At 35.7% G+C, this 127369-nt stretch overlaps 12 protein-coding genes and 1 pseudogene across 13 annotated transcripts; 8 read left to right on the forward strand and 5 right to left on the reverse strand.

Moving 5' to 3' along the window:
• The first annotated feature begins 30099 nt into the window (after positions 1 to 30099).
• On the forward strand, positions 30100 to 31964 carry LOC116108378 (anthocyanidin 3-O-glucosyltransferase 5-like). The gene has a single exon (XM_031394630.1). It carries the CDS (start codon positions 30100 to 30102, stop codon positions 31525 to 31527), a length of 1428 nt encoding a protein of 475 aa, XP_031250490.1. The 3' UTR covers positions 31528 to 31964.
• Positions 31965 to 34830: 2866 nt separating this feature from the next.
• LOC116108347 (anthocyanidin 3-O-glucosyltransferase 5-like) lies at positions 34831 to 36444 on the forward strand. Its single transcript, XM_031394599.1, has one exon. It carries the CDS (start codon positions 34931 to 34933, stop codon positions 36380 to 36382), a length of 1452 nt encoding a protein of 483 aa, XP_031250459.1. The 5' UTR covers positions 34831 to 34930; the 3' UTR covers positions 36383 to 36444.
• Positions 36445 to 42541: 6097 nt separating this feature from the next.
• On the forward strand, positions 42542 to 44404 carry LOC116108182 (UDP-glycosyltransferase 72E1-like). Its single transcript, XM_031394454.1, has one exon. The coding sequence runs from the start codon at positions 42619 to 42621 to the stop codon at positions 44071 to 44073; it is 1455 nt and encodes a 484-aa protein (XP_031250314.1). The 5' UTR covers positions 42542 to 42618; the 3' UTR covers positions 44074 to 44404.
• Positions 44405 to 51596: 7192 nt separating this feature from the next.
• Positions 51597 to 53570, forward strand: LOC116108338 (UDP-glycosyltransferase 72E1-like). The gene has a single exon (XM_031394588.1). The coding sequence runs from the start codon at positions 51884 to 51886 to the stop codon at positions 53381 to 53383; it is 1500 nt and encodes a 499-aa protein (XP_031250448.1). The 5' UTR covers positions 51597 to 51883; the 3' UTR covers positions 53384 to 53570.
• A 1613-nt stretch (positions 53571 to 55183) lies between these two features.
• On the reverse strand, positions 55184 to 62088 carry LOC116108369 (aminopeptidase P1). The gene is made up of 16 exons (XM_031394618.1): positions 61900 to 62088; positions 61753 to 61816; positions 61529 to 61668; positions 60875 to 61159; positions 60617 to 60739; positions 60059 to 60316; positions 59339 to 59425; positions 59116 to 59183; positions 58776 to 58842; positions 57814 to 57948; positions 57610 to 57690; positions 56838 to 56892; positions 56561 to 56665; positions 56394 to 56465; positions 55858 to 55982; positions 55184 to 55522 (listed from the first exon to the last, which is right to left on the reverse strand). The coding sequence occupies exons 1-16, from the start codon at positions 62053 to 62055 to the stop codon at positions 55367 to 55369; spliced, it is 1977 nt and encodes a 658-aa protein (XP_031250478.1). The 5' UTR covers positions 62056 to 62088; the 3' UTR covers positions 55184 to 55366.
• A 1191-nt stretch (positions 62089 to 63279) lies between these two features.
• On the reverse strand, positions 63280 to 66021 carry LOC116108387 (probable NAD(P)H dehydrogenase (quinone) FQR1-like 2). Its single transcript, XM_031394643.1, has 2 exons — positions 65292 to 66021; positions 63280 to 63775 (listed from the first exon to the last, which is right to left on the reverse strand). The coding sequence occupies exons 1-2, from the start codon at positions 65852 to 65854 to the stop codon at positions 63547 to 63549; spliced, it is 792 nt and encodes a 263-aa protein (XP_031250503.1). The 5' UTR covers positions 65855 to 66021; the 3' UTR covers positions 63280 to 63546.
• A 538-nt stretch (positions 66022 to 66559) lies between these two features.
• On the reverse strand, positions 66560 to 69285 carry LOC116108398 (probable NAD(P)H dehydrogenase (quinone) FQR1-like 2). The gene is made up of 2 exons (XM_031394654.1): positions 68572 to 69285; positions 66560 to 67055 (listed from the first exon to the last, which is right to left on the reverse strand). The coding sequence occupies exons 1-2, from the start codon at positions 69132 to 69134 to the stop codon at positions 66827 to 66829; spliced, it is 792 nt and encodes a 263-aa protein (XP_031250514.1). The 5' UTR covers positions 69135 to 69285; the 3' UTR covers positions 66560 to 66826.
• A 14123-nt stretch (positions 69286 to 83408) lies between these two features.
• On the forward strand, positions 83409 to 83975 carry LOC116108190 (homeobox-leucine zipper protein ATHB-40-like). The gene is made up of 2 exons (XM_031394462.1): positions 83409 to 83524; positions 83620 to 83975. The coding sequence occupies exons 1-2, from the start codon at positions 83425 to 83427 to the stop codon at positions 83955 to 83957; spliced, it is 438 nt and encodes a 145-aa protein (XP_031250322.1). The 5' UTR covers positions 83409 to 83424; the 3' UTR covers positions 83958 to 83975.
• A 1014-nt stretch (positions 83976 to 84989) lies between these two features.
• Positions 84990 to 86508, forward strand: LOC116108319 (homeobox-leucine zipper protein ATHB-40-like). The gene is made up of 3 exons (XM_031394571.1): positions 84990 to 85105; positions 85201 to 85508; positions 86266 to 86508. The coding sequence occupies exons 1-3, from the start codon at positions 85006 to 85008 to the stop codon at positions 86506 to 86508; spliced, it is 651 nt and encodes a 216-aa protein (XP_031250431.1). The 5' UTR covers positions 84990 to 85005.
• A 7166-nt stretch (positions 86509 to 93674) lies between these two features.
• On the forward strand, positions 93675 to 97583 carry LOC116108201 (annotated as a pseudogene).
• Positions 97584 to 102443: 4860 nt separating this feature from the next.
• Positions 102444 to 107651, forward strand: LOC116108211 (G-box-binding factor 1). 2 transcript variants are annotated; one of them, XM_031394479.1, is made up of 12 exons: positions 102444 to 102523; positions 104725 to 104864; positions 104932 to 104979; positions 105090 to 105179; positions 105297 to 105386; positions 105540 to 105697; positions 105807 to 105864; positions 106213 to 106261; positions 106341 to 106564; positions 106895 to 106972; positions 107058 to 107183; positions 107356 to 107651. In XM_031394479.1, exons 2-12 carry the CDS (start codon positions 104805 to 104807, stop codon positions 107437 to 107439), a joined length of 1065 nt encoding a protein of 354 aa, XP_031250339.1. In that variant the 5' UTR covers positions 102444 to 102523; positions 104725 to 104804; the 3' UTR covers positions 107440 to 107651. The 2 variants fall into 2 exon arrangements, with proteins under 2 accessions (XP_031250339.1, XP_031250347.1); XM_031394487.1 differs by lacking the exon at positions 102444 to 102523 and adding an exon at positions 103641 to 104614.
• Positions 107652 to 107835: 184 nt separating this feature from the next.
• On the reverse strand, positions 107836 to 112006 carry LOC116108330 (HVA22-like protein k). The gene is made up of 8 exons (XM_031394579.1): positions 111917 to 112006; positions 111777 to 111835; positions 111524 to 111621; positions 110423 to 110474; positions 110221 to 110284; positions 109897 to 109992; positions 108286 to 108358; positions 107836 to 108177 (listed from the first exon to the last, which is right to left on the reverse strand). The coding sequence occupies exons 1-8, from the start codon at positions 112004 to 112006 to the stop codon at positions 108080 to 108082; spliced, it is 630 nt and encodes a 209-aa protein (XP_031250439.1). The 3' UTR covers positions 107836 to 108079.
• A 7369-nt stretch (positions 112007 to 119375) lies between these two features.
• On the reverse strand, positions 119376 to 121487 carry LOC116108358 (scarecrow-like protein 15). Its single transcript, XM_031394609.1, has one exon. The coding sequence runs from the start codon at positions 121301 to 121303 to the stop codon at positions 119678 to 119680; it is 1626 nt and encodes a 541-aa protein (XP_031250469.1). The 5' UTR covers positions 121304 to 121487; the 3' UTR covers positions 119376 to 119677.
• Between the last annotated feature and the right edge of the window lie 5882 nt (positions 121488 to 127369).

Below are 127369 nucleotides of genomic sequence, written 5' to 3' on the forward strand. Positions count from 1 at the left end.
TGTGCGCTGATATGACAATTTTCGACCAGATCCATCATGGATCTAACCAGAAATGGCCAGATCTCACCTTCGCGGCCAAAGTTCTGGCCATCTGATCGTTAGCTATGACCAGAGATCTAGGCATTTCTCGCCAAATCTAAGACTATCTTGTTGTTTTTTATCATCAATATGGCCAAAAATGGCCATATCGATGCACGATGGTCATTTTCGGCGACTGCTGACGACTTCAGGTGGTGGCCGGCGGTGGTTGGCCAGCTACCGACGATGGTAGTCCTGGGTGGCCGACAATTTGTTTTAAATATAAGGACATTATTGTCCAAAAACTTAATTAAATAGGGGTAAATTTGTAATGACAGATTAATATAAATTAATTTTAAAATAAGGGAATTGTTGTCCAAAAATTTTATAAATAAGGGATAAAATTGTAACAAAAATAAGATTACCAAGTAATATTAAAATACCTAAAAAAATTGAGGTAATCAGATTACTTCCTATATTACCAACTGTAATTATTAATGATTTTAGAAGATTATCAGAATCTTATATTACCTAACAACCAAATGTGGTAATCAAGTAATAAAAGATTACATTACTTTAGTAATTAGGGATTACCCCTAACCAAACATGCCCTTAGTGTTTTCTACTTTTTCTTGAGTAATAAATAATATTAACCTACAATAAAATAAATGAAATGATAAAAATGTTTATCAATATTCTAAAATTTCTATGAATTTTATTATAAATTCTTTTTAAAATTTGTTAAATTACAAGTCCATAATATAAGATTTATATCTAAAATCTTCCAAATTGTAGTTATTCTTTTTATTATCTTAAGTGATTTATTTAAACATAATTATACACAAAATATTAATTATATTATTCAAATTTCACATTTTATATTACTTAATGTTATTATATAATTTTATAAAATATTTGGTGAGATAGTTGATATACACAAGTCACATTCGATGATGTGTCATATATATATATTTAGGGTTTTTCTTTTCAAACTTCAATAATACGATCTAAGTAATAACCTTCCACATTGATATGACAGCTGACATGGCAGATGCCATCTCACCCACTTGCCATGTCAGTTCCTTGCTTCCCTCCCAAATTATTCCCTAATTCCTTCCAAAATTATATATCAAAAAATTTTGGGAGACGAACACTAAATCAGAAATTGATTTCCCTCCCACTGAAATTGGAAAATATCTCCCACCGCTGACCAACCACAACCTTCTTCGCTGCTGTGAGACAAAAAATACGACCAACATTGCCAGATATCATGGGCCACCACCACTACTGAGATGTCTGGCCAAACAGACCCACTCTGTCTCACTGAAGTTCATAGTCGTCTCTCTCAATCTCTCTGGTGAGTTTGAACTCCAGTCAAACTTGCACTCCAACTAGCTCTCTTGTCTTCGTATTACATTTTTGGGTCATCTTTGGCCAAACTTGCAGAAAAGCCAGTTTGACTTTGAGGTGTTGAAGTTGCACCATATTATTTATTCTTTATCATTTAGAATTTTGTGAAACAAGAGGTAACTGATTTGAGTATTGTCGTGGTGTCATTTGCTATAAGGAAGGAGCCAGAAACAAAGGCTATTTCAATTTCGCTTTCTCTACTTTCTTCTCCAATTTCTCTTTTTCGCCGTCGATTTCCATTGGTGTGAGTCCATCATTGCGAGACAAAGGTTGTGTGTCGGCAAAAGGGTTTCCGGAACTATTTTTTCTTTTCAGCCCATACATTGAGGCTCTTAGCTAGAATGTTAATGTTAATCAGTTGATATTTGTCTAAATTTTGTTCGCATGTAGAAGACTTCACTGATCATGTCTTTACATTTCCCAGGATTACAGTACAGTGTCAGCCGCTTACAGGCCATCTCCTGCAGATGCAAATTTTTTATTGAAGTAATATGTCAAATCCGTGCAGGTAATGTTGTCATACTGAAATTTTGAAATTTTTTTTAGTGACTAATTCATATGATATCAATGAATAATTCTGAGGATGGTGGTAAATCTGCAACAGGTGATGCTGGTTTTGGCTGGTGGGTGATGGGTTTGCCGCCTAGGTGTGTTTACTGGCTACTGGGGTTGTAGCTGTTAAGTGTGTGTGTTGCTTATTATGCTACCCTGCACTTTGATTTTGGTGACTGGGTTCCTCTAGTAGCTGTTTCACTAGGACTTTTTCTATGAAGCAAAGCCTCTTTTTGTTGTTGGTTTTGCTGATTTTTTTTTTTTTTTGTATAGGCCTAGAGCTGTATGCGTTGGGAAGTTATCTGCAGTTTTGCTGGCTGCTGCTGCTATTTCTTCTCCTTGTTTTGGTTGCGTTCATGTGCAAGTTTTTTGTAGTTGTAGTGCTAGGTTTTTGGGCTCTTTTTGGTGGCTGGTTTTAGTGTACAGCTTGTGTAGTTGGTTTTTGTTTATTAAAAGACCTGCATTGTTTTTGTGCTGCTGGTCATTTTTTGTGTAGTCCTCTTTGAGGCTAGTTAGATGATTCTTATGGATTGTAAATTCGTGCCCAATGTTTTAAAAACCGACCCGAGACAAAACTTGACAAGAGGGCCGGGTCTCGGGTCGACCGGTTTAACCGGTTGAACCAACTAGTTCAACCGGTGAACAGTAACTTGATGATGTCAGCATGATGATGTCATCAAAATACTGTTCACAGAATACATTTCTTTCTCAAATTTTACTCTAAAGTAGTGATGGCAATGGGCCGGGCCGGGACTGGGTACCTCTTGGCCCAAGCCCAAGCCCGACCTCATGACATAGGCCCAAGCCCAGCCCGAGCCCGTTACGGGTATGATAGGCAAAGCCCAAGCCCGGCCCAACGGGTTTTTTATAACCGCAGGCCCGGCCCAAGCCCGCCTTTTTTAATAATGTTTATTTTTAAATATTAATAAATTTCAAATTTTTTTTTATATTTTTAATTTTAGAAATAGTTTTTAAATATTAATTGAAGCTATTTCCGCAAATAATTTAAGCAATAAGTAAGCAATTAAAACTCCATAATATTTGATTAAACTAACTTTTTCAGCTATGCATAATATGTTATGGTGAAATTCACTTTTATAAGTTGAACCAAACCCATCTAACTCATTTAAAGGCAATTTTAACATATTAAACCTTCAATATGGGATGAAAATTAAGGTTAGGGTTTGGGAAAAATGGATATATATATGTAGGATAATATTGTAATTAAATTATATAGTATAAGGGTAAATTAATAAAATTAATACTAAAATTTTTGGGGACGGGCCGAGCCTAAAGATATACCCATGCTCGACTCGTACCCGAGGCCGGGCCTTAAAATCAAGCCCAGGCCCAGGCCCAAGCCCAAGCCCACCAATCTCGGGTAAAGCCCGCCCCTTTTGGGCCGGGTACCAGAAAATGTTGGGCCCATTGCCATCTCTACTCCAAAGTCCAAATCATAAACTCCAAAATAAAAAATCCATAGCAAAACATCATTATATCAATAATACAAATCAAAATAACAAAAGGAATGAAGAAAAATAACATAATAGTTGTTTCAAGTTTCCAACTTTCAAGTCAACAACTCAACATTTCAACATTCTAACAAAAATTGATCTTCAATCAATCAATCCATCATTCAATCTTCAATTAAAATTGACAATTCACACACCACCTGATGGATGATCGTCATCATTATTAACATCGGCGACATCATCTACAAAAAATTCTAGATAGATAAATTAGGATGTCCAAACTCACCCTTTTTAATAAGGAATTACATCATTTCATCTTTATACTGCATCTTCATTGCCATATAATATAGTTTTTTCAGAAATTTGTTACATGAATGGTATTAGTTTTTGCATTCGGAACATAGTCTTTATGAATATTTATCATTACTGTGAAGGGAGAAAGATGGTTTAGTGTTCAGATTTTCACTCTGAATATTTGATGTTTCTCTAAATTCTGGTCCATGGTTTAGGTTTGGAGGTGGTAATCTCTGTCCGGCCGGGAAATGGTCCTCTTCTAGAGAATCACAGGTTCAAGACAATCACTTCATTCGTAGAAATATGAAAGCACACCTGCTTCAAATATGATAATTACTGTTGATATATGAACACCAAGAATAAACAAGTCAAGAGTTTAGAAACAAGATGTCGTCACTTTATAATGTTATGCGCATTCTCTAGTAATCTGCATTGCTTTTAACACTTTAGTATGTTCTTGTCTTTGAAGATAAATGATTGCTTGTTTGCAAAGTATGCATGATTTTTGCTGCATTTCTTCATTCACCTGTTCTGTTATATTTTCTCAATACAGGGATAAATAACAGAATTTATGATTTATAATATTTACTATTAAATAAGAAATCGTAAAGATCTTAGAATTCAAATATCAAATATATGTTTAAAATTCTTAAACTAATTTGATACTCAAATTTAAACCAACAAAGTCTTTAGTGATATTATGTATAATATGAGACATATTTCATAAGTATAACAGGAGATGAAAAACCATAATCTCAATGATTTAAATGTACACCCCTAGGGATTAATCTGTGGTCAAAAGAAGCTTGTTCCCTTTTTTTAGTTTTTGGGGTCATTTTTTACAATATAAAGTTATAAAGTATAAAATATAAACATTGTAGTAAAAAACTAAAAATGAAAAACAATAATAAGTTAATAATAGTGTTACAGTAACAAGAATGATAAACATAGTTGGAAACTTGGAACAGAGACCAAATCAATACTTGGTGTTGGTGAAGACTGAAGACGAGCTGCCGTTGACCGTTGGAGATGTGGAGCTCGACTGTGACGGACGAACACTTGAACACTGAATAGAGCAGAACTGCAGAAGAGAAGAAGAGATCGCAACTGCCCACAGTTCGTCAGTTCCTGAGCAAGAAGAAGATGACAACAATGGTGCAGCTTCCAGATCGATGGTTGTCGGAAGAACAGAGCAGATCAGCGGTGAAGAGAGGAGTGAGAATAGATCGTGAAATGGTGAAGGGGAGACGACGAGATTCCACGGTGAACTGGTGACGGTGAAGGCTAATGCGACGAGATTCACGGTGAAGTTAGTGAACTGGTGAAGGGGAGCTCGTGGATGATGAAAAATTGAAAATGCAAAATGGTTCAGAGGAGTTCAGAGTTCAGATGAAAGAGGAAAGTAGCGTGAAAATGTAGAATGGGGGGAAATGTTGATACTGTTTAAGTGTTTAGTTAATATAATTTATTAAATTTAATATTTTTATTTTTAAAATTTTGTAATATTAATGTATTTGGCATGACCCGGTTTGCAGTAAAGTTACCGGTTGGACCGGCGGGTGCTATAGTATCCCGGTCCAACTGTGGGTCAAACTGGGCAGAGTAATTCTGCCGTTTATATGGCTCACCCGGCCCGGCTGACTGGCCGTGTCCTGGTTTAACCGGTTCAACCGGCCGGGCCGAGCTGGGTTTTAAAACATTGTTTGTGCCTTTGTTGTTTTTGTTTTGCTTGGTTTCTTGGGCTTGTCCAAGGAACTTGACTTTGTAGAGGTCCTCTTATTGGGATCTCATTTTTTTATACTTTATATTATTAATGAAGTAGTACACACATTTGTTATGACAAGCTTATGATGTAATCTCATTTGACAGGAGTTGTTAGAAGGTATGAATTTTCAAAGTTTATGACAAGCTTTTCATGTAATCTCATTTTGACTTTCATTTGTATATTAAAAATTTTCAAGTGATTATTGAGTTGAAATGTAAATATTTACGCTTTATGGTTTGTGGATGAGAAAAGGCAAGTGATAAACACAATACTTAGATTATTCATGATAGTGATATAATCACTACAAAAAGGAGAAAATGATGGTGGCTTTATTAGCACTTGTGTCAAGCATTAATTAAGCACTCCCAAAAAATGCCAACTAATCTAATGTGAAGTGCTTCAGTACATTGCTTAAAACTCTATTAAGAATCATTCGTGTTAACGTAAACTTATAACTCAAATATAGTACCGGGTTTCTTATTTAAAAAGCAAAAGTTTACATTTATGTAAGTCTAACATACATTGAGACCTGTAAGCAGTGAAGCTCGAAAAACAATACATACGGGTGCGAACTGATCACAATCCAAAACTTGTAATCCAAATTTTTTCTTGATGTGTATCTCAAAAGCAACAAATACATCACAAAAAACAAAAGGTCTTAAGCTTTAAGGTAAATCTAGAAGCTGATTTTATAAACATCCTCAGAAAATATTGTCAAGTAAATCATTTTCTGCATATAGACTTGAAGAAAAATTTCACTTTGGGACGGAGCCCTACAGAGAGGATAGGTCTTGAGCTTTCAATTTCTTCTGTCGGCTTCTAAGTTTCTTCTTTTCTATAGAAATGAAATATTTTTATAGCAAACTACTAGTAGTCAAATAGAAACACGAACTACCATGTTAAAAAAATTAAACAGCATAACGCCAATGCAATTCACTATCAAAATGTTTATGAAAAGGTGCTGCCCTCAAAGCTTAACAAATTCATCCCCTTGAATTGTCCTCAAAGCTTAACAAATTCAACAATGAATAATTCAAAATGTTTATGAAAAGTGTTTAATTTATTTTTAAATAATATGTCTTGACTCCATTTTCAATGTTTTCTTTTTTAACAAAAAGTCACAGTTAAATAGCAAAATATGTTTTTGAGATCTTATAATGATGTTAAAAGCTGTTACCAAATAGTTGAAAACAGTTTTACAGCTCAAATCCACTAATTAATTAATTAAAATCCGGCCTCCAAATTCAGTAGCATCCAACCCACAAACTCAAACCACAAGCCATTCTCTATAAGATGCAATTGGAAGAATGTTTAGAGAAGAATACCACAGACCTACCACCACAGTTAGTGTTCATCCTGTACAAGTTCCTCTTCTTTCTTTATGATGTATAAAACTTCAAGAACGGGAAAAATTGGATCTTAGGTTCTTACCCACAAGTAAATAAACAATTCTTTAGCACTTTCAATTAAAATAGAAAGTCACAAGATTTACTATGAGCAAAGAAAGATTTTATTAATACAATTGCTGGTATTAGCCATTTTTTGTACAATATTTTTACTAAAACAAAACATGATCCCGTAGCATAACATTGGAATCAGCATCAAAACCTTGAAGCATTTGAAAACTTAAATGAGGAGCAATAAATTACATCAATGAAACAGAGCTCAAACCTGCCAGACACTAGCTTTCTCAGCACAAAACTTAGAAGCAGAAGCCAAAAACTTAGAGGTGAATCCGAAATTACAATTCTGACCATCATCCCTACTCTAAAAGTCCCTACTCCCACACCCGCCAAATTGGTCCCTTCTTTTTCAAACTCACACCATACTCTTCTAGACATAAACCTAATTATCTCCTCAAGTTCCTCAACTCTTCTCTTCGGTTCCACCTTCTCCCCCTCCATTTCCTCAAACTTGGATCTCAAACTCGCCATCTCCTCATTCGCAGCGTCGATCTGTTGTAGTAGCTGCCTCTCCTCCACGTGCCTCGTGTTCTTGTGAGTAGCAAAGATCTCCACCACCCTCGCATTCACCTTCGAGTCCTCCTTCCTTCGTGACTTCATTTGCCTCAACTGCTCCTCTGCTGTTCACAGTCGCATTAAAAGCTCCCTCGCTTGAGATTTCGAAGTGGGTATCAACAAGAGAGACTTCTGTGGAAATAAAACTAAGAGTAAAGAGAAACTTAAACCGAGATATGAAGAGAGAAGTTTCTTCGTTTCATGGGTTTCTTATTCTATCTTGGCAGTGGAGATGATAGATATGCGGAGAAAATTTAGCTGACCGGCCATCCCAAGTTTCGATTTAAGAAAATGGCCTTGAAACTGTTTTTCATTTTTTTTTAATTTAGAGAAGCTGACGTGGCACAGTTAGGATCTATTAAACATGTAAAATGGGTTAAAATGAAAAGATTAAAACATATAAGGACAAAATCATAATTAATGAAAGTTTTTAAAATTTGAAATTTGAAAAAGAGCCCCACCCATTCAAATCGCTTAATCGAAACCAATTAAGGCAAAAATCGATGAGCCCCACCCATTCAAATCGCTTAATCGAAACCAATTAAGGCAAAAATCGATATCTTCGATCCCTAAACGCATTCTGTGCAATTTCTGGGGATAACAGTCCACATTTCGACAAATTTTCACACCCAAATTCAGTCCTAAAGCTTCTTCCTTTCTTAAAATCATGGTTGACATTCACAATGAGGAGGAAAACCCAACGCCTCTTCGAATCGTAGAGTCCGGCAGCGCAAGCCGTTCAATGGCTGCTTCGGTGGATACTCCGATCAGTGAAGGTGTTCCAGCAGCAGAGACGACGGCGGCACAACAAGAGAGAGAATAGGAGCAAAATGGTTATGAAGAGGAAGAGGAGGCCGAGCAGAATTCAGGCCAAGAAAAGGAGTCCAGCGAGAGTTCAGATGAGGAGGAGGAGGCCGCCAAAGAAAAGGTATTTGTACATGTCGAGACCTAAGATCGCTTAAGCGATCCTTTGTATCGCTTAAGTGATTGATGGCTTTTACTCTTAGTCGCTTAAGCTATTTAGGATTGCTTAAGAGTAAAAGCGATGAATCGCTTAAGCAATATAAACGATCGCTTAAGCGATCTTAGATCTGGCAGATGTTGATTCTGCCTCGTACAAGATCTCTTAAGCGATCTGTAATCGCTTAAGCGACCAAGAGTAAAAGAGATGAATCGCTTTTACTCTTGGTCGCTTAAGCGATTTAAGATCGCTTAAGCGATCTCTTCCGAGGCAGAACCAAATCTGCCAAGATCTATAATCCTTAAGCGATCCTTTGTATCGCTTAAGAGTAAAAGTGTCGAATCGCTTAAGCGATATAGAAGATCGCTTAAGCGATCTTAGATCTGGGCAGATGTTGATTCTGCCTCGGAATAGATCGCTTAAGCGACCAAGAGTAAAAGTCATGAATCGCTTAAGCGATTCGTCGCTTTTACTCTTAAGCGATTTTAGATCGCTTAAGAGATCTTGTATGAGGCATAATCATCTGTCCATCGCTTAAGCGATTCTTCCGGAGCGTATTTTGTTTATATTTGATTTGGTTTAATTTTTTTGCTAATATTTTGTTTATATCGATTGTGCAGATTTTCCGAAGCGTAAACTATAGAAAGCACGGATTGGAGGTTGTAAGCGATACAGTATCGTACTTCCCTGTGAGGGTGACAGTGAGGTCAAGTTGGGATGTTTTAACGTGAATAACGGGGATTTTAGGGACAGTGAGGAATGGTGAAAGGAGATTCAAAGAGACTTGCTTCAGTCATTTTTGGGATATGGACACAAAATGGAAAAAGACATTCTAGGGGTCGGAAGTGCATTATATGTTGCTGCACTCAATAAAAAGCAACAAAAAACACGAAATGTGGTTCATGGTTGATGGAAAGCCAGTACGTTTCGGGATGATGGAATATGCGTTGGTGACTGGCTTAAGATGTGGGGAATTGCCAAGTGAGGTTGAGGAAAAAAGAATAACGGACAGTACGGGAGCCAAAAGGTTGGCTAACAAGGTTTTGGCGGGGAACAAGTCTATTAAGGCACAGGAATTAGAGGACAGGTTAAAAGATGGTGAGTTTAACGATTCAGAGATGTTCAAACTGTGCTTGGTATTGTTCTTACATTCGATCCTAATGGCTAGTGACTCAACAAAAGCCGTTGATATTGATTGGGTGAAGTTTGAAGCAACTTGAACTTCTTTAATGCTTATCCGTGGGGACGGGTATCATTTAAGCGAACCATGGAGTCCTTGCAAGCAAAAGACCTGGCGTTAAAGCACTCCCAATGGGTCGAGAAGAATAGACTGGCAACGTACAATTTGTTTGGCTTCCCATGGGCAATACAGGTAAATATTAATAGCTTTTTGTTATATTTTTTTTAATATATGTGTTTGAATTATAATATGGACTGTTTTTTTACAATGTAGGCTTGGATGTATGAGGTCATCCCTGTCCTGGCTAAGGCAGGGGGGAGGATTAGGGCTTCGATTGTGCAATAGACATTTCCTAGGATGTTGCGGTGGCACGACCAGAAGTGTACCCATTCGGATTGTGAGCAAATAGATATTGAAATTCAATCAGCTCGGGTAAGATTAAAGGATTAAGCTTTTGAACATGCACTTGCTTTAAAATGTCGCTTAAATCTTATTGATTTTGTTTCTTATTGTAGGGGGTTGTCCGTCCCTTCCTCACCGCTACTGGGGGTGAAGCACAACAGCACTATGTCACATCTTTTCAAGCACTGGAGGATCAAAGGGATGAAGGGATAGACCGCCTGACGCGGGACCTACAAGAGGTCACACATGTGAGGGCAGTTGTAGGGCCACTGCTTGAGAATGTGGTTGACGCCGAGGAGGATGAAGCCGCAATCGGTGGGAGGGAGGAGGAGGGGAGGGAGGAAGAGGTTCTTATGCCTTATCAATTCTGTACATCAAGTACTGCTTTTCTTAGGCTTCGGGGTCGGGAGAGTGAGGTGGTTGACCTCATAAAGAGTTTGTTTGATAAGATGGAAGAGCAGTTGAAAAGGGTGGAGGAGAAAGTGGATAAGGTGGTAGAGAAAGTTGTTAGGGTGGAGGAGGAAGTTGGTAGGGTGCAAGAGGAAGTTGGTGGAGTATTGAAGGCGGTTAAAGTGCAACTTGAGCAAAGTTCCATGTAAATTCTTGAACCAAAATCCGGCTTCCGTTGGTGTTTCAGTGCTGCTAGTGCATGAGGACAAGGTAAACGTTGAATGTCAAACACTTTACAGCTGCAAGTTTTTCTAACAAGGTTAACTAGAGCATCCAGACCATAGCCGCGCACAGTGAACTCTTGAGCATTAAGAGGATAGGCAAATAATGCATTTGACAGTTCCATACGTTCTCGTAATAATTTTTCAGCTGACGGAACAAGGGTTGTAGTAAAATTATCTGACTCCGTACGACGCTCATGGAACCACTGCGACAGTGTCCTTTGGATTGCATCAAAAAGTGCAACTATTGGAAACTCTCTTTCTATTAACAACTTCGAATTTATGGACTCAGCTATGTTCGTGGTCATGACATCAAACCTTCTTCCAGGAAAGTAAGCTCTACTCCATCTCTCGAAACCAACATCATGCTCAAGATACTTAGCAACTCTAACATCCTTGATTCGGATTTGCTGGAAGTGCTCCTCGAACTCATCAACCCGATAAGCTTTTGCTGCCATGTAGTATGTCTGAAGGAGGCCAGCACACTTAAACTTTTGTTTTATGTTCTCACCAAGGTGCCTCATACAGAATCCGTGATGTGCTTGACGGTAAATAGTGGCAATCCCCTTCTTTATAGAGTTGTGCCTATCGGATATTATGCACAACTCGTCACTGTCAGGCACTATCGTACGTAACTGCTGAAAAAACCAAGTCCACGACTCGTCATTCTCAGAGTCAACCACACACCATGCAACAGGATATGTGTGATTCTCGCTGTCCTGTGCAGTGGCCACCAACAATGTACCTCCATACTTTCCCGTTAGAAAGCAACCATCAACAGCCAACACCTTTCTCATGTTTACAAAACCCCTTATAGCAGAACCATAAGCAACAAAAAAATATTTAAACATCATATTCCTGTCCCACTTCAAAGCCGTCTTGCTACCTTGGTTTGTCAACTCAAGCATATAACGGTACGCTTCTAATACTGCGTACCCGTGCTCCGGCGTGCCCCTCACAAAATCTTGTGCATGTTGTCTCCCTTTCCAGCATTTCCAGTAACTAACAGCACATCCCAACTCTGTGCGCACAAGTCTCTGAATGTCTTTAGGAGATGGACCTTTCCCTTCGACGAACCGACTTTTGACAAATTGTCCAATAACATCAGCGGACGCTTGTCGATGCTCACCTGAAATATGTCCCAAACCACATGTGTGCTCACGGGTATATGTGCTAAGAATAAACTTTTCCGACTCCGCCAACCTTCTACAATAAACCCGCCACTTGCAGTTTCGGTCACGACATGCAACCGTCACAGCCAATGAATTTGACTTTTTGGTGATGAACTCAAAATTACCTTTCACAGCAACAAGTTTTAGCTTCCTCACCACTTCCTCTTTGTTGTCAAATAAATACCCTATGCGCAAGTCCGATCCATCCGTAAAGACATGAGCTGATCCACTACTACCTCCAATTGCCCCCTTTGAACCTGCATAAACGACCATAGTGTTCTCTTCCTCACAATCTACGCCTTCTGCATAATCTGTATTTAAAGGAATCTCTACATCTGTGGGAACATCTACGGGGTCCTCCTCCTCAACATTTTCATTCTGCCCCCCATCACCAACCTCTTCTATAGTGTCCTCCTCACCACCCAATTCACCGTCTACTCTTGATTTTTCAGCTAACAAATCAATGGCCTCGTAGTTCAAATTACAACCAGGCAAATCTCCGCCTACATCCTCGTTATCCCCTTCCTTGGAACCAACTTCCAACGGTTTTTCTACATAAGAAACCCTTAAAATCGGCCTCGAACCACTATCGGCCATATCAATCATAAATAAGTTCACACTTTCATCCGACTTTAATACAGCAGGAGGTACCTTATAATTTTCAGGAGCTCTGCTTAAAACATACTTCACAACTATATCACTACGCGAGCAACTCAAATTACCTCTTCTAATTATTTCATCAATCAACTCATCAAAACTAACCTCTGTGCTCACAGCAATTGGTATAACTTCTTTGCTCTTCCCAATCCACTTCCACCTACTTTCTTCCTCCACCCACTCACCAAAATATTCAACACCCAAAACAACTTGTCCCATGTATAATAATAGCCAACTACCTGTAATGCAAGAAAAACAATATTCTTAAATGCTGTACTAAGGGTTCAAATATTTTAAAAAGAATCTGCACATTCGCATATTTGGTCTGATGTATCGCTTGAACGATCATGGTTATTTATACTGGATCGCTTAAGCGATACACCTGATCGCTTAAGCGATTAAGTATAAATAACCTTGATCGCTTAAGCGATCTTATGCCATTTACTGATCGCGTAAGCGATCTGCTCCCATACAACAGACTTTAACCAGATCGCTTAAGCGATCTTATGCCACATACCTGATCGCTTAAGCGATCTATCTGCTGCATTACCAGACCTACCGGATCGCTTAAGCGATACACCAGATCGCTTAAGCGATCCATCGTGCCCAGAACACATTTTCAGTCATCTCCACCTACAATCGATCCATCATACCCAGAAAAAATACCCAGAACAAATTTTCAACAAATTTCACTCCTTTCAACTTGCATTACATCAAACACAACCCAACAACCTAAACAACTAAATCAAAATCATAACCCAAACCCCATCCATTATTAAATCTTTGTAAATCTAAATATAAAATGTAAAAAGGAGATACACATACTTAGACGAAATGTCAGGAGGAGGAGGAGGGGGATCTTTGGCGGAGAAGATGTTAATGGTGGAGGAAGAAGAAAGTGTTAATGGCGCAGGAACAAAAAGATATAGAGGAATGAGGAAGAAGAAGATGTAAAGGAAGGAGGAAGAAGAAGAAGATGCAGAGGAAGAAGAAGATGTAGACGAAGCTAAGAAGAAGAGAAGAAGATGCAAAGGTAGAGATGCGTTAATGGCGGGAAGGTGCTTGGGTTTGTTTGCAACAATTTCGGGTTTGTGGGAATATAGTATAATTTTGAAAAGATTACATAATACTTGATTAATCCTAATTAAGCACTAATTACCCTTAATCAATAATATGACTATTTAGTTAACACTTTAAAACTTGATAGTCTTTTAATTAAATGCAAACTTGAGATGGCATTTTAATAAACTGCCCCTGGATATGGGTCGGTGGTGGGAGAGACTTTTCAATATTAGGGGAAGGGTTCTCAGAAATTGATTTACGGTTTCTAACTGCGGACAAATTTGGGGAGGCAAAAATTTTTAATTTTTTTTTTTTGGTTTTTGGGAAATTAACATGGCAAGTGGAATCTGTCACGTCATTTTGTAGGGCCGTTAGTAAGATTAATTTGTAAAGAAAGCATTATTAGTGCGTTTGGTTTATTATTTTCGATAAGATTTTGAGAATAATACTGGATAGTTAGTTAGATAGGGGAGTATTACGAGGTAAAATTTAAAATTTTTTAAAAAACCCCCTAGGTTTGCTAATTTAATTAAACACCCAAATATATAAAAATTTTGTAAAATGATAAAAACACCCCCACCACCTGTAGTGCTAGATTCCGGCCATCACCGTCGGAATATGGCCGAAAAATTGCGTTACGACGCAGACCGGTCGGATCTGTGTCGTAACGCGTTGATATGGCATTTTCTAGCCAGATCTATGTCTAGATGTGACCGTCGACGACCGCAAAAGTCTATCGTTGGCCGTCAGATCTGACATTTTCCAGCTAGATCCACTATGGATCTGGCTGAAAAATGCTAGATCGGTGAATTACCAGCCAGTTTCGATCGTGGTGTAAGCCGTTGTGATAGATTTCGGCTACCACCAATGGTGGTTGCCAGAATCTGATAAATATGGGTGAGTAGGGGTGTTTTTGCTAATTTTTAAATTTTTTTCTAGAGGTATTTAATAAATTAATAAACTTAAGAAGTCTAAAATAATTAATAAAATACAGTAATATTTCTTAAATAATATGCCAAACAATATTTAGGGAATAGGACTGAGAATATGGATAATAAGTAACGCACCCAATGTTTTCTTTTACGTAATTTACATATGCAAATAATGCAAAAATATTTCAAAATTTACACGTGTATTATTTTTTAATATTCATTAAATTAAATAATTGAGATTATTATGATTACGATTACGATGATATATTATCACAAGTACTCAAGAACATTCCATAAAATAAAAATAAAATAAGACATAAATACGCCTGTCACCACTTGAGAATGCCACGTGTCTTCCTAAGATTTCTCTCTGCAACAAAACGACGGCTGTCTCCTTCTCCTTTACTTCATCTCTACTCCATTCTCTTCACTTTNGGCACGCCAACTCGAGCCAATGCGATGACCGACAAATAGCGGGGTAAATCCGCATGGAATGAGTGGGGGGACAGTGGGGAGAAAAATGGTGGTGATGGGGAGGGTCGTCGACGATGGATTTCGGCCAATCCCTGGCTAGGGTAGTGAGCAGCGATTGTGCAAAGCAAAAAACTGTGGTGGCCGACGATTTGCGGGATCTGTGGGGTGGGGGATAGAGGGGTTTTAATGTGGTGAGGTTGGAGGATCAGATGGTGGTGGCAAAGGGTCAAGATGTTGCCAAAATCTTTTGAGATGGGGGGGGGGGGGGGGGGGCAGTCGGGGGGGGGGGGGGGTTGTTGTTTATTTTGAGATGAGGTTTTGAGATGTGGAGGGAAAAACAAGAAGATGTGAGGAGGAGATGGAGATGAAGAAGAAATGGGAAGGGAAGAGAAAATGACTGTTTTAGCCTTTACCTATTAAAATAAAGGAACAATGTTACTTTTAGGGTGAGAATTGGGAATTAATGAAATCAAAGGTCTCAACTTGATATTTCACTAAGCCTAGGGTGGGAACATGTCATTTGCTCTTTTTTGTTATTTAACTCAAATGAACCTGGTGATGGGTTCTCAAGCCAGATCCACAATGTAGCAAAAGGAAAATCCACAAGCCATTAGGCCCAATTCCTAGTTTCTTACCCAGTATATTAATTTTAAGGGTAATATTACACCAACAACCGTCTTTCACAAAATTTTTCTCACAATCTTGATATAACAACTCATAATTGATCAGATTGTAATTAATTAAAATGACCTATGTGGGATCCGTTGTAAATTGACTAATTGTGAGTTGTCACGTCATTATTGTGAGAGAAAGTTTGTAAGAGAGGGTTGTTAGTGTAGTATTACTCTAATTTTAATTTTCTGTAAACACTGTGCCAAGAAGTTAATTCAATAAGTAGTAGGTAGTATATTAACTAACAGTGAAGAAAATTTATTTATGAATACTTTACAAAGCTAATATAAAAAGATTTTCTCTAATTAAATTAAGCTATGATATAAATCGTATATATTAGTTCTGTCTAAGTGAAAGATACAGAATTTCACCAGAAACTTGTTAAAGTTGATCAAATGTTGTGCCTTTCCAAAACCAATGGGGAAATTCTTTCTTTCAGAATAGATTGAGGATCAAAATGTCATTCATCCTTAAAAAAAAAGATTTCAAATATGATAAATTATCAGAGACGTAGACATGATTTTTAGTGAGTGGATTCAAAATATCTAAGTTGATAAATTTATAATAAAATATATACTAAAATAATAAGCACAAAAAATGTACTTGTAAAAGTTATACATACCAAATTATTAATTCTACAATTGTTTTTTATGGTTTTTTATATTTTGAAAACGTTACATAATTGTTTCATTGACAATTTTATCAAATATCTCTCTCTTAATATATGTAATAAGACAATCATTTAACAATTGATTTCCCATACAATTTCATAATCGATTTTTCACAATCTTCATCACAGAAAATGTTATTTCAACACTTTCCAATTATAACTTAATTTATCAAAATTCAACTCATAACTTAGGTATTTCTAACAATTTCTACTAACCCAATAAAATTCAACTCATAAACCCATGAAAACTCATCAACTTCAACTCTAAACATCAAGCAATTAACCAATATATCAAAATTAAATCAAACCCTCAAATTTCTATAATTTAGGGTTTCATCAATTCTTTAAACCATTCAAAATCAACTCAATAACAAACCGAAATTTATCAAACCCAACTTAAAACAACAACTAATTAACTCATACCTCAACATAAATAAGATTCAATCAAAACCCACATCAAAATTTAGAAATTTAATCTTCCAATTTCAAATTCATTTATTAAACTCAACAAAAACCTTATAGCTCATGATCTTTCATCAATTAAAAAAATTAAAAGAAAAGAATTTTAAGTTAAAAAAAAAAAAAATGAGCATCATATTACATTATAATCCAAAGAAGTAGTATTTTTTAAGTATCCGAAAAAGAGAAAAAGATAATATGAGAAAAAATGAGAGGAAATGAAGAAGATAGAAAACCTAAAAATGTATTAATTAATAATTTATTTTTGTGAGGGTTAACATGAATTTAAGCAGGGTTAAAATTATAAATTCTATAAAACATAAAGTATTTAAAAAAAAAAAGAATTTTTGAGGGTTCAATTGAACCCACATGTTTTTATATGGCTGCAGCCTGCATGCCTGCTCATGATATGCATGCATGCATGCAAGCCGCATGATCTAATGGAAACAAGGTTTGACCCACACAATTAAAAATCATATTAACGTATATGCCGCCACTGTGGAAAACTTTTAACAGCTTCAATCAAATTCTTTGCGGTGCTTTATTTATATATATATAAACATGGGTGAGTTTATTCTTCTGCATATCGGCATGAATCTTGTGGTTTTTGATCACTTCCTGCTGCATGGATGGACAGTATCGGACATATATATACTACAGTTATTGTCAAATTAATAATTCATTCTGGGACAAAAATTTTTGAGTTTTAAGCCCTAAACTTTAGAAGGTAACTTTTATTTTATTTAAGTCTTGTCAATCTTAGAAAAACTCATTTAAAGTATTATTATTCTCAAGCATATCAATTTAAAGCCAGATTCAACACAAAATTACTTTTAAATCTTAAGTCGCTCGGTATAAAAAACTTCATCAAACCTTTTCTTCTCAGTAAAAATGTCTAATTTTAGGTATTATACTGTTGTGCTAAAAATATACACTAATGTCAGCACGATTAATCAGAGTTCAATAAGCACTTAAATATAAGGTAGTTTTAACTGTCAAAAACCCAAAGCGCTTTTAAGAGATATTTTATATCAATCTGATCATATTTTAAGATAAAGATTAAGGAGTAGTACCCATGTGTCAAAACAACTTGCAAAAACACTCATTACATTGATCTCAAAGGTATAAATTGATACTTTTCTTCGTGAAAAAGGGACTGGTTAGGCATATGAGAGCTAGATAAACATTTGAGTTTTATTATTTTTTCTCTGTAAACAAAACATTTCTCCATTTTTATACACCTTACAGGTAATATAAAAAAAAATAGTCAGAGAATAATAAAATAATAATAGATTTAGGATTCGCTTTAAGCATCCGAATTACTATGAAAATCTTTCTTATCAATCTATTATTTATGTTTTTGTAAACATATATAATCTCTGCACCATAATCAACTCTCATAATCATTCACGTGTAATTTCTAAGATTTTTTTAGTATTTTATACATGTGAGTTGTTGGTATCAAAATCACACATCAACACATACATAGGCACACTTATTCTTTCACATCAATTTTTTTTAAACCTCTGCTCTGTTAAAATTAAGCAAACTGGCCAACTGATATAACTACAATTTGTATTTGAAGGGGTCAAAGAACATTGAATAGGTTCTAAGAGATGGGTGCGTTTGGTTTAGTATTTTAGATAGGATTTTGGGGATAGTATTGGGTTATTGGATAGGGGAGTATTACGAGGTAAATTTTAAAAATTTGTGAAAAAGCCCTTAGGTTTACTAATTTAATTAAAGACCCTAACATATAAAATGACAAAAACACCCCCACCACCTGCAGTGCCAGATTCCGGCCACCACCGTCGGAATCTGGCTAGAAAATTTCGTTACGGCACAGACCGGTCGGATCTGTGCCGTAACACGTTGTTATGGCCTTTTCCTGCCAGCCAGAAAATGCCAAACGATGGCCATCTTTGGCCGTCAGCAACGGCCAAAGATGTGGCCGTCGTTTTCGGTCAACGACGGTCATTTCTTTGGCCGTCGCTGACGGTCAGATCTGGCCGGAAAAGGCCACATCGGTGAACTTCCGGCCATTTCTGGTCTGAAGTTAGACCGTTATATAGATTCCGGCTACCACCGACAGTGGTTGCCGGAATCTGACAAGTTGGGTTGATGGAGGTGTTTTTGTTAATTTTTAAACATTTTTTTAGGGGGTATTTAGTGAAATTAATAACCTTATGGGGTTTAAAAGTAATTAAAAAATAGAGTAATATTTCTGGAATAATGTGCCAAATATTATTTGGAGAATAGAATCCAAAATATGGATAAAAATATTAAGCCAAACACAGATAGTTATTCATAAATTCAAAAATTAATTTTTGTAGGAGATGAGCATCCGGCCTATGAATATTTGACCACTGCCCCAAAACTTCAACTTCAGTACACGTTTGGGATTTTAATGTCGTCAAAACAATCCAATGAAATTGGTCCACTAATGAACACATGGTTCAGACACCGAGGGACAGAGTTTCTGTTAGCTATTGGGCTAGACAGAATTGGCTCGTTGTAGACCCTCAATATATAATCAACCAATTATGTGCTAAGCAGCTCGCCAATTTCAGCCTCAGACATGACTTAAGCTGTTAAGATTTATACAATCAATATTCTATTTTTATCCCATTCCTGGTTATATTTTTAATACATGACTACTTCTTTTATTAATATTAATTAAATCGTCTCAGAGCTATCCAACCCTCTAGGTATAAATTAATTGTTAATTTGAAATTAAAATCGTTTGCTAGAAGTTATAAGAAAGTTCAAATCATTTTCTTGTGCATGGATATTCTTATGCCATAAAATTCCTAATACGTGGATTCACGCCATATGTCTTTGCCATTATAGATAAATTTGAACATATATTATTATTACATTACAAACACTTTTATAATTACCTCATGTATAGATTTGTAGTAATTTGTACGTGCTTATTTTATTAGTGTCAAAATCACACACATCGACCGAACTAAATAAACTAGGATGTGAAACATAATTAGTGGTGGGTGGGAACCAATTCAAGCGGGAGCCATTTAGTTCAGGTCTGCCCAGAGCCCCTGACACTGTCACGGGCTTATCAGTTAGAATAAGCAGACCTCATGCAGCATGACAACAAACACAAATACAGTATAATGTCACAATTCATGTAATTCAATAACAAATAAAGAAACAAGTTTTCAATAGTACTATTTAAGTCTTGTTCTTTCTTTTTATTATTCTTATCAAACAAATGAGTTTACAGACTTGTTTTGATGGTGTTATTAGTGTCAATTATTAAAATTAACATAAGAAATACTAGGAAAAACAAAATTGTTTTACGTTCTCAAATCTCAATAATGGTATCAAAATTTCGCTCTGGTTGTTAAAGTTATAACATACAGTACCGTTGCAAGGGCAGGTCCAAAGTATGCAATTTGGGACAGTTGTGAAAACCAGAAAAACAAGGGTAAAAGTAATTACTAACAAAATTAAAAAAAAAAAAAATCTCAGGAGTCGGTGGCAGAATGTGTACCTTGGCAGGTAAAAAAATAACTCGTCCAACCCGGCCCATGGTAGGTTAAGCAAAATGGGGGGCCGAGCCTAACCCAACCTACCAGGCCCGCCTCTTGGCCAAAAGGGTTGGCCCAACCCGACCCCTCAACCCTAACTCGAGAAGTTTTGGTGCGGGTTGGCCCGGAATTTTTTTATATTTTTTCTTTTGTGTAATTTTTTTGAGTTAACTTTTTGAATATCAATAATTCAATTAAATTGATTTTTTTTGTTAACATTTCAAATATTAATTCAATTTCAATACAATAAAATTGTAATATAAGAAAAATTAGATCTATTCATTTATCAAAAAATAAAATAAGAAATAAGAAATTACAACAATTATTGCCTCGTTAAAAACTTTAGCAAGAAAAACTCAATTGGGATAAAAACTTGGTAAAGAAAAAAGAGTGCAATAATTGGCATTTAATTTACAAATTACAAAGTTACAATTTACAAAACAACTAATTTGGGGGTTGACTAGGACCTCTCTCATTTGTATCATCTATATTACAAAATTGCAATGATTCTATTAAAGTATTGTCAACAACCTTGTATTGATCTTGATGATGCAACTGTTCCCAATCACGAAGACATGTGAGGACTTCAATCATTTTTTGTGAAAGTTTAGTCCTCCTTTCATTTAAAATTCTTCCACTTACACTAAATGTTTGTTCGGAAGAGACGGTTGAGATAGGAATTGAGAAATCATCCAGGGCAACTCTTGATAATGCCGAAAAAATACATTTTCTGGTTTTCCAATATTCTAAGATATCAAAGTTGGCTCTTTGTTGTGAATCTGTTGGTAGCACGTTGGGGGTTCCCAAATATTGGTGAAGCTCATTACTCCGTAGCTGCATGAAGGACAGTACATTTGTTGTTGATGCTTCTGAAGAGGAGGTTGTGATTCGCGTTCGGGTCCTCTTCGGCCTATTAAGTGCACTCTAGGAGTCGAAGTCTTCATTTGTTTCTTCTGATGCTACTTCCTTGGGTATTTCGCCTCTTCGCTGGTTCCCATATCTATTTTCATATTGCAAATATACCTCTGCAAGACACTCTCTTATCTCTCATAGTTGATTGGCATATGCTTCGTCCTGTAAATTTTAACTTAACGTGTCTAAACCATTTTCTAAATGCGCTAATTTAATTCTAGGATCTAATATGATAGCTAAACAATAAAGAAAAGGAAGAGGTTTCTAATATTTTTTAAATTTTAATTCCATTGCCTTTATTGGTTCCTCGAAAATTTCATTGTTTCTGTTATATATATATCTGAATTTTTAAAACTATATGTATTACCAATAGATTAGTAGGATAATACACACAAAAAAGTTTTAAGGTGGATTGATAAAAAATTTTAAGAAAAGAATGAAAATTTTGAGCTATATGTCAATCACTGTCTATCAAATAATGATGACCCCTATTATTTACTACAAAATAACAAATTAAATTTGAATAAGGTAAACATGAATCAAGCTTTAAATAAGTATTATTTCATCTAACATGCATGTCTAATGCAAAAGTTCTTGGAGACATATTTGATTTTATACAAGCATCTTGAAAGTCAGCATTTTTTTCTATTACTATTAGTAATCAAAGATAAAAAATCCCTAATTCTATCAATATTATTTCTAATTTTTCATACCACTTTTTACAATTAAATTAATAATGTGACATACACAAAGTTGTTGAAAAAACTTCAAATTGTCATAAAAAGGAATTTTTTTTTGAAAAAAAAATCTATAGTTTTACTATTAGCACTTGCATTATCTAAAGTTAAACTTATCACTTTGTGAACAATATCATAATCTTCTAAAACTTCAACAATTTTATTATAAATTTGTTGACCACTATGATCAACATCTATTGATCTAAATCCTAATAAAGATTTATTTAATTTACATTCGTTATCAAAATAATGACTAGTCACACAAATATAATCTTGTTTAGCTCTATCACTCCAAATATCGACGGTTAGAGCCACATTAACATGACAACTATGTATTTTATTTTTTAATTCTAATTTCATTTTCCCAAACAGTTTTATTAAATCATTTCTAGTTGCAGTTTTAGAATAACTTTTAAATCCTGGAAAAAATAAATTTCTAATAAATCTTTCAAAATATTTATCTTTACCCATATTCATAGGTTGATCAGTTGCAATATATAAAACTAATTGTTCTCTAATACATCAGAATTATAACGCCAAGTAGTATCCATATTAGTTGTTTGAGTTTGATTGGTTTCTTTATTTCCATATTGAGTAATTTGTTTCTTAGTATGCCTTTTTATAGTACTAATGTCATTACCTGCATCAGCTTTATAAATATTTCTACAATACCTGCATCAGCTTTATAAATATTTTCACAATACTTGCATCTGGCTTTCTTCATTGAACTCCATTTTTTGTCTCATAAAACTTATCGAAATGCATCCAAATGTCTGATGTGTGTTTGATGTCAGTTTCGACTGCAATTGATGAAACTGCTTCTGCTTGAGATGGAGTTGGATGATTACGAGGATGACTTTTAGAACCATCGGGAGCTGTAACAGCGTGGGAAGGGGGGGGGGGGGGGGGGGGGGGGGGGGGGGGGGGGGGGGGGGGGGGGGGGGGGGGGATGGATATTATGAGGTGTATCAGATTCTGAGAGTGGGATAACAGGACTATTTGAATCAACTACATTTACGTTAGTAAATTCGGGGGACTAGGATAATTTCTTCATCATTGAAATTGATGGGATGAAATATCTATCCATTCTAGTTAAAAAAAAAAATGGATATAAAAGAAATAAAGAATTAAAGAAGGAGAATTGGAATTTGGAAATATGAATTGAAAATTGCAAAAACTAAGAAAAATTAAAATGAGAGCAAATTGGCAACAAAGAGAATAATTGAGAGATTTCAATAGAGAAAATGAAAAAATGAGAGAATTTGGGAAGTGAGGAAATATGAGAGTTTAGGTCCTATTTATAGAAAAATGGGAAAAGAAAATGATCAAAAAGACCTCTCCAACTACTATAAAACGGCTATATTTCAAGGGTAAAATGGGTATTTGTAAAAAAATTAAATTAATTTTTTTTGGTCCAATCCACTGGGTTGGCAACCGGGTCAACCTGGCAGGTTGGACAGGTTTTTTTTTTTAAAATATATGTAACCCGCTAGGTTGCCGGGTTAGCCTAAGAAGGCCTAGCCCGCCCAGCGGGGCATACGGAAGCCAGGTTTAACTTGCCCCCACCACCATATCAATTTTATTGTTTGTGTTGTGCCTAATTTCTTGGCAGTCAGCTTTGTACCACGTGTTCTCAAGGTGTGAAAGGCTGACAGCTTGGATCCTCCCACTTGTCACTTGTCATTTTATCAACGCTTGTTTTTTCTTAAAAGGTGATTATTGTCAAAAGCACACGTGAAGCTATCATTAACATGGCCCAGCCTGTTATAAGTATGAAGATTACTGACTCAGATCTTAACTAAGGGGATTATACATGCAAGCAGCCTGTAACACCCACTCTCAACCACTGTCAGACGAGCCTAGTATAAAAGGATCCCATGGCCTCTGTTCACAGGGATTCTAGCGTTTGTAAAGTCTAGGAAAAAAATATACTGACTTGTTTTAGAGAGTGTTTAGAGAGATTGAATTGCGATGAAGAGTGATTCAAAGTCTTTAAGGGCAAATAAGTCTTTTGCTGGAGTTGAAATAGTCCAAGTGTTTAGTTGCTATTAATTAGGTGACGTGATGAAAGAAGTAGGGTGCAAGTAATTTTTTATGTAGTGCTTTAGTAAAATTAGGAGTCATGGAGTCATGGCTACGTGTGTAGCCTATAAGCCTATAAAAGGCAATGCCTTTTCTCATTTATCATTGTATTGATTGTGCAATTCAATTCCTCTTTAACAAGTATTATTATTTTTGCTCTTGTTTCCATTCACTACTTCGTGTTCGTCTTCATCTAATCCAACATTTGTGGTATCAGAGCAAGGCTTCGATCTTGATTGGGCAACCGCAAAAAAAAAAGTGAGAAAGAGTGAAACACGTGAGAGATCTAGATGGCAGCTAATGGGCTTTCAACCTCCACAGAGCCACTCATACTCATCTTCAACGGTGAGAAGTATGAGTTTTGGAGCATCAAAATGAGAACCTTGTTCAACTCTCAAGAGTTATGGGACGTGGTTGAGCATGGCATTACTAACGAAGTACTTTCAGATGAAGAGAAAAAATTAAACGCAAGAAGGGACTCCAAAGCCTTGTTCTTCATTCAACAAGCGATACATGAGTCAATTTTTTCAAGAATTGCAGCAGCAGAAACTGTAACAGAGGCTTGGAAGATCTTAAAGAAGGAATATCAAGGGTCTGCAAAGGTAATTACGGTAAAATTGCAAACTTACCGTCGTGATTTTGAAAATTTGCGTGCGCAAAACAATGAATATGTGCTAGATTATTTGTCTCATGTGTCTTCCTTGTTAATAAAATGAAGTCGTATGGTGAAAAAATCACTGATGAAATCGTAGTTGCAAAAATCTTGAGGAGTCTCACTCCAAAATTTGAACATGTGGTTGCTGCAATTGAGGAGTCTCATGATTTATCTGATTTCTCTTTTGATGAATTAATGAGTTCTTTGGAAGCTCATGAAGAAAGGCTGAATAGATCGCATGACAAAAATGAGGAAAAAGCATTTCAAGTGAAGGTGGAGTCATCTCAGAAAGGCAAGGCAGAAAATTTCTCTGAGAAGAAACAAGGTAGAGGCGATAATTATGGTGGTTTTCGTGGTAGAGGTCGTGGCAGAGGCAGAGGAAGAGGATAATCTGGTGAATATAGGCAGAATAAGAGTTCAATTTGGTGCCACTATTGCATCAAACTTGGCTACAAAGAAGCTGATTGTTAGACTAAGCAAAACAATGTCAATAATCAAGCAAGTTTCGCAGAGAAGACAAATGAAGACAGTAAGCTTTTCATGGCCCATTTTTGTAATAACGTAGTCTCTAATGATGTTTGGTTCTTGGACAGTGGATGTTCTAATCATATGACGGGAACAAGATCATTGTTCAAGGAACTTGATGAGTCACAAAAGTTAGAAGTGAGGTTAAGAGATAACAAACAGATTCAAGTTAAAGGAAAAGGTACAATTTCCATCACTAGTCATGGTAAAGTCAAACTATTGAATAATGTATTGTTTGTTCCTAGTTTGACTCATAACCTGCTAAGTATTAGGCAACTAATGGTTAGTGGATATTGCATTGTGTTTGATGATGGGTCGTGTGTTATTAAGGATAAAAAATCAGGCCAGATTATTGCTACTGTTAAAATGGCTAGTAATAAAATGTTTCCACTTGAAGTTTCAACTGTTAAAGATTTTGCTTTGATAGCTAAAGGATGTAGTGAGGCTGAATTGTGGCATTTGCGTTATGGACACTTAAATATAAATGGGTTGACATTGTTGAGTTAAAAAGAAATGGTTTTTGGGTTGCCTAGAATTGATAATCTTGACTTCTGTGAAGGGTGTGTCTAGGGAAATCAAAATAGAAAGAGTTTTCCTGTAGGAAAATCTTGGAGAGCTTCCAGTTGTCTTGAGTTATTGCATGCTGACTTATGTGGGCCTATGAGTATTAAGTCTTTTGGTGGGAGTCGATATTTTTTGCTGATCACAGATGATTTTAGTTGCATGAGTTGGGTTTTTTTTCTTGAAATTCAAGTCTGAAGCTTTTGATAATTTCAAGAAATTCAAAGCACTTGTTGAGAAGCAAAGCAAGTGTTTCATTCAGACACTTTGTACAGACAGAGGAGGTGAATTTCTTTCAACTGAATTTAATGTTTTTTTGTGAGGAAAATGGAATTCACAGGGAACTTACTACACCACACACACCAGAGCAAAACGGTGTTGTTGAAAGGAAGAACCAGACAGTGGTTGAAATGGCCAGAAGTATGTTGAAAGCAAAAAATCTTACGGATAATTTTTGGGGAGAAGCAGTTGCAACTGCAGTGTACATCCTCAATATTTCTCCTACAAAAGTTGTCTTGAACCAAACACCATATGAAGCTTGGAAAGGTAGAAAGCTGCAGGTAAGGCACTTAAAAGTTTTTGGTTGTATAACTTATACTTTGATAAAATCACAGTCTCAAAAACTTGATAAAAAATACGAAAAATGCATTTTTATTGGTTACAGTCCACAATGCAAAGCATATAGACTGTATAACCCTGCAGTGGCAAGATGATTATTAGTAGGGATGTGGTGTTTAATGAAGATGCAAGTTAGGCCTGGAATGAAGATAAAAGGCAGCAGATTCAAGTTCCAAAAGATTCTGATGATCCACAAATGGGTTCAACACCAACAAATTTTGATTCATCCTCTGACTCTTCCAATGAAACTACTCCAAGAAAAACCAAATCCTTGAGGGAGATTTATGAAACTTGCACATTTGCTCTATTTACTTTAGATCCTCCATGTTTGGAGGAAGCTGTGAAAAAGTCAGAATGGTGTAATGCAATGGAAGAAAAGCTGCTGGCAATTCAGAAAAATTAGACTTGGGATTTGGTGAATTTGCCTGAAGAAAAAAAATGTCATTGGGCTCAAATCGGTGTATCGAACCAAATACCATGCAGATGGAAGTATATAGAAGCACAAGGCTCGGCTGGTTGCGAAGGGATATTCCCAACAGCAAGGAATTGATTTTGAAGAAACATTTTCCCCTGTTGCACTTTGAAGCGGTGAGAACCTTTTTAGCCTTGGCTGCTCAACTTAATTGACCTATCTATCAATTTGATGTTAAGTCTGCTTTTTTGAATGGTGAATTGAAAGAAGAAGTTTATGTCTCAAAACCTGAAGGTTTTATAGTTAGTGGCAATGAAAATAAAGTCTAGAGGTTGAAAAAAACACTTTACGGTTTGAAGCAAGCTCCATAGGCATGGTATGCAAAAATTGACTCCTATTTCAAAGAAAATGGATTTGACAGGAGTGACAATGAACCAACTCTTTATTTGAAGAAGGAAGGTAAAAATGACTTTTTGGTGGTGTGTCTTTATGTTGATGATATAATATATATGGGATCATGTGAGTCTATTGTTGTTGAATTTAAATCTTGCATGATGAAGAAATTTGAGATGTCAGATTTGGGTCTATTGTATTATTTTCTTGGTCTTGAGGTGAAACAAACTGTAGATGGAATTTTTATTTCACAAAGGAAATATGCTACGGATCTTTTAAAGAGATTTAATATGATAAATTGCAAAGTGGCAGCCACACCAATGAATGTGAATGAAAAGTTGAATCTTGATGATGGCATTGAAATGGCTAATGCAAAATATTTTAGAAGTCTTGTTGGTGGTTTGAATTATTTGTTTCATACAAGGCCAGATATTAGCTTCTTTGTTGGTGTAGTGTCTAGATTTATGCACAATCCAACCAAGCTTCATCTTGGCGCTGCTAAAAGAATATTGAGATATGTTGCGGGGACTGTTAAATTTGGAATTTGGTACTCAAAAGTATCATATTTCAAATAAATTGGTTATACTGACAGTGATTGGGCAGGTTGTTTAGATGACAGAAAAAGTACTTCAGGTCATTTATTCAGCCTTGGTTCTGGAGCAATTTCATGGAGTTCAAAGAAGCAGGAAGTTGTAGCATTATCAACTTCAGAGGCAGAGTACATTGTAGCAACTTCATCAGCTTGTCAAGCAGTATGGTTAAAAAGACTTCTTGCTGATTTTCATCAAGAGCAAGCTGGCACAACAAAAATCTTTTGTGACAACAGAGCAACTACTGCAATGACAAAAAAATCCAGCCTTCCATAATAGAACCAAACATATTGACCTTCATTATCACTTCATTTGAAGTCTGGTAACAAATGGAATGATTTCATTAAAGGCTTGTGATACAAATGAACAGGTCGCAGATGTTCTGACCAAGTCTCTCTCTCAGGCCAAGCACAATTACTTCAGATTGCGCATGGGTGTTTGTAGATTTGAATCTAAGGGGAGTATTGAAGAGTGATTCAAAGTCTTTAAGGGCAAATAAGTCTTTTGCTGGAGTTGAAATAGTCCAAGTGTTAGTTGCTATTAATTAGGTGATGTGATGAAAGAAGGTGCAATTAATTTTTTATGCAGTGCTTTAGTAAAATTAGGAGTCATGGAGTCATGGCTACGTGTGTAGCCTGTAAGCCTATAAAAGGGAATATTTGTTTTGTATTGATTGTGCAATTCAATTCCTCTTTAACAAGTATTATTATTTTTGCTGTTGTTTCCATTCACTACTTTATGTCCGTCTTCATCTAATCCAACATGCGAGAGTCGAATGTCCTTCATTCATCTCGCGAACTTCTCTTTGTAATCTCATTCAACTCTGTAACACCCTTCAATAATAGCATAACAGTGAATATAGATTTGATTTTTATACAGCTGAACCACTATAAAATCTTTTTTGTTCTTTATTTTATTATGACATTTTTGGTGACCTTGCTAGTTACTAAGAACCATGCATACATCTTACCTGATCCTTTTCGAGATCGGCTAGGTATCTCTGATTGATATGAACTATCACATCAACAGTTTTAAGTGTTTCATTCTAGGCTGCTGTTACAACTCTTAAATAGTTTGAACCTTTGCGGTTCTGCTATTTCTGCTAAGTAATAGTTTTGTGGTGGTGATGAAGATAGATGCTTCCAATTGTGATTTGCCAGGCAATGCTGTTTATTTTGTTCGAAGACGCCAATCTTCATAATTGATTGCAGGATAACATCATAAACCAATTAATCTAATCTAATTCATCTCATCCATCTACAACTACAAGTCAACCTCCAAATTATTATACAATTCTAAATCATAAACATTGTGATTACTTTCTTTAAAAACTAAACACGTATTAAAGAGGTCCGATTTTATTACATATTCAATTAGATTATGCGATTTAATTGTACTTGTGTTGTGCGTCATCTTTATATTGTAGTATATATTATTAAACTCAAATAACTGGAAAGTTAGCAATTGATGCTATAAAGACATCAAACTAAAGCCTGTGGCGAATGGGAAGGCCACATACTTATTAGATAAGCAGAAATAATAGAAATTTTTACCTTGCTGTAAAATCATGGGCGACGATGAATGGGCAAGCACTGAAACAATATAAGGTTCATTCTCATCAGTTGCACACTTTTGACTATAAAAAAATGTTGGAACCACTTAATACCTGAATGATTAGCATTTGAATAAGTTTATTAATGTAGTGATGCGCTTGAGATTCCAAATGTCTCCAGTAAACTTTTGATCACCGAATAGTCGTGCCAATCCATTGCTTGATGTACCCGTTACAATTAAAATAAATAGTCAGAAAGCTATAGCCTGTCCAGATCTTCTTATAGAAGAATCTTAATTAATTTCCTGAAGTTGGTCAGTGATTTGGAATATATAGTATAACTTACGTAGTTGCCCATCCAACGAAATAATTGCATCCATGAAAATATAAAAAAAGTTACTTTGAAAAGAAGTTATTGAAATTTTAATGTATAGAAGAGCCCATAAACTGTAGTATCAAAGACTAGAGCTGAATGACCGTTGAAACTACTGATTAATAAATAATAACTTTTTTCATGTTTAGCTCTGAATAGTGCAAAAACTTGACTCTTATCGTTTAATATTTTCTTAAATATGTACCAGACTAATTTAGCTGAAGGTCCATAATAATTGTATCCTTCCTTTGGTGAAAGAATTAGCTCCACCTCCAGTGAATCCTTAAACTTTGAGCCATGGAGACCTACATCTCAAAGCCACATGCGGTTCTAATATCAAATCCCGGTTTGGGGCACCTCATCCCTGTTCTGGAGCTTGGAAAACGCCTTGTCACCCTCCACAACTTTGAAGTAACAATCTTTGTTGTTGCGTCTCAAACATCAGCCGCAGAATCAGAGATGATCCAAGCTGCCACGAGTCCAAAGCTTTGTCAACTTATCGAAATTCCACCGCCAGATATCTCGCACCTTGTAGGCCCTGATACCGCGCTTGTCGCCATACTTGCAATCATGATGCGTGAAAGCAAATCAGCTTTACGTGCAGCAATATCTATATTGAAATCTCGCCCAACTGCGATGATTTTTGACCTCTTCGGAACTGAATCTTTTGAGATCGCTGACGAGCTTGAGATACCAAAGTACTACTTTGTAGCCTCGCATGCATGGTTTCTCGCACTCACTGTATATACTCCGATCCTGGATAAGTTGGTGCAAGGACAGTATGTTGATCAAACAGAACCGTTTGACATCCCGGGCTGCAAGTCTGTTCGACCTGAAGAGGTGGTTGACCCAATGTTGGATCGGACTAATCAACAATATTTTGAATATGTTCGCATGGGGACGGAGATCCCGCTGTGTGATGGGATTTTGATTAACACTTGGGAGGATCTGCAGCCGAAAGCACTGGCTGCACTGAGAGATGATAAACTTTTAGGTGGAATCATTAAGGCTCCCATTTATACTGTTGGCCCGATAGTGAGGTCCCTTGCACCTACTGACTCCAACAAAGAACTCTTTGATTGGCTAGACAAGCAACCAAGTGATTCAGTGCTTTACGTGTCACTGGGGAGTGGAGGGACGCTGTCATATGAGCAAACCATTGAGTTGGCTTGGGGTTTGGAGTTAAGCCAACAAAGATTTATTTGGGTGGTTCGGCGGCCAACAGCAAAGGGAGACGGCTCGTTTTTTACGGTGGGAAGCGGTGGTGATGATGAGTTATCAAGCGTCCTGCCTGAAGGATTCCCGAACCGGATCAATGAAGTAGGAAAATTGGTCCCAAACTGGGCTCCGCAAGTGAACATCTTAAACCATCCATCAGTTGGAGGATTTTTATCACACAGTGGGTGGAATTCAATAATGGAGAGTATCAGCAATGGAGTGCCGATGATCGCATGGCCATTATATGCAGAGCAGAGAATGAATGCTACCCTGTTAACGGAGGAGCTTGGCGTCGCCGTTCGACCCAAGATACTGCCATCGAAGAGAGTGGTTGGAAGGGAGGAAATAATGATGATGGTGAGAAGGATTATGGTGGATAAAGAAGGGCATGCAATAAGGGATCGGGCAAAAGAGCTAAAACACGGTGCAGAGAAAGCATTGAGTTATGAGGGTGGATCCACTTATAATTCATTGTCTCTGCTGGCCAATAAGTGCAAGCATCCATGAAAATTACTGAATGCAGTTAAGTCGATGATGGAGGGAGTATCATGTGTGTGTGTGTATATATAATTTAATTACTTAAGGCGTTGGAATTAGCTTACGTGCAGCTCATCTAATCCCTTGGAGCCCTAGAACTACCGGTTAGATAAGAGCTCTAATGATCACATCTATTAGCAACCAAGGAGGGACTCGAACTCATTAGGACCTCTTGAGTAATATACCCAAGAGAGCATATCGAACAACTCGGTCACCCAAGGGCAGGTTGTGCAATATATTTGTTCATTGTGTCAGTTTTTGTTTTTATTTTATTCAATAATAATTTTTAATATATTTCTGTTTTTGTGAATTGCTAAAACTGTTGAAGTGCTATGTAATCTTCCATGTACATGAGGAATGCTAGTGCTGAGTACTCACTATTTTATAAACATTTGCTCTGGTTAATTGTTTCATTCCAATATTTTTATGAATTGATCGGCAGAACAAAATAAAAATATTGGAATACAAAGCCTATACGCATGCATGAAAAAGTAAGCTGCAAGTTTTGAGGAGAGCAAATTGAAAATTGCTGTAATTTTCATTTTTCATTTCTTGTATTGACATATGTGACAATCTGCGCTACTCTATCAACAAAATTATACCATATGGAGCCATTCGAACATGCCAAAATGCCCAACAATTGATATTTTATGGTAATTATCTATGAGCTTATATTATGTCAGAACAGTTATATCCGATTACTTTAGAAACAAAATTGTGCAAACATGGAACATGACCCCCCGATGAACCTTGCGAGTTGTTTCCAAACTAACCCGACATCACATTCACAGATGAGCAAACTTATCTTTAGTAAGTCTCTGCTTATCTACCTTTCTTTGGATATTAATTTCCTGGTCTCCTAAAAGAAACTACCATGGATATTTGACCAGGGAGCCTCATGCTGCGCTTCTTTCTAGCCTGAACACCAGCCATATAACATCTGTCCTCGAGCTTGGCAACCCCCTAGTCGCCTGACTGAACCAGTATAGGCTCCACGTTACGTTACTATATTTTTGTTGTCTAACGGATACTTCAATTACTTGCGACTTGCGAGACGTTAGTCTAACAAGTGCCCACAAGTCCACTTAATCTCTGTTGAAGTCTGAATCAAAATAGTCTTTTTAGTTAGTCTTTGGTTATAGGTTGACAGAGTTTTTATGATGTGTTGTTTTCTATAGTTATCTTGTTCCTATTTCAATAATACTCACACAGAAATATTACATAGATTTTTATATAAAGTAAGGTGATAAAAAATAAATAGAAAAATAAAATAAAATAAAAATTTTATTATATTCATTCTTCCATTGATTTTTATAGAGATATTTGTAAATAAATAATTTTGCTCTTTCTATTTTTATGATTATTTGTCCTCTAGCTCTTACTTTCTTTAATTACTTGTCTTTCTCCACCAAATACAACAATGTCATCGAACTTGGTCACTTTGATATCGAATCGCTAGTAAACCCAGATGCAGCAGTCAATATTCAAGTAGCTTATCATAAGGCGAGAATCTGACCCAATACCCCAATTTGTAATTGCTTTCATGAAAGTCAATCCAAAGGTTCTCATAGTAGACCTGTTCAAATTAGAAGGGTTTAAGTCTTTAAGATTGCCAACCAGTTTTGACAAGTTAAAATATATCTTTCAAAGTTCTTGATATCCAAGGTTGATGGTATTTTGGTGAACACGTGGTGTGGGATGAGTTGGAAACCGCAATGCTTGAAGCCTTAAAAGATGACGAAATTATTTAGCCGGGAGATTAAATTTAAAGGTACGCATTTATCCCATTGGACCGATGGATAGACTAGTCAAACCTGCTTCTTTGGTGGAGTGAGTTGCTTGGACTTTTGTGTTTCATTGGTGGAGTAGTAGGACCCTCTCAACTCTCAATGCTGCAGATATTGGGGGTTTAGATTTTAGCAGGCAGAGATTAAATTGGGTGATACGTCTAGCTGGAAACACTGCAACCAATTTTTATGGGCCATTGGGCCCAATTCACAATGTAGCAAATGAAAAAGATAATAGGAGAGAAAATGAAAAGGATAAAAAAGTTAAAGATTTATTAATTAATAATTCATTTTTGTAGGGCCAACATGAATTTAAGCAGGGTCAAAATTATAAATTTTATAAAATATAAAAACTTTTTTTTAAAAAAAAAAAAATTGAGTGGGTTCAATTGAACCCACATGTTTGTATTTTGCTGCATGCCTGCTCATGATGCACTTTTTATTGAATTATTTTGTTTTAATTAATAAGAATATGCATGCCTGCATCTATATTCGTCAAGCTGCATGATCTAATGAAACAAGGTTTGACCCACATAATTTAAAATCATATTAACGTATATGCCGGCACCACTGTGGAAAACTTTTAACAGCTCAATCAAATTCCTTACGGTGCTTTGACTTTGTGTATATATATAATAAACATGCGTGAGTTTACACTTCTGCGTATCGGCATGAATCGTGTGGTTTTTGATCACTTCCTGCTGCATGGATGGACAGGATCGGACATATATACACACTACAGTTTTGTCAAATTAATAATTCATTCTGGAACAAAAGTGTCTGAGTTTTAAGCCCTAAACTTTAGAAGGTAACTTTTATTTGATTTAAGTCTTGTCAATCTTAGAAAAACTCATTTAAAGTATTATTATTCTCAAGCAAATCAATTTAAAGCCAGATTTAACACAAAATTACTTTAAATCTTAAGTCGCTTGGTATAAAAAACTTCATCAAACCTTCTTTTCTCAGTAAAAATGTCTAATTTTAGGTATCATACATAGGCACACCTATTCTTTCAAATAAATGTTTTTAAAACCTCTGTTAAAATTAAGCAAACTGGCCAACTGATATAACTGCAATTTGTATTTGAACTTTGAAGGGGTCAAAGAACATTGAATACGTTTTAAGAGATGAAATTGTTAATAATTATACATAAATTTAAAAATTAATTTTTGTAGGAGATGAGCAGCTGGCCTATGAATATTTGACCACTTTCCCAAAACTTAAATTTCAGTACACGTTTGGGATTTCAATGTCGTCATAACAATCCAATTAATGAAAAATTGGCCATGTGCTGACTGCCCTGTATCATGTGATTCTGTAATTCATAATTCAAACAGCATAAAATACAGTATTATCTACTGACATCTAAATTAATGTCGAGATTTTGGAACTACTAGCCAGTAGCCACCACCGGCCGGGCCCAGATAATCTTAAATAAAAGGGTGATGCCGGGTCCAGATAATCTTAAATAAAAGGGTGATGAACGCTAACAATTACATTTATCCACATCGTTTACTCAAGTAACCGCTTCTAAAAATCTCAATTGAAGTTCCGTTGGTCCCAGCTCCATTTCAAAGTCTTGCACAATGCAAATCGCGAAACCACATGCAGCCATACTTGCAAGCCCCGGCATGGGACATCTTGTTCCTGTTCTGGAGCTTGGAAAACGCCTTGTTACCCTTCACAACCTCCAAGTCACCATCTTTATTGTGGCTCCTGCCACTTCAGATGAACAGTTATCTCAACTTCTGGATTCACAAAATCAAGATTTCCTCCACATCGTCTTACTCCCGTCAGTGGACGTCTCTGGCATAGCCGATGCGGAAGCATCAATATCAACAAAGATTGTAATTATGATGCATCAGTCCTTGCCACTCCTCCGATCTGCGATTTCTGCAATGACAATACGTCCGACGGCTCTGATTGTCGACTTGTTTGGAACTGAAGCTATGGCGATTGCTGATGAATTTGAGATGTTGAAGTACGTATTCATTGCGTCTAATGCCTGGTTTTTTGCTGTTATAGCATATGCTCCAGAACTTGATAGAAAGGTGTTAGCTGAACACGTTTACCAGCAGCAACCGCTAAAACTCCCTGGTTGCACGCCTATCCGGTTCGAGGATAACCTTGAGGTCTTTCCGGCCTTTGAGAATCCCATGTATGATGGATTTATGCATGCATCAATGGAGATGGCATTAGCCGATGGAATTATAATAAATACGTGGGAGGATTTAGAGCCCAAAACACTAAGAGCCCTGAGAGATTCTAATTTGCTGGGACGCGTCTGCAAGGCACCTGTTTATCCTGTTGGTCCATTGGCAAGATCGGTTCAACCACCGATTTGGAGAAAGGAAGTACTGGATTGGTTGGACAAGCAACCTAGAGAATCAGTAATATATGTCTCGTTTGGAAGTGGTGGAACATTATCAGCAAAACAAATGGTAGAGCTGGCATCGGGTTTGGAACTAAGCCAACAAAGATTCCTTTGGGTGGTACGTCCCCCGTTTGAGAATGATGTATCGGGGTCGTTTTTCTCTGTAGGGATAAACTCTTCCAGTGTTCAGGAGTTCTTACCGGATGGGTTTTTAACCCGGACCGAAAACGTAGGACTGGTGGTACCTATGTGGGCTCCTCAAGCAGAAATCTTGGGACATCAATCTGTCGGTGGATTTTTGTCACACTGTGGATGGAATTCAACAATAGAAAGTATAACTAATGGGGTCCCAATCATCGCATGGCCACTATACGCAGAGCAGAAGATGAATGCTACGTTGCTGACAGAGGAGCTTGGGGTTGCTGTGCGTTCAAAGGAGTTGCCGTCAGAGAGTATAGTGGAGAGACATGAGATAGAGATGATGGTGAGAAAGATCATGGTCGACAAAGAAGGGCATGCTACAAGGAATAAGGTGAAGGAACTAAAACTCAGCGGTGAAAAAGCTTCGAGTAAAGGTGGTTCCTCCTATAATTCACTTTCCCAACTGGCCAATAGCTTCCAGAGTTTCCTCCAAACTTTGGAAGTAAAAGCTAAAGGTGGTTAAAACGAAAAATCTAGACTTGAATGGGTTACCACGTTGTCCGCGTACCAAAATTGAATAAATTTGCCACTTCATAGTTCTTTGTACTAAATGTATTTGGAAGTTAATAAATGCAATAATGAAATGACATCTAGTGTTACAATGCAAAAGTACGTCGTGATTCTATATATTTTTTTGGTTAAAAAATCTCTCAATTACCAATTAAGGTACTTCTAACTAGTATTTCCTTTATTTATGTTGCCAGTAAGTTTAATTATATGGTGTATGCATTTTTTTTTTTTTTTATCAAGAGTGTTCAAACTAGTTTATGGGTACTTCAATTAATCTTTTAAGACTCTAAAATTATCAACCGGATAAGAATTCCAGTAACTACCCCCATTAACATCCAAAAAAAAACTTGAATTGAAAACCTTTTAAATAATACATCCAAAATCCCCTATCTCAAAAATATAAAAATATAAATTAAAGAATTTTATGTTTTTGTTTCTGACGAAGACTAGTCGACCTGTGTGACTGTCCAAGCGAATCTCCAGTTCATGTGAAACGTTGTAATTAATTCGCAAAAATTTGACTGTTGGTATTTATGTCAGAGATAATTAGTTGTATATTTTAACGATGGATGTTGCATGTGATATCTGATATTTACAAATACATAATTGATATGAATAAGTCAAGGTCAATCTGCACAACTAAATTTTACAAAAACATAACTCATATGAATAAGTCAAGGTCAATCTGCACAACTAAATTCGTCCTTTACAAAGTGGACATTTGCAATTTCATTGTCATTTTATTGGGATAAGGACGATGATCGTCGGCTGCAGGGACGTCATTGCGGTATCACTCTAAATTGTCAACCAAAACGACACGTTTTTGTTGGCATGGACTCTTTCAACTATCATTTTAAATATTAAATATCTACACTACTTTGATTGCATGCATTTATAAATGTTCGCGTGGAACATTATTTAATGAAATTCTCATTATTTACTTCTTATTCTAAATATTTAATTAATTAAGCTATTGATATTATACCTTATTCTATGTTTTGATGAATGATTTTTTTTTCCCAATCTTAAATGGAGGGCTTCTGGCTTCATTGGGTTCATATAACAGTAACAACTGACCTATGTTTATTGGTTAAGGAGCTTTCTTGGGCTCATATAAAACTTCTCTTTGAAGGCTTCCTTGGGCTCATATAACAACTCTCTTTGAAGGCTTCATTAGGCTCAGTGGGCCCTCTGTCTATGTGTCACTTATTCTTTTAACTTTCAATAAATTTCCGAGTTTAGTTGAGGTTTATAAAAAAATAAATGAATATAAAAAATTAAATAATTGGAAAATTGCCCTGCTTTGCTCTTTTGCGTGTTTCCTATTTTTAAGAATCCTAACAATAGACCAAGGCACCAAGCCATAGATTCAATTTAGAAGGGGTATTTTAAATTAGACTATATATATAAATATATATAGAAAATCTTAAACATTCAAAGAGATAATATTTTATGCATACAAAATTAACGATATTTAAAACAATATCTATATCGAAAGTCAATAAGACGTATATATTTGTAGTAAAAACATTATGTATGATAGATCAGGAAAACTTAATTTAGTCAATAAATTTTGGTTATGAAAATTAATTAGCTTGTCGTGAACAATAGGTTATGGCATCACCCATGCGCTTGGTTTACTTGACCTTTTATAGTTTTACTGATCGGGACGTATATACCATTGACTTGTATTTTCCAGGTTTCTTTCGAAGGTTGGATCTTTTAAGTAGACCAAATGAAGAGGACAGTGAGATAATATTAATAATAAGAACACTTTTTCCCATCCAAGGTTTGTTTTAATGATACTTTTTCACCTAAAAAGTTTCAAAATATTATTTTTTCATCCAAAATTTGTATTACGTTAATATTCAAAATACACTTCACTTTCTCAGTCAACGTTCAGTGAGTTTCCAAGAGCCACTGTAAAAGGGGTTTTATAGAGCGTAGACTAATAGATCAAATGGTGGTGACCAATTAAATATTTGCTATTGAAATTAGTTAAAAATCAACTAAGAATAGAAAATTTTAGCTTTGTGGTGATCGATAATCGACGAGAAATCAGATGTCAGAGTGAGAAGAGTTTTGTAGAGAAGAGACCAAAGGTTTAAATGATGATGGCAAAGAGAATTTTTGCAATCAGAATCTGATTTGAGTATTAACAAATTGTAAATTTTGGGTGAAAAAATGATATTTTAAAATATTTTGGGTGAAAAATTGCCATTAATACCTTGAGTGGGAAGAAGTCGTTTACTCTAAATAATAATGTTGCCAGAGTTGAAACATTGTTATGAATTTGATATTTTCAATATTCCAACGCCTAGACAATCTTGAAAGCCGCCATATGTATATATGTTATTCAAAGTACAACTCCATTAATGATCTTAAATATATACGTCATTGATGCGGCCAGCTTTTTTTTTAATTCTTTTGTGCCGACATCTGTTATTTATTATTTTTGCACCGAAACAAGGACGGAGTTCATGAGGTTTTAGCCAAGGAGTAATACCATCAGCTGGCGGCTGACAGCTCGTTTTTCTTTTTATTTTGTGGAATTCGGTGACTTCAATAGAAGCATTGAAACATGACATCTATCAACGGAGAAGATGATCAGTTGATCACAGATTACAAGAGCACTGTGAAGTGTGAACACTAGTTAAGTTGATAATGCTCAATAGTCCTCTTCCGTTTTTGGTGAGTTTCTAAAAACAATGGTAGGATTACGTTGTTGATTGATTAATAAAATCACAAAAGGTTACATCCACCTCCAATTAATCCAAACTATACGGGTATTCCACTTATAGTCTAGATTATTTTTTTTATTCTGTCTCAAAAGGACTCAGAAACCTGATGTTAATTAATAAAATGAGATTGGATGTTGGAACAACCATCCAATCTTTTTCTAACAAAATATATGTAATACGTTGAGCAAATCCATTATTTCGATTTTTTTTTTCTTGGTTAATTATTATATAAATCTATTGGTCAACTTCAGTTTAGCTCTTGGGTAAATAAATGGTAATAAAAAAGGCATTCCTCCCTAAATAATGCAAACTGCCAACGTGTATTGAATTTAAAACATGGCCTCCCACATGATGCCTATATCGAAGACTTCATTTACTATTTTAAAAGGTCCTAATTAATTTTATTTTGCTTAACAATATATATATTCCCTATCAAGCCGATATTTGTGAACGGCAGTTACCATACACCGCCAAAACATACTTGGACTACCACAACATTAATTAATAGCTGCAAATTGTTGATCATGCGAAAGCAGGTAATACTGCCACTAGTCAAACTGCTAATTTAGATTATCTTTATTTAAAATAGATAATCATGTATGAAGGGCTAGCTAACAAATGGACCATCATTTTTTTTTTTTTTTTCTAGTATATTATTCTGGAATGGCGACGGACCAAGGTAATATTTATTTAATACTCAATATAAAAGAAAAAAAATCATAATTATACATTATATTAAGATATAGATGTGATAAGATCTTTAGTAGCTCAGAATCAAGATCCTATATCCTCGTATGATTTTTACATAGAAAATAATGGTTTAACCCGTTTAAGTTAGAATGGAAGTATGTAAGCTTTAGGAGTATTTCTACATGAGAGGGATTTTGTCTTATAGGTTGTTCATCAAGTATCCATGTGACTCTTAATTCTTAAAAGAGGTTTTTCTTCTTCCCGAGACGGAGTCTTCGATCCAAGGAAACACGACAAAGACTGTGCTTTCCAATATCAGAGTTTGTTCCACGTTGAACCGCTAATTTCTTTTCTCTCATAATGCGTGCAAGACACCCGACAATTGCGGATGAGATAGAGATTGACAGATTGGAAACTCAGTTTAAAGTGTTTGTGCTACATGCAATATTAGAATATGTTTGTGATAATTCAGAAGAAACTCGAGACTCAAAAGAGCCTCTAGAAACGTTTCAACCTTGTAGTATGTAGAAAAGTTTCGAAAGGTCAAAACATTCCATCACATAAGTGATAATACTAAGTAATGATCTAAATCAATGTATCGTCATTTTGTTTTTAATTAAGGTCAAAAGTTTCGAAAGGTCAAAACATTCCATCACATAATTAATAATACTAAGTAATGATCTAAATCAATGTATCGTCATTTTGTTTTTAATTAAGGTCAAAAGTATGTAGTATGTAGATAAGTAATGATCTAATTAAGCAAGGATTAGTATGTCAGAATTGAGAGGGTAAGAAAGACAATTTAAAGAAAGTTAGAGTATGTTCGAAAGATATCTTTGAGAGGGCAAGAGAGATATTTAAAAGGTTGAAATATGATCGAGAGATATCTTTAGATGAATTCAATTGTATCGTACTGAATTATTTTAAACTGTGAATATACCACCTATTTATACAAAAGTTAAGTTATGCAATAAGGAAACAACATAATGTAATTACAATCAATCAATGAATTGATTGATTGAGTGGTTTTGGGTGATTGGTGTAATCTTAGTGATTAACCACAATCATGACATTCATATTTCATCAGTTTGTATAATTTAAAAAAAAAAAAAAATAGTTGGTTCTATTATATTGGGGCGTTTAGATCATATAATGTTTTATATTAATAGAAAGAAATATCACCTTGAAGATTATTGGGAATGTTTAAAAAATGTGTTTGGTTAGTTTGAATAAATTGATAAATAATATGTTTGGTTGAGAGGACAAATGGGTGAGTATATTATATAGATTACTAAATTGCCCTCCTTTTTAAATATTAATATTAATAGTATTTATTATTATTATTTTTTGAATCATTTCTTTTAACCCCTTACATTTGAAATTTTGCTGAAACACTCTAGCCATGTAAAACTTTAATTTGTAGTAAAATCATCCACACCCACCCCAAGCCACTGCCGGCAGCTAGCCACTATTGTTGGCAGTCGATAGAATGGCGCACGACTGATCGTATATGGTTAACAAGGCGCTAGCAAAGCCGAAAATGGTCATGGATCATAAATCCACGGTCGAAAAATGGCTAGATTTATGGCCATTTCACAACCAGATTTGTGGTCGTTTCATGGCCATGAAACGATCATAGAAACGTCAGGTATGACCATTTCTGGTGCATGACCGGCCAGATCCCACAAATCGTGCACCATTACGGTGACTAACGCCGGCAGCCGGTGGTGGTGAGTCATGGTTGGTGGTAGTCTTGGGTGGCTAAGGGTATTTTGTTAACTTTTATTTTATTTTATTTTATTTTTTTTGCTGGGGTGTTTTGGCTAATTTCTCAAATGTAAAGGGGTTAGGTAATTGTTGTTTGATAGACATTTGAAGGCAATTGTGTCCGAAATGATTTTTAATTAAGGATAAAATTGATAGAAAAATCAGATTATCCTGCTAATGTTTTAATCTTAGGGATGGGAAAGGGTATCGGATTATCCCTCACATTATTAATAGTAAATATTATTTATAATAAAAAAAATTTATAATATTTTATTACTTATAAACTAAACACCAGAATATATAAACGGAGATTCCCTCCCCCCCCCCCCCCCCCCCCCCCCCCCCCCCCCCCCCCCCCCCCCCCCCCACCCCCCCCCCCCCCCCCCCCCCCCCCCCCCCCCCCCCCCCCATTATTATAATAAAAAAATTATAAATTTTATTACTTATAAACTAAAACCAGAATATATAAAATCCCTCCCCCCCCCCCCCCCAAAAAAAAAAAGCTATAGTGATATTTATAATATAACATTGTGATGAAGCGGTACAGTCATCCTTTAATAATTTAGGTATTGTGCTGGCTTTATAATGTGGGTAAGTGGTAAATGGTAATGGCGCGCCCACGGCAGGGAACAGTTGTATTGAATTAGTCTCAGACGAAATTTCAAAAGAAGTTCAATTTTTACGTTCCACGCATAAAAATAGTGATAGTGGTAACGTGTATGACACATGTACTGTAATTTGTAAAAGAGACAAAGTTTTTTTTTTTTTTCTTTTCTAATAAAAGATCGTAACATAAATTGTATATAAAAAACATATATTTTTTAAATAAATAATTAAATATTCAGGCAGATTGACGAATTCATAGGCACCATTAAAGCAATAACTTCAGTTATAAATATCTCTTAGAACTTGGCATCTGAACGAAGCCATTCAAAACCTTGCTTCCCGTCAAGCGTTATTTTCCCCTCTGAAACTCTTAACTTCCAACTCTATGGAGGTGCAAACAACAAAAATTCATGCAGCACTACTTGCTAGCCCTGGGATAGGACACCTCGTCCCAGTGCTTGAGCTAGGCAAACGCCTTGTAACTCAACTTGATTTCCAAGTAACCATCTTCGTTGTGGGAGCTGAGCCCTCAGTTCTTGAGTCCCAGCTTCAAAACTTCCCCAAGTCAAGTATCTTCAATGTTGTCTCACTCCCGCCCGTCGATATCTCAGGCCTTGTTGACCCTAATGCATCAATAGTAACAAAAATTATCGTTATGATGCGTGAGTCCGTACCAGCCCTCAGATCCCAAATCTCGGTATTGAAGCTTCGTCCCACGGTTCTCATCGTAGACTTGTTTGGAACAGAAGCTTTACCGTTGGCTGATGAGTTGAACATGTTAAACTACGTGTTAATTGCTTCTAATGCATGGTTTCTTGCAGCAACAACATATTTTCCTACCATTGATGGGAAGCAGGAAGATGAGCACATTATCCAACAAAAACCGCTAATAATTCCAGGTTGCAAACCGGTTCGCTTTGAGGATACCCTGGAGGCCTTTTTGGTAAAAAACGATGAGTTGTATGTGGAGTATCTACGTATAGGGCTTGAAATACCGGCGGCTGATGGAATTTTGGTCAACACCTGGGAGGACTTGGAGGCCAAAACACTTCAAAGCATGAGAGATACCAAGATGTTAGGCCGGGTCACCAGGATTCCGATTTATCCAATTGGTCCATTAGTGAGAGAGGTGAAATCACCAGCTTTGGAGAATCCTGTATTGGATTGGCTAGACAACCAACCAACTGAATCAGTGATTTATGTGTCATTCGGAAGTGGAGGCACCTTATCAGCTAAACAAATGACCGAGCTGGCATGGGGTTTGGAGCTAAGCCAACAAAGATTTATTTGGGTGATACGCCCTCCAGTGGAAAATGATGTAACTGGGGCCTATTTCAGTGTAGGAAAAGGATCAGATGACACTCCGGATTATTTGCCTGAGGGGTTCTTGACACGCAACTCAAAACTAGGATTAGTGATCCCAGACTGGGCTCCACAGGCAGAGATCTTGAGGCATCCATCGGTTGGTGGAATTTTATCGCACTGTGGATGGAATTCAACAACAGAGAGTATAGTGAATGGGGTGCCAATGATAACTTGGCCACTCTACGCAGAGCAAAAGATGAATGCCACAATGCTCACAGAAGATATTGGGGTGGCTATAAGATCTAAGAAGTTGCCGACGGAGAGTATAGTGGAGAGAAAGGAGATAGAGACGCTGGTGAGAAGTATTATGGTGGAAGAAGAAGGAAATAAAATAAGAAGCAGAGTAAAGGAACTAAAATCCAGCGCGGAAAAGGCCTTGAGTAGAGGTGGTTCCTCCTACAATTCATTGTCACGAGTTGCCGAAGATTGTGAGAAAAGCTTGCAAGGCCTGGTAGCAAGGGCCCATGGTGCATGAACCATTCAAAGAAATTCATTTGTTAACTACATGATGTGTTGCGTTGAAGAAGCTGTTTGATTTGGTCTTATGCAGACTGTTATGTTATGTATTTTGTTGGGAAGAAGGAAATGGATGTGACGTTCATGAATAAAAGATGTTGTGTTTATCTTAATTAAGTATGATTAGAATTAACGAAGCTTGTCGTCAAGTACTTATTTGTTATGTAGCGCTTTGCAAATGGAGGCAAATATTGTACAAATCAAGTTATATGCCAAATTAAAGGGCGGCAGATTCCGAGCAGAACACCAAAAAGGCAAAATCTGATATGCCTATTCGGTTGATTACATTTATATTCCTGAGGTTTTGGGAAAATATATTTCATCCACTGGAATTAGTAAATGACATAATAGTCCCTGTCAGTGTGAGACAACTATTATTATAGTATTATCCATTATTAAACGATGTATAGGTATTTTTGGGTGCGTTTGGTTTAATATTCCAATCCATATTCTCAATCTTATTCCCAAAATATTTGTTTGTTTAATTATTTAAGAAATATTAGTATATTTTTTAATTACTTTTAGACCCCTTAAGTTTATTAATTTCATAAATACCCCTAGAAAAAAGTTTAAAAATTAACAAAAATACCCCCACCCACCCATACTTGCCAGATTCCAGCAACCACCGTCAGTGGTAATCGGAATCTGTCATAACGGCCTACAAACGACCGAAACTGGCCGATAATTCACCGATCTGACCGAAAAATACCAGATCTGATGGCCAAATAAATGGCCATCGTTTACTGACAACGACGGCCATATCTTTGGCCGTCTCTGACTGCCAGATCTGGACTTTTACGGTCATCAATGGCCAGATCTACCTGTCGATATGGCCTTTTCCAGATAGATCTGTGGTGGATCTAGCCGGAAAAGGCCATATCGACACCCTACTCGCTAGATCTGACCGGTCTGCGTCGTAACGTCATTTTTCAGCTAGATTTCGACGGTGGTGGCCGGAATCTGGCACTGTGGGTGGGTGGGGGTGTTTTTGTTATTTTATAAACTTTTTATATATTGGGGTGTTTAGTTAGATTAGCAAACCTAGGGGGTTTCTTTGTTAATTTTTAAATTTTACCTCGTAATACTCCCCTATTCAACTACCTAATATTATTCTCAAAATCCTATCCAAAATAACAAAACAAACAGGCTCTTCGTCTTTTACCAAAAAAAAAAAATATTCTAATACAAAATAAATTTAAAAACATTTTTTTATTTTTATTTTATTGAAAACCTAATAAATTTAAAAATATAGTAAGTATGAACTCGCCATACAAACACGGCAGCACCAACCTGACGCAATAGAGTCACCCCAAAGCAGCACACCGCACCCAAGATCTCCGCAAGTCTCCCCGCCCCACCCACCTAAACCCCACACATCATAGCCTCGCCGCTAACCTCTCATCACCAAATTTAATGACCACCCTCAACTTAAAAACTAGAATTTTTTTTTTTTTCTCTATTTGGACAAACCTCAATGATACAAAGAATTTTTATTAATGCAAAAATATTCACATATATAATTATGGGAGATATAATGAGTATTACCTTTCAAAATGTTTATATATATATCTTGTCATATAAGTAAGATTTCCTTATTAATAAATGAATAAAAGAAAAAAGAAAATTCAATTTTAAATGTTAACGCTGAGCAAATCCATTATTATTATCATTAATATTATTTTTTGAGTAGTTGCTATATAGCTCTATAGGTCAACTTCAGTTTAGGTCTTTGGTAAACAAGTGTGATAATTAAAAAAAAAACGTTCCTCTTTCAATAATGCAAACTGCCAACATGTATTGAAATTTAAAACTTGGTATCCCACATGATGGTTGTCGGTGCATGTTATGGGCATATCGATCAAAACCCTTATATGATAGGGTGTCCTAAGTTAAAGGCCTTTTACTAGACTCCAAACAACAACTTCACACGCAAAGATGAACTGCCAAAACATCCATGCACAACCACAACAATTAATTTGTAGCTGCTAAATGGTATTCGCGCAAAAGCAGGTAGTACTTTATTTAATATAGATAACCATATATGAACAGTTAGGTAGCAAGCGGATCATCAAATTTTATTTTCTGATGTATTATTATGGAATATGGATGGACTATGGTAATAGACATTCCGTATTATTTAATGAAAGTATTGTTTAAACAGGATCTTAAGCAAGAATTGTTGTAACTCTTACAAGAGAGGTTTTCGTTCTTCCGAGACTCGAGTCTTCGATCGACGTGCACTACACATTATAGTTGTTCAAAGTTGCATGCTAATTTCTTTAGTCTTATCATGTGTGAAACCGACAATTGCGGATGAGATAGAGATTGACCGATTGAAAATTCTGTTCAAGTGTTAACTAGAATAAATTTGTGATACATGCTGTTACTACTGGAAAATCAAGGACTGACATAGGAAATCACGTGATTGGGGGGGGGGGGCGGTACCTACTCCTGTCAGAACAGTAAACACACGTCAGACCTACCAATAGCTATGGAGCTCCCACGTGTCCTTTTCTTTGCTCTAAATCGCGTAAAATCAGTTTGGAAGGTGGGAAATGTGACATAAAGCAGATTTACTCCTGACATTCACACCAATCCATGGATTATTGATGATTCTTGCACTCACCTCACTATAAAAAGAGGAAGACCCCTTATTAAGGGGATTCAACATTTTACACTAGAAATTAGCTCTCTTCTCTCTCTCAATACTTTGTATTTTTTTTTTTTTTTTTTTTTGCCAATCATTTGTAAGTCAGTCCGCTGTTGCGATCTGACCCACTATATTAATACAAATCAGTGGACGTAGGACTTGCTACCTTAGCATCCGAACCACTTTAAAAGGCTCTCATTGCATTTACTTTACGTTTTATTCATAATCACGTGTGTCTCTTGACCAATCAACGTTACGCACGTGTCAATTAGTTAGTGTCAAAAACCACCATCAACACATGTTGATCGCTTTTGGAAACTTTAGTTTGAATAAAGTTGTTTTGTAGTCAAAGCATATAAACGTGTTGGAAAGTTAATTTCGGAATAGTGCTTCTTCTAGGATAGAGTACCAATTAAGCAAAGATTACTATAAGGAGTATTCTGTATGATTTTTCCACTAAGCTCGGAGCATCGCGAGGATATAGTTCGATCTAGAATCAGCTTCACTCCACCGATTGTCTGACCAAGCATAAGTTCGTTGAGCTATAGCTCGACCTCACACAAGCTAGTCACAAACAATCCGAGTGATCATTCAACCAATTCACAGATAACTTCAGATCCCAAATATCTCGGGAATGATCAGATTGACAATAATCTTTGCACAATCACAGTGCCCAATCATGAGAATATCGGAGTTGCATTTCAATTTAATTGTAATCCTTTTATTTTCGCTATTTCCTTTGTACAAACTCTATATATAAACCCTCTCAAACGATGAGGAAGGGGTTGAAAAATATTTCTAGAATTACTATTGTAAACTCTCACAGCAAATACAAAGAACAGTGGACGAAGGCTCTAGAGTTCATCTCATCGAACCACTTTAAAATCCTTTTTGCCATTTACTTTACTGCATTCATTATCCATTGATTGCTGGTTATCTGTAATCACGCATATGCCAGTTCTGATCTTGCATTCAAAACCTTGCTTCTCGTCAAGCGTTATTTTCCCCTCTGAAATTTTCAAAGCAGCCTCTATTGCACAAAGTCAAGACGGTCGCACTAGCTCTTGGAAGTGGGAAAGAAGTAACACTAGAAGACATGGTTCTTAGTATCCTACGATTTGCGATATGTATCTTATAATACGATTTGATATGAGTCGCTAATGATACATATCAGAGAGTGTATCCTAAAGTTTTTGATACATTGATATGTATCATATGACATGATACGTATCCGTTCGTATACTTAAAAATATCGATATGACTTTATTAATTTAGGTCGAAAGCCCAAAAAAAAATTGGGGTAAAATCCGAGTCAGCCAACCCGGTTCACTAAAACTTGCCTAAATTTACCTATTTTGCATGGAGAAAGTGAAGAGGAAGATGTATTTCCTATTTTGCATGATAATAATAATATAAGTGGAGATATAAATGGTTGAGAGGAAATGATATAGATTCTTAATTTTGATTATGTAATACCATAATTTAAAGTCAATAATATCATAAAATTCGTTAATTAATCTTGGGGATGATATTAATTTTTAGAAAATTTTTATTATTTTATTAATTTTTTTAAAAAGGTGTATCTTACAATACGATATGATACAATACGTGATACACGATTCGAAAAATTAAGTTTTTGATACACGATTTGACAACCATGTTGGAAGACGCTGGCATAAAAGTTGAATTCATATTATACAGAAAATCAGTAATATGGTTATTAGTATCTTATGATACCCGATAAGTATCATACGATACGATTCGTTACAAGTCGCCAACGATACGTATCAGAGAGTGTATCCTAAACCTTTCGATACGTTGATATGTATCATATAATACGATACGTATTCGTTTGTATCCTTAAAAATATCGATACAAATCGATATGACTTTATTAACTTGGACCAAATGCCTCCAAAAAAAATCGGGTCGGAACCGGGTCACCCAACCCGGTTCACTAAAACCTACCCAAATTTACCCATTTTGCATGGAGAAAGTGAGGAGGAACTTGTGTTGTCCATTTTGCATGATAATAATAATACAAGTAGAGATATAGATATTGACATTAATCTTGGAAATGATATAAACAATTGAGAGAAAATGATATAGATTCTTAATTTTGTAATTAATTTTGATTATGTAATACCATAATTTTGCACCAATAATATAACAAAATTCTTTAATTAATCTTGGGATGATATTAATTTTTAAAAAATTTTGATTATTTTATTTATTATTTTATTAATTTTTTTGAAAAACATGTATCCTATAATATGATACGATACGCGATACGATTCAAAAAATTAAATTTTTGATACACGATACGATATACGATTTTACGACTAACACACAAACCTCATCCTGCCTCATGGAAAATGCTAATGGCTAAGTCAACAGTCGCAATGCAATTACCCTTCTCACACTCCGTCACATTACTTGGGGTTTTATGAATTTGTCGGGCTTTAATTCCGTTATATCCTTCATTTGACCACTAACCTTAGCCAATACATGACAGTATGTATGGCATGGCAACTTGCATCACCAAATTAATTATCACTGTCGAACAGTGGACAAGTTGAAGGGCGGTCCCAGAGCGTATTAAATTTGGTCAAGATTGGTTTACAAATAACACATCAAGGCTTTTTCTATTATGTACTTTCCTTCAGCAGTATTGCAAAATATCTTAGCTTACCCAAGTAAAGCATACCACTACCAGAACCAGCTATCTTCTTAGTAATCTCATACGTACTCTCCACATGTAGCCCAAAGCAGCACACCCCACCCAAGATCTTCGCAAGTCTTCCCGCCCCACCCACCTAAACCCCACACATCATAGCCTCGCCGCTAACCTCTCATCACCATATTTAATAACCACCACCAAGTGAAAAACTAGAAATAATTTTTTTTTTCTTTTTCCTATTTGGAAAAACCCTCAATGATACAAAGAATTTTTATTAATGAAAAAATATTCATATACCTAATTATGGAGATATAATGAGTATTAATTACTTTTCAAAATGTTTATATATACTATCATTGTCTTGTCATATAAGTGAGACTTCTTTATTAATAAATGAATGAAAGATTGATGGAATAAAAGATTGATTTACAATTTGTACATGATTATCTTCTAATGTAAGGATTATGAATTCTCAAAACTTTAGTAAAGGTGTTGATTCATAAATTTGTACAATTGGTAAAGGTGTTGATTGATTAAAATTGAAGAATGTTTCACTAACCGTGGCGGTATTGCCCCCATGTCTTAGATTTTTTCTATTCTATCTAAAATAGGACTCTGAATTCTTAGTTTAGCAACATATATCGTAAACGCTGAGCAAATCTATAGGTCAACTTCAGTTTAGGTCTTTGGAAAACAAGTGTGATAATGAAAAAATACATTCCTCTTTTAATAATGCAAACTGCCAACATGTATTGAAATTTAAAACTTAATTGGTATCCCACATGATGGTTGTTGGTGCATGTTATGGGCATATCGATCAAAACCCTTATATGATAGGTGTCCTAAGTTAAAGGCCTTATACTAGACTCCAAAAAGAACTTCACAAGCAAAGATGAACTGCCAAAACATCCATGCACAACCACAGCAACTAATTCGTAGCTGCTAAATGGTATTCGTGCAAAAGCAGGTAATACTTTATTTAATATAGATAACCATATATGAGCAGCTAGTTAGCAAGCGCATCATCAAATTTTATTTTCTGATGTATTATTATGGAATATGGATGGACTATGGTAATAGAGATTCCGTATTATTTAATGAAAGTGTCATTGGAGTCTTTTAACGTTGCACTGCTAATTTCTTTAGTATTATCATGCGTGAAACCAACAGTTGCGGATGAGATAGAGATTGACCGATTGAAAATTCTGTTCAAGTGTTTGTGCTGCATGCTTAACTAGAATAAATTTGTCATACATTCTGATCGCTTTTGGAAACTTTAGTTTGAATAAGTTGTTTTGTAGTTAAAGCATTTAAAGGAGTTGGATAATTAATTTCGGAATAGTGCTTGTTCTAGGATAGAGTACCGATTAAGCAAAGATTACTACCAGGAGAGACTCTAGAAACGTTTTGACCTAGTAGTCTATAGAACAAAAGGTCAAAACTCAAAACGTTATATTACATGCATTACATTAATTTAGGGCGCCAATCAAGATTATGACCAGAACATCTGTATGAGCTTTTCTACTGTAGTCAAACTGATATGGCCTTAACATCATGTGCTTTAAGAGTAGAAGAACAAAACACTACTAAAATTTATGTTTCATACATCCTATATATATCTTTAAACTTATATGCAAAGTGATATAAGATTGATATCATGGATATATATTTCATATTGTGTTTTCTGCTATTTCTAAATACATGTATTTTCATTGTCTGAAGTAGACAACATGGATGTTATTTTCTCAATATTCTCGTTTATTATAAAAATTATTTATCAAGTTAAATTCACTTTTTGGTACTTTTATATATTAAAAAAAAGACAAAATAAAGAAATAAAATTAATTTAAAACTTAATTTAGACGAATATCTGAAATTTTCAGAGCAGCCTCTATTGTGCAACGTCAAGTCGTTCGCACTAGCTCTTGGGAGTGGGAAAGAAGTAACACTAGAGGGCGCTGGCATAAAAGTTGTCTTCACATTCTACAAGTCAGGAACACATAAAGTCATAAACCTTATCCTGACTCATGTAAAATGCCAATGGCTAGGTCAACAGTCGTAACGCAACAACTCTTCTCACACTCCATTACTGTACTTGGCGTTTTATGAGTTTGTCGGGTTTTAATCCCGTTATCCTTCATTTGACAACTAACCTTGGCCAACACATGACAGTATGTATGGCATGGCAACTTGCACCACCAATTTAATTATCACAGTGTCGAACAGCGGACAAGTTGAAGCGCGGTGCCACAGCGTACTAAATTTGGTCAAGATTGGTTTACAAATAACACATCAAGGCTTGTTCTTTTTATATATATACTTTCCTTCAGCAATATTGCAAAATATCTTGGCTTACCCAAGTAAAGCATACCACTACCAGAACTAGCTATCTTCTTAGTAATCTTATACGTACTCTCAATTCCTTTCAAAGTCTCTCATTATGCAGATCACTAAACCACATGTAGCCTTATTAGCTAGCCCAGGTATGGGGCACCTTATTCCTGTCCTGGAGTTGGCCAAACGCCTTGTTACTCATCACAATCTCCAAGTCACCGTATTTGTTTTGGCCACTGATACTTCAAGTGATCACTTATCTCAACTTCTCAACTCTCAAAATCATGATTTCCTCAACATCGTCTTACTTCCGACTACCGATATCTCCGGCCTTGTTGACCCAGATGCATCAATTGTAACCAAACTTGTGGTTATGATGCATCAATCCTTACCAGCTCTCCGCTCAACCATCTCTGCAATGAAGTTCCGTCCAATGGCTCTGATTGTCGACTTGTTTGGAACTGAAGCTATGAAAGTTGCTGATGAGTTTGGTATGTTAAAGTACGTGTTCATCGCTTCTAATGCATGGTTTCTTGCAGTCACAATATATGCTCCGGCAGTTGACAAGAACGAGCTAGCTGTACATGTTAACCAGCAACAGGTGCTAAAAATCCCTGGTTGTAAACCGGTTGAGTTCCAGGATACCCTTGAAGCCTTTCTGGACCCGAATGATCCGATGTATGATGGATTTTTACATGCGGGGATGGAGATTTCAGCGGCTGATGGAATCATTGTAAACACATGGGAAGAACTGGAGTTCACAACACTTGAAGCCTTGAGAGATAATACTAAATTGGGACGCATTGCTAAGGCTCCGGTTTATCCAATCGGTCCATTGGTAAGACAGGCTGCACCACAAGCTCTGGAGAGCAAAGTTCTTGATTGGCTGGACATGCAACCCACTGAATCAGTGATTTACGTGTCGTTTGGAAGTGGTGGAAGACTACCAGCCAAACAAATGATAGAGCTAGCATGGGGGCTAGAGCAAAGCCAACAAAGATTTATTTGGGTTGTACGCCCTCCATTGGAGAATGATATATCTGGGTCCTTTTTAACCTTGGGAAAAGGTTATGATTCTGACGGCAGCCAAGATTACTTGCCAGATGGTTTCTTGACACGAACCCACAACATAGGACTGGTGTTTCCCATGTGGGCTCCTCAAGCAGAGATTTTGCAACATCCATCAGTTGGTGGATTTTTGTCACATTGTGGATGGAATTCCACACTGGAAAGTATAAACAATGGGATACCGATGATTTCATGGCCACTATATGCAGAGCAGAAAATGAATGCTACGATGCTAACAGAAGAGCTTGGGGTGGCTGTGCGTTCAAAGGAGTTGCCATCAGAGAGTATGGTGGAGAGACAAGAGATCGAGATGATGGTGAGAAAGATCATGGTGGACAAAGAAGGGCATGCAATAAGAAATAAGGTGAAGGAATTAAAATTGAGTGCTGAAAAAGCTTCGAGTAAAGGTGGTTCCTCGTATAATTCACTGTCCCAAATGACCAAACACTGCCAGAACATGCTTGAGGGTAAAGGCTCAAGGTGCTTGGTAAGGCTCCATGATGAGCTGCGTACCATGGAAATATATGCTACGAACTAGGAGTATTGTTTTTTTTTCTGCTTTTTTAAATGTAGTATTGCTTCCACGGTTTAATTGAGTTAATAACATATATGTTATTATTATTGGCGCTTTAACCCTTTTAATTCACCACTTGTTGCGGTTGGATTTGTACAATATTATAATTTTCCGTCAAACGAACTTTCGACCATTTTCATCTCTTTTCTTCCGTAAAGTAGTGGAATGCAGTCCATAAAGGTTCATGTTTTGTTTACTATAGATTATTTTTTTTGACCCAGATGTATAAATTACGTGTAACTCGACTAATAATTGGATTTATTGCAGATGTTGTTGAGTTTGGAAATAAAATTCCTGAAATTCCAGCAAATATTTAACTTTGGAAAATTAAATTAAATTGAATTTTTCTTAAGCATAAGTGCATAACAGAAGATGTGTCCAGGCAAATTAAAAGTAGCCATAATGAGAATTTGCTATTAAAGCCAACCGGATAAAGCTCTGCACATGCAAAATATTTTAAAAAGAAATAAATATTTCTTCTCTCAATAGCTCAAATAATAAATTCATAATATGTTATGTTTTATATCTCAGATGATAAATTAGTTGATTGTTGGAGGGGGAGTTGGGAGATAGAGGTAGGGAATTGAAGATGGCTTTTGAGGATAATTGGTGGAATAACCTAACAGGGACACTACAGAAATTTCAGTTTTTCAGTTATGTTTTTTGCCCTTAGTTAAGGGAAGGTAAGTGACAATCTTTACAAATGTGAAGGGCAGGGGTGTAACTTGATAATTTATGAAAACCTGAGAGGATGCATTGGTAAAACTTCTTTTCAAATTTAAAATTTATAAAGAGTTAATAACATTCATCCCCTACATTACATAAGATATAGTAACAATATCCTCTTAAGGTTTCGAAAATAATAGAAATTTTTCTACCATTAATGAACCATTCAAATTTATACTATTATGTTTCATGAGCTCCTAAGTTCAAGTCCCCACAGGTGTTAATAGAGGTGGCTACTGAAGGGCTTATCTAGTCATCAACTTCAAAGCTTTAAAGGATTAGTTGAGATGAACGCAAATTAGCTCGAACACCTCCGATCACCAAAAAGAAAAAAAATTATACTATTATGAGTTGGTATATATTACCAAATAACCTTCCTACCAATTATTTTAACACGTCAAGGGAGACTTCTGTTATTTCTGAAACTTCAAAGAGAATTTTGTTGTTATATTGTAACTCAAGGGGATTAATGTGATGAACTATTTTATAAAAATAAAAATATTCCCATCTAAATTTACAGTTGATGCCTCAATGCTCCTCTACCTCAAGTCATTATCGTCAACCGTTTGCATTTTCTTTTGGGTGAAAATGAATATAATACATGTTCGTTTATGAAATATTTTAATATGTTATGAGTCTCATCTTTTATATATAAACTAATATTTTAACATATTTTATTATATTTTCTCTTTCCAATATATTTTTCTCTCTCTTTGACAAAAATTTAAATCAATATTTTTAATACAGGATGATAAGATAAACAAAACAAACACTCAGTAAGATAAACAAAATAAATAACCATGTATTTTGGGTTAAAGATGAAACTCTAAAATTGTTGCACCTGCTCTTAAATGGGCTATTACTTAATAATTACTTAATAATCAGTTACATGTAAAGACTGAGAGTAAACAACTTTTCTCACCCAAATAATGACACTTTCGCATCCTCATATTTTTAAAATATCATTTTATTATCCAAATTTATATTCTGTTTTCGATCCGGTTAGAAAATCTATCATCAACCAATAAACATGGATCATACAAACATAACTTCAATCAAATATATTAAGAGGTTTGATAAATGATTTCGTCATTGATCAGAGCAACAAGCGATAACATCAATACATATATATTTTTGTCCTTCTCTTTCAAAGAGAGAATAGAACGGAAATGGACAACTGAGGAAAATGCGCTAACCTTCCAAGGAATAAAAAGGTCATGCTCATACAGCTTCAGTGGCTTTCTTAAGCCACGCTAACTCATATTCATCCAAGTACGGGGTAAGAATATCTCTACACCTTGAATGATAAGAGTTCAGCCAATCTATCTCTTCAGTTGTTAATAAACTCAGGTCGATCATCTTTGTCTGATATGGTGCCTGGAAGTAAGAAAATCATCAAGCATAGAAAAACAGGGCACTAGTTACATTTGGCTATGACCGTGTGTGTGCGTCAGTGCGTGTGGTTGCATGTTGACATGTGTAAAATCATATAAACTCGACAAGAAATCTACAAATCGTATTATGAACTAGGCCATGAAACAGAAACAACAACTGCTTTTCTCACTATCTATATTTGAAGACCAGTGAGAAAAGAACAAATTAAAGAATACCCAAAGCACAAAGATTATCAAGTATGATTATCGATGATAAAAAAGAAATATAGAACGTTTGATTACTTTGCATAGAAAAATAGAAGCAGATGATTAACTTACCCATGTTATATGCTCAAATGCCAAGTAACCCTTGTCACCAAAATTGAACTTTGTATCCGCCTCTTTGACTATAAGCACATTCTCCAACCTTATACCAAATTTCCCATCCTCATAGTAACCAGGTTCTGAGAAAGCAAGTTCAAATTAATTAATAGTAAATCCCAATGATTCCAACAATAATACAACCTTCATTTTTGGAAAGACTAAAAGAACTAATAGGGCACAAACTCATTCAGGACAAAGATAAGATGCCATTAGCCAGAAACAAGAAGTATATGCATGACTGAGAAGAAGTTCAAGAAACATAAGCATTAGAGCAATAATTCAAAAGATAAGTAAATGGCCAAGGTAAAACCTACACTAAAAACCCTTATGAGCATGCATCTGGCTATAAGACCCCTCAAAGCCAGTAAAACAAAAGAGATAATAGTTTGAATATATATATATTCTCATGAACTCTGAGCAAATATAATTTAAAACTTTATGAAAACTTTCTTCTATAACTGCAATTAAAGCAAAAACACTACCATACTAACCATCTGTTGCAGTCATGGATGCTTGAATAGGCACAAGTTGAGCCTGGGGTCTAAAACTGATTAAGTGGGGTCCTGCTCAGGCATTGCAACAGAAAGATTAACTAATTAGGCTTTTCAATAAAATCAAGTACATAAGTAAAGGCAAGCAGTTAGAATTCACCGCTTACCTTCATGAACATTTAGGTAAGACCCAACTCCATGACCAGTACCATGTCGGTAATCAAGACCATATTTCCACAAAGGCATCCTAGCAAGAATGTCAAGGGTGTTACCTGTAAAAAGCAGTCAAGCAATCAATCAGAAGAATCTAATTATGCAGATTCAATGTTCTCTCGTAACTCCAAATTTGCTGAAGTTACACTCATATAAAAGAATAAAAAATTAAAAAATAGTGAAAAAAACTTATTTAAATATGGAAACGGATGAAGGAGAAAAACTTAATACCATTGGTTCCATTAGGGAATCGAGCATTTCCTAGAGCAATATGTCCCTTGAGAACCTGCATGACGTCCAGGAAATCCCGGCGCAAAAAGGAACACGAAAATTGTTATATTTTTGGAGAAAGTTGGAATACCGACGACATGAAAGCTTGACTTTGCAGAAAAAAATGGACAATCAAATAACTTCGGTGGATTTCTAAATTGACTATTCAACACAAAACTGCAGAATTTACATATATTTGGATCGAATACAAGGGGTTAAATTTCAAATACTAACAGGAATTAACAATTAAATAAACATTATCAGAAAGTGTATCAGATTCTTGCTGCAAAGGCAGCATAAAGTAGGTGGTGAAAGACTGCATTATATGCTGCTTCATAATAGTTGTCAGGGCAGTGACTTAGTGCCTAGATTGGTAGTGATAAATTGGTGGTCTTGGTAGTGGTTTGCCAATGCTGAAGGTGGTTACAAATTGCAAAAGCTGGTAAACATTGATTACTGAATCAATTATGAAGCTAATTATTGCAAATTGCAATATTATTTACCCATATATGTATCCTGTTGTGGAGAGAAAAATTCCAAATTTATAAGGAGAACACCACATATCTTTCTAAGGTTCCCTTTTCAGGCCAACCAAATGAGCACAACAAACCGAGATGTAAGAGAAGTAAATGAAAGAAGAACTAAACCATGTTTTGAGATGCATGCTATAAAATTAGGCCAATTCAAAATGCAAAAAACCTGTCCAAAAAGGAGACCAAAGTAAGGAACCTACCGCAGTATAGCAGGCTTTCTCGTGCACCGATGGTTTTCCAAAATGAACTGTTCGAGTAATATCAGTTGTTCCATCTAGATACTTCAATGATTCCATCAACAATATCAATAAAGAGACAAGCAGTGGAATTTAATGGTAAAACACGGCAGATATAGCATTGCATTGATAACTTGCTACAAGATAAGCCATTTCAGACTAACAAACCTGTCCTCCTGAATCACACAAATAGATGCTGTCTGGATCAAGCTCAGCGCATGTTTCTGCTTCCGGTGAATAATGTATTATGGCTGCATTTGGTCCAACGGATGAAATAGTAGGAAAGCTTAAGCCTCTAAAATGCTGCAACCATAACCCATAAAAAGAATATTTATTTCTATCATCTTGAATAAAAAATAAAAAAACAAATACACAAAAAAAAAAAAAAAAATGCCACATACAATTCTCATCCTTAGTATGCTATGACACAAAATCTTATCTTTGATTAAAATAAAATAACTCGCAAGAGTAACAGAACTCCATAAGATAATGAAATACAATGACTCCACTTGGATCAAAGATATCAAAAACTTCCAAGACCCAATTGTGGCATATATCTGGTTTTTAACACCCAAAGAAATAGACTAGCATGAGCTCCAATGAAAGAATGTCCTTTGCAAGTTAATTTATAAACAAGAAAAATGATCCCTAGTATGTGCACTGTGCATATATGATGTTTGCAAAACATATCACAAGCAAACTCTTAACAACTTTGTAACAAATACAAGAAAGAATCTATAAAGCTCATCAGATCTGACCAACAAGATAAAAAAATAATATGATTGACTTATGACTGATCTCAAACAGTTTGCCTTCAGAGTCCCTTCTGATTCCTATACAAGAGTGTGAAAAGGAGGCACAGCACAATACGTGTAGATGGTCATAGCACTTTTTAATACACTATATTATCTACACCCTAGATGCTCTCTCTCAGCTCCCACATTGATTTCTTAAGTTGCAATACATCGACCTATTGCAATGTCAAAAATGCCAAAACAATAAAACCAAAAGATTCAAAAGTTTGATACAGTCTAATGCATTATATGAACCTTCTTTTTTTTAAACTTTATTTATTTGTATACATATTTCAGAATAATATTTTAAAAAAAAAAAAAAAAAAAAAATCTTACCTCTTTAGATGCCCGAAAACTTTCCAGCTTATCACTTGCAGTCACCTCTGTCAATTTCATGGATTCCCTGTTAATGTTCATTCCATTGACATGAAAAAATGTGGATCAGAGTGATATGTGAAGCTCAAAACACTCAAAATGTGTTAAGCAACTATCACGTACTCAGCCCAAGAAGAAAAACAAAACAAAAGAACCAATGTAACGCATCCCATAACGACAAAGTAATTAAATGTGTTATTGAGATTTAAACTTATTTTATCAATGAAAAGGCAAAAACAAACTAGGAATACAAACATGATACTTGTGTCCAGAGAAAATAAAAAAATAAAGGCAGACTCACGAATTCTTTTTCTTATTTCCTCCCTCTGCTTCCAAGAAGTAACCAGAAGCCCCATAAATCTCCTGCATCTGTACAAATCAGAACAAGCTTGGTCTTTAATTTCAAGCCTAAGATTTTGTATTGATACTGAGAGGGAGAGAAAACAATAGAAACCATGTCAATATATTCATTCAATTTCAAGAGAGAATAAAAAGTTAAAAAGTATGTAGACTTAACAATATACCTGCTTATCCAACCAGGCAAAATATTGCACAACAGCTGCACCATCCCGAATGTGGGCCTTTTTCAACCCATCCAATTCAACTGGGTTCTAAACTCAAAAGAAAATCAATCAGTAAAAATAAATTAGTTTCCGAAAGGTTTGCTGCAATGCTAATCCATAAAAAAAAAAAAAATAAAAAAAAAAAAAAATTGTATTACATTGACTATAAAAAAATAAAAAATAAAAATAAAATTATCTAAGATTTAATTACACAGACACCAGAAATCTCCAAGCGAAAAAAGAAAATTGAGAGGGCCTCTTTTAGCATACAAGTCAATAGTCAATATTTCATAAATCACAAAATATATGAAGAAAACTTGAAAAGGCATATACAAATTTATTAGCTCTATCTGACTTCTAAACTCTATGCTGTTAAGAGCCTTCATTTTTCAAATATACAGCATTAGCAAGAAAAAGGTACATATCAAGATGGCTGGAAGATGTAAAAACTTTAATGCAATCCCACAGCAATCATATTATGGCTAAAATAAGGGGCTCTTTTAGATTATTATTAAGCAACAGATATCGAAAACATCATGAATAAGACATTTTATATCAAAAACTCAGCACTATTCACTTTAGCTTTGCAGTAGACAGAGCCCCACATATTTCTAAAACAATCTTGTATAAAACAATCTTTTGCATTACTTATTCTCATAGGTAACAAAGAGCATGTACTACCTTTAAAGCTTTTGCAAGAGCCAAAGGCGACTGCTGCATAAAGACCTTATCAGACTTTAATTTTGAATATAGAGCATAGCAGCATGAGCGAGGGTCAGCCCATATGAGATCAATTTTGCCTTCTGCTTCTTTTGCGCCATTTCCTTGTACATCAGTCAAACTAGATTTTAGCTGATCAGATACAAGCAAAACCACATCTCCGCTCACTGCACTGTAGTCCCGAAGTTCAATTCCACTCTCCTTCAATGAAGAGTATACCTGCATACAAAACAAATTTCTTACTGTCTGACCTGTGAATGTCATACTTGCCCGGTATGGATACAAGAATTAAAATCTACCGATTAGGATAGCACAAGTCTGCACATGGTTTTAACCACTAACATGAGACACAAACATTGACTAACCCAATGCATAAAAAGAAGGGAAAAAATGAAAAATTCCTGCAAAGAAAAATTCCCACGAGATCAAACTGGAAATATGACATGCACTACATTAGCAACCGCAGTAAATAGTGGCAGCAAGAAAGTGCACAAAATCTAAATACTTCATGATACTGACCTCGGAGGACACTTTCTTGTTGTCCACATACAGAAAAGCTGAATTGGTTGTTACTATAGCAAATGCCTGAACAACTGGGCTGTAGGATATATCACTTCCCCTAATATTATACAACCAAGCAACCTGCAAAGCAACAATAGGACTTATATTGCAAGAAAAAACAACAAATCAGAAGAAATGGAGGAGGTCCAGCAGTTAGAAATTTCAACCAAAAGAAAAAATTAACTGCCAAAACACTTATCAAATTCTAACACAAACCTCATCAAGAGCTGTGATGATGATACCACGAGCTTTCTCATGAACAAGCTTCTCCCTCAAGTCCTTCAACTTGTCAGCAACTGATTGACCAGTAAACTCTATTGGATGGAGAACAACCGGATTGATTTCTGCTGGTGGCCGATTTTTCCAAACCTCATCCACCAAATTGGCTGATGTTTGAACCAGCTTCTGTTGTTTTTTGGCAAAAGCACGCTCCCACCTCTGTGCAGCTTCTATTGACACACACCAGGAGTCAACACCAATGGCGGCATCATGTGGCAGGTTCTAACAAAATCAAATCACAAAATCCACTTTTTACCATCAGAAACATGCATCGCAATATAAGCAAAATTAATAAAGCAACAGATAAGAATAAAAGCATAATAAATAAAGCAACACAATAGAATAACCAGAATTATCATAAGAAAGAAACAGTTCTGAGATATTTATTGAAAAACCTTGTTACAGAACAAGGTACCAAATCAACTGACCAGATGATTAGAGCCAAATTAGTGCTCCCAAGGTCAGGGTTGACCAGTGCAAACTACCATAATGCATTCAAATAAAATCCGGTCTTGCAAGCTTCAAATAAGAGTTTAAAATAAACATAATACCGCAAGATACTAGATATAAAAGAAATTTTCGGAGACTTACATCAGCCATCCAGACCTCCAAAGGAGGATCTTCTCCGATTCGCATGAGTTTCCACTCACCTTTGAGCTCTTGTAATGCCTGCAGAAAATACCGTCCATCCGTCCACAAAAGCGCATCATTCATAGTAATAAGCGCCAAACCTGAAATTTCAATAATCAAAACAGATTCGTATTACCTTAAATCTACAAAAGACAATAATATCATAGTTAAGAATTCAAATTGACCTGCGCTTCCGGTGAAGCCAGAGACGAATTCACGGCGTTTATCACGTGCAGAAACATATTCACTCTACAAGAAGGCAATAAAAACATTAGATTAAAAAAAAAAAAAAAACTAGAATATTAACAATTTAGATTAAAAAAAAAAAGAACCTGGTGATAATCTTCGGATGGAACAATTAAAGCATGTAAGGGAGGATTGTAAGAAGACATGAGAGATCTCAGAGAAACGAGGATGTCTGCCATGTCTTTGGTAGTTGTGTTGCGTAACTGGTTAAGTGTTTTGATGAGAAGTTGTTGTTGTGTCATGGATATTGAGAAACAATAGAGAGTGTTGAAGTGGAGTGAGTTACTAAAGGGCAATGGTATTCATACAAAAACTCTTCGTACAAAACTTACCTGGCACCACAAAGTATGTCCTGAGGTAATAGAATTTAGGTAATTTAATATCATATTAATATTATATGAATCCTTACGTGACCTTACAGTTATATATGTTACGTAAATTTGTATAAACTCTCTTTTCTACAACAGGAACAGATAATATTATCCTAAACTAAAATAGTAAACCCTATTGCCATTACTTACCTTGTTGGATGGACAAATTGACAGAAAAATCCTTTTATTATAAATTCATCTATTTTTATGCTAAACTTAATATTTAAAACCGATATATTGATAGAGTTTTGATAAGATGAATCCAATAAAAAGAGATTTAAATTTTCATAAAATTTGATAATTTAAATCAATAACTTATGTAAGAATTCTTATATTATATGTGTACATGTACAGAAGCCGGATTCGGATTTCATAAACTAAAATCTTGATTTAAGTTTAGTAAAGAACATAATTGATTTACTGAAGAAGATGGTGGGTGGAAAAATAATCAGAATTTACTCTGTTTTGACACTGCTAGCTTAGGATACTTCTGTCAGAATGATTCTTAGAATAAAATGGAACACGGTGGTGGCGCAATATAAGAGAACATGTTCCACTCGAATCATCGTGTGTATAATTCTGATTTCTGAATGCAATATTAAATCAGCATTAAGTCATTGACCCCAAGGGATTCGTCTGATCATCTGAATGCAATATTAAATCAGCATTAAGTCATTAACCCTAGAAATTGTCTAGTGATTAAGAAGATCTGTTCCTTTTGTTAGCTTTTTTATTTGCTTTTTTAGTTCAAACCATCATAAGACTATTTATCACATTCATGACATACTTGAAACATTAAGCTTATAGAGCTATAGGATGTTCAATAAACTCTAAACATGAATATTAGGCTTGTAAGGTTCAATAAACCCCAAAAATTAATTAAAATGCGCATAAATTGGTTCCAACTACTTAGTTAAAATATATATATATATAAAATGAATGTTAAGATGTCTTTCTCCAAGGAGTTAATATTATCCATATACTGATACTGTATGTCATTATATCTTGAAAGCACAGGTAATAAAATACTGAATCTGGCAGGCCTAGAAATGATTAAAGATTGTTAAGTGAAAATGAAGGCATAGCCGCTTGAACGAGTAGAAACAAAAATGAAATTTTATTACATCACATCAAATCTCTATAAATTACAAGTTATCAAATGAAAATATACAGAAAGCCGACGTCTCACAAATTAACATTTTATTTGGGGAGACGAAGAAAGAAGAATTTCATACCATTTACATCTTCTAAACGGGAAGAGGAACAGAAACAGAAATAGAATAAAAAATGTGGGTGGGAAACAATCATAAAACAAGCAAACAAACACAAATGAACGAACAAACATAAAGGAGAGGACATGCATCAAGCCTGGCAAAGCCTCTTGACTACTGCAGCCATATACTTGCCCTGATGTTCGGCAAGTGCCAGCTCTGTTTCACTTGGCTCTCTTGTGCCATCACCGGCAAAAACTCCAGCACCATATGGAGAACCCCCTCGAATAGACTCCATCTTGAACATACCAGCTCCAAATGTGTAACCAATCGGAACAAAGAGCATTCCATGGTGAGCCAACTGGGTGATTGCAGTCCAACTGGACCAAACATAAACATGAAACACAGTAGCGAAAACTGTTGATAACTATTTATTATTATTTTGGGAAAGAAAACACAACCTCATATCAAGCTCACAAAACAATCTCCATTCCTAAGACCATGACTTATAAGAACCAAAGATGGAATGCTAAACCAAAACAACAAACTAGAAGCATAACAACTTCCAAACAGAATACATGCACTTCACATGGATTAAGATAAACAAACTTCTGTTATCTGACAACTACACAAATGCACTTCTACGGATATACCTTTTACTTATTGCTTGTTGTAAAACGATGGATCAGTAAACTGGAGATGAAGTGAACAATCTACAGAACAAGTTCAGTATTCTTTAAATTGTTGATAAAGAATGAAGAAAGCAAAATGTTCAGCAAATTAAACATTTTTCCAGAGATTTCTTTACTTCTACATTCTTCTTGGTGCTCAAGTGGTTCTTGGTTCAAGAACATATATTTTGTGAAACAGCTTGGTTTATTTTGTGTACCACAAACCAGAGATTGAACTATTTCTTTCATTGCTCCCAATTGCTCGGTTAATTCATGGTTTGATACTTTAAATTTTTAACTATCATCATAATTTCACAAGCATGCATTAGTACCTACAATGTCTTCACACACGTGTTGAATATACAGCTTCAATAAGTCAAAGTGAGCAGCTGTAAATTAATAAAAATATTGTTGAGCAATAACAAAAACAATTTCTACCATTGAGTTTATAAATGCTGTACCAATAACAAAATGATCCATTTTCTTGGTTATTAATCTACTGTCAAGCTACAAGTAATTTATCACAACAGTTAAAAGTTTCGACATAGGAAGGATACAGATGCTGGCAAACAATTAGGTTGATCATAGATACATGAATTATAATTCCAATAAATTACTCACATTTTTTCTTTCAAAACTCACAGTGGAGCTTGACAATACATTTCATGAGACTCCTTTCGTCAGTACTCCATAATAGAAGAGCGAAATCTCTGCTCAATTAGAATCTCCTAACACTTCAAATTCATGATTAACTCTTAAGATCTTTAATGAGGCTATTCTACATAACTTCAAAAGTCACCTCCAGACTATAAGTCATGTTTCTAAATTCCATTTTCCTGCTCTCTGCTCTTGGAAATCCCAGTGCCACAAACTCAAAAAGCCATTGAAATCCCAAATTAATTTCAACAGCTAATTTATTAGTTCTTGATTTAAATTTGTAGGCTTCCTAACATTACATCCACATAATCAACAAACTGAAAGCAAGATTTTCTCTAAATTGTTCTTGCTGTTCTTGTTTGCAGTCATAAAGGTTATAGTTAAAGCACCACCAAATAAACTAATTCAATTCCAAACGAAATAATGATAACGATAAGAGACATACTAAACACAGTAAGATAGATAACGTCCACCTTCAATGTAAATGTCAATGTTATAAATGTAACATCTCATTTTGCATAAAGTTCCTGATTAATAATAACAGAGATGATCGGGCAGCTAGACTTACGCGGTGGTTTCCTGGCCGCCGCCTTGAGTACCGGTACTCACAAAAAAACCGGCCGGTTTTCCCACAAGTTTTCCTTCCTTCCACAACTGGCCAGTGGAGTCAAAAAACGCTTTCATTTGGGCCGCCATGCACCCATACCTCGTTGGAAACCCAAACAAAAACCCGTCCGCCTCAACCAGCTCCGCCGCCGAAATCTCCGGAATGGATTCATCTTTCGGCGGGGCTTTCATGCTCTCCAACACCTCTCTCGTCAACGTTTCGGGCACCCGAAAAAGCAATCCTTCCACACCCTCCACACCGTCGACGCCTTTCTTCATCCTCTTGGCCAGTCCCTCCACATGGCCATACATAGAATATAACACAATAAATATCTTCAATTTGGCGACTTCTGGTTGAACTATTGTTGTTGTTGTTGTGATGGTGTCGTTGGCCTGAATTTCGGAGGATTGTTCGGGGATTGGAACCGGCGGAGGGGCGTCAGCATGGTCGGCTTGGGAATTACTGGCAAGGGCAGAGGGGTGTTTTTTCTTCTTGCTTGGTACACAGCCTCCACCTTTCCCCATCAATGATTAGGTGATTCCTTAATGAGGACAATGAGAACCTAACGGTGGAGCAGGATTTGGAGAGAATGGAGGCAATTGTAGTTGATGAAGTCAGACGATTAATTTAAAGAGGTTTTTGTTTTTAAGGTTTGGTATGGGATCTTTCAAGACAGATAAGTTGCTGAGAAATGCAGGTTAATATACGTATGACAGTTCATAACACCGCACGTGCCGCCTGGTTTTAGGCTTTTAAACGATGTCGTGCTTGGTTATGACTCATTCACTCTTAGTCTTACAATTGTGTGCTTTATGAGCAATTTATCCATTGTCTAGTGATCAAGAAGATTTGTTCCTTTTATTAGTTTTTTTGAGTTCAAACTATCATAGAACTATTTATCACATTTACGACATACTTGAAACATTAAGCTTACAGAATTATAGGATGTTCAATGGGCTCCAAGCATGAATATTAGGCTTGTAGTGTTTAATAACTCCAAAAATTAATTAAAATGCATACAAATTGGTTCCAACAACTTAGTTAATATATATATATATATATATAAAAAATGAATGTTAAGATGTCTTTCTCCAAGGAGTTAATATTATCCATATACTGATACTGTATGTCATTATATCTTGAAAGCACAGGTAATAAAATACTGAATCTGGCAGGCATAGAAATGATTAAAGATTGTTAAGTGAAAATGAAGGCATAGCCGCTTGAACGAGTAGAAACAAAAATGAAATTTTATTACATCACATCAAATCTCTATAAATTACAAGTTATCAAATGAAAATATACAGAAAGCCGACGTCTCACAAATTAACATTTTATTTGGGGAGACGAAGAAAGAAGAATTTCATACCATTTACATCTTCTAAACGGGAAGAGGAACAGAAACAGAAATAGAATAAAAAATGTGGGTGGGAAACAATCATAAAACAAGCAAACAAACACAAATGAACGAACAAACATAAAGGAGAGGACATGCATCAAGCCTGGCAAAGCCTCTTGACTACTGCAGCCATATACTTGCCCTGATGTTCGGCAAGTGCCAGCTCTGTTTCACTTGGCTCTCTTGTGCCATCACCGGCAAAAACTCCAGCACCATATGGAGAACCCCCTCGAATAGACTCCATCTTGAACATACCAGCTCCAAATGTGTAACCAATCGGAACAAAGAGCATTCCATGGTGAGCCAACTGGGTGATTGCAGTCCAACTGGACCAAACATAAACATGAAACACAGTAGCGAAAACTGTTGATAACTATTTATTATTATTTTGGGAAAGAAAACACAACCTCATATCAAGCTCACAAAACAATCTCCATTCCTAAGACCATGACTTATAAGAACCAAAGATGGAATGCTAAACCAAAACAACAAACTAGAAGCATAACAACTTCCAAACAGAATACATGCACTTCACATGGATTAAGATAAACAAACTTCTGTTATCTGACAACTACACAAATGCACTTCTACGGATATACCTTTTACTTATTGCTTGTTGTAAAACGATGGATCAGTAAACTGGAGATGAAGTGAACAATCTACAGAACAAGTTCAGTATTCTTTAAATTGTTGATAAAGAATGAAGAAAGCAAAATGTTCAGCAAATTAAACATTTTTCCAGAGATTTCTTTACTTCTACATTCTTCTTGGTGCTCAAGTGGTTCTTGGTTCAAGAACATATATTTTGTGAAACAGCTTGGTTTATTTTGTGTACCACAAACCAGAGATTGAACTATTTCTTTCATTGCTCCCAATTGCTCGGTTAATTCATGGTTTGATACTTTAAATTTTTAACTATCATCATAATTTCACAAGCATGCATTAGTACCTACAATGTCTTCACACACGTGTTGAATATACAGCTTCAATAAGTCAAAGTGAGCAGCTGTAAATTAATAAAAATATTGTTGAGCAATAACAAAAACAATTTCTACCATTGAGTTTATAAATGCTGTACCAATAACAAAATGATCCATTTTCTTGGTTATTAATCTACTGTCAAGCTACAAGTAATTTATCACAACAGTTAAAAGTTTCGACATAGGAAGGATACAGATGCTGGCAAACAATTAGGTTGATCATAGATACATGAATTATAATTCCAATAAATTACTCACATTTTTTCTTTCAAAACTCACAGTGGAGCTTGACAATACATTTCATGAGACTCCTTTCGTCAGTACTCCATAATAGAAGAGCGAAATCTCTGCTCAATTAGAATCTCCTAACACTTCAAATTCATGATTAACTCTTAAGATCTTTAATGAGGCTATTCTACATAACTTCAAAAGTCACCTCCAGACTATAAGTCATGTTTCTAAATTCCATTTTCCTGCTCTCTGCTCTTGGAAATCCCAGTGCCACAAACTCAAAAAGCCATTGAAATCCCAAATTAATTTCAACAGCTAATTTATTAGTTCTTGATTTAAATTTGTAGGCTTCCTAACATTACATCCACATAATCAACAAACTGAAAGCAAGATTTTCTCTAAATTGTTCTTGCTGTTCTTGTTTGCAGTCATAAAGGTTATAGTTAAAGCACCACCAAATAAACTAATTCAATTCCAAACGAAATAATGATAACGATAAGAGACATACTAAACACAGTAAGATAGATAACGTCCACCTTCAATGTAAATGTCAATGTTATAAATGTAACATCTCATTTTGCATAAAGTTCCTGATTAATAATAACAGAGATGATCGGGCAGCTAGACTTACGCGGTGGTTTCCTGGCCGCCGCCTTGAGTACCGGTACTCACAAAAAAACCGGCCGGTTTTCCCACAAGTTTTCCTTCCTTCCACAACTGGCCAGTGGAGTCAAAAAACGCTTTCATTTGGGCCGCCATGCACCCATACCTCGTTGGAAACCCAAACAAAAACCCGTCCGCCTCAACCAGCTCCGCCGCCGAAATCTCCGGAATGGATTCATCTTTCGGCGGGGCTTTCATGCTCTCCAACACCTCTCTCGTCAACGTTTCGGGCACCCGAAAAAGCAATCCTTCCACACCCTCCACACCGTCGACGCCTTTCTTCATCCTCTTGGCCAGTCCCTCCACATGGCCATACATAGAATATAACACAATAAATATCTTCAATTTGGCGACTTCTGGTTGAACTATTGTTGTTGTTGTTGTGATGGTGTCGTTGGCCTGAATTTCGGAGGATTGTTCGGGGATTGGAACCGGCGGAGGGGCGTCAGCATGGTCGGCTTGGGAATTACTGGCAAGGGCAGAGGGGTGTTTTTTCTTCTTGCTTGGTACACAGCCTCCACCTTTCCCCATCAATGATTAGGTGATTCCTTAATGAGGACAATGAGAACCTAACGGTGGAGCAGGATTTGGAGAGAATGGAGGCAATTGTAGTTGATGAAGTCAGACGATTAATTTAAAGAGGTTTTTGTTTTTAAGGTTTGGTATGGGATCTTTCAAGACAGATAAGTTGCTGAGAAATGCAGGTTAATATACGTATGACAGTTCATAACACCGCACGTGCCGCCTGGTTTTAGGTTTTTAAACGATGTCGTGCTTGGTTATGACTCATTCACTCTTAGTCTTACAATTGTGTGCTTTATGAGCAATTTATTGATTATAAATAATTATTAAAATTGGAGATTCAGTGTATAGGGACATCTAACTCTAATTAATTTAATTTACAGGTGATATTATAGTATAATAAAATCAAGTTAACGACTTTTCTTTCCACCCAAACATGACTTAATGACATTAAATATTATTTTACTATACAAATTTATATTCTAGCGATAAACAAAGAATAACCTCGATTCAAGTTATTGGGGCTTCTGAAAAGAGAAGGCTAATGAGTTTCTTGGTGGTTAAATGTTAGATTTTGGTGGTTAAAATTGATCAAAATTTGACTTGGGATGGACGATTGTGCAAACCCTACTCATTCGATTGTCAACGATTGGCGAAATCGACAGGAGTAGAGTTTAAGCGGTTTTGGTGAGTAATGATCAAGGAAGAAAATGATGATGGTATAAGGTCGCAATAATGTTGGAATCGAAAACGAAATATAAATTTGGATAATAAAATAGTATTTTAAAAGTTTGTGAGTGGCAAAGTGTCATTCAACTATTATTTGAGTGGGAAAAAGTTCTTTTGCTCAATAAAATCTCTAAAACTTTGGTGATTAAGGAGATTTAAGTTTGGTGATTAAGTGATAAGAAGAAGGGGTTACTTAGCTTGGGATAAAAGGGTTCCTTCAAATCTGAATTTTGGACTCGCTATAAGCTATAGTCTAGACTCTAGAGAAGTGCGTGGACTGAGGCCATTCCCAAGAGAAAGAAAATTGGGCCCAAAACATTAAAGTATAGAATATAGATGAACATATATTATTTTTATTGTTATATTATATTATAGATATTATTAGTTATTAATTGAATCTGTGAGTGGAGATGAAAAAGATTTTGTAGTGAATCAATCCACTGCATTTGGATAATGAATACAAGCAAAAGTAATCTTAAAAGAGTCTCTTAATAATAATTAATGTGTTATATTATAGGAGATTTAAGAGGGAATTTCTAAAGTTTAGACGACTAAAAAGGCAATGATTAAAGTTGCACTTAATTATAGTATTGACTCCAGCTTCAGAAAAGCGAAGACGGCAGAAAATTTGGTTGCCCACCATTACCATCCACATCGCACCGCCACCAACAACATTGCCACTAATGCAAAAATGGAATGAGTCACTGCCTCTTCGGCCCTTGTCTGCTTCATATATTGGGCTCATTTTAAATGGCATTGGGGCCCATCCATATACGTTAAATGAGATTTTCCAAACTCAACTCAGTTTCTGCTATATGAGTTAATTAATTACGTCAATAATTCCATGATTAGCGCAAATTGTTTTGGCTATATGAGAACAAACCTTCTTCTATATATCCTTCACTTTATCGGTTTCTCAAACCTATTTTTACCTATTAAAGTTGTATTTAATTCACCTTCAACAAAATTCTTTGGCCCACTCTTTCTATGGCCTTGGAAAAGGAGAAGATTACTAGTAGAGGTGGGAATTTGGGAACTGAGCCTAGGACCGGTTCCAAAACCAGAACAGGCCCATGGAAGAGGGCCCGGGCCTAGGGTCGGTCCCTCCTTTAAGTCCCAAGCCAGGGATCGATTCTAGGCCCGATCCCAAACTCCCTGTCCAATTTTGTTTAAGCCCCTAATAAACATCTAAAACCTCCTATTTTATTCGAAATAGATGATAAATATAAGAGCTAAAATAAAATTTTATAAAAATAATTAAAAAAAATTCAAAATTTTCCAGGCCCATAAGACCGGTCCTATGAGCTCATGACCAGTCTTAGGGACCATTCAGGCTCTTAAAAATTTCATAAGCCCAAGACCAGTTCCAACCAAAATGGGCTGAGTCCCAATTTGGGATCAGACCCATTGGGCCCAGACCTAGGACCGATTGGGTCCGGTCCTTGCCCACCTCTAATTTCTAAGAAGAGAAATTTAAGGCCAAACTGAGCCAGAACAGATAAGCCCGATATTCTAATTCCAATGTGACACAGCCCATCTATTTTGTGGCCGAAAAGCCCAAAGAGTTGGATGGGCCTAAACTCCTACCACCGTAATGGTTTTGAGAACAGTGTTCAGATCCTTAATTTTTGCCTTTCTACACACCAACCCAATGATAAGTTTAATTCAGGGATTGAGAGGCCAATCCAGTAATTGACTTAAAGGAGTGGTACCAGCACGGTGCATCCATACCCAAAACGTTAAGGATGTGACACTTAAAAGTTGAGTTGTTGAGGAGAAGTGATTTTTTAGTTAAAAAATTTATATGTAAATTGAATACTTTCCGTCGCCCATAGAATCCATACCATTTCCAATATAATTAAAAAAGAAAAAAGATTAATTTAATCCAAAAGTTGCCAGCAGATACCACCAATGTCTTTGGATCTTGGACACCTGAGGGTGAGAGATCAATCTAGACACCCGTTAATGCTGCGAGAATCCGTACCTACAATCTCAACACGTGTTAACCCAAGATTGAAACCCTAAGAAAGAGCCATTAATGAGTGAGTGGGGATCATATGCATGTGGGTTAAGCTTTATTAAGAGAAAATTAGCAAAGAAATTAAAAAGACAGCTTGGAATCCCTAAAAAGAGAGTGTATGGAAATGGAATAGGAAATGGGATTAAAGGACCATGGTTAACCTGCCACATACCCACTTGTCCACCATACACGTTGAGTACTGTTTATCATGTTTAATCATAAAATTATGCTTTTGATTAGGGTTTTTAATTAAGTTTAGAATCTTTCTATATTATTTTAACTGACTATTCAAAGATATAAACTGAGCTGTTGCCGAGATTTCTTGCTTTTAAGTGTGTGGGGGAATAATCTTACTCATTTTTTTCTGTGTGGACTTTAATTACCTTTACTGAAAGTGACAAAGCTTGGTGTTAGCCTTCCAATGGCTACCTAATCTCTCTCTCTCTCTTTCTCTTTCTCTTTAGTCTTTCTGGTTTTCTTTTTTAATAGTTGACCCAACATCTTTTTCACCAATAGGTAAGATATGGGTAAGGTTAATTGATTAACTTTATCTATCCCTTCAATCTTCATGTTTGACTATACACGCGCCACCACGCGCTCTCCTGTTGTCTACACAATTAGTGAAGCCCATCCCAACATATTGAATTCAGAGCTTCAATATATTACACAAAGAATCTAAGATAATGCCCCAAATTAAGGCGTAATTCAAGGGATGTTGAAGGCCTTAAGGTAAAAAATAGTCTTTGTTTAATATATTGATAGAGTAAGAGGTTACTCGGTTGAAATGGCAAAGCCTAAAGAAATATCTAGTACGTGAGGAGGGAAACATGGAAAGAAAATTGTATGGATATATGTATAACATAAACAATGTTGACTTAAACAGGAAATTATCTAAAGTACGCAATGGATGGTCGATATTACGAATGAGGGTGACCCAATGAAAACAATATATCGAAAGTTGGGTAAAAAAAAAAGGTTCAACAAGTACATGTGGTCAAAGTGTAAAACATTTAACTATTATTAATTGGTCTTATTGTATAAGAGTAAAAATAAGTTTTATGAACTTCTGAGTTCGAATCCCCTAAGATACTAATAGGGGTAGACGTTGGGATTTTTATTCGATCGACATTTCTAGGGTTCAAAAGAATTAGTTGAGATTTGTACAAATTGGTCTAAATACTCTCAATGATTAAAAAAAAAATGCGTAAAAATTTACTTGGGACCAAAAGGTCCCCAAAATGTAGACAAGGAAAATCTTTCCAATTCATGAACGAAGATTTTATTGTCAAATTCTATACACTTAAAAGTTAGTATCTATTTATATGTTATGAAAGTAAACTATGATAAGGTAATAAGACATCAACATTATGGGTCTTTTTTTTGCTTAAGTTATTGGTGCACAAAGTCACTAGTAGAATACTAGAATCTTTCATGTGACTTTATTGGTTTATATTGATACATTCATGATCCGAATTATAATAATATGGTACAATATGACTACTATATAGTTAATCTCACTGTGATTAGTTGTCTTTGTTCCATATAGTTATTTAATAATTAAGTACGTTTAGTTTCCCCCTTTCCACATCATTATGCACCATACAAATTAAATTAATCCCAATTAATTAAAACATAGTACACCATTAGTGAGTTATCTCTAAGTGCCCTATCGTTTTCATTTTTTTTTTGCAGTTTAAAGAGGTGCGTGCTTAGTCTGGTAAGCATTCAGAACTTGTCTTGTGTTCTAAAATGTAAAAATTAAAAATAGTGGTAATTTATTTAAAAAAGAAAGGCATACAAATTTTAATTTTTTAAAATACATACATTTATAGAAACCACAACATTTTCATAAACTTTTTTCCGATTTCGACATCCTTTCACTTTCATGTTGTTCTGGGAGAGATTAGAATCTATATATATTTTCATTAGAGTTAAGGATTTTTTCTCACCCAAATAATGGCTTAATAACACTTTTCCACCCATAAACTTTTAAAATACCATTTTACTGTCCAAATTTATATTTCGGCGGCGAACAAAGAGCAAGCTTAGTCTATGCTGTTAGGGCTTTCAAAAGGGGGAGACCGATAAGTCTTTTGGTAGTAAAATGTTAGATTTTGTGGTTGAGAATGATTGAAATTTAACTTGGGAGAGATGGCTGCACAAACCCTAATCACTAGATTGCAGGCGATTGGCGGGGTCAACGAAAGTAGGATTTGAGGGGTTTTGGTGAATGATGATTGGGGAAGAGAATAATAGTGATGTGGGGTCGCAACGATGTCAGAATCGGAAACAAAATATAAATTTGGGTAATAAAATGGTATTTTAAAAGTCTGTAAGTGAGAAAGTGTCATTAAACCATTATTTGGATGAGAAAAAGTCATCTACTCATTTTCATTATTATTAAATACAGTCTTTGTAATCTTATAAATATAAATATAAATTTTTTATATTTATTTTGTAAAACATCCCACAATAATAATCTATAAAATAGAGAAATGTCTTTGATTAAATAATATGCAAAGAGTAGGGGGACCATTGTATTAGTCTCTTGAAAAGGGAATGAAATGAGTAGTGATTTTGTTGGCAAATTAATAGTGTAACATGTTTAGGGATTGGTTAAGTTTACTAAATAAAGGGATTAGTTGTGATTAGCCAAATCACAAAAAGACTAAGAAATCTAATTGCTAATAGCTGTTTAGCATCTAATTTAGAGTTGGAAGATGGGAAACAAAGGGTGGATGTGTCGGGAGAAACATGACACCCAATTGTTTAAGCCTTAAGGGGGTTTGAATTTTTTAAGTCAATTAAAAAGAAAGAAAGAAAAAAGTTTTATTGAAATCATAAAACAACTCAAAAGCATACAAAAGAATCCCTACCATACCATGCGCATCTTCTTCAAAACCCTAGAGCTAGCTTTACTCCATGTTTCTTAATTCAATAATTTAAACAAAAAGTAAAACACAATTAACTTGAACTGCCAGCTGCTTAGGAACTTGGACTATCTCAATCTCTTCCTGCTTTCCTTTCATCCTTATCCCCTCTTAACTCACCTTTGTCTTTACTTTAATCCAAATTAACCCTAGTAAACTAAACCCTAAATCTAGGGCTTACCCTTACTTTGTTGCTTAGAATAACACACCAACTTGATTTAGAGATTACCCATTCTTCTAGATAACTCCATCTCCTTCGCAATAGAAGAAATATTCAAGGTAGATGCGTCTCTTCTCTATTGGGTGTTAATCAAATATTTAACATTACGAGTTTCAAACCCAATGAATGCTTTTTCTTGTCCTCATTGACAAACTTTAAAGAAACCATTGAGCATTGACAGTTGGTCACAACTTTGATATATTTACATCAGAAAAAAGTTCCACTTATCAAGATAAGATTTTACTTATTTCGACCAATTAACCTCCTGTTTCAACCAGTCAAACCTTTAACAGATTAGGAAACGAGGACAATAAAAGGGACTCGGCGACATCTTAACCTCTCTATAACGTATCTATTCTATCCTATCCAATGAGTTGGGTGAAGGAAAGTCCGGAGGCCAATAAAAGTCTGTCATCAGCATGTGAATGAAATGCCGATTATTGAAGATCAGATAAGATTCATGCATACTTTGTACTTTGTAGCACTGTAAATTTCTGAAGAAAAAAAAGATGACATTACAATAAGGGCAAGATAAGGTGCTGAACACTGAACAGAGCAAAATGAAAAGGTTCGTAGAACTGTAGTGTGTGGAGACTACCATTGGAGTGGTACTGTGTTAATCTAGAGCTAATTCAGGAAAAAAACTGTATTAGAATTTAACACGTGGAAGGATAGGATATGTGGTCCCGATTATCAAAAAATAAGGAAATGACACGCGTGGGAGTTGATTGGTTGCTCCCATGTGCCTTTTGCTTGGAATGCAAGAAGACTTTGTCATTCTCTCTATGCATTGATTCATCTTTTATTTGGCTTAAGTTTGAGCCATATTACTACCCCGGCTCTAACAACTCTGTACTACTTTGCGATATTTCCAAGTCAACTCAAGTCATCAAAGCCAAAACGATTTGGTAAACTTAGGATAATTGTTTAGGTGTTGCCTTGGATTACTAAGTTTAGCCTCTATTATATACATATATGAAATGACTTGATTCTGCAAGCTATTAATGCTGCAGCCTGCCCGTAAGTAAGCTTTCTAATGAACGATTGAAATGTGATCACCAAATCAACTCAGTTTTTGAGCGAGGGATACATTCAGGTAACTTAATAAACTGGTTAAGCCCTGTTATAATATATATATTCTATGTTAAATGGAACTGAATTTGTAAAACCGATAGTTCAATTCGTTCTCCAATCTAGTTGGATATGATGTACACCGGCTAATTACTAACATCAGATCATTGAAGAAAGGGGAAAGTGGAGTATCTTTTGTTTCTTCTCACAAGCCTCACAAATTGGCTCACTCACTGAACCCTATTTGGTGGCTCTCACTCTTTAATTGTGGTTTTGCCTTCAATTCAATTTGTGTTCTCTAACTCTAGCACTTAATTAACCCCTTTATATAGATAATACATGGAACACTATTCTTAACAGGATTCAAATCACATATCCTAATAGGAATTATATTTTAATTCCTAATACAATTTTAATCTTGTTCCTAATTATATTCCTAAAAGAAAAATAATTCTACTTAAACACAAATTAGAAAAACTCATGTCCTTATCCAATTTGGATTGAATTTGGCTCAACAATCTCCCACTTGGAGACTAATTCAACATGCCTTCAATTCTTTACTTCCATCAGCAGCAGCATCAACTTCTATTTTTTCAAGCAAGAAGCCCAACAGAAGTCGTACACAACTTCAGTTTCTCAATGGTAATCACCTTCGTAAACATATCAGCTGCATTTTTACTCTCTTCAATCTTCTCGAGAGCTATAACTCCTTCTTTCAAAATTAAGTGTATAAAATGGTATCGAACTTTTATGTGCTTTGTCCTAGCACAGTAGATTGAGTTCTTTGCCAGGTGAATTGCACTTTGACTATCACAATACAAAGCGCTCTTCTCATAATTCTGTCCCAATTCTTCTAGAAACCGTTGTAACTATATTAGCTCCTTACTAGCTTCTGTCATAGCAACATATTTTGTCTTTGTAGTAGAAAGAGCAACAATCTTCTGTAACTTTGAAACCCAACTGATCGATGTACCACCTAACATAAAGACATAACCTGTGGTACTCTTGCGGTTATCAATGTCACCAGCCATATCAGCATCCGCATAACCTTGTAGCACTAAGTCTGACTTCCTAAAGCATAATGCTAAATCTTTAGTACCTTTCAAATATCTAAGAATCCACTTTACTGCTTCCCAATGTTGCTTTCTTGGATTGCTCATGTACCTACTCACAACTCTCACTGTATGTGCTATGTCTGGCCTTGTACACACCATAACATACATAAGACTACCAATCGTTAATGCATAGGGTACCTTTGCCTTGTAGTCTCACTTATGCTCTGTTGTAGGTGATCAATCTGTGGATAGTTTAAAGTGACTAGCCAGAGGAGTACCTACTAGCTTTGCTCCATCCATGTTGAACCTATTGAGTACTTTCTTCACATACTCTTCTTGTACTAGCTTCAAGAAACCTTTGACTTTGTCTCTAGTAATCCTCATACCAAGGATTTGTTTTGAAACTCCCAAATCCTTCATAGCAAACTCCTTTGACAATTGTCTTTTTAGCTTGTCTATTTCCTGTTTACAAGCCCCTGCAATCAACATATCATTTACATATAATAATAGGATGATATAAGAGTTACCAAGTTTCTTGAAATAACAGCAATGGTTTACTTGGCATCTTAGGAAACCGTTACTACACATGAACCTATCAAACTTCTTGTACCACTGTCTAGGAGTCTGTTTTAGCCCATGTAGGCTCTTTTAAAATTTGCACACCATTCTCTCATTTCCTTGTACTTTAAAACCCTATGGCTGCTGCATATAAGTTTCTTCATCCATTTCTTCATGAAGAAACTTCATCTTTACATCTAACTATTCAAGTTGAAGGTCTTCTTTTGCCACTAACCCAAATACTATTCTTATTGTAGTCAACTTGACAACTGGAGAGAAAATTTCAGTGTAATCAATGCCTTCTTTCTACTAGAATCCTTTCACAACCAGTCTTGCTTTATATCGTTTGCTGCCATCATGTTCATCTTTTACCCGATAAACCCACTTGTTTTGCAATGCCTTCTTCCCTTGTGGTAGATTTGTCAATTGCCAGATTTGATTTGTAAATAATGAGTTCATCTCATCCTTCATAGCTAGCTCCCACTTAATTGACTCATCAACTTGCATGTAACACTCTGGTTCACCACTACTAGTTAGTAAAATATAATTCAACAAAGGGGAGTACCTCTATGGTGGTCTTAAAGTCTTGGAAGATCTTCTAGGTTCAAACACGAGCGTTTGTGGTTCAACTTCTGGAGCTATATTATCTTGATCTTCCTGGTCATTGTCTTGCATGTCATTCCTTGAGAAGTCTTTTAAAGGAACTACCTCTTACTTCTTCACTTCAATGTTTGGATATTCTAACTTCATGTTGAGTCTATCCATGTACATCACTTCTTCATTAGATATGACATCTCTACTCCTTATAATCTTACGGTTTTGGTCATCCCAGAAACGATAACCAAACTCGGCATCACCATAACCAATGAAAAAACATTTGTTAGATTTAACATTAAGCTTACTTCTAAGAGTAGAGTCAATGTGAACATATACTAAACAATCAAACAGTCTTAAGAAATAATAATTTACCTCTTTGCCGCTCCAAACTTCTTCTGGGATCTTGCAATTTAGCGGTACAGAGAGTTCGCTATTGAGCATGTAGGCTACAGTAGTAATTGCCTCAACCCAAAATGTCTATGGTAGTCCAGCATGAAATCTCATGCTTCTTGCACGCTCATTTAGGGTTTTGTTCATCCTGTCAGCGACACCATTCTGTTGAGGAGTTGCATGAATGATCTTCTTCATCTTGATCCCATTATTAGCACAATATTCTTTGAACCTTTGATCAATATACTCTCCCCCATTATCGGATCACAAGCACTTCACCCTTAGGTTTGTCTCATTTTCAACCATGGCTCTCCACTTTTTAAAAATATAAAAAAACATCAGATTTATATTTCAAAAAATAAACCCATACCTTTCTGCTCGCATCATCAATGAACGTCACATAGTTCTTTGGGCCTCCAAGGGATGACACAAGAGCGAGTCCCCACACATATGTATGAACCAACTCCAACTTCTTTGCCTTTGGTTCCCTTTCTACTTTGGGAAAACTTATGGGGTATTTGTCTAAGCTTATAAGGTGGTCAAACTAGCTTATAAGCTTTAAAATTAAGCTGATCTGTTTGTTTATAACTTTTTTTGAGCTTATAAGAAAAAAAAAATAAGTTGGGGGGAGGTACTTTTTTTTTTTGCTTATAAGCTAGTTTGACCAAGTATATTACCACATTATCCTTGTTTAATTTTAAAATTTCATAATATACCTTTGTTTAATGTAGTACCCTTTTTAGTCATTTTATAATAAACTATACTTATAAGCCACATTTTGCCAAACACATCAACTACTTATCAGTCACTTATAAGTACTTTAACCAAACACGTAATTGCTTAAAATTTCAAATGCTTATAAGCTAAAATTAGCTTATAAGCACATGTTGCTTATAAGCTAATTTTCATAAGTTTAGACAAACACCCCCTTACTCTTTTCTGTTTGCCAAAGATTCAACCTTCACACAAATTGTGATCAATCGACTTCAACTCTGGTACTTTTCCCTTTAATTGAACCTCCTTCATTCCTTTCACGCTCATATGCCCAAGTCTACAATGCCATAAACTCGAGGTAATACTAGCATCTACGACTGCAATTGAATTTCTGCAACTAGAAGTCATGTAAAGAGTTTCAGTTTTATTTCCACGAGCAACCACCATAGCTCCTTTAGTAACTTTCCATACACCGCCTAGAAAGGACACACTATGCCCTTCATCGTCAAGTTACTCAACTGATATTAGATTGCACATCAATTTTGGTACATGCCTTACTTTCTGGATTTTTCACACAGATTCGTTTATCATCTTCAACCTAACATCACCTATACCTACAATATCCAAAGGCTCTCCATCTACTAGGTATACCTTTCCATCATTTCCAGCCATATAATTTTCTAGAATTTCACGGTATGCAGTGGTATGAAATGAAACTCCTAAATCTAAAACCCAAGAGTCAATAGAATTATCAATAGATAAAAGTAAAGCATCTTGTACCTCCTCAGTTACAGCATTGGCAGCGTCATTATCGTTGTTTTCCTCTTTCTTTGGTGCTTTGCAATTCCTATGTATGTGGCATTTATTGTCACAATTCCAGCACTCAACTTTTTTTTCCAAACCTAGACTTGCTTCTTCTGTTCCCTGATTTTGATCTTCCCCTGCCTCGGTTTGAATTTCTATCGTAGCCTTTGCCTCTTGTTTCAACATTCAAAGCATTCGATGTTATCTCACCCAAATCTTTCCTGCGACCCTCCTCTGTGAGAATTTTGTCTCTAACATATGTGAACTTTAATTTCACATTACCTGTTGAATTACTAATTGCTGCTCTCATAGGCTCCCAACTATTTGGTAGGAAGGCCATAAGAAGTAGGACAAAAACTTCTTCCTCAAAATCAATTTTTGCAAACGACAGTTGATTGATAATTGTATTAAAATCATTCATATGCTCTATCACGGAAGAACCTTCTCGCATCTTAAAATTAAATAATTTTTTCATAAGATGTACCTTGTTATTCGCAGAAGGCCTGTCATACATATCAGACAAGATCTTTATCAACCCTGTTGTGGTTGTTTCCTTCACCACGTTACTTGCCACGTTCTTGGTCAATGTCAACCGAATGACTCCTAATACTTGTCTATCAAGGAGTGTCAAATCTTCATCTGACATCTTTTTAGTTTTTGCTCCTAAGAGAGGTAGATATAATTTTCTGCCATACAGATGATCTTTAATCTACATCTTCCAGAATGCATAATCTGTTCCATCAAACTTGTTGATCCCATGTGCAAATCCTCCTTCTTCTCCAACCATCACTTTCTTCCTCAAACCTTGCTCTGATACCAGTTGTTAGGGGGGATTTAATTGAATACTAGCAAATCATAAATCCCTGAAAGCGAAAAAAATAGTGCAAACAAAGGACACAAAATAACCACACACACAAACACAAGATTTATAGTAGTTTACTCTCCGTATGAGAGTTATGTCCACTTTGCCATTGCGGAATTTCACTATGAAGAAGAAGAAAAGAAATTATAAGAATCTCTCACAAGCCTCACAAATTGCCTCACTCACTAAACCCTATTCGGTGGCTTTCACTCTCTAATTGTGGTTTTGCCTTTTATTTAATTTTTGTTCTTTAACTCTAGCATTTAACCCCTTTATATAGGTAATACATGAGACATATCCTAATATGAATTATATTTTAATTCCTAATACAATTATAATCTTATTCCTAAAAGAAAAAACAATTCTACTTAAACATAAATTAGGAAAACTCATGTCCTAATTTAATTCTAATTTGGATTGAATTTGACTCCACAATCTTAACAATATTATAGGTGTTCTTTGTTGCCTAGCTACTTTTACCATTTTATTGCAGACTTCATGTCCACCACAAATAATTTGGCATCACCTACTAACTTTTTAAGTTTTAACCAAAAAAGAAACTGTCTTCACACCGAAGTTTTTTGCCTAAACGATGAATTGGTTGATTCCAACTTAAAATCAAACATTCTGTTAAGTAACTGTGTGTGGATGTGGAACCGTTATTAATGTATCAAGCAAACGGGTCTAATTTTAGGCGTCAGATACATGCTCCTATCCAATCAGTTAATTAATATTCACAGGATGACGATTTTAGAAGTCATCTTATAAGCATAAAAATTGTACTTATCATGAAAAGGAAAGATCAGATATGGTTATATTTTACAAAAGTCTTTTAACTCATAGTACAAAATTCAAATATTAGCTCAAGCAGATTTATATAGACAGACACAATGAGACAGTAGAAATGATCTGAGTTTGCAGTTTAGCAGACATTGCACCTAAAAAGGGGTTCTCCCAAGTGATAAACAAAACGTCAACAATGACGACATCTCGAAGACCCTCGAAATGCTCTCACCAACCTTAATTAATAAGATTAATGGGTTTATAATCTTTCTCTATTCTCCTCTCCCTCCATTTTAATAACAATATGAGATCAAGAGAGAGATTCGGTCCCCCAACCATTTGGGTGTTTATGTGGACTACAAAAGTAGTTTTTGATGGTAAAAGTGCCCAAACACACCCTAAACATAACTGTGGAAATTTTAGGTTTTTCAGCATCTCGAGCCACGAATGAGCTACTGGGTTGAAGCCGCAGGCTAAGCTAAAGAGAAGAGAAGAGATCAGTGGCTTGGCTTTTAATTAGAGATATAGAAAGGTGGAGAATACCACCTAATTGAACAACAAAAGTGACTAAGATGTCCAAATCCAGAGGCCAACCGTACTAATTTGTTTATTAACTTCAAGGTGGTCAGGTTTGGGATCCCAACCCAACCATTTAAACTAAAATAAACTTAACCTACAAATTTGTGTGGTCTTGTTCATACCACAATGCCCTCTTATCCTTTATTAATTACTTAATTAGGAAAGCCTAATCCAGTACTCCTAGTCCCTACTAGCCTACTTACTGTGATATGCTGTGGATTAGCAAGTGAGAGGAAGCAAAAAAAAATTGTGTTTTATTTTCCAATTCACCCCTTAACTCTTTTATTTTGTTTTTAATAGATGGTGTTCGGATCAGTTTGCGCACACTTCAACTAGTTCTTCAAGACCTTGAAATTGACGACTGGGTAAATCTCCTCAATAGTTATCCCTATTAATGTCTATAAGGACTCGAACTTAAAAACTCATGTTAGATCCCTTTATTTTTTTACCATCAGGTCACTCAGTGGTGGTTCACTCTTTAACTTATAAAATTGTGATTCTAATCAATTTGTGAGTACTTATAATACACTAATAATCCAAACCCAATATGGTAATTAATTAAAAGATTAAAAGTAAAACAAGTTGTAAATACACTTTTTTTTTTTTTAATTCAACTTGTATAGAATAAAATACTGAAATTCAATTGAAAAGACGTGTAACGGTTTATGAAGAATTTCACGTATTCTACCATATACATTTGACATAGTAAATGTCTCGGGCTAATCAAACAATTAAGAATAGTGACAACTATTGTCTTACAATATGATTGAAATTCTGAGTGGCATAGTTGAAATTTATCTAAACACCAAGTCTACTTACTCCAAGCTCTTCATAGAACAACTGAACTCCATAAGTCATACTGAAATTGAGTATAAATTGAGAGCATCTCCTCACTCCCAAATCACCAACTTCTTTAGTTGATAACATTACCGAGTTTGAGAGAGAGTTTTAGAGAGACAGCAAAAAGTGAGAGAACAAAAGAAGTGGATGATGGACACGTCCGTGAATCCCAAGACCGAAACCATGTTCCCTCTTTCATCTTTCTACCCTGATGCTGTATCTGATACATTTGTGGTTTCACAACAAGGTTAGTAGCCTAAAGAAGAATCACTTTTCATCATTTTTTGCATACTTTTACGTTGATTGTTATGTGTTTGTCCTTAAACTTTTGTTCATGTTTAGGTGGAGAAGTAAAACAACGACGAAGACGCCGTAAGAACAAAGGAGGTGAAAGTAGCCTTTCTAAGAAGAGGAAGCTCACTGCTGAGCAACTGCTTCTTCTGGAGGAAAGTTTTGTGAACGACCAGAAGCTGGAAACGGACCGCAAGGAAGAACTGGCTTCCCAGCTGAATCTTGACCCTCGACAAGTTGCTATTTGGTTTCAGAACCGTCGGGCCCGTTGGAAGACCAAGAAGATTGAAGAAAAACTTACACAAATACAGACTTCTCATGACAGCATCATGTTAGATAAATTACGCCTCGAGTATGAGGTATACTTCTCTCTTCAGTTTTCATGTTAAATTTCTATTTCTAATTTTATCAAGCTTTGGTAACCTTGAGTTTATGTTCTTGAAAAATAAATACAACCCATCAAACTTATTCCCATGTTGAGTTGGCNTCAAGGTGGTCAGGTTTGGGATCCCAACCCAACCATTTAAACTAAAAGAAACTTAACCTACAAATTTGTGTGGTCTTGTTCATACCACAATGCCCTCTTATCCTTTATTAATTACTTAATTAGGAAAGCCTAATCCAGTACTCCTAGTCCCTACTAACCTACTTACTGTGATATGCTGTGGATTAGCAAGTGAGAGGAAGCAAAAAAAAATTGTGTTTTATTTTCCAATTCACCCCTTAACTCTTTTATTTTGTTTTTAATAGATGGTGTTCGGATCAGTTTGCGCACACTTCAACTAGTTCTTCAAGACCTTGAAATTGACGACTGGGTAAATCTCCTCAATAGTTATCCCTATTAATGTCTATAAGGACTCGAACTTAAAAACTCATGTTAGATCCCTTTATTTTTTTACCATCAGGTCACTCAGTGGTGGTTCACTCTTTAACTTATAAAATTGTGATTCTAATCAATTTGTGAGTACTTATAATACACTAATAATCCAAACCCAATATGGTAATTAATTAAAAGATTAAAAGTAAAACAAGTTGTAAATACACTTTTTTTTTTTTTAATTCAACTTGTATAGAATAAAATACTGAAATTCAATTGAAAAGACGTGTAACGGTTTATGAAGAATTTCACGTATTCTACCATATACATTTGACATAGTAAATGTCTCGGGCTAATCAAACAATTAAGAATAGTGACAACTATTGTCTTACAATATGATTGAAATTCTGAGTGGCATAGTTGAAATTTATCTAAACACCAAGTCTACTTACTCCAAGCTCTTCATAGAACAACTGAACTCCATAAGTCATACTGAAATTGAGTATAAATTGAGAGCATCTCCTCACTCCCAAATCACCAACTTCTTTAGTTGATAACATTACCGAGTTTGAGAGAGAGTTTTAGAGAGACAGCAAAAAGTGAGAGAACAAAAGAAGTGGATGATGGACACGTCCGTGAATCCCAAGACCGAAACCATGTTCCCTCTTTCATCTTTCTACCCTGATGCTGTATCTGATACATTTGTGGTTTCACAACAAGGTTAGTAGCCTAAAGAAGAATCACTTTTCATCATTTTTTGCATACTTTTACGTTGATTGTTATGTGTTTGTCCTTAAACTTTTGTTCATGTTTAGGTGGAGAAGTAAAACAACGACGAAGACGCCGTAAGAACAAAGGAGGTGAAAGTAGCCTTTCTAAGAAGAGGAAGCTCACTGCTGAGCAACTGCTTCTTCTGGAGGAAAGTTTTGTGAACGACCAGAAGCTGGAAACGGACCGCAAGGAAGAACTGGCTTCCCAGCTGAATCTTGACCCTCGACAAGTTGCTATTTGGTTTCAGAACCGTCGGGCCCGTTGGAAGACCAAGAAGATTGAAGAAAAACTTACACAAATACAGACTTCTCATGACAGCATCATGTTAGATAAATTACGCCTCGAGTATGAGGTATACTTCTCTCTTCAGTTTTCATGTTAAATTTCTATTTCTAATTTTATCAAGCTTTGGTAACCTTGAGTTTATGTTCTTGAAAAATAAATACAACCCATCAAACTTATTCCCATGTTGAGTTGGCCGGCCTCTTCTTTCTCGCGATCCAAACAGGGAGAACTGCATTTCAGAGTAACTGCCACGTGTTGATTAGTTGGACCCGGATAACTCAAGATATTATATGAAACCATATATTACTTAACTCAAGATATTACGGACCCGGATATGTAATTCACGTTTTTCTTTGTGTATTAAAGTGGTCCGTCTTAAATTAACCGGGTATTTTTTTTTTCCCATTTAACACATGATTTCACATTCTTACTCAACATGAAACTAATATATTATTTCTGAAGAATATATGGTAGTTGGTGGTAGCTGCTTGCTTCGTTCCGTAATTGATGACTGGTGGAGTTATTTAAAAGAAAATGACACTGACTTAAAGCCTCTTAAGTCATAACCATTAAAAAAAAAGGACCAAATGCCTGCCTGCCATTTTTATTTGAAATGAGAATGAGCTCTGGGCTCGAAGAAAGCCATGCCATGCTGTTTCGTTATTCGTTAATCTATCTATTCAAAAAGAATTGACAAAGGGACAGAATACTGCCACCTCATTTGACAGTCCACAACGTCCGTACACATATATGAATATTTTTTTAAAGGGTTGTTGGATTTGGGCCTTTTAACATATGAAAGCCTAATGTAACTTGAATTGCAGGTGTTGATGCTGAGACAGGAACTCTCTGAAGCTCAGGCAAGGATCCAAGAGTTGACCGAGCATCCCAATGATGCAATATCAAGCAACAGTCCGCTAGCAAGTACAGTCTCAATGGAAACAGCGAACTCTCCATTATTTAGGGAATTTGGCGTTGAAACATACGACGATATTTTCTATGTGCCACCTGAAAGCGCATCAAGCGACTACAATGACGGCTTTGATTATGTCCTATTGTTTGATTAAGCCAAAGCAATGATGCATTAGTTATATGTTTATTAGAATGCTTTAAGTAGTCTAGTGTAGATAATTAATGACTATCCTATGTAATTATATCACTGCTGTGCGCCTTTCACTCTATGTACTTAACTACAAAAACTTGTCGTATGAATGGAAACTAGTAGTTGTTGTGGTGTAAATGTAATATCGATGTTTATTTTTAATTTATTTATTTAAAAGTATAAGAACATGATTTCTCATGTGAAAAGGAATATACATATTTAAAGATATTGACTGATAATGACTGAGCATATATAATAAAAATATATAACCCCACCATTGCTATAAACAAGTATGAAAAGAGGACATCCATTACAATTTTTAACCTAATAATATAGGATAAGAAACACTTATTTAAGGAAATTTTGCATATACCCCTTATCTTAAAAGTTATTTTGTAATATTCTCTTTCTTCTCCAAATAAATATCATCTTGTATCTTGGGCACCCTGCACAGAAACTTTGAGCAAATCTTTACATAAAATATTTATAATATAGACTCCTTTCGAAAAATCTCCCACCAGTCAATTAGAGTCAAACTTTTTTTCCAAAAGAGCCTACCTATCAACTTAAGATAACGTAGCACAAAGAAAGTGACATTGGGCTGCAGTATAAACTTGAAAATTGGTACCAGAATCTCAATTGATAATCAAAGACTTATGTGCTTAAAGTTTAGTTACATATTATTTGACGTCAGCATAGTATTGTTGGAATCATATTCTTTAATTATATCCTTGAATATGCTACACTTTTTTTTTTTTTTTTTTTCACGGGAGGTGTATAAGCCAGTTTGCGTGCACCTCAATTAATTTTATGGTGCCTAAAACTATCGATCGAGTAAAAACTTCAGTGGCTAGTGGCCACCCCTATTAGTGTCTTGAAGGAGTCGAACTCAGGAGCTCATAAAACCTCTTTTTGTTTTTTTATCATCAGATTATGCAGTGGTGATTAATATGCTACACATTATGATCTCATGAGTAGAACATCTCATTAATTATAAAAGGAATCGCCATTTCTTCAAACATCCATTCATTATTAAGAAATTTCTCACTTTAAATATGATTTTTTTTATATGTCCTTACTCTGAGTACAAAGTTCATATTTTAATAAATATATTTAAATTTTAATATCTTTAAATTAGAGTATTTTTATGTTGTTTTGGTGACAATTGCTATTGTTGGGAGTTGTCTACGATAGCGTCAACATGTGACGTACAAACGAGCGACGAATTGTTGTTGAGTGATGCGCAATGGTGAAAGTAAGTATGACCTTAATTCTTATTAGTAATTTTATATTACAAACAAATATAGGAATCATTATTTCATTCCTTCTCTCATCCCATCCCATTCTCATTCTCATTTTCATCTTACACAAAGAATTAGCAGAGTTGATAGAGTGCGGCAAAGAGTGATATAAATTACAGAAAAATTGGGATCGGCCCATATACATTTGTTTTTGTACTGTAAAAGCGTGAACAGCCCATTCGATTTAAGGAAATTTTGTATATACGCCTTATCTAAAAAGTTACTTTGTAATATTCTCTTTCTTCTCCAAATAAATATCATCTTGTATCTTGGGCACCCTGCACAAAAAACTTTGAGCAAATATTTACTAAAATGTTTATAATATTGATTCCTTTAGAAAAATCTCACCAGTCAATTAGAGTCAACTTTTTTTTTTTTTTTTTTTCCAAAAAAAAGTCTTCCCTATGAACTTAAGAACATAGCACAAAGAAAGTGACATTGGGAAACATAGAAACTGAAATTGGTACTAGATATTTACAGAATTCTTTTTTCTCAACCTAGATCTTTTTTTTTTTTTTTTTTTTTTTTAATGATTGGAGGTGTCCGAGTCAGCTTACGCGCACCTTAGCTAATCCCTTAGGATCTGAAACTATCAATCAAATAAGAGCTTTACTGGCTACCCATATTAGCAACCAATGAGGGACTTGAACTTAAGACCTCTTGAGTAATACACCTAAGAGTCTCTATCGAACCATTCAGTCACCCAAAGATAGTTAACTGAACCTGGATCTTAATTGATAATCACTTTATAAATATATGTTGTCAATACATATGTACTTAAAGTTTAGTTACATATTATTTGACATCAGCATAGTATTGATGGAATCTTATTCTTTAATTATATCCTTGTAGGGGTGTAATCGAGCCGAGCCGAACTGTGTTTTTCGCTAATTAAGCTTGGCTCAGTTACTGTAGCAACGAGCTCGAGTTTGAGCTCAAGCCCAATCGAGCTTGGAAAAGCTAAATCGAACTGAACTCGAAAAACTGTTGGAAGCTTGAATTCGAATTCAAGCTCAAGCCAGCTCGAATTCGCACCCTTGGTTGTACTTGTGCTTGTGCCTCTAAGTCTAGGGATGTAATTGAGCCGAGTAGAGCTGAATTTTTGGCTAATCGAGTTTGGTTCGATTACTATAGCAACAAGACTCGAGCTCGAGCCCAATCAAGCTTGGCAAAGCTGAATCGAACTCGAACTCAAAGTACTGTCGGAAGCTCGAATTCGAACTCGAGCTCGAGCTCGAGCCAACTAGAATTCTCACCCTTGGTTGTACTTGTGCTTCTGCCTCTGACAAATCTTAACCAACCCTTTTCAGAGGGAGTCATGGAGGAGCTTCTCTTTTAGCAGTAGTTGCCTATAGAATGAGTCAATGAGAGCTTATTTAGAAAGATGCAAAACAAACATGTATAATTATAAACTAAAATTGAGAGTGAGACGGGAATGAGAGTGAGTGTGAGACGGGAATGAGATTGTGAGTGAGATAAGAGTCACGAGAAGAAGCATAAGGATTTGTTAGAGGAGAAGGAGAACAGCGAAGGAGAGACGGTGATGAACAGAGTAAATCGACAAAGGAAAGACAACAACCAACAAAGTAAATCGGCGAAGGAGAGATGGCGAACGAAAGAAGGCGACAAACAAAGTAAATCGGCGAATGAAAGATGATGACAAACAAAGTAAATCGGCAAAGGAGAGAGCTTTTTAGAGTTAGGTTTGTTTCTAATTTGATTTACCAACTCCCAAATCAATTTTGATTTCATTTGATATAATATGGGTGGATTTGCAATTTTTTAAAACTAAAACATATCATAAATTCATAGGGCCCCCTATTACTTTAAAACCTAGCAAATAAACCCTCAAGCTCGCGAGCTTCACCAACCAGGTAGTACCGTGTTCGAACTCAGCTCGAGACTGTAATGGAGCCAGCTCGACTCACACTCGACTCGTCGCAAGTCTTGAGTAAATCTCGAGTCAAGCTCAAGCTGCTTGGCTCGACTTTCACCCTTACCTCTGACGAATCTTGACCAGCCCTTTTTAAAGGGAGTCCTAGAGGAGCTTCTCTTTTAGCAGCGACTGCCTATAAAATGAGTCAATAAGAGCTTATTCAGCAAGATGCAAAACAAATATGTATAAATATAAACTTAAATTGAGAGTGAGAGTGAGAGTGAGAGTGTGAGTGAGACGAGAGTCATAAAAGTGAGATTGAAAGGCTAAGAGTAACATACAAGACTACGAGTGTAAGTGAGATTGAGACTTTGAGAGGCTGTAAAATAAACATTGCCTAAGATTGAGAGTCTGAGACAAGAGTCACGAGAAGAAGCAGAAAGATTCGTTTTCTTTGGAGGAGAAGGAAAATGGCAAAGGAAAGACGGTGACGAACAAAGTAAATCGGTGAAGGTGAGACAAGGAACGAAAGACAGCAACAAACAAAGTAAATCGACGAATGAGGGACGACAAATGAAAGACGGTGACAAACAAAGTAAATTGGCGAATGAAGAGCTTTTAGAGATAGGTTTTGTTTCTAATTTGATTTACCAATTCCCAAACCGATTTTGATTTCGTATGATATAGTATGGGTGGATTTGCAATTTTTTAAAACTAAAACATATCATATATTCATATAGCCCCCTATTACTTTAAAACCTAGCAAATAAACCCTTGAGCTGGCTCAAGCTCGCGAGCTTCACGAGCCGAGTAGTACTGTGTTCGAACAGTATCAAGCCGGCTTGGCTCGCACTCAGCTCATCCCAAAGCTGAGCCGATTTCGAGTAAATCTTGAGCCGAGCGACTTTCATCCTTACCTTTGACGAATCTTGGCCAGCTCTTTTCAGAGGGAGTCCTAGAGGAGCTTCTCTTTTAGTAGCAGTTGCCTATAGAATGAGTCAATGACAACTTATTTAGCAAGATGCAAAACAAACATGTATAATTATAAACTAAAATTGAAAGTGAGACAGGAATGAGAGTGAGAGTTATATAAGAGTCACAAAAGTGAGATTGGAGAAGGAAAATGGCGAAGGAGAGACGACGACGAATAAAGGAAATTGGTGAAGGAGATACGGCGAATGAAAGACGGCGACAAACAAAGTAAATCGGCGTTTGTTTCAAATTTGATTTACCAATTCCCAAATTGATTTTGATTTCATTTGATATAGTATGGGTGGATTTGCAATTTTTTAAAACTAAAATATATCATAAATTCATATGGCCCCCTATTACTTTAAAACCTGGCAAATAAACCCTCGATTTGGCTCAAGCTCACGAGCTTCACAAGCTGAATAGTACCGTGTTTGAACTCGACTTGACACAGTAGTCAAGCTAGCTCGGCTTGCACTCTGCTCGTTCCAAGTTGAGCCGATTTTGAGTAAATATTGAGCAGAGCGTGAGCGGCTTGGCTTAGCTTTCACCCCTACCTTTGACGAATCTTGACCCGCCCTTTTCAAAGGGAGTCCTAGATGAGCTTCTCTTTCTGTAGCTACCTGTAGAATGCATCAATGAGAGCTTATTCAGCAAGATGCAAAACAAACTTGTATAATTATAAACTAAAATTGAGAGTGAGACGGGAATGAGAGTGTGAGTGAGACAAGAGTCACGAAAGTGAGATTGAGAGGCTAAGACTGAGAGTGTGAGTGAAATTGAGACTTTGAGAGGCTATAAAATAAACATTACCTGAGATTGAGAGTTTGAGAGTGAGACGAGAGTCACGAGTAGAAGCAAAGGATTTGTCGGAGGAGAGGGAAAACGGCAAAAGAGAGACGGCTAACGAAAGACAATGACAAACAAAGTAAATCAGCGAAAGAAAGAGCTTTTTAGAGTTGGGTTTTGTTTCTAATTTGATTTACCAATTCCCAAATCGATTTTGATATAATATGGGTGGATTTGCAATTTTTTAAAACTAAAACATATCATAAATTCATATGGTCCCCTATTACTTTAAAACCTAGCAAATATACCCTCGAGTTGGCTCAAGTTCGCGAGCTTTACGAGCCGAGTAGTACCGTGTTTGAACTCGGCTTGACATTGTAATCGAGCCGACTCGGCTCGCATTAGGCTTGTCCCAAGCCGAGCTGGTTTCAAGTAAATCTTGAGTCGAGCTCGAGCCACTTGCAAGTGGCTCAGCTCTGCTCTCATACCTAACCTTGAATTTGCTACACATTATGATCCCACGGAGTATAATGTCTCATTTATTATAAAAGAATCACCATTTCTTCCAATATCCATTCTTCTTAAAAATTTCTCACTTTAAATATGATTTTTTTTATGTCCTTGCTTGAGTTCAAAACTTATATTTTGCCCCTTAATAAATATATTTAAATTTATTTATTTTATTATTTATATCTTTAAATAAGTTACTTTTATGTTGTTTTGGTGACAATTGTTTTGTTGGGAGTTGTCTACGACAACATCGACATGTGAAGTACAAGAGAGAGATGATCTATTTTTTCGAGCTGTTGACTGAAACGCAATGGTGAAAGAAAGTATGACCTTAATTCTTATTAGTAATTTTATATTAGAAACAAATAAGGAATCTTACAAAAAATTGGATTGGCAAAGAGTGATAAGAGTGCGGCAAAGAGTGATATAGATTATCTTACAGAAAAATTGGGATGGGCCCATATGCATTTGTTTTGGCAATGTAAAAGTGTGAACAGCCCGTTTGATTGTCCCTCAAAACACCTCAAATTTCAAAGCTCAACACACAAATGAAATTTCTAAATAGTTATACTCCCTAAACAACTGTAGATAAGAACGTACTCTTATGGAGGGCTAATCTCTAACATTGCCTTAATTATTGTGTTTGCTTATGCTCCACACTTTTCATTTCCACCTTACTTTGCTCTTCCATAAATAAATACCTTCTCAGTTTACTATATATTCTTTTTGATTAATATAATTCCGTATTTCATCAGTTTCCATATAATAAGGTGTACACGAGATGGGAAACACCTGATAAGTTTATGCTTTATTTATCAACTTGTCATAAGTGACAACATACTCTGCTGTAATAAGTTTATGTTTAAAGATTTGGAAAATCTTCAAACCTTTGACTTTAATTCATACATGCAAAGGATAAGGTTACATATATTACTGAATCTTGATAAGTATTTCCATTTGTTTACAACTTACAAAAATAATTACAAAAGTTGGAAACAAGGGAAACAGCTCATTATTTCCAAAATTACTTTGCTGGTCATTTTACTTGTTTAAGTAAATTAACCAAATATCAAATGACTCATTTACCCTTTTTTTTTTTTTTTTTTTTTGAGTAACCGGGATGTCCAGCTTCACTTGCTACACCTCTCTAATCATGGGGATTCATTCAATACTGTATAGGCCCAAAGAACCAGAAAGTTATAATATTATTGTAATGTGGTCTCAAGGTTTGAACCCAGAAACTCAAGAAGATAACAACCTTTCTTAACCTGTCAGGCCAGTCCCTTGGGGTTCTCATTTACCCTTATTAACCCCAATATTACGCATAAACTCACTTTTAAAGGGATAGTCACCTTACCACAAACAAACTTAATTAATCATTTATTAGGGTAATTAATGAATATTTTTCTAAATAGTACATATAATTTAGATAATTACTTTCCAAAACTTCCCTCTCTTTTAAATTCCTCATTTCTTCTATTTGTTACATCCTCTGTTCCCTTGCACCCCTCATTACAAAGCTGTCAAAATTATGGAATTTTTGTGAGCAAAGACAGAGAGTTGTCTCAACTCTCTTTGTCTTACTGTGGTTCAACCATAGCAATACCACAAGTTTCCTTCCACTCACAACAACGTTGGATGCTGAAGAAGAAGAGATGATTTTATTTTCATATTCATAATTCATTGTTGGTTGATCCGCGCCATGTTTTGCTTGGCAAAGTGACCGGTGAAGGGTCTTATTCGATCGTTCACCAAGGCATGTAGGTTTTGCTTCTTCTTTTTTTTCTTCATGCGTTCGATAAATATTTACATTGTGTGCATGACTGATCTTCTTGAATTTTCTTGTCCTTTTATCTTTGTTCTTGACTGTTGTGTTTATTGTTTTCTTTTGACTTAGGACTACTTTGGTAGTGGAATTTTGGTTTTTTTTCCTGTAATGACAAAACTCTTTGAGGGATAAGGATGTATAATGGTTCAATTGGATTGGTGTTTGGCCTTTGAGATGTTAATTTGCGATATTAGTGCAAATATTTAGGTTTTTATTTTTTCATCATTGAGTAACTGAACAATGCTATCTTCAAATTTGATCTTCTTTGCTTTGTGGAAAGTCAGTCCATGTGCAATTTCTTTTATTTTGAGTAGAAAAGGAATTTGAGGTTGATTCACCAAGGATAAATGCAGAGAAATGGTTGTTCTGTTGCTTATTCTAGCTTTTGTAAATTTTATCTGTTTCGAACTCCTATTAAACTGTCTGTTTCTAGAGATGTATATAATAATGATGATGTGTCACCTAATCTATATACATATTTTATCAACATTGTATATATTAGTGTACATTATGGAAGAACTTTGAGGTTTTAATTACATTAGCTGGTCGATTGGAGTTCCATGCGGATGTTTAGTATTTTGGGTTTTATGTCGGCATTAAGATGATTGTAGAATTCCATCTGGGAGGTTCAAGTTTGATATGATGGATCACCAACCGGCAATGCTTGCCTAATTTTTTTGGTAATTTCCGATATAATATTTACCTGCCGATTTATTCTCTCATTCCACTTTGGAGCTAGCATAATATGGTATTCTTTTGACAGCATTTTTGTAGTTTTAAAATGATCATTTAAATTGAAATCAGAGCTTTTGCATTAAATCACAGTGAAAAAGTCTAATTAGGAATTTTCTCCAAGGTAAATGCATCAACAGACTGGAAAATTGTTATGGGGAATCTTTGAAGTGTATTGAAGCAAATAAGATTATGCATATAGGAGAACATGGTAGTATTAATTTTTTTTTCTTCTAAACATGTGTTGAAGTTGAACCAAGTAATTTTTATACAAGTGCTAATTTACCAGCCTTGGACTGAATGTTGATATTATTTATTGTATTGCTCTATAAACATCTTTAAGTCTTGTAATCTATTTCTGTCATAATCTAAAATGTCACATCCTGATTTTTTAATGCTAATGCTTGCTGGATCAATATAATTTTAGTTATGAGTCCAAGCCTGTTGCCGTGAAAATATTACAGTTGCATAGACCACCTGCTCTCAATCGTAAATAAACTGAAATTTCAGAGGAGGTCACCCTGCTATCAAGGACAATCATGGAAATATTTTGAAGGTATTCTTCTTTTTTCCTATTATATATGCATATATAAGTATATTAACACACATGTGATTTAGTTTTTCTCGTTTATCCTCTTTCAATATGTTGCAAACCATAGAATGGTGAAGAAACAACTTAAACTTCTTTATAACTTTCTGTTCAAGGTACAACTGACTTTTTCCTGTTATATGCATACCAGTATAAACAACAGATATGATCTACATTTTGTAAGAATACTCTTTTACCTTAACATTTGAGAATTTGAATGCGTTATCAAGCATTCTTTTCGGATTACGATTAATATTTATCATTATTAATACTTTCTTTGCATATGCATAATCTTTCAGCAACTGTAGATATGCCCTTCTTAGACAATTGAAACGAAGCGCTTTGGATGGTCAAGACTGCATAGTAGCATGTATAATGAAAAAAATATGCCACCATGAATCCTTCCCCCAAATTATCTTCAATCATTATCATTACCGATTGAATATTTAAATGAATCAGCTACTGTACACTTTTTCCTTTATATGCATTGATTATCCATAATTCTTGAACCTTGTTCATAGCTTGTACCTCTAGTTATCAGACAAGATGTAGGTACAGAAGTTACACATTCATCGCAATATATTTAGTTTCCATTTTGACTTTCAAGGAATACTATTTCCCTAATCATATTGAGGCGAGATTGAACTTCTGACTACTCACCCAACAGATACCATACTCTTGTTTGTATTCCTACTTTTTAAGATACCGCTGAACGGCTTCCCAAATGAACTATAGGGTGTCTGAGGATTGCCTTGATGTACCCATTATACTGATTATTTTATAAGTTAACAGATATTTCTTCATTTATGGAATATATCCTCTGGAATAATGAATCTGTCGCAAATCGATTATTTTTTCAAAGTAGAAGACAATTGGCTGGAGGACAACATTCTTTTATCTGCATTATGTCTTCAAATTAGGACTTCAATTAACTGAACTTATTTATCTGCATCTTTAACTTCAAAAAGTTTTGTTGACTATTAGAATTTTGGTTTCACAAAATAATTTTTCTGTACACATAGAAGTCCCTGCTATTTTTTGTTTTCTAGTAGATCTTCAGTTAACAGCATCACTAATTCAGTTTATTTATTTGCTAATGCAGTTTGTTGGTGCCTGTATTGAACCAACCATGATGTTAATTACTGAGTTTATGGGGGGTGGTAATCTTCAGAAGTACCTATGGAGTGTTCGCCGCAATGTCTAGAACTGAAGCTCTCGATAAGTTTTGCATTGGAGATTTCTCGAGCTATGGAATACTTGCATGCTAATGGCATTATTCATCGTGATCTGAAGCCAAGTAACCAATTCTCTTTTGTTATAGATTTCAGTTCATTGGTTGAGCAGCTGATCAGTAAGTCTGGAGCTCTGTTTTCGTTTGGACCTTATCTCCTCCCGTTAATGATTTTTTTTTTTTTTTTTTCGTTTTCCAAATACTTGAGAACCTAGTCATTATTTCTTTACTTCCTACATGCGTGAATAGCTCAAATATTTTTATCCCTCACCAATAGTTGAAATGGTTGAGACTTGAGACTTCTCAGTATTCTACTTCTATATTCACCCACGTTTGTCTCAGGTAATATACTCCTGACAGAAGATAAACATATTAAGGTGGGTGACTTTGGGTTGGCTAGAGGAAGTATGGATGAGATGACTTGTGAAGCTGGTACTTAAGTGGATGGCTCCAAGGTAATTTGTCTTTGTTTTTTGGTATCATTACTGAGTACGATCACAGATCATTCTGTTAAATCTAATTCTTTTTCTCGTCTGAATTAGAATTCAGCCAAGACCCTTTTCCAATCGGAGTGAAGAAACATTATGACCACAGGTGGATGTATATAGCTTCGCAATGGTTCTGTGGAGTTACTCACAAATACAGTTCCCTTCAAGGGGAAGGAAAGCATGTCAGTAGCGTATGCCGCTGCTAAAGTATGTCCGTAACTTTCCAACTTTAATCACCAAAAACTTGCAAGATTTCAGCCCAATTTTTAAGATTAAGTTTCCTTTCTTCCAGAAATTGTTTTCTACACGTATTTATAACAAAATTTTCCCTGAAATCCATAAGTGATAAAATTTGAGGTGAACCTGATCTTTTCCCAATAAGACATTGTTAAATGGAGAGTTATCTCTTTTCATAATCTCTTTAACATTAATTTGAGTAACATGAGTCATTCTTTCAGAATATAGGCCTAGCGTGAGGATCTTCCAGAGGATATTGTCCCTCTATTGAAATCTTGTGGGGCACTGGACCCAAAAGCTCGGCCAGAATTTAAAGAAATCAGGGTCTTTCTTACAAACTACCTCGTGTAAAATTCGCTCAACTGAGGTCGAGAACATCCCCTATTTCAAAGGTAATTCAGATAGAAGAAGCGGAATATAATTGAACCAAGATTATACTGCCGCTGAAAACAAGAAGCCTGAGAAACGAAACTGTTATTTACCCAAATTTCGGAGGTGTTTTGGTCACGGCATTTCCATGACACAGTGGAATGCTGAGTCTTCTAAGATCATATATTCATATTCTTTACTTTATTATAGATGTATACGTGTTCTAATTATATACTTTCGATACCATTTCCTTTCGAACATGTTAAAAGAACTCAAGATATAAAGTTGACAAGGATATTTTAGTAAGATTCACATGTACCAGACACTGTCCACCGTCCATGTCATGCAGTAAGTGTTTTTTTTATTAGATTTAACTATTTATTATTTATTTATATGTGGCTTTTGTTCCCTAAAAAAAATTCCTTTCCACACACTTGTTCTCATTGTATTAAAACTCATCTTCATAATACCATAAATACCTTATACTCATCAATAAAGAGGCATAATTTAAAGAATAAAATTATTAAAATTTTGCAGCCAAAAATAAGGTAAAATCATCATTTCACAACAACTATTTACTGATTCGAAATAACTATAGTATTATTAGGCTTCGGGATCTTAAAAAATTATTCTGATAATCTATCTTTTAATCCATTATTATTATTTTCAGTTCAATGGGTAATAAATCAATTTAACAATAACTAAAATGAGGTACTATAAAAGTATTATTAATAGTTAACGTGAGAATCTGAAAGGATAAAGCGAGATCACGTATGATCCACAAATAAAAATGGGATCCCTGTCCCGAATTGATCCCAAGTGGGAATGAGAATTTCTACAGGTTACATTTAAAATATCAATAAATTAATTTCTATTTTATCTTATCTTTATTTTCTTTGATATTTGTTAAATAAACTTTGATTCAGTAATAACTTTTAGAACTTTCTTCTTTTGTTTTGTTTTATTATTAAGTTATTGAAATAAAATAAATAATTTACATCCGTAAATATATACTACATTCAAACAATATAGATAGAGAAATGATGACATCATAAAATTTGTATTTTTTTTTTTTTTTTTTGGGTGGCGTTGTGTCCACCAGTTTGTGTACACCTTATCTAATCCTTCGAGGCCCTAAAGTTGACATTAGGTAAATCCCCTTAATAGTCACCCCTATTAACAATCCAGATGGATCAAACTCAAGACTTCTTGAGTAATACACCTAAAAATCTAGTTGACTGCTCAGCCATCAAGTGACAGTTTGAAATTCTCATACTTTACGAAGATGTAAGATGAATGTTTCTTTTACTTTGTTATGTCAATGCTTAAATACTTTTATTGGGGATTCAGATTTTTCATGCTTATTTTCTAAATTTCCATTGATACTAAGCTCCGTTTGGTTCACTTTTTGAATTTTTTAGAAAAAATTTGAAAAAAGTTGAATTGGACAGGTATTCGATTTAGGATTTGAAAATTAATAAAAATACCCCTATGTTTGTTTTTTCTAAAGACCCCTATAATAAAACTTTGAAAGTTAACAAAACACCCCCACCCCACCCATTGAATATCACAGCTGACTATCACCATCAGAGGGTGGCTGGAGTCTGCTGATCGGCGCATGACCGACTGGATCTTGTTGATCATGCGTCGATATGGCCTTTGCCGGCCAGATCCACGGTGAATCTGGCCGCATTTGCTCGTTGACGTCTGGTTACGGCCAAAGATCTGGCCTTTTCCGGCCAGATCCACCGTGGATCTGGCCAGAAAAGGCTAGATCGGCGCACTACCACGCCAGATTCAGCCGTAGTGCGCCATTATATCAGATTCCGGCCAACTTCCGGCAATGATGGCCGAATCTGGTATATGTGGGTTTAGGGGTGTTTTTACAATTTCGAAAAAAAATATTTAGGGGTATTTAATTAATTAACAAATTTAGGAGGTTTAAAAAAAGTTGAATAATATTGGATAATATTGTAAGTTTTTGGGCATTTTACTGTTTAACTTTTTTGGGAATACTTAATAGTATTCTCAAAAACCAATCAAACGGAGCCTAAATATACATAGTTAGGATCCCAATTTTGTATCCCAATAATGTGATTGCTTGAGTATCTAGTATTTTGATTTTAAAATATAAGATAATAAATAATTTTTCTGTAATCTGGTTTTAATACCGTTTAATTTTTGCTTAAACATCATCCTAAATAGTGCGGGACCTGTCGGTACGATTTTGGTCCATAAGATCAGTGTGAGCAACACTTAGGCTCCGTTTGGTTGCCAATTGGGAATACTACTTTTAGTATTCCAAAAAAGTTAAACAGAAAATACCCAAAAACTTTGATTTTGGAATACTACTCCCAATATTATTCAACTTTTTTTAAACCCTTAAATTTGAATTAATTAAATACCTCTAAATATTTTTTAAAAAATTACAAAAACACCCCAGTAATTCATATTTACCAAATTCCGGCCACCACTGTCGGAAATGGCCGAATCTTTTAGGATGGCGCACTACCGGCTGAATCTGGCCGTTAGTGCGCCGATCTAGCCTTTTCCGGTCGATCCACGGTGGATCTGGCCGGAAGGCCAGATCTAACCAAAGATCTGGCCGTTGACGGCCAGATCTTTGGCCGTAACGGTTTATAACGACGGCCACAAACGGTCGTCGTTGCCCATCAACGACACCGTTTGTTGTGCGTCGTTGACGAGAAATACGGCCAGTCTGACCGGCAAAGGCCATATCTGCGCACGACCGGCAAGATCCAGTCGGTCATGCGCCAATACGGTGAACCCGGCCATCCCCGGCGGTGGTGGCCGGCTGTCCGTATTTGACATTGGGTTGGGGTGTTTTTGTTAACTTTTAAGATTTTATATAGGGGTGTTTTGTAAATAAACAATATAGGGGGTATTTTATTAATTTATAAATCCTGCATCGTAATACCCCCAAATCAACTTTTTTTTAACTTTTTCAGAAAATTTTTCCCAAAAACACCCAATTGTGAACCAAACGAAGCCTTAATTTACACATTCTGAAGTTAATCTACACACAGTTTGATAAAAAGATATAAAAATCCATTTATCTTATTAAATATTTCTGAAGTATTTATTTTTATATATATTTTGGTTTTGCTATTATTTTTTTTTTTATGAACGTTTGCACATACCTTAACTAGTTTTACGGGCCCTAAAATTAACGACCGGTAAATCCTTCAATATTCACCCTCTATTAGCACCTTGAGGACCGAACTCAAAACTTCATAAAACATTTTTTTTGCTCCAGTGATGGTTATAATAACCCTTTTGTTTTGCATGAAATGATAAGGTATTGAATTTACATGAGGCCTTTCTGGTTGATACTGGATTCTCACTACCCATTGATTTTTTCCCCTCCTCAAATGTCAAAATGCATCATATAATAATTATAAAAAAAAAAGGTAAATACTCGCCTATCACATCTAAGGTTATTGGACAACGTGTCATCCAACATGCTTTCTTTACCATCTGATTAACAACACTAACACTCAAATCATACTCTTCTTCCTTTACAAACAAATCACATTTCTAGCAAGTGATTAACTCCAACATCTACACAATCAACTTCAATATATAACAAATTCACTAAATTCTAATAAAGATTGCCAGGAACTTTCATTATTGGTGGCTGAGAGATCATTAGGACTCTTGGGTATATTACTCGAGGTCCTGAGTTTGATCTATCTGAATTGTTAATAGGTGATCACTGAGAGAATTTACTTTACTTGTCAACTTCAGGGTCTTAGATTATTGAAGTATTACAAGCTGGCTCAAACACCTTAGATCACCAAAAAAGAAAAAAAAAATCATTATTGACATAATAATTAAAATTAAATTATAAAAGGGTGCACTGAATATATATTTTAGGTTGATCTGTATTTAAAAAAGACGATGTTCAATTTTCAGTAATTTATAAATGACACTTTTTTATGTTTAAATCAAAGTGAAGTTGTATATTCACAGAAGAGTGAAAAGAAAAAAGACATATAGATGTAGGTTGGAGAGAATGAATTATGAAAATGACAAACACCCATTTCATAATCATCCTTGCTATATAGTGGTAAGGAGATGGGTGGTTTCATATCACAAATATATATTTATATAACATAGTTGCCCACAAATGTCTTTCCTTTAAATTTACACTTTTTCGATCTATATCGAACCTTCTTTTTAATGTCATTTGAGATAGATTAGTTTGCCAACGTTAAAATTTTTCAATATTTCCCAAAATTTTGAATAAAATATGAAGAATAATTCTCTGCTCAGGACTCTTAATGAAATTAATATCAAGACATCGAGAGTAACTCATGATAGCAACGGAAAGTTTGTTAGTATTTACTAAACCTAGGGGTTTTATTGTATACTCAAATTCAAGGAGTTTATTGATATTCATCCAAAAAAAACAAAACTTTAACAGACCGTACAAAGTACAAGCTAACGAAGCAGTGAATTTAAATGAGGAAGTGATAAGCAGAGAGAGAAGGGAGTAAAAACCGGAGAGGAAGAACCGGGATAAGACGAGAAGTTGGTTAGGATGGTACATACATGGAGTTGGTAAAAAAAAAAAAAAAGATTATCCAAATAGAATGCTAATTGATGAGTCATACAAATTGATGCAATGTCAAACCTAATCCAGTAAAACGTGGACAGCTGGAATCCTCATTCTCGCACGTGTCACCCCGCAAACCCTAACCCTTTCCCCTCACCACCACCTCAACTCCAGCTCCACTCCACCTCCTCCTATAGACACCGCCACAGCAGATCAACAATTTCACTCTGTTTAAGACAACGCCAACGCAACGCAACTGGGATTGCTTCTGTCTTCGTACTGCAGATTTTTCTTTACCCACAACGCTCAACCGTTGATCTTTCTGAACCCGAATTTTACCGTCTTCCTTAAGGGATTGATTGATTGTCTTGGAATCTTTTTCTTTCCTTTGCCCTTTTTATCTTTCTCTTTCTCTTTCTTACTTAATATAAGTAAGACACTTGGACTTTCCACCTCATTCGCTTCACAGGCCATGAAAGCAGGTCTTTTCTATGTCTTTCTCTCTCGTTTTTCGAAATAGTAATATTAAAATTATAGTATTTGTTGAGTGATGCTTGAACTAGTATCTACACTCCACGGGTTAGTTCAGGATCTTTGATGAGTTTCCCGTTGTTGTTTCCATCAAACAATTGAATTTGTTCTTGCATGTCTTAAGAACCTGCTCTTTGGGTGTAGTAATTTATTGAGTTGTTCTGATGTGATTTGGTTTTTCAGCTTCTATTTCTCGATGCGTTTTCTCTTGTTTTAGTAGTTTGGCTATTTGTGTCTTGAATGGTTTATTAAATTGATATGTCTTCGATTTGTAACGAGTTATTAGTTAGCTTGAGTGATTAGCTGTGAATCTTCAAATATGGTGTTGAGTTGTAATGTTGCGTTGTGGTTTAATTACTAGTGTGAGTACTTATTATTGCTTCATAACTGGAATATCCAATATGAGGTAAATGATTTTATGTTGGTTTTTCTTTTGGTAACTTAGCAATTGTTAAACCTTAAGCTAGCTTGTTGGAAACTGAAGACAGAACATGCACCAATAGGTGTAGATTTATTTGGAAAGAATTTACAGATATGAATTAGTTGATTCGTTTGTTTATATCTAGATGGTTCTTTCGTGGTTTTGTAATTATACTTTTAATGAGGGTAGCAGAATTGGAAATTTAATAATAGTGTTTTCTTTTTTGGGGAACTTGACGGAGGAAGCAGTTGATGGCATCTAAATTGTTATATTACATGAACAAATGATGCTTTACTACATGAATGTTAAACACAGCAAATACAATTTGATACAATAACATGAATAGCCTCTCTCGTGTGAAATTTTGTTGTCTTTCCCTAGTTGTTCCATCAATATGGCGACTTATATGTTTCAACTTTTTTTTATTCCATCCTGTAGCAGAAAGTTATATAGAAGAATAAAGTGAAATGTAATGAGAGAAGGAAGTTTTTATATAGAAGATTTTGGTGTCTTTTCTTGTTGGTATTTGATTTTATTTAGGCTCTTCATTTATTTTAGTGACTTTGGGTGTGAGATATTGCTATATTTTCATCACTCTTTTTTTTTTTTTCTTAACCTGTTGTCAGTAAATTAAATTTTGATAATTCTCATATCTTCTTGTAGCGTACTCTGCAAAACAATATTCTGAAATCGTCATCTTCAGTATTATAATATTTACTCCAAAAGCTCGACTCCACCTTGTCTTTCTTTGTATAAAATGGTGATCATAGGTGAAAGAGGAATTAACTTTTGTGATTAAGTTGTTATGGTGCACAAAGCCCCTTCTATAAATGTGTAAATGCATAAGTTCTATTGATATAGTTGGGTATGTTCACTTGAGTAGGATATGAGCACCTTATTTAATGCTGCTGGCACTCATTGTAGTAGGATCCAGTAGCTAGTAGAATTGGTGTAGAAAGAACTTTTTACCTTATCTAATGTGACCAAGATAAGGGAGTTGTATCAACTACAGCCTGTCACTTATCTGAATAGTCATTATTTATTGCAAAAAAGGCATTAACCGGATTAAATATCTCAAGAATTTTTCTTGCCTTTTTAAGTTCTGCTCAGAATCTCAGTACTCTTGTCTGTAAATAGATTGTCATATTAAACTTACGGATTCAATCATTCAGATAAAGGATTTTACATTCAGCTACATAATCGGGGGGATGGGTCTCTTGGAGCAATATGTAGTGTGCAAATTTAATTGTAGTTTTCTCAGGGTTAAGGAGGCAGGATTGAGGAGCCCATGGCAAATTGACATGGAGCAGAAAATAGAAATACTTTAGGATTATCATATCATTCTTGAATCCCTATGAAGTTTAGATACAAGGTCACGGTACTCTATTATCTGAGGTTTTCAGTGATGAAAGGCCCTTTAATTTCTGATAAATCAGTTTGAAGATGAAAGAATTATAGTCTCAGTTCAAGCTTGTCTAATATTTGGTAGTCCTCGGGTATTTGAAATTTTTGCTATCTTTTTGCTTCTGATGAGGAACTCAAATGAACTGATATTGTGGACGATAGTAGTGTTGGTAATATGGAGGAAGCTTCTCTTCCAACCTTTTATCTATATCAAATGGTAAAATTATTGCTTTGCTTATTTATAGACAATAAACAATAATGGCTGGCAATTTTATAACAGAAGCTTTTCATTTCTGATGTTTTTAGTTTTTTGTATGATGTTTTCAGATGCTTCATAAATTTTACCAAGGATACAATTCAGATAAAAAAAAGTCTTTAAATTAATTGGGTTTATTGAATTCATCTGAATGGGAACTGGGGAGGAGAACACACCTGCCAAGCCTTCTAAACCAGCTTCTTCAACTCAGGTCTGTCTTTCTCTGTCTCTCTCTATTTCCCTTCCATTCAGTTCACTAATTTTTTCTGTTTTTACAGGAAATTCCAGCTACACCAGCATACCATGATTGGTCAAGCTCTATGCAGGTTTATCTTGTATATAAATATGTTGCTATGATTTTGTTTGTAGAATATCTAGAAAAATATTATGCATGAATTAGTAATCTTAGGATCTTACTGTTAAGCTCCTTGTATAGGCTTTTTATGGTGCTGGGGCTGCACCACCTCCTTTTTTCGCTTCAACTGTTGCTTCTCCAACTCCTCACCCCTATCTGTGGGGAAGCCAGGTGAATACCTCATTTTTTTGAGTTATTGAGGTGTGTTCATTCATCATTGCAATAGTATGTCTCTCTATCTAACAGTCGGAAATACATTTTTATTTATTTTCTTCTAAAATCTTTCAGCATCCTTTAATGCCACCATATGGGACCCCAGTTCCTTACCCAGCTATATATCCTCCTGGGGGAGTCTATGCCCATCCTACTATGGCTACGGTAAAAATAACTATGTTAAGTGTTAATCATTTGTAAATTGTCCAGTGTGTTCAGATCCCTTTTTCAATTCCAGGTTCCTTTTATCAGTAGTGCCATCCTAATATGGCCGAGTCAGTGTAATTTCATCATTTTGTTTCCGTTTTGCTCTTGTAGACTCCAAGCTCGGCACCAACAAATGTTGAGCTGGAAGGAAAAGGAGCTGAAGGGAAGGACCGTACTTCAAATAAAAAATCCAAGGGAACTTCAGGAGGCAAGGTTGGAGAGATTGCCAAGGCAGCTTCAGGTTCTGGGAATGATGCTGGCTCCCAAAGGTGTATATCATTCTTGCAAAAATTTATTCAATATGTTCATATAATGATTTAAAATCTTCCCGACATTTGCATCTATGTTGCTGATGATTGTAGAGTTTCTTGTATTCAGTGCTGAAAGTGGTAGTGAGGGTTCATCAGATGCAAGTGATGAAAACGCAAATCAGCAGGTATCTGTTTACATACCTGGTATCCCTGTTGTTATTGCTGGTGTGGTATATCATTTAATTGGAAAAGCTAAACCAACTCACTCATTCCCTTGCAGCCTCTTCTGGGAAACTGGTTGGAATTTCAATTTCCACATAAGTTTTTTCTAATATGCCTTCTCCCCTTTAAAAAAAGAAAATACCAACCCTTCTGGGAAACTGGTTGCAATTTCAATTTCCACATAAGTTTTTTGTAATATGCCTTCTCCCCTTTAAAAAAAGAAAAAACCAACCTAGCCTGATAAATAGCAAAGTTAACAGTATGATTTTAAGTTCTTAGACCATTTAGACACCTAATTTTTCTTTCTTTAGGAGTTCGCTGTGGGTAAAAAGGGAACCTTTGACCAGATGCTTGCAGATGGTACGTTTTCATCCTTACGGTTCCTGCATGTGTGCTATTTGCTGTTAAAATTTTCTAACTATAGTGACTCTTTTAATAGCTAATGCACAGAGTAGCACTGGCGAGGCAGTTCAAGCTCCAGTGGCTGGGAAGCCTGTGGCGTCTATGCCGGCAACTAATCTTAATATTGGAATGGACTTGTGGAATGCATCCCCTGCTGCGGCTGGAGCTGCAAAAATGAGGCCATCTGGGACTCCATCTGCAGTTGTTGCTCCTGCAGCAATGATCGGACGTGAAGGCGTAATGCCTGACCAATGGATTCAAGTATGAGTCTTGCAGGCAGTTGTTTAAATTTCTTATGTGCATGTACTCCTTTCCTATTTTGAGTTATTTATGATTTATTCAACTTATCTCTTACAATTAGAGGGAAAATGTGTTAATGCTGCCCCTTAGTGCATCTAGTCACAGACTTTATCCGCTTTTTATTGCTTTCTCCCGATTGAAGTTTGGCTTCATCTGATTTTTTTCTTCTAATCTGAGTCTATTTTTTTACTTGATGCATTGTTCAAGTTTTGTTTTTGAGTAGAGAATTTATTCGCTTGTGATGGTCCTACAACTTTTTTTTTCACTGAGCTCACTCTATATTCCCTGTAGGATGAACGTGAACTGAAAAGACAGAAACGGAAGCAATCTAATAGGGAGTCAGCCAGAAGGTCAAGATTACGAAAGCAGGTATGGTGGTACTCTCTCCTTTTGTCTTTCGTTTGAGCCCAAAAATATGGTCCACCAAGTTATCATCATCTGCCATTACAACCAGGCGGAATGTGAAGAGCTACAAGCGAGGGTGGAGACATTGACCACTGAGAACCGTAACCTTAGGGACGAGCTGCAGAGGCTTTCTGAAGAATGCGAGAAGCTTACAGCCGAAAATACTTCTATTAAGGTTTGACAGATCCTGCCCACCTCTTGCCAATCTGTAACGGCTTGGTCTTTTGCTTTTTACTAATTGTTTATTTATGTTGGACTTAATTCAGTGCAAATGTTCACCTCATCCAGTCTGAAACTTAGCGTATCTCATTAACAAATATTATGATTTGCTTCTGCTACTATAACAGGAGGAATTGACTCAAATATGCGGACCAGAGGCAGTAGCTAACCTTGAACAGAGCAAACCCACTTCGGTTCCTCCGACGCCCTGATGATGGAAATAGTTAAATAGTAAAGGAAAAACAACTACAAAATATAACTGGAAGCTCGGACCAGAAATTTCTGGATCTCTGGGAATTTGTGAACTTGGCTTTATTGAGCATAGCTACTTATTTTTCTTACTAATATATACCCATAACCCCACCTTTGTAACGGTATTGTTTATTAAACGACTTCGACAGTAATTGAAGATTAATTCCACTCATTGGATTGCAACGAGTCTCTGCTCATTTTTTTATTTGGCCAGGGACTGACAATGTGGGCAAGTGGAGTTGACAGAGATGGAGTAGCTTGATTTAGTTCACACTTAAACGATTGACTTGCTGCTAAGTTTAATCGCATACTACCTTTAGTGCTTGCTTATGAGTAATCAGTCAAAACCCTCAAAAGAGTAACTGATTTGGCTAATTCATTTGCCAAGTAAATCTGGTAGACAAACATTCTTTACACAGGTAATGCACTAAAACATTTGTTGTGTGAAATATGAAACCTATAGCAGCAAGCACGCCGCATCTTGGGTGATTTTTTCTTTAGAGATGCTACGTGCTTCAACAACGGGTAGATTATCAAAAGGAAATACAAACACTAAACTCAACCGAGTAAAAGAAGGTTACAAAACATTAATGACAATTGTCAATCCTCATGATCCGACTGTGTATCCGAGATTGGACTCGGAGGACCTTCAATTTCATTGTGGCCTTGTTGACCCGTGCCCCTAAATATTAGGCCCGCTGATAAAAATTTAAAAAATAAAAATGAAAATAATTTAGTCTGCAAAGAATGGGGAATTAGTGAGAATAACAGACCAGCAAGCACTGAAAAAACAGGTTAACCCTGACCTGTGCCAATAATTTTCATGAGTACAGTCTTTGCAAATTGAAATTCTGCTTGGTGCGAGCTGAAAATTCTAGCCTGCAAATTTGAGCAAAATAATCTAATTTCATCTGAGAATGCAATGCATGCCCATGCAGGAATATCCAAAGTGGACCCAAATTATACAACATAGTGCCTTGTTTTTGAAGATAATCCTTTTATTTGATAAACCTTCAATGAACAGGAGCACAGCAGGAGCCCTTCAGTAACAAGGACTAATATATCATTTTCATCTAATGAGCCAAGTTCTGCAAAGCTCCTACTGAGCTGCACTGGTAGGCCTGTAAAAGGGCTCTTAGGAGGTTCAATTTCTCATGGTCTTAAGTTTAAAGCAGCAGCAAAGTTGAGTGATATGTTGCTGCTGGTTGGGCAAGCAGCCTGCAATATACAAAAATCTGCAAGCGGATATTGTGTATTCTAGGTCCTAACCTCACAAAATGGAGCTCTAAGAAACAGAAAGTGGTTGCACTTTCTTCAACTGGGGCGAATACAAAGCATTGGCACTTACAATAACAGAAGTGGCTTGGTTACAAAGTTTGTTTTATGAACAAGAGCTCCACAAAGGGAAAGCAGATCAAGCTTACAGCTGCTCCGCAGCTAAGCTTGAGGGGGGCCGTTAAGCTTACAGAAGAAAGTCAATTGAATCCACAGTCTGACTTAAGTTTGTTCAGAGGAGTCAGTTTATAAGAGACGTTTTGTTAGTTATAACTGTTAGATCTGTTATTTAGAGGAGCAATTATTTTGCTTCCCATGTTCTCGCCTTAATTCAAGGAAACTTCTTTGTATAAATTGGTTGTTTCTAGTGTTTTAAAACCCGGCCTTGCCCGGCCAGTTGAACTGGTTCAACAAGGATCCGGGGCCTTCACCGGGTCAGGTTACATGAAAACCCTAGAAATTAGGATATAGATCTATGAACAATTGAAGGCTGGGATGTTAGCAGTTTTGAAGAGAAAGGGCCAGTGAGTGGAATGATGGCGATGGAGGTGATCCGGTGAGTGAATCGACCAGAAATCGCAAAACTAAGTCGCCAGAAAAAGGCCGTTGTTGCTGGTGATTGGAGAGGCGCACGAGGGAAGGGTAAGATGGGTTCTAGTCAGGAGGCTAAGGGTAGTGTTTTCGTGGTGATGGGAAGTGTTGTCGTTGCCGGAAACAGGCCCTATTTGTCAATGCCGATGGTGGTGTTTGGGGTGTTTTTGCAAGATTTCAAACCTGTAGGGGTTTATATTAATTTTCAGGGGTGTTTTTGTTGGATTTCAAATCTTTGGACACCGATTTGACCCACCAGTCAAACCAGTTAAACCAGTCAACCTAAGACCCGACCACTTTGCCAGGTTTTTCCTCGAGTTGGGTTTTAAAACACTGGTTGTTTCATTAATAGAATGTTAAGCTTCATTCCAGCTTCTAAGCCTGTCTAGATTCTTCTCTATCAGCAGCTACCCAATTTGTGGCCGAGAAAATCATATCAGCTGTTCAAAATATTTTCATTTCCTATATTTCCTGACAATTAAGTGAACACTATTGAAATCAACCAAATGGTATTCAACCCTCCACATTGAAAATGGCAAAACACCACATACCATTTGATGATATGCGAAGCCCACAAGTTGATCGATTCTGGCTTGATGCCTTAACAAGAATGGACGTAGATGGTTCCTGTACAGTTTTGTTGCTCCCTGAAGAAAAGCAAACAATTTTCTCTCATTAAAAATTACCCAAAAATTAACCATACAACTTATTCAGCTATCAGGGGATGCTTAAGCATAGGTGCTGGAAGCAAATTCTAACAAACAAAAGTAGAATGAGGGCATATTATCAAAGGGCACAAATAGATTTTATAAATGCGAAGGTGTCATTAGCAATTTTTCTACCCCATTTGAGTTTATTCTAAATATATAACTTACTTCAGCAGATGGAAGTTGAAGCCAAACAAGAAACGCAAATTTAAGGTGATAGTACATGGGAAACCTGCAACAGTAAAATCAAGGTAACATAGATATGAATCATCGATACAAATACCGAAGCATAGATTTCTTAGATAACTTTTCAAAATTACATTGACTGTAACATAAGTAAAAGAAAAGGTGATAGGGTTCAAAACTTTACCAAAAAAGAAGCTTGTCTGAAAACACTTCCACAATGCTGAAAGATCCATAAGCTGCAATGGTGAGAAGGATATGTATTATGAAAGAACAACAATGCCATTCACGTAATTAAAATATGCCCTGTACCTCAGACCACAAAGATAAACTACATGCAATGATTTAATATCAAATAGAAATTATAAGTTAATGTTATCAATCAAATCACATGAGAAACTGTTTAGAAAGTTCAGTTAAGGCCATAATGCTGACAATAGGTCCACAACGTATTCTGCTACATTCCCTATTTATTAATCTGGAGACACATGCATGAGATTAACAAATATGATTGAGACTAAGAAGCAAGAAGATGAACACAATCAAAGCATAATGGTCAGAACTTGTAGATTCTACACATCAACTATCAAATGACAATGCTACCTTTGTATAATTCCAAATTGGTTCTGTAATTTGTTTCTGGAACATTCTTAAACAGTAGTTTGTCTCCTAAATAATTTTGTGCCTTCATAATCATTTCAATCATAAAGCAGGCCTAATTTAACAAGCACTCTGAATTTATAATTTAATCCTCTCCGGCAATTTGAATCCAGAATAGCCTACTTTACTGCAGTGTCTGTTCAGTCAACAGAAATGAGTAGCTCATTTTGATTTTAGCCTTTCTGCTTTATGCTATGGTCAAATTCTACACATTTCAACATTCCACTTCATGAAATGTGACTAACAGATTATTATAGCCATTCAACTAAAAGCGTCCTTGATCTTCCTCATATGTAGGTAGGAAATGAGGGCCTTCCCAAAAGCACTATTCAGAGATCATCATGAATAAATGAGCCATTTATCACGTTGCAAGATCTGTGCAAAACCAAAAATACATTCCCTCTAATATTAATAACAGAGATATGAGCTCATAAGAGTGACAAAACATTACAAGAAATATGGCCTGCACAAGTATTAACAATAAAGAACGCCTTCATAGGACACAAAAGTGCAGAAAATTTACTGCATCAAACAAAAAAAAAATTCACAATTAAAAAATTATGGATATCAACCAAGAAAAACTCAAATAACATAGTAATTGAAATAATAACACAGAGAAACTTCTGACCTGCCCAATATATGAGCCACTTTTGTTGATCATCTTGATCTTTCCTTTCAATTGCCTTGAATGTTGAATATACTGGTAAAACAATACCCACAGAACAGCTGAAAAAGCAAACAAGTATTAAAACCACAGTCAATACCATAATTAATTAACAATCATCAACATTCCCAGAAACAAACAAAATAGAATGACTCCTAAAACAAGAAAAGAAATTAATTAATCCAAAAGAGTTAAGAATAAATTAACGAAAACTTACCACGCTGTTCGAATTACAACGTTCGAACCGAATGGGCAAAGGAGCAATCGTAACCCCACCTACATCAAATGGCATCGAAATTTAAATAATACATAAAAACTTGTAGCGTGATCTCAATATATTTGTATAATTAGACTAACGATTAACGAAATTTTGCAGCGAAGAGGAAGAATAAGAAACCGAAAAGTCACCTCCTTCGTTAGGGTGGATCCGAGTCCGAGAACGTCCATTTGAATAGCGCCTTTACTGTGTTTATGATTCTAAAATTAATTAACTAACCATTATATATTGGATTTCAAAACAAACGGCGTCGTAGCGCTTAAAATTTAGTTCTTTTGTTATTTCCATGTTGTGATATGACGCATGAGTATTAATTGCTTCATTAATTGAATTACGGTATTTCGTTTGTATTTAAGGTTAATATTTAACATTGAAAAAATTTGGAACAACATTTTGGTTTCATACCAGTAACGCCTTTAAAATTTTTATTATAAGGGTTATCAAGTATAGAATTTGACATAGATTTATTTGCAAAGCTTTCATAATAATTAGAACCAATCAAAAAATGACATAATGTACAAATATGTAGGAGCCCATAAGCTTACTGAACTAGAACAGGGCTAGGTGTGAATAACTCCAAAGGATTAGTCTGATGGTCAAAAATATTTACTCTCTTTTTCACTTCGTGGTTTGAACTATCTTGGGTCACCAACCACGTTTGTAGCTTATCTTGTAATATTGGGTTTGTAAGGTATTCAATAAGTTTCGGAAATTAGTTGAGGTGCATGTGAGCTTAGGTTTGTACGGTGTTCAATAGGTCCATAAATTAGTTGAGATACATATAAACTTGGGCTTGTAAGGTGTTCAATATGCCCCATAAATTAGTTGAGGTTCACACAAGCTAACACCCCCCCGATCATATGAAAACTGAAAAAAGAAGGCTAGGTGTGAACCACTACTGAATGGTTTGATGATAAAAGAGCAGAATAAACTATATGTATTAACATTTAACACTATGTTGCCATGCCATTGTTGACTGTCCATTACCCCTCCTGAAAATATATTTTTAGTTTTGTTAATCAATCTTGACCGGGACCGGATAATATGGTTATAAGCGTGCGTTTGGTTCAGAGAATGTTAGATTACTAGGAATATTGGATTACTAGAATCTTATATTACCTTGAAGATTACTGAGAATCTTTAAGAAATTGTGTTTGATTAGTTAGAAAAAATTGGTAGGTATGTTATATTAATATGTTTTTTCAGGAGGAATAAATTAGTGGGTATGTTATTTAAATTACTAAATTATCCTCTTTTTAAATATTAATATAATATTATTTTTATTATTAATTTTTAAATAATTTTTTAACCCCCAATATTTCAAATTTAGCTAAAACACTCTCGCTTATATAAAACTTTAATTTATAACAAACTCATCCCCACCACCTTGTCGCCGCTTGCCGCCACCGCAAACCACTGTCGGAAGTCGCAGTGAGCAGCCCACCATGACCGGGAGGCCCCGATATGGTCGTTTCTGGCCATATTGATTGCCAAAAAGGCCATATCAGGAGCCGATCTGGCCATTTCCGATCAGATTGATGGGTCTAACTGTTAACGGCCAGATTGATGGGTCTAGCCGTTAACGGCCAGACCCTTGGCCTTTATCAGCCAGATCTGGGTAAGATCTAGCCGTTAACGACCAGATCCATGGCCATTAACAATCATATCTCATTCAGATATGGCCGATAAAGGCCAAGGGTCTAGCTGTTAACAGCTTGACCCATCAATCTAGCCGGAAATGGGCAGAATAGATCTGGCCATTTCCGGCTAGATCTGCTCCCGATATGGCCTTTTCGGCCATCAATATGGCCAGAAACAGCCATAGTGAAGCCTCCTGGTGATGATGGGCTACTCCCGACAACTACAAGTGACTTCCCGCGGCGGCTGGCGGTAGACCTGGCAAAACGGGTTTAGACCCGCGGGTCGGTCCGTACCCGGATAAAAAATATAGGGCATGGGTTTAATATGTTGGACCCGTTTAATTTTCACCTGTACCCGCCCCGACCCGTTTCTTGACAGGTTACACGGGTAAACCCGCGGGTACCCTTTTTTTCAAAGCTAAACCCTAAGTCCCTAACCCACTAACTCCACCCAACTCTAAAACAAACTTTCTCTTCTTTCTCGCCTCTGAATCTCTCATCACTGTCACTGATTCATTCTCTCAGTCTCTCATCTCATCACTCTATTCAGTGTTCAGTTCAGTAGACTCTCATCACTCGTCACTGTCATCATCAGTCATCACTTCAGTGTTCTCATCCGTGAACCGTGATCCCCTTCCCAGACCCACCGTTGCCAATCGCCATCATTCATCCTCGTCGGCTCGTCATCTCCTCTTTCTGTCGTCGTTAGTGAAGGACAAGCCTTTACCCCCATCAGGTAGCTAGGTTTTGAGATCAAACCATCAATTGCCTTATTTATCTTCTGTTACACCTTGTAGTGTTATATAGTTGTGTCTTCATCCCTTGATTATGCTTATAAAAAAATTTGGGACCTTAGGACTCATTGGGTTTCCTAGTTCCTATTGGAAATTATTGTTAGGCATAATGCCCTAAAAAGCTATAGATATCACATATTTATGTTGAAGCTAAGGCTATTCAATCACCTTTTGTATTATTAGATGATATATTATTATTAACTTGATATCTGTGATCTATTATTGAGCACAAATCCCTGATTAACATTTTATACGATTTAGATATTTATTTTGGGGGGTACGCAAGAGCCTTAGTCTAAGGAGAGAGACACAACCTGGAAGAAAAAAGTCAGGTCAGGGGGTGTTCTTTCAGTAACCTGTCTCTGGAAATCGAAAGAGAATGATGAGAACTGCAGATTGATGTAGAAACTTCTAAATCTTGTGATAGGGAACTTCCTAAACTATCTATATAAAGTGGAATGTTAAATAAGTTAAAAGGTTGAATTTTTGAGAAAATTGTTTATCATATATTTGTACAAGGTATTCTGTTTGTTCCGGAATTCTTCAACAAAATCATTTTTGGAGGTAACGTTTCATTGTATGGCATATGAGATGACAAGAAGCCTATTCTAAGGAGGGGTAGAAGCAATTTTGAACTAGAAAGCCAGGGCAGGTGTCTTTATGGCAGTATCCCTTTTACAAGATTCAAAAGTCCCTGGTACAACAGTCTTTCTCTGTTTAAGTTAAATTCAATATCAAATTTTCTGTTGAAGAAAAAAATTTCCATGAAGAAGGGTTGGAGTTAAACTGGATTCAGAGTTCTTATATAATAGCATGGACCGCATCTTATTGTCCTCATAAAGTTATGTTTGGATTCCATCTTCTCTGAAACTTGGAAATTGATAACATATTGGTAAACATAGCCGTTAGTAAAAGTCCTGAAGGGTAGGACAGGTAGATTGTCATCCATATAACATTATTCTCTTTTTCATCCACTTATTATGCCCATAATTGATTAATTTTAAAGTAAGCATGAATGGTTTATGATGTTTAATGTTATATGTATAGACAAAATGATACTAATACCCTTGTTTAGTTAAATTAAACTTCTGAACTTGAAAAATCGAGGTGATGTTTTCAGTTTCCAAAACTAAGTGGTGAGATTGTTCTTAAGCCATGGGTCTGGGGAGTCAATATAGTTTACCATTCACACAATTCCCAGGATGGTAGGATATCATTCTTTTGCCTTTTCTGTGGATGAGTTTGTAAATCCTTTAATCACTTTATGTTTGCTTCATTATGCAAGTGAGTTGTAGATAGTATTGAAATATGATTTGGGCAAAAAAGACATTGATGACTGCATGATTACCGTCAATGTGCTGGAGATTTTAACATTTTTCTCGTACAAGTTTTTTACTAGAAATCGATCCATTGTATCATTAAAATGGGAACATAGTTGTTGGTCAAAGTCAAACATCTTGTAATTAAGTTACTGGAGAAGGGTGTCCAAATTGGTGTGCATTAGATAGTTTTGAATTGTATTTTAGAATGACTAGGAGTTTGAGTAGTGGAAGATGTTTTCAAGGATTGAAAATGCTTTAGATTTTGGTGCTATTTAATTAGAATATTTCATATATTTTATTATTTACATGTATTAATATTTGTAGTTGATCATTGTTTTATAGATAATGAGGTGAATGATGATTCAGATGATGATTTTGATGTGTCATTAACTAATCTCGGGACTATGGAATCAAGAGACTCTATCACCTCTACTGTGGGATGAACATTTGTTGTCCTAAGAATGTTTGTACTTGAATATTGGATTATATATTAGTTTATTTTAGTTGATATTTATAATTTATTGATTTGTTTTGTTTGTTTATGTGTAATTGTGTATTAACGATTATGTATTTGTTTATTTTGGTTGGTATTTGTAGTTTTGTATTATATGTTATTGTTTGTTTATTTTGGTTCCTATTTGTTTATATTCTAAATTGAATTGCATTTACAGTAGTTGATTTAGGGGGTGTAAATGTAAAAAATTAAAATTGTAGGAATTTTGGGGGTGTAATTGTTATAATTGAAAATTGTTAGGGGTGAAAGAAAAACAAAAACTTGGAGAGGAAAAAACGGGTACCCGCGGGTCCACCCGTACCCATATAGGATAGGGTATTGGTCCAATATTTTGGACCCGTATACCTCGACCCGTACCCGTTTGGACCCGACCCGACCCGTACCCAGCCCACCCGCCCGTTTTGCCGGGTCTAGCCGGCGGTGGTTTGGCTGGCGGCAGGCGACACCAGGTGGGTAGGGGTGGTGGCTTGGGTAAACGAAAATTTGTTTTGATTTCAAAGGTAATTTTGTCCAAAAAGTTAATTAATTGGGGTGAAATGATAAAAGCAAGATTCATGTAAATAAATTTAAAAATAAGGGTATTATTGTCTTAAAATTTTATTAATAAGGGATAAAATTGTAATAAAAAAGATTATCCAAGTAATCTTACAATACCTAAGAAAATTGAGATAATCAGATTACCTCCAATATTACTAACAATAACCACTATTGGTACTTGAATATTATCAGAATCTTATATTACTTGACAACCAAGCATAGTAATCAAATAATATAAGATGACTTAACCCCAATAATCCCATATAACCTCCAACCAAATGCTCCCTAAGTTTTTTTTATAATTACATACAGTATTTTTATAATTATACAGTAATCCTTGTATAAATATTATTTGAACTTTAACATGGCTACAATTTTTTTTTTATGGTTATCGATTACATCCCCTGAAAGCATCCAGAAGAGTTTGCCCCCCAGAAAGCTCTGAAATAGTCACTTACTCCTCCTGCAGTCTATTTTTGACGTTAAAATGGATGGAAGAAAGGGTAACTTAGACATTTGAAGTTCAATTTATCAATGCTTAAAATGTTACACTGCTTACTCGAACCAAGACCACAATAATCAGTTAAACAAAACATATTAAGTTATTAACCACTTGGCTAAAGACAACAATATTATTATACTAATGCCTTGCATCATATAATCTAAAAACAAAATTTGAAAAATAACATACTACATTGAAAATTTCCGTAAAACTATTTTATATTTAATATTATCAAATTAATATACTTAAATCAATATTTGATTATTAATTTTAATAATTAATAATACTGAAAATATAAATTTAATATATTTCAAATACCTGTAAAATATTTGATATTTAAAATCACTAAACTTACTATATTTAAATTAATATTTGTTATCTTACATTAAATATTTAATTATAAATATAAAATATTTAAAATTCTATAAAAGTATTTTAATAAAAATAATAGTAAACTTGTTAGGGCCAAAAATTGCCCTTGGCCCAAATAGGAAAACGGGCTTGATTGTGTGGAAGAGGCAAGGCCCAATCCCGGTGTAGGCCCATTTGATTCGAGATATAGTCGGCCCAAATTATCTGGGCACAGGCCTCCCAATCCCAGCTCACTTCCTAGACCTATGAGCGAGTTCAGAGCCCATGACCCCCACATATCACTTTCCTATTCCAAATCAACCTCCTATTCGAGGTCACTTTCATATTCAGATCACTTTCCTACTCGAAATTACTTTCTTGTTCGGGATCACCTTCCTATTCGAACGCTGGTAAGACAACTCACCACCGCCCTAACTCCTCTAGGGTTCGTATCAGAATCACACGAGGACTCCTACTCTCACCAGGATTGGGAGACCAGACAGTCACTATATAAGCAGGGGTCAGCCCTCTCAGAAGGGAGATTACATTACACCTTCTCACCCGGAGCTCCTACTTGAGAGCTACACATCACTGTCGTAGTCATAGTCCCCGACTAGACTTTCAGTAACCTCTCTACTCCCTAGTCCTCACTAAATTAGTCTCTTTCAGCCTTGCTGACTTGAACGTAGTAGTGCATACGGCAAACACCACCCTGACGTTTTCCGTTCGCTTTACGCACTTGTTTCTCTACGTGTGCAAGTGCAGCGGATCGCTAGTGACCTCAACCTCACGAGATCAGACCCCCCTTTCGTACAGGTAGATTTTTACGTCTACAAAACTTTAAATATTTTTCCACAAAAATTAAATAATATTATAAAAAATACATTTTCTTATCATAATTTTTATTGGGTAATTTTTAAAAGAATATTTTAAATATATTTTTATTGAGATTTTAAAATATGCTTAAACATAAATTAAATCGAACATTTTTTGTTACGGTATACAGTTTCGTGGCAGGCACTAAATAGAATGGTTAGCTACATCACTTTGCTCTTTGAGGTAAATCCTAAGATTTTCATCAATGATAATTTTATAGGGGTAAAATGGTCAAGCTACAATAAGTCATGGGTTACAATAATCAAACTTGGTTTTCCATCACATCTTTAACGTCAAAACTAGACGGTAGGGGGTGTTAGTCGCAAATCCGAACTTTCTGGGAGCAAATATCTTCGTAGATACCTTCAGGGGTGTATTGGTTCATAACCCAGGTATGGGGCGTAAACAGCTAGTCCGAACTTTCTGGGGGCAAAGGTTTATAGATACTTTCAGGGGGTGTAATTGTGAATAACACCTGCAGATAATCATTAACGGGAAGAAAGTAAGGAGAATATCTGTGTCATGATTTAACTTAAAGATAAATCACATTATTTTGATGCCTGATTAGATTGTATGGCCTCTGTCTCTTTTTTTGTAATTATCAATAATAAATCAGCAATTATAACGAAATCACACTTAGACAAGGCATCATTTCATACATTAATGTGAGAGAATAAATTTGGATTTTGCTGTCATATATTTAGTTTTGTATGTTAAGGAATTTATAAGCTACAACCAACATTGGGATTTTGCTGTCACATATTTAGTTTTGCTGTCAACAAGGAGTCCATGATTTTTGGATATATTAGGTTTTAAGTTCCATGCATGTAGGTTATTAACAGGATGATCATTCTAGAAATTTATCCGATCATCAACTTTAAGACCTCTAAGGATTAATTGAGATATGTTCAAACTAACCAAACACCTTCAGTGACCCAAAAAAAAAAAAAAAATTATAAGCTACATCACAATGGCTATTTCCATTGCACAAAATACTGAAGAATTTTGATTTAATAATTAGAGAAGTTCCCTTATATTTATAGATAGTTCCCCCAAATGCATTTGGTTAGGACTTAGGAGACGTTACATTAATCCCCAAAAAAAAAAAAATTCAACTAAAAACAGAGACACTTGGGCAATATCCATATCCAACCTTCTTTCTAGCAATACAACAGTCAACAGCCATAAAATAAGAAACAAAAAACCAAGCACGAAACAAATTAATTGGTTGGAATATATTTAAATTCCTTTCCACCCCATTTGCTCCCAAGTACTCTACTACCTAAGTACCCATTTTACCCCTATCTAACACCTCCATACCGACGTGGCAACGAGGGCCCACTGATGCCAGCAAAGCACCAACTCAGCTTGGCGTTTAGCCACTTGGAACCCTCTCACCTGCACCCTCCCTAGCAAACACTCCGCCTGAAAATCTGCAAACTGACTCAGATGCACCGGCCTCATTCCCGCCCCTGAAAACAACTCTCTCCATGGTGCCACGCGCCTCAATGCCCCCTCAACCGCCCCAGTTATCTTCGGTTTCAGCAAATACATTTCTATTTTCCTCGCCCACTCACCACTACCCATCGCTGCATCAAGGGATTCGAACACCATCGAGTAATATTCAAGATAGTTCACGAAATTCCTTCTAAAAGACAACGTTGCTCCAGACTCTGTCCACCCTTCATTATCTACGAATACCACCACACTTGGAGAAAGTCGTCGCACATCATTGACAAACCCCACAGCGTTGTTTGTTGTACCTAGACGCCGAAATATAGTTGGAGATAGAACAACGGCTATTCTTTCACCGTCCATGAACTTAACTGCTTTGAAAGATAACATTTCGAAAGTACGGACAAGCACAAACTCGATCTGGAACCTGATTCTGAGATCTTGAGCGAAGAGAATAAGAATATCTTTGATCAGTCTTGTTTCGGGGACGTATTCTTCAGGTACTATAGCCGTGATACGAAGAGATGTCGGGTTCATCATTTTATTACAAGACTGCGCTTTTTCAGCTAATTCTCTCATGAAAGAGGCGTACTGGCCACCGAATCCGATATCAAAATCTATTATGTGAACCAACGGTGGTGATCCTTCAAGGGATTCAAGAAGAGCTTGGTTGGAAGTGAATTGAGTGAACATGGGGATGGGAGAGATCCCACTGAAGGCCTTGTAGGCTCTGATAGATTGTATAATTTCGGAAATGGAAGAGAGGCGAGTTGGCCGAGTTGACCCGATGAGGAGTGAGTTGAGAGCTTCTTTGAAGAAGAACGCGGCTCTTTGGAGTGGTTTACCAACCGGTAACTTCAGCTTTTGATTGAGCCGCGCCAATACCCTCTGAGCGAGTTGTAATTCATTCGAGTCGAAACAGTCTGCGGCACGGATTAGCTCCTCTATACAATCAAACCCCACGTTCAAGTTGGCACTAGTATTTTGGAAATTGTTAGGAAACTCAAAATTACTAAAACTTTGATTCTGGTTTAGGTTGATGTCAGGAACATTAAAATTAAAATCAGAATGAAGAAGTGGAGTGGAATCAAGTGGCTGACAAGAAGTGAACTCAGTGAATTGTTGTTGAATTTGAGGCTCGCAGCGAGGTAACTGAGGATTACACTTGAAAGTAGGAACAGAATCATCATCTAAACCCAGCTCCGTCATGATTGAATCCCAGTCCATGGCTCGCATGACATGCTCCTCCCACTCAGGGGGAGGAGGGTCTTGAATGGTGCAAGTGTCGGTTGCAGTGGCAGGTTTTTCAGGGCTTGGGCTCCGGCGAAGATCAAGAACAGAAGTTGGTTCATAGCATGAGTTAGAACCACGGTTAGTTTGGTTGGTACCAAAACTTATGTTTTGAGCTATGTTTGAGGTGTTGAAAAAAGCTGGCTTTGGGTTGTTGTTTTGTGTTGGTTTAACTGGAACCCTCATAGCGAAGAGAAAAAAAAAAGAAAAAAAAAATTATGGAGGTCTCTCAAACAAGGATAGAGTGGTTGATTAGAGCAATTAAGATGGTGGGGAGGGGGGCTTTTCATGGTTATGATTGCGGGCTTTTTATCTTTGCGTGTGTGCATGGGGTGTAGTATGGAGATGGGATTAAGGCATACATGAGAGACATGGTTGGACACGGGTCAGACTACTCTTTTATCTCATTTGAAGCTTCTAATTCACGTCACTGCTTTGATTTTGCTTTCTGGGATTCGCAGTTTCATTTTTTGTTTGCTCAGCTAGCTACCTTGTAGGGCCTCCTTTTCTTGCGTCATCAAACAAACAATATTCAATTTTATATTTTTACTTAAAACAAAAATTAATAATTATGAAGTAGATTTTTCTTCTTGAAGATTTGAGAGACGATGTGAGGTGAAATGGAAATAGTTCCAAATCCAATTAGGATTCAAATTTTTAATTAAGTAAAGGGCATATTCCCACCCAAGGTTTTACAAAATCTTAAGTTAGTACCCAGATTATATTTATTCCAGATTCTCACCCTTAAAATAACAATATTATCAATTAGGGGGTTTAGAGGGTGTAATTACCATAATGCCCTTAACACTAAATTAATAAATTATGTTTTAACCCCTAAATTAGTAGAATTATAAACTTACCATTTTATTTTCAAATTATGTCAAAAACACCCTCAGTCACTACACACCCTCGTCGAAAACAGCCCAGTCTGGGTTGTTTTCGATGCCGTCAAACCCCTTGGTCACCTCCATCACCTTCCCTGTAGTCCGTCGTCCAAAACTCCTATGGTTCCCGACTCATTGGCCCCTCCAATCGTCGACGCCGTTAGGCTTAGGGTTTCGATGTTCGTCGTCGGATTCCGATCGATTCCAACGACGAAAATCCAATCGGACACCATCACTGCAACCACCATCTCCAAATCTATAAAACCCCTATGTCCCCAACAACCATTTCATCGCCATTTGTCGGCCGAGAGTTTGTGCTCATCAGTCATTTTATGGTGAAGTGGTGTACGGCAAACGGTGAGCTGTCGTGGCTGGGAAGGTTAGAGGTTTTGTAGGGGAGGATGCGAGGAGTCAAATGGTGGTGGTGGTTGGGCTTGTCACCATTCAAAACGGCTGAAAACTGACAAAAACCAGTCTCATGTCACGGCTGCCATGGCCAGCGATCAGCGAGTGATGAGGGGTTGTAAAGGGTATGGTTTTGTAGAAGGGAGGATAAGGGTTAAAATGGTGGTGACAAGGGAGATTTTGGGTGGAAGAATCGCCGAAAAAAAGGCAAAAAACGTCGGGGACACCGTCTGCTAACGTGGGTCGGAGGATTGTTAGAGGCGGCGATCTGCTAACGTATGCCGCCCATGTAAAATGACGAATTTACCCCTTTACCGTTACATCAAATATTTTTCTATCACTTTAAGGGTGATAATCTGGATTAAATATAACCTGGGGTATCAAGTTAGGATTTCGTCAAATCTTGGGTAGGAATATGTCATTTACTCTTTTTAATTAGTATTTATGCTTTCAAATAACTTTAGTAGATTTTGTCAAATCACTTGAAATATATTTTAATACACTTTGTATGATTCCATTGCACACATGATACAAGAGTATACAGGAGGAAGGATAGAGATCCGAACAAATTTGATCGCCATTCACACTGGTCTGGTTTGTCTTCTTTTAAAGAGACCCTGTTTATCCCAAACCCTATTGAAAGAAACAGGGGACGATTCAGAACCCTAAAAAAATAAGTCAGAAATAGAAATGAAAAAATAAGTCAGAAATAGAAATGAAAAAATAATTCAAATTAAATTAAAAAATAATAGAGTTCCAACCTAATAGAAGCCACAAATGTAGTTTTCAAGCAGTAAACGACAAACAAGTCAAAGCGCGAGCGTTAAAGTTCCATTGAAGTTCCATTGGTCCAACTCCATTATAACCAGGCCCCGCTAAAGTTCTAATAGAAAGCTAAAAGAAAGAGACACCACCTCCTCTCCCTGTAGTCACATCACTTTCACAGTATGGACCAGTCTTAGAACCTACTTTATTAAACTTCTTAATTAATTAACCAAATAGAAATAGGGTATAGAATAATAGAAATAATGTTAAACTTACGAAAAACTAAAATAGAAAGATATGAAAATATATTATTCCTTTTACTAAATAATGCAAAAAAGAAACCCTAACCCTAACAGGTCCATTTCACATCTTTACTGAAATATTCTCTTGAATTTACGCTTACAGTAAAGATTTTTTTAGATGAGATGCATCCTAAAGAGAAAAAGAGTTGATCGAGTATCCATCGTTGGATCATCCCTAAAAGTTAGTGGGTACCTAAATATTTCAATTACAAATCTCTCATTATCTTTTTTTTTTTTTTTAATGATCGAGAATGTTCAGACTAACTTACGTATATCTCAACTAATTTTTTAAGATCCTGAAATTAATAATCAGATAAATCTCCAAAGTGATTATTCTTATTAATAATCCAAATAGATCAAAATCAGAATCTTTTAAATAATTCACTAAAAATCTTAATTGATCTTCTCCCCCTACCTCTTCACTCAAGAATCGCCAAACGGTTCACACGAAAAATTTAAAAAAAGAAAAAGAAAAAAAAAAGTTAAAAAATTTCTTTTAAAAAAAGGTTATATAGAATTGTTGTTGACGTGTGCTGAAAGTGGGACCCACCAAAAATTCACATGGTTGTCCGTAAGTGTGATATGATTGGATGGATATGTCTTTTGTTAGGGACCCACTTGGGACGGCTTTTGTCGGATATGCATGTATAGTCAGCGCGTTAAAAACACGCCCACGTAGGATAGCCTTTGCCCATGGCCACGACAAGAGAGAGAGAAAGGAAGAAGAGAATAAGTTCCTTTGATCTTGAAATGGTGAAGGGTCATATTTTGCATTATTGATTGATTGATTGATGGATGGATGATAAAATCAAAATCCATCCGTCCATTTATTTACTAGAAAGAAACAAACTATCTCCACCTTTAAGATAAAAGCTTGTCCACATACAAAAAGATGTTTTAAACCCTTTTCACTCTCAGTCTCAGGCTCTCAGCCAAGAAATTTTAATTAATTAATAATTATGAGATATTAAATCCGATATCTAGAAACATATACTTTACTCTTTATTTTAATTATATTAATGTGTTGTAAAACTCGTGTCGTAATCAAGCTTACATAAATAATGTTATGTCATTGCTTAATATGTTCAATATACTCTACTTTTGCAAAAATTGGTGGCATACTTTATATTTTTTAAAAGTAATATCTTATAGTTATATGGTGTGAACCCATTTTTTTAAGGGATCCAATGCCACTAAATCTAAATGTTGGCAATCCTTTAATATAAGAAGGAATCAATGAAAATTTTATTTTGAGTATATCATCATTAGTTCTAGTACGTGTAAAGGCCAATGCAAAAGCCTCTTTGATGCCATGGTCAATGGAGGGTAATTAATAATAATAAGGTACAAAAAGAAGTTAAAAGGCTTTACAAAGAGGCACTAATATTAGTTTTTAAACCAGAATTTTTATGCAATTTTTTTTTTTTATGATCACGGTGTTTAGGTCAGTTTGTGCGCATCTCAATTAATCTCCCGAGACCTTAGAACTACGTATCATATACGAACTCTAATGGCTATCCCTATTAGCAACTGTGGGGACTCAAACTCAGGAGACCATGTTAAATCTTCCTCTTATTCGTTTACCTTTAATGAGACTCAAACTTTAAAGACCGTGTTAGATATTTTTCTTTGGAGATTATATTAGATTTTTCACTTACTCTTTTACCAATGAGATTCGAACTTAAGAGATCATGTTAGATCTTCTTTTGCTCTTTTATGTAAATTTCTATTTAATTATCTACAAAATCAAATAAACATAATTTCAAACATAATATTCTTCCACTTTGAGCATGATATTTGAGAACGACAATATATTGTACAAGTTCAATGCAAAAAGAAAAGGAAAAAATCCACTAGAAAGATCCGATTTATACTAATTAAGCTAACGTCTTTAGCAGTAAAAATAAAAAAATATATTTTTAGCAAAAGACATGATTAACGTTGAAAGGAAAAGTAATTTTTAAGAGAAGAAGAATAAAATAAGTCAAATACTTAGGAATTAAGGCTACAAGTGCACGCGGTGGCAAAGGGAGGTGTTAGCTTGTAGTTTACAAAAGTTGATGGTGGTGGTGGTGGTAATGTTGGTGTGGAGATTCTAATTAAAAATCATTTAAGTGTAAAGTTAAGTCTCCATACACACACAGCCACAGCCACTCATCAAAAAAGAAAAAAGCCAAACAAAATAATTTCAAAAAAAAAAAAAAATATATATATATATATATACACACAAAGCAGTGGAGCTGATCTTTGATTGTTCTTCTTATATTGGTAGTGGTAGGCGGATCTTCTATCTTCTGCTGTTTTACATCCTTTTCCAAAATGGCGATCCTTTGGATATGTTTGATTTGCTTTGCTATTATACCGTTGGATTCTTTATTTACATCATACCCACATGTTCTAAACAAAACAACGTCCTATTTACTTTTCATATCACTTTAAACATTAACCTTCCAAGTTTAAGTCCCCATGATTATTAATAAGGGTGATTACTAGAGTTCATATCCAATCAATAATTTCAGGATCTTATGAGATTAGTTAAAGTGTGCGTAAAAAAAAAAAAAAAAAAAAAAAAACACCTTAACCTTTCTCATTCAAAATCATTTCTGGGACATGCATGATACATCACAGAATAACCCACTCGGACTTGGATAGGTGTATTTGCAGTCACAGCAGTTATGGACATGATTTTATGTGATTAATTTGAAAGTGATTAAAGAGTGGCAGTTGCATAGTGTTTTCTTTGGGGTATTGAATGGACCAGACCACCAATATGAGTTGGAATTGTCAAGATGAGATATATGAGCTGTTATGTGGTGTATAATGAAAGGTATATTATTAATTGGTATTGCTGCCTGTACCACTTGAGATTATGACATGAATAAATCAGGTGGTCCAGTTAATCAACATTTCTCATCGACCCTCATATGGTCCAACCTTAACTTTACAAACAAAGTCAATTTCTTTTCTATAATTCCAATCTTCTCTAATTATTTTTCTTTTGAATTATCAATTTTTTACTTTTAATTATAGATATTACACAATTATGTTATAGTTTTACTTTAATTAAAATAAAAATATGTTACTGTTGTGATGTGGCAATTGACCTATGCCCACGTGGAAGTTAAATTATAACTTGGGTGGTCAAAGTTATTTGTTAAAGACTAAGAGGGAATTCTGTCAAATTCATATTTCAATAAACCTAATGCAAATTAGGTTTTGCTCATTTCTGTTTCACGAGCTTTCTCTCTTGGTTACAGAGAGAGAAAGTTGTTACGAATCTGGATGTGCTTGAAATCTGAAGATGGTTGATGGAATCAAACGGTGGTGGTAGGTCTTAGCTGTATTTTTTGTTTTGCTTTCACTTGTGTATAAATCTGTCACTGATGGTTGGTTATTGGTGTGGTGTATGAGAGGTGAGGACATCTGGGTTTTACGGATGTTGTACAAAGGGGTTTTCATATGGGTTTTGCATTGATGTAAAGGGTGAGCGTAAATCTCTATAAGGTCTCTCTATTCTCATAGTAAATTCTTACTTATTGCCCTGAAGAGTGGATGCACAGATTACCGAACCACTATAAATCCGTGTGTCTTTCTTTAATATTCTGCTTATTATTTATTTATATTATTTGTGATTTATCGGCTATTTGGATTGTGTACTATTTGGGGTTTCGATTTTGGTCTCGGTTTGCAACAGTTACTTATGTGTTAAAATACAAGCGCATCTCTTCATACGAGTATGTATATGACTAGGTGGCCGATTGATAAGCATAAAAAGAGATTTCATGAGCTCATAAGTTCAAGTCCTTATAGACATTAATAGGGGTAACCACTGAGGTGTTTACCGGGTCATTAACTTTAAGACCTTGATGGATTAGTTAAGGTACGCGTAAACTGAC

This window comes from Pistacia vera, unplaced genomic scaffold (genome assembly GCF_008641045.1).
Source record: "Pistacia vera cultivar Batoury unplaced genomic scaffold, PisVer_v2 Contig1176, whole genome shotgun sequence".
NCBI classification, from domain to species: Eukaryota; Viridiplantae; Streptophyta; class Magnoliopsida; order Sapindales; family Anacardiaceae; genus Pistacia; species Pistacia vera.

Coding starts and splice junctions, on each gene's coding strand:
- LOC116108182 (XM_031394454.1), top strand. CDS start 42,619: ATGGAGGTGCAAACAACAAAAATTCATGCAGCACTACTTGCTAGCCCT.
- LOC116108387 (XM_031394643.1), bottom strand. CDS start 65,854: ATGGGGAAAGGTGGAGGCTGTGTACCAAGCAAGAAGAAAAAACACCCC. Junction 63,776..65,291: donor GGCGGCCAGGAAACCACCGC/GTAAGTCTAGCT, acceptor TGTTTGGTCCAG/TTGGACTGCAATCACCCAGT.
- LOC116108378 (XM_031394630.1), top strand. CDS start 30,100: ATGGAGACCTACATCTCAAAGCCACATGCGGTTCTAATATCAAATCCC.
- LOC116108338 (XM_031394588.1), top strand. CDS start 51,884: ATGCAGATCACTAAACCACATGTAGCCTTATTAGCTAGCCCAGGTATG.
- LOC116108319 (XM_031394571.1), top strand. CDS start 85,006: ATGATGGACACGTCCGTGAATCCCAAGACCGAAACCATGTTCCCTCTT. Junction 85,106..85,200: donor ATTTGTGGTTTCACAACAAG/GTTAGTAGCCTA, acceptor GTTCATGTTTAG/GTGGAGAAGTAAAACAACGA. Junction 85,509..86,265: donor AATTACGCCTCGAGTATGAG/GTATACTTCTCT, acceptor CTTGAATTGCAG/GTGTTGATGCTGAGACAGGA.
- LOC116108398 (XM_031394654.1), bottom strand. CDS start 69,134: ATGGGGAAAGGTGGAGGCTGTGTACCAAGCAAGAAGAAAAAACACCCC. Junction 67,056..68,571: donor GGCGGCCAGGAAACCACCGC/GTAAGTCTAGCT, acceptor TGTTTGGTCCAG/TTGGACTGCAATCACCCAGT.
- LOC116108330 (XM_031394579.1), bottom strand. CDS start 112,006: ATGGACGTTCTCGGACTCGGATCCACCCTAACGAAGGAGGTGACTTTT. Junction 110,285..110,422: donor TCAGACAAGCTTCTTTTTTG/GTAAAGTTTTGA, acceptor TTACTGTTGCAG/GTTTCCCATGTACTATCACC. Junction 109,993..110,220: donor TTCAACTTCCATCTGCTGAA/GTAAGTTATATA, acceptor GCTTTTCTTCAG/GGAGCAACAAAACTGTACAG.
- LOC116108211 (XM_031394479.1), top strand. CDS start 104,805: ATGGGAACTGGGGAGGAGAACACACCTGCCAAGCCTTCTAAACCAGCT. Junction 104,865..104,931: donor AACCAGCTTCTTCAACTCAG/GTCTGTCTTTCT, acceptor CTGTTTTTACAG/GAAATTCCAGCTACACCAGC. Junction 107,184..107,355: donor CCGAAAATACTTCTATTAAG/GTTTGACAGATC, acceptor CTACTATAACAG/GAGGAATTGACTCAAATATG.
- LOC116108358 (XM_031394609.1), bottom strand. CDS start 121,303: ATGAGGGTTCCAGTTAAACCAACACAAAACAACAACCCAAAGCCAGCT.
- LOC116108347 (XM_031394599.1), top strand. CDS start 34,931: ATGCAAATCGCGAAACCACATGCAGCCATACTTGCAAGCCCCGGCATG.
- LOC116108369 (XM_031394618.1), bottom strand. CDS start 62,055: ATGACACAACAACAACTTCTCATCAAAACACTTAACCAGTTACGCAAC. Junction 56,466..56,560: donor TTACCTAAATGTTCATGAAG/GTAAGCGGTGAA, acceptor ATGCCTGAGCAG/GACCCCACTTAATCAGTTTT. Junction 55,523..55,857: donor CATTTGAGCATATAACATGG/GTAAGTTAATCA, acceptor TCTTACTTCCAG/GCACCATATCAGACAAAGAT.
- LOC116108190 (XM_031394462.1), top strand. CDS start 83,425: ATGATGGACACGTCCGTGAATCCCAAGACCGAAACCATGTTCCCTCTT. Junction 83,525..83,619: donor ATTTGTGGTTTCACAACAAG/GTTAGTAGCCTA, acceptor GTTCATGTTTAG/GTGGAGAAGTAAAACAACGA.